Raw genomic sequence first — 144179 nt, 5'->3', positions numbered from 1 at the left:
CTGCCACCACAGTGCCTGTGTGCAGGTGCTAACTGCCATGTTGACCTGATCAGTGTCCACACTGGCCAGGCCTAACCCTTCCCTTTCTGTACATATTGGACACCCTATGGAAGGCCCAAGAAACCCCCAAGGGCAGGGTGCAGTGTATGTGAAAGGTAGAGCATGTATTAGTGTGGGGGACATGCTCTGATAGTGAATTACAGCCATTTTCGTTTTTCACTATTGAAAGGCTATCTTGCCCATAGGCTAGAATGGGGAATGCTGCATATATTGTTTACCTGCATATCTTCCCATAGGAGCAAGATAGAAAATCAAAATCTGGTATCCCTGAACTCAGAATTTAATAACCCATCTTTTAGGAGGGATGGTTTTTAAAATCCTGTGTTTGAAAACAGCACTTTTAGAAAGTGGCTGTTTTCTTGTCTGACCTTTCTGTGTGCCTTTGCCCGTTTGTGAATTGACTGTTTGGGTTGTGAGTGGCAGGGGCTGGGGTGGATCTAGGAGGCTTGCTGGGTCAGCCCAAGGCTGAATAGCTCTATCTGCATCTTGAGTGGTGGGAGGGAATAGCAACTGGGCCTGAATAGGGCTGTGCCTGCCTTCCACAATGCTGACTCCACCCTCTGATGGGTGGCTGACGACCCTGCCCCTCTCTCTCAAAGTAAAGGAGGAGTCAGGTAAACAAAGTGCTCCAGGACTGACCAGAACTGGTTTGGACAAGGCAAAGGCCTCTCTGCCTTCAGAGAACAAAGGAAATATTGTTATAAAAAGGGATACCCAGACCCCAGAAGATTAGATCATCCTGGAATCAAGAAGGAACCTCTGTAAGGAGAAAGCTGGAAGACTGAAGAGGAACGACTGACCTGCTGTGAGGCTGACCTGCAGTTGATTTGCTGCCAAGAAGAGGGGAAGGACTTTGCTGTTGCTGTGTTCCCTGGCTTGAAGAGATCTCCAAGGGCCTAGGAAGAGCTGACCTCCTGTTAAGAAGTCCCAGGAACAAAAGGACTTCACCCCCAGCTTCCCCCCTGAACTCTGCTGTGTGAGTTCTGACTTGCCAGGAGGGCTTGATCCATTTGTGAGGCCTCTGGATGTTGTTTCTTGCTGTTTGGGGAGCTGGAAAAGAAGAAAAGAAGAAGATCTACAATTTGCACGCATCCCTCACTTACGGAGCGCATCGTCGAAAGTGCGAGAGAATTCCCGTCGCCGCAGAGATCGTCGCAGCGCCTGTTGCCGCTGCAAGAACCGACGCATCATTCGCATCGCCCCACTGCGGGAAGATTCCTGTCGCTGCAAGTATCGTTGCAGAGCCTGTCGTTGCTGAGAGAAACCGTTGCACCGCTTGCTTGCGCACCGCATCCCGTCGCTGCGAACATCATCGCAGAGTCCAGCACCATTGCATCGAGGGGCCGCGGCAGAAGAGGATCAACGCTGCGCGCACATCGCCGTGCACAGACGATCGTCATCGCCCCAAAGATCGTCGCATCGTGCCTGTGCGAGACGCATCCTACCAGAGAAACTGCGCGCCAGAATGCACACAAGGGATCGCATCACTCCGCATACAGAAGGGATTCGTCGTAACACATCCGCTGCGTGCAGCGGGGCTGTCGCATCGCCTCCCCAGGGTCTCAGGAGCGACGCATCGCTTGTTTTTTGACGCTTCAGTTCCCGCTTGGAACTTTTGTCGCATCTACAGGCACGTTGGGCTAAAAGTTACACAACTGTGGATTATTTTGACGCAACCCTAGAACTCTTTTGAAATTATATTCTTGAACTGTGTATGTTGGATTTTTGTCATTTTGGTCTTGTGTAGTTTAGATAAAGATACTTTATTTTTCTAAACTGGTGTGGAGTCCATTTGTGGTGCTTTGACTGTGTTACTGTGAGTGTTGATACAAGCACTTTACACATTGCCTTTGATAAGCCTGTCTGCTCGTGCCAAGCTACCAAGGGGGTGAGCAGGTGTTATCTAAAGAGTGTATCCCCCTTACCCTTACTAGAAGCAAGGGTCCGTATTTGGACATTGGTACCTGCCTCTGCCAACTAGAGACCCCCAGATCTAACACACCCTTATTTAAGCCTTGTATCCGACAAGTTAAGGTGCATGTTATTTAAAAGTGTTTTTCCCTATGGCAGACCTAGTTGTTCTATGTAGAAAGTGCTGATTAAAATGCTAATACTTCTATCCCGGGATAGGAACCATCTAGAAAAATAATATTCGATAAAATCCATTGTAATGTTGAAGCTAGACTTTTAACAAATATTAAGAAAAAGTAACTTTTAAAAATTACTCATTCTTTGCCTGAACTAATAGGCATTAGCCTCTGCCAGTTCTCAGCCTGTTCTGGAGCCTTGAATAGGTGTGAATGAAGTGTCAAACACCTATCAGGAGCAAAAAATAGGCTTTCCTGAAAGAGCAGAAATGAATCCTCTGACCTTAACAGAATATCGAGATTGGGAGCAGTGGACTTTTGACAGTACAGTGTCAAATCCTGCCTGAAAAGTAACACTTGTAGCACGCTTGAAAGGCAGAGGGCAGGATGCAAAGACAACTCTTGTGGATCCTCTTATCTGGTTGCTGAAGGACCCTGCTTTTGTCCAAACAAAACCTCTGGCTCTGGGTTTATTGTGGGGACAGTGCCTGCTTCAAATTCGATTCAGTGAGACGTAGAAGACTAAGTCAGAAGGAGAAATCTTTGACCAGAACAAACTTGATTAGTATATCCTACCCACACTCCATCGTGGTCAGGCTCAAATCACGCTAGGTCTCAGTCTTCCATGACCATTGAGTAGCATTTATCCCTGTGTGCTTGTAGTGCTATTTTTCCTTACAAATATAAGAACTCACATCTTCAGTTCACCGTATTGGATTTTTTCAATTTTAATGTCAATATATTTTTATATTTTGGTCGGTTTTCCTAAAAAGGATGTTTTATGGATTTGCATTTTGATTTTATTACTGTTTTGGTACTGCATAAATACTTCACACATTGCCCTAAAATAAGTATTTTGCTCTGTGTCATTGCAACCCGGGGGGATGAGTTCAGGTTATTTTAATGATTTGGAAGGTTCACCCAGAGAAGGGTTGTGATTATTTCTTGAAGGGGGCAGACTTCCAACCAAAATTATAATCCAGTTTCTTACAATGATGGTTTACTGCCAGTCTGCTGGTGACTATTTACAAAGTAAGTAAGATTGTTTTTGTTTACCTTCCCACTGACTCCTGCAGGTTTCCTCCCAAGCGAGGCATCAAATTATCTAGCACATTCTCCTACCCACAAACCCATATAGCAGGCCATACTGAAATTGGAGCGCCAACCTGCAGAATCACGGTGAGTGCATCTGACACATTCCCACCTTTTCTAATCTGTATTAGAAAAGGTGGGAATGTCTCAGATGGACATTAGACCAAGAGTACCTCCACCATGTCGTTCAACCCTCATGCTCCTCACCCAACGTGTCCCTTTTTGGCCACACTCCAAAAACACTCTTTTAACCATGTACTACAAAATGCACACAGCAACACATTTACAAATTGGAGTCTTTCACAACCTCATAAGGGGCATGAAACCCAGAAAATGTTTTAGACCTCACGAGTTTTGGAAAGTGCTTTATAAATGTCAATATGCCAATATAATAAAACACAACAGGGGCATTCCAGACCATTTGTTGATCTTAGTAAGTCTCACCTTTGGCTTTCCCAATATATTTAAGCCATGTTGTACTCTAGTGAGACTGCTATTCAGTATGGGTAAAACGTATTGGGGTAAAAGGGCTTAAAGTGAAGTGTTCTAAAGTTGAGTAGAGTGTAGTGTGATGGAGTGGCGTGAAGTAGAGTTGTGCAGAGTTCAGTTGCATGGTATGGTGTGTTATGGAGTGGTGTGTAGTTCTTTGCAGTGTGATGTATGGAGTGTGGTGTTATATAGTGAAAGGGCATAGACTTGAGTTGAGTAGTTTGTTAGATTGGAGTAGAAGGTTGTGGCGGGATATAGAGTATTGTGGAGATGTGTAGAGCAGAGTTGAGTGGAGTAAAGGGTGTTGTGTAGATTGGAGCAGAGTGTTGTAGAGTAGAGTGGCCTAGAGCAGGCTTGATTGCTCGAGGGGAGTGGCATAGCGTGGAGTAGCGTGGCATAGAGTGGAGTGGGGTTGCATAGAGTGGCATTGTTTAGAGTGGAGTGGCATAGAGGTTAGTGGTGTGGCATAGAGTGGAGTGCAGTTGCATGGAGTGGCAGTGCATAAAGTAGAGTGGCGTTGCGTACAGTAGAGTAGAGTGCAGTTGCATGGAGTGGTGTAACAGAGTGCAGTGGCATTAAACTCCTTTTTATGGAATCTGTCAGATGGGATGGAGGAGGTTGGAGGTTAGATCAAGCCAGAAGGCATTATTATTCACTGCATTCCACAGAGGCATATGGAGAAACTTTGGTTGCTTTCCGAGGCCAACACTGACAACTGCACCTTTCTGCCTCCTGGATGTTACCACCTCCTTCCCAAATTCAAGGGTCAAGTGACTTCTACTGTGGTGGTCTGTGTGAAGATCAGGGACTGTCCAAACAGGTAACAGGAAACGGTGAGGAGTACATTCTTTGATTGGAGACAGTAGGAGGATCAGAGATGACTATGTATGTAGGAGCATAAAAACATGGGGCCTGCATTGTTAGATCTGGGGGTCTCTAGTTGGCTGAGGTAAGTACTAATGACCAAATAGGGACCATTGTTTCTAGTCAGGGCAAGGGGATACTCTCTTTAGATAACCCCTGCTCACCCCCCTTGGTAGCTTGGCACGAGCAGACAGGCTTATCAAAGGCAATGTGTAAAGTATTGGTACCAACACAACAAATGGACCCCACACCATTTTAGAAAAATAAAGAATCGTTATCTAAACTACACAACACCAAAACGACAAAAATCCGACATACACAGTTCAGGAATATGATTTTAAAAGAGTTCTAGGGTTTGCGTTAAAATAATCCACAGTTGCATCACGTTTAGCCCAAAGTACCTGTAGATGCCAAAACAGTTCCAAGTGGAAGTTGCAGCGTTGAAAAACAAGAGATGTGTCACTCCTGAGACCCTGGGGAGGCGATACGACATCCCCATTGCATGCAGTGGGCGTGTTACGATGAATCCGGTCTGTATGGGGAAGGATACGATACCTTGTATGGATTTCGGTGCGCAGGTTCGGTAGGAAGCGTCTCGCACAGGCACGATGCGACGATCTGCGGGACGGCGACGATCTCCGTTGCAGCGACGATGCGCGGTGCAGCGTTGATCCTCTCCTCTCGCGGCCCCTCGATGAGTTGGCTTTACGACAATGTATGCAGCGACGTGATGCAGTCCGCAAGCAAGCGGTGCGACGATCTCACCCAGTGACGACAGGCTCTGCGACGATACTCACAGCGTCAGGAATCTTCCCGCACTGGGGCGATGTGCTCCACAAGCAAACGATGCGTCGGTTCTCCGGCAACATGCACTGCGACGATCTTCGCGGCGACAGGAATTCTCTTGCACTATCATCGATGCGCTCCGCAAGCGAGCGATGCGTGAAAATTGCAGATTTTCTTCTTTTCTTCTTGTCCAGCTCCCCAAACAGCAGGCAACAACTTCCAGAGGCCCCACAATTGGATCAATCACTCTAGAAAGGGAAAAACTCACTTAGCAGAGTTCAGGGGGGAGCTGGGGGTGAAGTCCTTTTGTTCCTGTGACTTCTTAACAGGAGGCCAGCTCTCCTCAGGCCCTTGGAGATCTCTTCAAGCAAGGGGACACCGCAACAGCAAAGTCCTTTCCCTCTCCTTGGCAGCAAAGCAACTGGAGGTCAGCCCACAAACACACAACAGGACAGTCCTTCCTCTTCAGTCTTCTAGCTTTCTCCTTGGCAAAGGTTCCTTCTTGATTCCAGGATGATCACATTTTTTTTAAGTCTGGGTAGCCCTTTTTATAGCAATATTCTCTTTGTTTTCTGATGGCAGAGAGGCCCTGCTTAGTCAGCACCAGTTCAGGTCAGTCCTGGAGCACTTTGTTTACTTGACTTCTTCTTTCCTTTGAGAGAGAGGAGCAGGGTCGTCAGCCGCCCAGCAGGAGGTGGAGCCAGCATTGTGGAAGGCAGGCACAGCCCTATGCAGGCCCAGGTGGTATCCCCTCCCACCACTCAAGATGCAGATGGAGCTATTCAGCCCAGGGATGACCCACTCAGCCTCTGGGAAGCAACCCAGCCCCTGTCACTCACAAACCAGACAGTCAATTCACAAACAGGCCAAGGCACACAGAAAGGTCAGACAAGAAAAAAGCCATTTTCTAAAAGTGCTGTTTTCAAATACAGGATTTAAAAAACATTCCTCCTAAAAGACGGGTTATTAAATTCTGAGTTCAGAGATAGCAGACTTATTTACTACCTTGCTCCTATGGGAAGATATGTAGGTAAACATTATACACAGCATTCCCCATTATAGTCTATGGGCAAGATAGCCTTTCAATAGTGAAAAACGAAAATGTCTGTAATTCAGTACCAGAGCATGTCACACACATTAGTACATGTTCTACCTTTCACATACACTGCACCCTTCCCAGGGGGGTACCTAGGGCCTTCTATAGGGGTGGTCAATGTGTGAAAAAAGGGAAGGGTTGGGCCTGGCAAGTGTGGACACTGGTCAGGTCAGCATGGCAGTAAGCAACTGCACACAGGCACTGCGGTGGCAGGCCTGAGACACCATTTTAGGGCTCCTCATGTGGGTGGTACAATCAGTGCTGCAGGCCCACTGGTAGCATTTGAATCACCAGCCGTAGCACATTCAGTACACTTTACTAGGGACTTCCTGGTAACACATATGCCAATCATGGATACCCAATCACAATAACAATGTATACAGAGAGCCTATGCACTTTAGCACTGATCAGCAGTGGTAAACTGCCCAGAGTCCTATAGCCAACAACCACAGGTCAGGAAAAATAAAGGAGGAAGAAGCAAAAAGAATGGGGATAACCCTGAAAAAAGGCCCATTTTCAACAGGCACCATAGACCAAGGGCAGTGCCGAGCACCAGAAACCACTGGCTCAAATTAAGCACTGCCAAGGGGAGTGAATCTGACCAGGGAAGGTAGGACTAAGTTGGAAACTAGCCCCATTTCCCCATCTTCCCCCTGCACCAGAATGGCCACTAACTAAATGTGCAGGTCCACAAATTCAGTAGCTCAAGTTTCCTCCAAAGCTCTCAAAATCCTGCCCCGTTTCACATGATCCAAACCATCATCACAGCATTCATTGAAAAACAACAGATCCATGGAGTGCACAAAGTAGGCTGGCTGACAGACAAGCGACTCCCTCTAGCATTCTTTCTTGGGAGTCTCCTGAGGTGGATCAACATGGCAACTTCTCTAATCGATCCTGGACAACCCCATCATCTTGCTTCTCTGACCTCTCGTTCTTTCAGCCTGGAGGACCTCGCAAGCTGATATTCAGGATCAGTGAGTAAGATTCCCTGGAAGGACCTCCACTACAACATGAGTTAACAACAGGGGGGTGGGCAGCAGATAAAAGGCATGCTATGCCATCCTGGCAGCTGCTTCTGCAGCACTCTCCCTTTGCAAACAAGGAAGCTTAACAAAATGCTGCAGTGTGGCCGATTTCTGAAAGGGTGGCTTAGTTGAAGATTTTCTCTGGGATCAGGTTGAAATAGTGAAGTTGTCTCATGAATCGTCTGTTACAACTGGAAAGTTAGCACTGGAACAGAGCACTGATGAGCATCAATGCTATAAAGAATAAGTGATGGGAACAAATCTCAAGTATGTGAACAGGAGGAAAATGGTGGAAACAGCAGTTAAAAGTACTGCAGAACGACACATGTACCTATTTATTTGTTTTATTTACAATATTTAAAGAGAACAAGCCCATTCACAGGGCAGTGGGGAGCTTTGCACATAACAATTCAAGTACAATAGAACATCATGCAACATTAACTAACTTTCAACAGAATTCGAGGTGAGTCAGAACAGCTGCGGATCGAGTAGGTGGAAGTTAATTATTATAGAAATAAGTCTTAAAAGGAGCGTTTTAAGATTTTTTTTCGGGAGGTAAGATGTTTTGATAGGGTTCGTCTGGATTTTAATATCTGGCTCCAAAGCCTGCTGTTTACGCAGGAAATATGCCTAGCAAAAGTCCTCCAAAGTTTCCTATTTGAGAGTACGATACTATTAAGATGGAACTCGACGGTAGCAAGAAAGGTTAAGAGTGCTTAGGTTGATCAACAGTAGATGATTCCTATTTGACTGTGCTCGGCACTAGAAGGTGCAGAACAATCCCCTGTCCAACTACAGCAAGGCAGATAATGAGGTGAGGTGGCTTTGGCGATCTACTTGTACATCTTGGCAATCAGGTGTTTAAAGAAAAAAAGAGGTGAAAATATTGAACATTTTGAGATATCATTAGTGAAATGATGTAATGTCAGAAGAGGGAGCTCCAGACAGACACATGGATGCCCAAAGGCAGAGGGTGGCCCAAGAGTTAAGGGAGCATCAATACACTCAGAAGGATTGAATGGCTAAATACGAAGAAGCAGATTTACAAGCCCCTTACGACATTTACGCCGCCGCTGCGTCTCTTTTGTGACACAGCGGTGGCGTAAACCATGCACCACGTTGCAACTTATTTACAACGTAACACATCTAGGCTGATGCGTCACGTTGTAAAGCACTGCGCTATATGAAACCTGCATCAGGTTTCATGTGGGCGTTCCATCACAGTGTGAGCGTTCCGTCGGAGGAAAGCCTCAGAAAAGTGACTCAGTGAAATTTACCAGATTTCAGTTTTCCGACGCCGCGTCATCAAAACCTTGCGCCTGCTTGAAGCAGGTGTAGGGCCTGATGCAGCATGTTAGAGAAAGGCCGGGTTGGAACAGGGCTAGAGTTTCGTTGCGCCCGTGACACGACTCTCATACTGCTCCAACCTTACGCCGGCAGATACATCACGCATCTGCCTATCCGTGTGCCACAGCACTCCGCATTGTAAATGCGGCGCATCCATGGTGGCGCACGGGTAGTTTTGCATGACGCATCTTACTTGGCGCATCCCTGCTGATTTCCAGGGATGCGCCAGAAGTTTTAAATCTACCCCAAAGTAACTCAGAAGAGTTCAGTGCATGGGACGCCCAGCACAGACTCAGCTAACCATATAAAATCATCTGCACTAAATGAGGCAGGAGTCAAGGAAAACAGTATGGACGACAAGTGGCTGTGGTGGAACTATGGTGAAGTCGTTTGAGATGTGAATGAGCAATGTCCCAGTGAAGTAAACTCTGTGAAAGACATATTGCAGCTGTTTATAGCTATTATCGTTGAAAGGAGGTGACAATAAGATTGTTGATGGCTAGTCATCCAAGGATTTCGGAGGCATGAGAAAGAGTAAAAAAGTATGACAGCAAGTACATGTGCTAAACAGTTAGTGGGGGATACAAGCCATTGTGGAGCAGGGTGGGTAGTTTCTAGCAATAAGAAAACATATGCAGGGCGGATATAGTTGCAGGGAGGGTGATGTAATAGTTTAGGCTTAAAATTGTTAATTGGACTTAGGAAGCCTAGCCTAAGAAAAGGATGGGTGAGTTGGACTGGGCGGTGTGATGGTGGTTAGAGGTCAGGGCAAGGCAGCAGTATAGAACGCTGGGGGGATGGTATGCAGTGAGGAATAGGAAAGGATGTTCATGGATCACTTTTTTAAAGAGAATGAGGTCGCAAAGTGTTTGGGGGAAGCAGAGATTGTGCACGGGACTGCACGAGGAGCACATAGAGGTTCCTAATAGCACAAATTGGTAGAGAGAGCGGAAATCAGCGTTTGGAAGGTGGGTTTGGATCCTAATGCACTGCATTGAAGCTGCAGTGCAGGTATTCTGGGGCATATTTACGAGTTCTGGCGCATCTCTGCATATCAGCAGAGATGCGCCAGAACAAATGCGTCACGCAAAACTACCCTTGCGTCACGGCAGATGCACGTAATTTACAATGTGGCGCACCGTGGCTCAAGGGTAGGCAGATGCGTGACACATCTCGTGACGTAAGGGCGGTACATCGCTGGAGTTGCGTCGCAAGCGTGACGCAACTCCAGCAATGCTCAGGGCCGCCCAATACTTAACATGCTGCGTCAGTCCTTACGCCTGCTTCAAGCAGGCGTAAGGAATTGACCTGGCATCATCACGGAAGTGCCTGCGTGAAATCTTGTAGATTTTACGCAGGCACTTTTGCGAGGCGCACAAGAGCCGGAACGCCCACCCTGCGTGGGAACGCCCCCATTGTGCTGCTGGGCTTTATAACGTGACGCATCTCTCTAGATGTGTCACGTTGTAAAGGCCTCACAGGGATGCGCCACGTTTACACCGCTGTTACGTCACGCAAGGTGGCGTAAACGTGGCGCAAGGGGCTTGTAAATCTGCCCCTCAGTGTTCAAGTTTCAAAATCTAGGTACAAAGTCTAGAGAGTATGAAATTAGCACATACTTCAGTATGCAAAATACCCAGACTGAAGCCACTCATGGTTTACCTTAGGCGGTAAAGTGATGAGAACTTCCAATGAAAGCACATCAATTAAAATCACAGCACCACCACATTTATGCTGGTCTTCGATGTATTTTGTTTTCTGGTGTCTCTATTCAATAACATCCAAATGGTAGATGATGCAAAAATGATACATGTATTCATTAAAGGATTTGTTCAGGGGCATAATGCAGGCCTTTGTGGAGCAGGGGGGTCCCAACACCTCAGGGGACTCCCATTTAACCCAAAGCCTGTGAATATCTGAGATATGGGAGACTCAGGGGATGAGGGCGCTCATGGTGGGGCTCATGACATTCTTTAGGCAGCAATAGGTACTACTTTGTCTGTCAATACCACTGAATGACGGTCCCTCGCATGAACCAAAAAATTGTGTCAAGCTTTAAAAACAGAAGACAGTTTCCTACAATTGGAAGAGTGACAACGTTCTAATATAGTCCTACACCCAAGAGGTGAAGGGGTTACTTGTGTTACCCTCTCCCCTCAATTCCAGACAAATGGCATTCTTGGTGAGATTCAAAGGCATGCCAAGATGTAATTGAAACACCCTTTCCAAAGACCACAATTGCAGTTGAAGACAGAAAAAAGGAGACAGTGGAATGAAATGTTCATTGTATTGGGTTATTGCAACCAGTACTGATGAAACTGAGCAAACAGTTGAAGATGCGGATGAATCCCAAGGGACATCTGACAACAGGTGAACACAAGTTTTCGGTCGGGCCATCAAGGAAGAGAGACTGAACCTCATCTTCACTGCTTGGATGGAAGGAAGGTACAGTGTATCACTGTCTGTCCTAAATGAGAGCCAATAAAAGTCCTGTATTGAAATAGCTTCAGTTGAGAAGATTGAGGAGAAATACAAGCTCGATTAAACAGATCTGAATTACATTTGGTACCCTGAGGGCCTCCTCCATCGCCAGTTGTTTCAAAGTTGGGAATAGATGCCAAAGTTATTAGTAAAGAACAGCCGCAATTGGAGCCACCACCACCTGAGGGGCTGATCCAAGTCTAAAAACCCAGCACTCATAATGTTGATCGTGGATATAGAATTTCAGAAACGTCTGATGACAATCTACTCCACATGTAGACAAACATCTGCCAGACATCCATCTCATCTATAGTCACAAAATACTTTTCCCTTGCTACAAGTGGAATGATTGATTGGAGAATTTCCATCTTGAAGAGAGTATCAAGATCCAATGTGAGATTCTCAGATTTTTGATCAGTTGTAAACCTGCTGTTGCCTTGGAAACTAGACAGGTGATTAATTAACCCCATGACTGTTTGTTTTGGTATTGATGATTGCACTTCTTAAGTCATGGTAAGTTCATTCTGCGGACAATGAGACCATAAGCTAGGGCTTATCTCAGAACCTGGTTCACATTCAGTCACATTTGGCCATCACTGGCATAGCCATGAATGCTAAAATGTTTTGGGCAAAGAAATGTTGCTCGTCACATCAAAGCATCTGCTTCACTCTCTTTCTTACTGTGTCTTGATGCAAGACCAAATACAGAAGACGTTGCTGGAACAATGAAGATTACTTCACTTCCTTAAACAAGCATTGTAACATCATCAAGTTTAGCTCCAAGCAGCCTTGTACCCTGAAAGGTTAAACAAAGAGCTGCAGCCTTTTGAGATGCATCTGTCTGCCAGTCATAGAAGAGGATATTACAAAGGGCAGAGACAGATGCACCTTCTGCCTGAACAACAGCACAGACTACATCAAATGAAAAGTCAGAGAGAATCTCTACCTGCCATTCTGTTATTTCCAAGGTGGAGAACATTTAGACCCATATTTATGAAGCCTTTGCATTGGCCTTACATCAAGTAAGATGATGCAAAGGCTTCCGTAATATTAACTGTTAGAAATGGGGGTCTCAAGTTGACAGTGGCTTGCATCCTTTCCAAGTAGGGGCATTCCTTCTAGTGAGGATAAGGGAGTTGCACACCCAGATAACACCTGCTCACCCCCTTGGTAGCTTGGCACGAGCAGTCAGGCTTCTCTCAGAGGCAATGTGTAAAGTATTTGCACATAACACACAGTAACACAGCAATCTGTCAGTTCCTGTGTCTTTAGGGAGGCGATGCGTCAGTTCTGTTGCATGCAGAAGAAGTGTTGCATCAAATCCGTATTGTAGGTAGAAGCGCTGTGTTGAAATCCAAGATGGTTCTGGTTTGCAGGTGATGCGTCTGGAAACTTGTTGCACAGGTATAATGTGTGGTAATCCAGATGTGCTGGAGATCGATGCGGTGGTGGCAAACAAGTGCTGCATCAGCTTCTTTCTTGTCAATCGCATAGTAAAGCATGTGTCGGAGTCAGTGCGATGCTCTCGGACTTCGGAGACACAGTGTGCTGAACTCGGTCTGCAGCTGTTTCTATGGCTGTGGACAGGCATTGATCGATTTCTTCAGCCGCACGGTAGTGGTGCCTGAAACTGTTTCCCACATGGGGGTACTGCGTCAAAAAACTAGTTGCTGGAGGGCGGTGCCTCGATTTTGATGGTTTAAAGCTGATCCTTGCAGCAGGACCAATCTCTGAAGACCCAGAACTCGAATTGGCACCACTTGCCAGGTCAGAACTCCCAGTAGTGGAGTTCAGGGTTGCTGCAGGGGAAGTCTTTGCTGACCCCGAGACTTCCTAACAGGAGACAAGCACACACAAACCCTTGGAGAAACTTCACAAGCAGGATCCAAAGCAAAGACTAGACCTTTTCCCCTCCAAAGCAGAAGCAGCACCTGCAGGCCAACCCATCAAAGCAACACACAGCAAAGGGGCATTACTCCTCACAACTCTACAGCTCTTCTCCTTGACAAAGGTTCCTCTTGATACAGACATTTTCAGAAAGTCTGGGGTTTTAGGTCGAATACCTATACCCCTTTTGGCCTTTGAAATAAGCATTCTTGAAAGGACATGCTTTGTAGCGCACAAGCTCTTGTCCTTCGTGTTCTTGGCTCCAGGCACACTCCTTGGGGTGGAGACAGCATTGTGAGAGGCCAGGCACAGCCCTATTCAGTTGCAGGTTGCAGCTCCTCCTACCCTCTATCTCAGGAAGGCCCATCAGTCCGGTGATGGGCCATCAGTATATGCAGGACACACCTCAACTCCCTCTGTGTGACTGTCTAGAGTGAATGCACAAACAAGCTTCTGTCAGTCTGGACGAGACATTGATTCCATAGGCAGACAGAGGAACAGAATGGTTAAACAAGAAAATGGCATTTTCAAACACACAATTTAAAAACCACCTTCCCAAAAATATGTGTTTTTAAATCCTGAGATCAGAGTGCCAAACTTCAAATCTCTAGCTGTTACCAAATGAAAGTTACACTTGTAACATGTTACAAAGCAGCTCCAGTGATCGCCTAAGGGAGAGCTAGACCTTACAATACTTAAAAACGAAATTGGCAGTATTTCACTATCAGGACATGAAAAACACACTTGTCCCATCTTTCACATACTCTGCACCATGCCCAGGGGGGTACTTTGCGCCTTCTTTAAGGGTGTCTTACATGTAGTAAAAGGGAAGGGTAGGACCTGGCAAGTGGGTGCACTTGCCAGGTCGACATAGCAGTAAAACTGCACTCACAGACACTTCAGTGGCAGGCCTGAGACAAGTTTACAGGGCTACTCATGTGGATGGGGCAAACAGTGCTGCAGGCCCACTATATGCATTTGATCTATAGGTCCTGGGCACACGCAGTGCACTTGACTAGGGATTTACCAGTAAATCAAATATGCCAATCATGGATAGCCAGTCATATTTACCATTTACACAGAGAGCATATGAACTTTAGCACTGATTAGCATTTACAATGTGCCCAGAGTTCTATAGCCAACAAAAAACGAGTCAGAACAATAGGAGGTAAAAGGGAGGAAGTCAGAAGATTTACCTGCAAAAAGGCCAGGTCCAACATTTACTAAGCCATGCAAGGCTAATTTACATGACCATGTGTGGCTTTGTAAATAAATGTAACATAAGGCATCTGTTTGTGCTGCTGTACATTACATTTAATTCCTGTAGGCGTTCCATTGGTAGAGCATGGTCATAACCATGCATTCAACCATGGACCTTGGCACATTCCTAGATTTACAAAGATTTATAAACGTTGGAATGCGTCAAAATGTTAAGCATTCCCAAGTCCAGCATAACGAGGAGTTGTATCTTTACTACACCTAGTTATTTCCTCTTTCAAGGGTCTTCAAAAACTACTCAATAACTTCCAGTCTTTTTGTGCAGAACGGGGCCTGGTAATCAATACCGATAAAACAAAATACCTTGTGATGAATCCCCCCAAAAAATCTGTGCGTCCCCCAAAGTTGAACGCTGTACCTTTGGGGAGGGTGGATGTATTTGATTACCTAGGCATCCATTTGTCGCACAATATGCAGTGGGCTCCTCATTTAGATAAAAAGCTGCTAGCCCACAAGAGGGTAACAGGGGCTCTTCTGAAGGAGCAGCGCTCCTGTGCAATTAGACCTATAGCCCCTGTTATTGAAATCTATGCAGCAAGGGGAGTTAGCTCTGCTCGTAATGGGGCAGAGCTATGGGGCTCATGTAACACTAGTGAATTGTCAAGATCTGAGAGGAAGTTCTGTAGGGCCATCATGTCACTTCCCCAGGGTACTCCTATGATCCCACTAATGCTTGATTTAGGCTGCCGCCCTGTTGGAGATTTGGCAAAGTTCCGGCCCTTACTCTTATGGGCCCGGCTGTGGTGAGTCCCGGAGCCAAATATGCTAAAGGGCTCTCTGAAGTAATGTCATTACCGGGGTGGCAGAGGATAAAATGGCTGAGAGATATGAAAGCCCTCCTGTGTAACTTGGGTCTAAGTGAAGCCTGGGCAAATAGGTCTTCCCCCCCAAAGGCAACACTCAAGAGTTTGTATTGGAACTAGATCTTGACTCAACGGAGCACTAACTGTACATTGGGTAGACTCACGGGGGACTTTTTGAAATTTAAGGATTTGCCGATCCGGGAACTTTACTTAGACATTATTGAGAGACCATTTGACAGGACCCTTTATTTTAAATTTAGGACTGGGACTCTTCCACTGCATGCTTTTACATCTCGGTGGAAACCCCCAGCACAGACCACAGAATTTTGCCCTATTTCTATATCCAGACAAGAGTCAGTGGCACATTTTCTGTTTGAATGCCAGGAGTATGCTCAACCAAGAAGAAGATGGCTTGAGCAATTGTGCCGTTTGTTAGGAACCAGGCATCACATTGAGGCACTACGTATTTTAATGTCGGAGTCTCGCCCACTGTATGTCTGTGCCCTTTCCAAATTTTTATCATGGGCCTGGTGCATTAGAAGCAAAAGGCTTAAATGAAATGTTTAATTTTCTTTTTAAATAACTATTTATGATGTGCTTCTTTTATCTGAAAATGAAGATTCTAAGGTTAAATGTAATCAAATTTCTATATTTTCTTCTTTTCTTTTCTAAAAATGAAATTGTGTGTTTTTAATGTGAAGCTTTTATGATAAGTTTTTATCGAAATAAAGCCTTTTGACTTGACTTGACTTTCAAGTGTAGAAAGAGGAAAATGCCTCCAATTAATGTTTTCGTGCAGGAAAGGGGCACTTTCTGCATAAAAACAATCTTGCCTGTAACGCAGGCACCTTTGAACTATAGTGCAAGAGTGCCTGCATCGGCGCCAGGGAGCACAAAGCAAACCAGCCCAAGGAGAAAGTAGAAATGCTCCTTATCTTTGTAAATATCTAGCATTTCTCCTCTCTCCCTTTCACGCAGCACAGCAAGTTTGCTTTCTGCCCTGCATGAAAGTTTAATAACTGTGCCTCTAAGACTCTTAGACAGCCTTGAATAGAGATTTGAAAACAGACAGTAGAGGCGGCGGTATGCATACCTATTCTGGCTCAGATTGCTAGATGAGAAGAACCTTTTTGCTACCAAATCCTCAAAGACAGTGCCCTCAGCAAAAGATGTCAATCCAAATAGTCTGGCTACGAGACAATCATCTGGAAACCAATGCATTGAATGATTTATTATCGATAGAGTAGAGATCAGAGAGAAACTTGAGTAAGAGCCAGGGTCTTCTCCACTCACTTATAATAACATTGTGCACATGTTGACGAAGAGATAATTGCGACTGAGGAGAATGGAGGAATTGGTGTAGCTCTGCTAGTAGTGGTGCCCGGAACATCAGTGATGGCTAACCCCATATTTTCATCTATCCTGGCCTGGAATCGAAGGTTGCATTCTCTCTATCAATGTATTTCCTTCTCTGGGAGAGGCTTCCTCACTCCCCGCCTTCGATACTTATGATTAAGCAGCAGAGCCTCTTTCATGATATTGCTTACATTGGGTACAATGCGCTTGCTGGACAGAATGATCAGCTAGAATCCAAAACAGTGGCAAAAATTCAGGTCCTCCTCCCTTTGCTCAGCAGAAGTTCTACTCTGCTTGTATGGAGAAGAAGAAGACTGCAACAGATAATTAGGATTACTGAAAAGGACTACCCTTTGCCATGATTTCAGGAATCACATCACAAAATAATAAAGGTAAATCATGGCACTTACTTTAAGTGCACCATTCTCAAATGAACTTCTGGCCTGTGAAACCAGTAGAAATCTAAATTGAAGGTATGCACATTCACTGTAGGCACCACACTCACTGTACCACTGTGCAGGTTCTGTGCTGAGATACTCCCATGTCCTTCTACAAACAACCAGAAAAGACATATGCAATATTAACCCAGAGGGAGATCCGTAGCCTAGGTCTCCAATGAGAAGAGCACCAGCTAAATTCCAACTGTTTCTAATGTTGTAGCACACATTAGTCCACCACTAATTGCTCAGAGCATAGCATCCGCATTGTGTAACCAAAAGATAATCTGACAGATATATCGTATTAGAAATATCATCTTATAAAAAATCACCCCCATTGGAATTAATATTGGGAAATCTGCACCCAATGGGATAATATTTTTGTAGATGATTTTTGGGACAATGTTTTTCTTTCAGAAGATATTTTTGTTATTACTAGTCTAGCAGTTAGCTCTACTTATGTCATGAGCTAGGCTTTATTAATATGATCTGGGCACGTGTGTTTATGAAAACAAAGAAGTATGCTGTGTTGTTTTTCATGTGGTCTGTTAGGTTGGTCCAATAGGGGTGGTGAGGGCAGCTTCTACAAGTACATAAAAACCATGGAAATGTGCACTGTATGCTCTTTTTGTGTTCTGTTTGGTTCTGGGAACCACATGGTTCCAAATACCGCACATCCTGTGTGGTAAAATATTGTTTTGCATTCATAATGTTATTGCTTAGGGTCACATGTCAAAGTTAACATTGCTATTGACACAGTTTGCCACTTAACATCTCTTTATGTGGGAAGGCAAGTCTAAAAAGAAAATAAGACTTTACTTTTCATGGTAAATGGGTTTATTTGCATGTAAAGCACCTATTAACGTTTGTGAAAAGTGGGCACATTGGACTAACTCAATGCTAAAGCTTTGCTAAACTATGAGACTTTAAAAAAAATTGCAGAAGGGATACTTTGTAACTAATGTGACAGAAGTTCCATCACTGCTTTACAAATGCATTATAGCCTACAGCAATTGTAGTAGGGAGATGGGACATCCATTACATTTTAATGGAGTATCCATAGGCGCTGCAAGTCAAGTTGCCGGGCGGGGAATGAGGGGGGGTAGGGGCGGTTGTAACAGCCCGCAGCCCTAAAATAGCCTCGATGGAGTTCAGAAGGTGAATTAGCAACAAAGATGCATTTGAATTTTGTTTTTATCTTGTCACATTTGCTGTGCTTCAAAGACAGATGTCAAATGTCAGGCTGAGCCTTCTGAAAAATTGCTGCTTATTCATTTAAAATTGAGATTTGTTTTCACTACCTTAATTGCAAAGTGAGAGTATGTTCTTAAGCGAGCATGTGCCAATATTGCTGGGGGACAGGCAGTTGAAAGGAAAGGCAGTAGGATGTATTTTTTTTAAACACAGCAAAATTTGCATACCTGTAAATAGTTTGAAATATATCAGCAGTTATGAAGCACATTGTCTTTTATTCTGAAGCGTGCGGGAAACAAAGAAAGATTTTGATTGTATTTTGTATTTGTATTTTGTATAGGATATTTCTAAAGCGCTAACTGTCGCTCCGGAAGGAGCATTCTGGCGCTGAGCGAGTATACAAACCAAATATCAACATCTAAATGGCAGCCATTACAAAGCCATCTGACAGACTAAAAATCCATGCTTTTAAATGCTTCCTGAAGGCAGTTTCCTGTACGAGGAGTCGGAGGTTGAGGGGCATAGTATTCCAGGCTTTGGATCAAAGCAAATCAAGACGCATACTTGGTGATGCGCAAATGATAAATATTCACTTAAACTCGATTGCTACTCATTATCATTTGTGCGCTATATCGTTTTATCAGCAAAAACGTAAGTGTGTGCAAGTATAGTGGTTACTTCAATGGAAAGGATGCTGTTTGGAATTAGCAGTGCACTACCACAAGATGCTTTTAGTAATATATTTCCAACAGGGCGCTCCAAAATACAGCACCATCTACATATTACTCCCATAACACTCTTTTGCTGAATACATTTGCTACACTTCCTTGGGCGAAGCTTGACATTGTTCACAATCCCTATGTTTCCAGTGATGTAACATTGATGGCAACATCACCGCTCTGAGAATTGGTCCAGTGCCACTGGGAGTCTTGCATCCCCCAAACTCAAAAGAAGGTCGTAAGTACTGTGTAAGTCATTAGGCTTGTTTTAAAAAAAAGTTTTTTAACAAAAGCAGCAGTGTAGAAAGACCTTTGGCTGCCTGTGGTGATCCCTGTGTTTGCCGGCCACATGTAAGGGGGGTGCTAACGTTTCCTGCATTTGCTGCCCCGCGACAGCCGCAGGAAAGAGCGTGGGGTGCTGGCGATTCCTTTGCTTGCCACCCCGCGGCGTCTACAGGGAAGAGCAGGAGTAGGGAGACCGCTTCCCCCAAAACTTATACCGCCCCCCCCCCCCTTGCTACACCACTGAACCAACGTGCTTCTTCGTTGATTGCCAATTTTGTTATGTAGCTGTAGGAATGGCAAGTGGGTAAATATGCAAATACGTCACAAGGTAAAAGGATAAATAGGTAAATCACTGGGTGCATTAATGGATGATGGGGTGAGTGAATGACTTCTTGAATGAGAGCATGAATGATTGAATAGGTAAACTCGCTCATAGAAGGATTGATCAATCTGTGAGTGCATGGAGGGATGGATGAAAGTCATAAGTGAGTGCCTGATTGGATGATTTTGTGAAATGATGGTTGAGGGTAGGATATTGGGGATGGGTTCAATTCTGTATGTAGCCGGGGACTCCTTTAACCTTTTGCCACTGCTCTTTCCCCCCTCCACACACCGTACTGTGTTTGCTCAGTCACATGTCACTCACCCGTTCATCCCTCTGTGCACTCAGTCACTCACCCATCCATGCATTCAGTCATCAATAACCTACCCATTAACACATTCTCAAATTCACCTGCTTACCCATCGAGAGGACCACACACAAACTCACCAACGTATGAAGAAAAACTTCCTGATATAAAAAGACAGAGTTATTGTGTTTATCAATGTTTGTTGTAAAGTTGGAACGGAATGTTTCTCTACGTTTCAATACATAACGTGAGAGTCTGACCATCAGCCCTTGGAAAGTACACAAAAAACGTGTTAAAAAATGGGACGTTTTCCAGCTCCTTGTTACATTGATAGTAAGGGGGAAATGATTTTAAGAAGAGAAAAGCAGACAAATAAATAGGAAAAAAATAGTTTTCATTCTCTGCAACCTACTAAGACACAGTTAGTCTGGAAACAAGTGACCACGTATCCAAACACGTTTTTTAAGCCCTTGTGTACTTACTTGCATGTCACGAGCATCCTGGGTGATGGCAGAACAGTTCTCCACAATAATGGACATCTGGTTTCCGAAATGAAGGGTCTGTTTACCACTGCTTATTTTTCTCATATTACAGAGTGTTGTTTACTATAATGTCTGCAGGATGACTTCACTTTCACCTAAGACTCAATGTTCTCTTGAAAATATAGAACAATGCCAATAAATAACTATGTAAACAACAGAGCCACAGCCTAATGAGCCATACTACGAGTTATGACACATGGTGTCGTGAAATCTCTATCCATTCCCTAAAAACATGTATTGTTGTCAGACAGGTGGGTGCTTCTACATGGCATGAGCTGTGAGCTGACAGAAACTCTTCAACCCTCTTATTTCACAGACTGCACGAGTGTCTGAAGGCTCAGACCACATTCCTGGGTTCACCAAGTGTGTGTATGGAGGGCAGGGTACCATCTGGCTGCATTTCAAGTGTTTGGGAGTCTTCTAATGAGCCCAGAGCCAATGATACAAAGGGGCACAAGAAAGGAAGAGAGACCTGTGGGGCACATCATTTGTTTTGAAGTGTAGCAGCAAGTGCTGAGCCTTGGGGATGAGTATATGGCATGTGTGTGGAGGGCATGGATGGGAGGGAGCACCTCGGCTAAATGTGGTGGGTGGTGTAAAGAGGGGCTGGGGCAGAGTGCCCTGTGGGAGGCAGATCCATCTTGTGGAAGGTGCCGGCAAGCACGGATTGGAGGCATGGCATGGTGGACGTATGCCAGGAGTGTACGGCTTTGAGTATGCCATCTCTGCCATAGACCTTAGAGGGCCTGTGGAATAATCGTGGCGATCACAGAGCTGGGCCGAGGGTATAAAGAGTGTGGAGTGTGCCAGGGCAGGTGCAAGGATGGGTGGAGAACCGCGTGGACACATTCCCCATCTTTGAGGGGAGGTATTGAGTAAAAGGTTACATGGGGAAGCAAACCAAATTGGGGGCATGGAGGGGAGGCAGTATGCCAGCTCTTGGAAGGGATGACAGATGCTCTGTCTTTTTGCAAGCAGGTTAGATTTGGCCAGGTTAGAGGCATGGAGTACAGGTAGCCATCTGGGAGCAGTGATGCAGGCTTGTGCCAGATCGGCAGCGATAATGTCCAGTTCATAACGTCTAGATGGATGTGGCATTCAAATGCCCCAGGTCTCTCCTGCCCTCCTCTTTCACCTTCCCTGTGTTTTCACTCCATGAGTTCTTTTAATTTGTTTAATATAATAATTCATTAAAACGAAAATTTCAGTGAAGGTTTTTCATTGAGGGGAGCCTAGACTAACCATCAGAGATGATACTGCGTTTCCTAATTAACATCCCCTTCGGAATCAGCCAAGAGTAAGGTGCAAATAATCTCAAAGTAGGAGAATCACCTTCTTCTGTCACATTAGAAGCTCAGGGGCAGACATGGAACAGTGCTAGATACAACTCCTAGACGTTCTGAGTCATTAGAAATCAGCAGAATTACTGTAGGCTGTGTAATGTGTGAGATGGAGTATGCAGAAATAGCTATCACACACTGTCTACCGCTACACGCACTCCATGCAGGCCAAGGATAAATTAAGTACACAGTCACAGAACTTTACATGAGTAGGTCAGTAGGCTCCATTCCACTGACACAGACAAAGAGGCCTGTTCACATGACTGAGTCTACTAAACACAAAACGGGTATTAGTCCACCACTGTGTCTGTGTCACTTAACTCCAGGAAAGGGCACGCCCTCTACCTTCACAATGGTAGCTCTTGGTGTGCCCCTCCCACTCTAAAAAGACCGCATTACTGTGAGACTGGCCTATGCCATGGAGCACACTCATGATTCATGTTCGCCCATGACCAGAAATTAGAACCAGTATCCAGATATCCATGTAGCTGGGGCACTCAGGGTAGGGGTGCATGTTTGTCACTGTACAGGGGACTTCTCCGTCCCAACGCACAAAGTACTGGAATTAAGACTACATGGTCTGATTTTTTGATACAAGTAGATATTGAACACCATTTTTAGGAATAAGGTCACGACAAATTTTCATCATCTGGTTTTCATGCTTGAGCAGCAGAATATTTGGATCAGACCACACCTGTTATTCATTGATCCTTCTAGGTGATCTGCTATCCCCAAAGAAGCTGTCTTCAGAGCTAAGTGGTTAAGCTAAGAGGTGGATATCTGCTCAATCCAGAGTTTGGGCTCTATCAATTATAACAATAAAGAACGCCTGCAAATATATGCCCAATGGTGACGTGAATCAGAGAGGATGATTCAATTGATAAACTAATCTAAACATCAATATTGTAATGGCAGTGCATTTGTACTAATGCCTCAACCTTGTATATTAGCCCTCTGCTGGCCTTTAGTAATATATATATATATATATATATATATATATATATATATATATATATATATATATATATATATATATATATATATATATATATATATATATATATATATATATATATATATATCAACACTCCAAGTTTGTCCCAAACTTGAAAACGCACACCAACTCCCACTAATCACGGTTAAAACAGAGGCAGCATGCGGCAAGTTGCAGCGGCATTAGAGTCTTTCTGTCTGCTCAGTTCTTAACAGCCTAACGCGTATCAGTGCTTCCTCATGTCCGAGAATTCCATCTTGGCTCAACCGAGGCCTCAACAAAGGAATCACCCCCCCACACAACCAAGCCAAAGAAGAGGACAAGGCGGGGCAAGAGGAGGCATGCAATCGATGGCCTCACCGAGGGTGACCCGAAGTGCCTCAAGTCGCAGGAGAAAACAGTAACAACAGAAGAAAATAATGTCATCGACCTGTCGAAATGAGAAATGACATGAGGATGAGTTAAGGGTCCTTAGAAAAGGACTACGTTTTTGTCCTGCAAGCGAATTCAATCTGTTGGAACAAGAATTGACCTGTTTAGATACATCAGGAAACTTAAATTCAAGAAAATCTTTCTTATTCATCCGAAAAAGGTGGCAGTCGGAACGCATACTGACAATGGGATAGAAGAATCTATAGAAGAGCACCCTAATACCTTGGCGAACCTATTACTGACTCCAACTCAAGAAATCTTAGAAAGTGATTTGGCAAATATACAGGGTGATGATGTATCTATATCACAAACACGAGACCCAAGCAATATGAAAAAGAAATCTAAAAAACTGCCCGTTGCACCTCATGATGCAATAGACGTCTTTAATGAAGCGGTACTTGCAGACTTGGAAAGAATGCCGAGGGACAAAATGGACATGAAATCGTCCAATATTACGAGGAGAGAGTGGGAAGCAATAAGGTCCCTGAAAGATGACAAAACTATTGAAATATAGCCCTCAGACAAGGGGGGAAATATTGTGATTTTTAATAAGGAACATTACGAACAAGAAGCACTAGGACAACTAAAAGATAAAGAGTGCTACATCACCATACAAAGAACAGAGTATGTAAAAAGCATAACAGAATTTCAAGGGAAGCTGATCAAATGGAAAGAGGATGGCATGCTCAACGGTGAAGAGTTCCTGTTTTTACAATGTGAATCACCTATTTTACCCACTTTTTATCATCTCCCCAAGATCCACAAACATGCCAAAGACAACCAGGGCACCCAATCGTGTCTTCGATTGGAAGTCTTTTGGAGAATACATCCCGCTTCATAGACTCTTACCTTGCCCCTATTGTAAAAGACTTACCGTCATACGTAAGAGACACACAAGACTTTCTCCGTATTATGGATAATATTACCTGGAATGATAATATGCTTTTAATCACATTGGATGTGGTGAATTTATACACCTGTATAGCCCATGAGAACGGCTTAATGGCGATCAAGTGTTTTTTAGATAGTAAGCCAGAAAGATACAGGTCACACAGCAATATGTTACTCAGCATGATACGTTTTTGTTTATATCACAACTTTTTCCTCTTTACAAATCAAATATATAAACAGACCAGAGGTACATCCGTGGGCTCGTGCTTCTCCACCAGTTACGCAAACTTGTTCGTGGGCTGGTGGGAGAAGCACGTAGCTTGGACTGAGAGCAATGAGGTATGGACTGATACAATTTTAATGTGGACTAGGTATATAGACAACCTTTTTATTATTTGGCATGGGGATCGTACCTCGGCTGAGGATTACATCGCCAAGCTTAATAGTAATACTATGAACCTGAAATTCACCAGCACAATAAGTGTGACTAGTATTTGCTATTTGGATTTGGAGGTTTACATAAATTACAACACCCTCCAAACAAGACTCTACAGGAAACCAACGGCGGGCAACGCCGTCTTGCACGCGGCGAGTCCCCACCCTAAGAGTCTGATAAAAAATGTCCCCTATGGCAAATTGTTACGCCTAAAAAGAAACTGTTCAGTGGAAACCGATTTTCAACAAGCCAAAGATGAGGCTAATGATAGGTTCCTAAATAGGGGATACTCTAAAAGCATACTACAACAGGCTTCAAATAAGGCGTCTATAGTCAACAGGAGGGATCTCCTGGTGCCAAAAATAGTGCCAAGAGTGGAGGATGAGGTGAGAATGATCACCAAATTCAACATTAAATCAGGTGACCTGGTCCACTCTTTTAAGAAAAACTGGCACATTCTGACCACTGACAGCATTTTGAAAAAGCATCCTTCTAAACAGCCTTAAATAACATATCAACGCTGTCAATCACTTTCAGATCACCTTGTGCGCAGCCATTATTCCTCAGAGCCACAGCCCATTAACCATACCAACCTAAAAGGGTTTTTCCCCTGTTTGCGCTGTAAAGGGAGTAGAAAAATCTTAGAATATCCGGGCAGAACAGGTGAGGAAAGACCCAACAGAAAAATTTAAAAAACTGTTAAACTGCAATTCTAATTTTACCATCTACTGTCTAGAGTGCCCGTGTAAAAGAAGATACATAGGGAGCACTATCAACCCCGCGAAGCTTAGGATACTCGAACATATGCGCGCAATCGCTAACAAAGATAAATCATACCCGGTGGCTCGGCATTTCTCTGAATGCCACCAAAGTGATAGAGACCTTTTAAGCTTCTATTGTATTGACCAAGTGAACCGTCTAGAACGTGGGGGGGGACAGGTTGAAGGCACTCAGGATCTTGGAATCAAGGTATATAATTGACCTCAAGACCAGACACCATGGGGCCTTAATAATGATGAGGAATTGTGGGTCCACCTCTAAATATACACATGGGATCATGTGTATCACTAACTATAATGTCCAAACAACAACTGAAAAATAGAATAAACTCCCTGTCAACTCACTTATGTCCCTTATCCGAAAGCACTATTGATTGAACAACAAAATAAGATATTCTTGCCCATACAGGCCTACAGAACAACAGAGATAAATAGGCGAAAACATGGAGATCTTAGATATTTACAAGAGGTTTCATTGGGGGATACACCCCTAGAAGAAAACAGACTGAGAAAACACAGCGTTATATCAGAACCACATGTTTGCCATTTTATATCTTGTAAGGTATCAAAATGTAATGTATGTACATGAATTAAGAAATGTTTGTTGTCGCAATGTTTTAAAATGAGCACTATGCACTTTATTTCTTGCGCCATTTTTCACACTGTAAATAGAGGAAAGATATACACTCAAAGATGGCCACCACATTGGCAAATTGTAACATCATCGATGTCAATGATTTCAGCTATGGCTGATAGGTTTAAAATGGCGCCTTTTTACACAAACAAACTGACACTGACGAAGCTGGAATAGCGAAACGCCTCTGTCAGGGGTGAAGGGGGTTTGCATTAAAATTACTTAAATCGGATCCCAGCGTGCTTGCCTTTTCTTTGACTCTATAGTTGAATGTGATGCAATATATATATATATATATATATATATATATATATATATATATATATATATATATATATATATATATATAACATTCACCGCGCAACAAGGCACAAGTGCACTCCTCTTAGCGAAATTATGTCCAATTTCAATAGTCTGCTACAAAGAAGTTTTTCTTTATTCAGTATGAGCCAAACATAAACGAGCACCCAACGCGTTTCGGCGTTACCGCCTTGCTCACGGTTAAGCTCATAACTTTTGTCACGGACATTTAAACAAGACTTGTGCATGTGATCAGTCAAAGACATAAAAAGTGGACTACTGTGAAAACAAACACTCCGTCGGCCATCATGTAATATATCATGGTACAATACCGAGTGAAAATAGATGCCCAATATGCTATAGCTTTCATGATTCCTCCATCACTTTGCCTTCTTATATATACACAAATAATTATTATATATACACAAATATGCACAGGATTTCTTTTAAACAATATCGAATTAATTCGGGGTACGTAACATCGCTAATTGTGAGTATATCCTAATTGTCGAATTAAGCATTTTTGCATTTTTTACACAGGTTATTTTATCATGTATTTATAATATTTTTACCCTGTCCTTCCCTATAGCACGCGTGATTGCACTTTATGCACAGTCAGACATAGATCTAGTCCAGCACTGTTATTTGCACTTTACATTTAGCCCGCCTTGATAACATTTGAATACCCTTACTTTAGACTTTGAAACCTAGTATTTAATGGATTTATCCTGTCATTGGTTTACTATCTCGCATTAAGAGACACTTTATACATTTTAATTCATGAATGTTTTGTTAAACGTAAACATTTTATTAATATATGTATAATTGTGTTTAACTTATTTTTGCGTATTTGCACGGATAATTGCTATGAAACACACAAGATGTTTTCTATGACTATTGGCACATGATTGTCCGAAAGGCGGAGCCTAAGCCACTCACTAAGCATTATAAAAATAAAAAAGTTGCACTAGTTCGTTGCATGTGAACAAGGGCTCTTGAAGCCCGAAACGCGTATTGCCCTCCTGTTTTACCAGCTGCAATAAAATCAGAACCTGTGAATTTGGTGGTCCGTCTCCCACTGTGCCTGCCTCGCCGGTCCTGGGTGGATCAAGAAGTGGCGTTTGTGGAAGTTCTAAAATATTTGATTACGACAGCTGGCTTGCTTTCGTTAACCGGACCCCCTTCCTTAAAGTGGCATCCGTTTTTACGCCTCCTACCTTTTGGATTCCTTCGTCGGAAATTTTTAACGGATGCCCCCTCCTGCAGCCAAAGAAGAAAAGACTCCAAATACGTGAGACGATGCAAAGCTTCCCGCGGTGAGGTCGGACGATTTTACCAACGCTTGCTATCATCGCTAACGTGGTGAGTCTTGCAATAGTAGGCAGTGCGGAGGTGGGAAGGTTCCCTCTACGCGGGATTATCACAGTGATGTCACTGACCATGTCATGAGTGATGTAATATGTGATGTCATCAGCAGTGCATTGCAGGCGCGTAAGTTATAGTGAGTCCAACTAACTATAACGTGGGAATTTCAATGGTTTATGTCAGTAAAATTTCCAGCTAACTATAACTGGTGTGAAACCTATGGTTTTTTCAGTGAATTTAATAGGTTAATTAAATGCTAATTCCTAACTAAAACGGATGTGAAACCTATGGTTTTTTCAGTGACTTTCATAGGTTTTTTAAATGCTCATTCCTAACTATAACTGGTGTGAAACTTATGGTTTTTTCAGTGAATTTCATAGGTTTTTTAAATGCTAATTCCTAACTATATATAAGGCCCCAAACCTATGTTTTTTCTTTGAGTTTAAAAATTTTGTTAATAGCAAATATCTATAGCTATGAAATGTAATATTTTTTAAAATGAATGAATCCTATATTTTATTTGTATTTGAAACAATTTAAAAAAAATTTTTTTTTACCCTGGAGCGCTCCCGGGGCACGCCCCAGTGAGTGCCCCCCAGAGAGCATAGTCTTTTGAAGCGCCCCGGTGCGCGAACCGGGAAGCATCCCGTTAGCGCCAATGTCGCGAACGAAAACATGATCGTGACGTATCGCGTAGCCGCGTCCGGAAGCACTCGAGCGAATACGATCGCGCAACGTAAACATCCGACGCGTTTACGCGACGCGACCCGGGGCGCGCCCGGGGGCGCGTCGAATAAGCGCATCGGTCATGTGACCTGAAAATAACACTTTTTATTGGTGCAGAACAGTTTTGGTTTCATAATGATGAAATCCCTGGTCTTGTGACCTGAAAATAACACTTCTCATTGGTTCAGGTCTTTTTTTTTCAAAATGATGAAAGACCCCATCTTTTTTCCTTATTCTGACTTTGTCCTTTGACTTAGGGAGACCTGTTTTGAAATCTTTGAGGTATATTTTGTACTTTGAAATGGCTACAGTAGCAGCAGCAGCTGGAGCATCTGCACCACCACCACCACCACAACTATCAGGAGGACCACCACAAGATTACATTGGTGGTCAACAAGAGGAGGAAGAGGAGGAGTAGGAGGAGGAGGGGAGGAGAAGATGGCTTGAAGAATACAATACCCCATACCAGCCAAGCCCACACATTGTATGGGAGTTTTTTTCGATCCCAGAGGGGAAGAAAAAAATCAATGCGGCCAAGGTGACTTGCCTAATCTGTGGCATAGAACTTTCTAGGGGGAACCCGAATAAAAAATATTCATTCGGAAACAACACCATGATTAGACACATGCAGCGCAGGCATCCGATGAACTATTATGCTGCAGAAATGAGGGAACTGGCCAGTAACCCTCCCCAATCTACAAACACCACCTCCAAAAGAAAGCAACCCACTCCGTCGGGACCAGAAGCAAGGGAGACGATCCCTTGCATTCAGCCACGGTTTGCGGATTTCTGAATAACATGTATTCATTGTGGGAAGACCATCTCCTATGGTGAACTGAGCATAAAGCTCATCGTCCTTGCTGGGGACAATCACAAATGCCCCAAAAAAACCCAATTTTTTTTTTTTTTTTGCTCCAGTTGAGCCATTTTCAATTCCCTGTTTTTTCGTTTCTCCCCATGAAAAATACAAAAAAAACATAAAACTGTTCAGAAAACCCAATAAAAGTAAAAAAAATTCAAAAAAACAATAAAAAAATATAAAACAACAAAAAGAAGAAAAAAAACAGTTCTTTTTAAAACTACCTCCAATTTATAAAAAAAGGCTACATTTTTTAAAAACTCTGTCATTCTTCTTTCCCCATGGGCCGCTCCCCGGTCCGCTCCCCGGTGCGCGTACCAGGCGCTCCCCCCGCGCAAATTAAAAAAAATATATGGCGCACCCTCTTCTCAACCTTTCGTTGAGTCTGGGAGTGGTGCCGCCAGTGTGGAAGCAGGCAATGGTCATCCCGTTGCTTAAAAAGCCGGGACTTGACCCGAAAGCTCCAGCCAATTATAGGCCAATTTCGCTGCTGCCGGCCCTTGCAAAAATCCTGGAGAAGCACGTTCAGTCGGTGCTCTCCAATTTTCTGGAGTCCCATGAGATCTTACATGACTCCCAGTCGGGCTTCCGTTCAAATCGTAGCACCGAGACCGCGCTCCTTGAGGTTTCTGAAACCATTAAAGGGGTGTTGGATACCGGGGGCAAAGTCATGCTGGTGTTGTTGGATTTGTCGGCGGCTTTTGACACCGTCCCCCATGAGGGCCTGCTCGCAAGACTCTTTGAGATTGGTCTGCGGGGGACGGTGCTCAGATGGTTTTCATCTTTTTTAGCCGGCCGCCGGCAAACGATCTGGACATCATCTGACACCGCCGCAATGCCGCCTTTGGGAGTCGGGGTCCCTCAGGGCTCTATACTGAGCCCGACCCTTTTTAACATCTTTATGACCCCTTTGGCGGCGGTGGCGGAGTCATTTGGTGCCCGGATCGTGTCGTATGCCGACTACAACCCAGCTCCTCTTCTCTTGCGAGAGAGGGGCTGACTTTGACGGGGAGAGTATCCAGAATTGCCTTGGGGCTATGTTCTCATGGTTCCAACTGAACAGCCTCAAGTGCAATTCCGACAAATCTGAGGTACTCTTCTTCGGGTGCGATACGGAGCCTAGCTGGCAGGCCTGGTGGCCCATCGACATGTTCCCTCCGTCCGGCTCTTCTCCCATGGCTAAAAACTTGGGGGTTAAGATGGACAAGGGGCTCACGATGAAAGCCCAGATTCTGGGGGTGACCGGCACCTGCTTCGGCCTTTTAAAAATGTTGCGGAGGTTTCTGCCTCTCTTGTCCGAGGAGCACAGGAGGCTGACTGTGCAGGCTCTGATAGGCTCCAGGTTGGATTATGCCAACATTCTGTACCTGGGCCTGCCAGAGTACCTGCTGCAGAGGCTTCAAGTTGCACAGAACGCGGCGCCCAGGGCCATCTTTGGCCTAAGTAGACGCACCAGCGTCTCTGGGTTGTTGGTGACGCTACACTGGCTACCCATCCGCAAACGGATCGCCTTTAAGGCTCTGACTTTGGCCTATAAGGCGCTCCATGCTGTGGGAGCAAAACATCTCCAAAAGAGACTGACCTTTTACCACCCGGCTCGCTCGCTGAGGTCGGAATCTCTACTTTTGGCGGCTGTTCCGCGTGTGAAGAGGGCTCGCCTCGGGGGCCGCTCTTTCAGTCTGTTGGCCCCACAGATGTGGAATTCATTACCGCTCCCATTGCGGGGGGCGACTACTCTCCTTGATTTTAGAAGAGGTCTCAAAACCTGGCTGTTTTCCCAATAGGTTTGCTAGTAGTTCCTCTTTTTTGTTCTGTTTGCCTTTTAACCTCTTTTAACTGTGTTGTGTTATTCTGAAATCTGTTCTCCTTACCTAAAGCGCCGGGACACTCTTTTTGAGTAACCGTTGCGCTATACAAAAGAATAAATAACATAACATAACATAACATAACATATTTTGCTCCGCGGGGCCCTTTTATAGCCCCCACATCAAACCTAGGGGGTCAGGGGGGTCTACCCTGCCCCCTTATGGTCATTTTCCCCTTTTTTTTCCACCTCTTGTGTCTCTATCCTACCGAGACACAAGATGGCGGCCGGTCCGGACTGTTTCGAATGTTTACAGACACCCGAGAGCCAATCAGCTTTCAGTGCGCACCTCGCGTGTCGCGCCCGCTGCGCTCCCTGGTGCGCGTACCGGGGCGCGGCCATAGATAAATATATTTTTTTGAACCTAAATTACTCAAAATCCACTGGAGCACATATCTTGAGACATAGCAAAGGCACATCGGGCTACCAGTCCCTACAATTTAGCCAAGTTTGGTGCAAATCCATTGAGCCGTTCGGGTTAAAAGTGAGTTTGACCGCCCTATGGAAATTAACTTGGATAAAACACGTTTGGGACCCCCCTTTTATCTCGGCCCCCGCTTGACGAATCCCCCCCACACTTTCAAGGAAGGAGCGGAGCGGAGCAGGCCACCTACTTTGAGAAATTCGCGAAGATTCGTCCACCGGCGCCAAAGTTATTCCCAATAGAATGTTGCGGATTTCTTATGGAAAGTAGATCCTAACTAGAACTACCTACTGGCGACTGCCAGTAGGTAATATATATATATATATATATATATATATATATATATATATATATATATACAAAAAAGAAGGAGAGAACTCTGGGTAGTTCTCAGTTTAGGTGGAAGGCAGCTACTGTTAAAGCACTCTCAATACCAGCAACACTCTAGATCTGCTCACCTCAAATGTCTGTTTTTCTATCAACGTCTTTAAGCATAGGATTAGCACAGTGCCATCCACGCCGAGATAGAAAAAGACAAAGTCTTTTGCCATTTGTACAGCAACGTCTTTAAGCCTAGGACTAGCACAGTGCTGATATATATATATCAATGCAGTCTTCCATACTTTGCAAAACAATTATACAGCTTGTGTAACAGATGTTACTAGTTGGGGGAGGGGGTGAAACCCTACTCGAAGACATACGACAATCCTTGTCAGGTAGAAGTCACAAGCAGACCCCAAATAAACCTGTACTCAACCCTCTGGTAGCTTGGCATAGAGAAGTCAGGCTTAACTTGGACACAATGTGTAGTGTATTTATGCAGCATTTCAAACAGTAATAAAGTGAAAACACAACACAAGAAAAATCCCATATCAATTTAGAAATATAGAGTACATTTTATTTAATAAGGCAAGACAGAAATGAGAAAAATCCAATCAGTAGAACTGGAGATATGCATTTTTAAAGATTTTAGTGAAAATAGCGCCAAAAAGCGCCAACTGTGGTTTGTTTGGTCTGGCCGGATGGTAACAAAGTCACAAATTTAGACCTAGTGCAATGGAGGGAGGGCCGTTACAGGGACCCAGTTTGTCATGCTGAACAAGAGCACCTTAAATGCTGGTTGCAAAGAGTTGGAAGATCCCGCATCATGCGATTGCTGGCGGCAGCTCAGCCCAACACCATGCGACTCTGGGCAATAACTCGCTTAATCTTTCCGATGGCCCCTAGCACATTTAGACCCTTAGGGGTGATTATTTGGTGCTTTACAAATACCGGGTTATAGGATGCATGGCACAGTCAAGGCGATGTTCAGCTCGGAGATGTGTTGGGAGCTGTGAGGCCATGATGTGAGGTCCTGCGTCATCATTGAGGAGGCCATCAACCGAATGTACTTACACTATATATATATACACACACACACACACACATAAATATATATATAGATATATATATATATATATATATATATATATATATATATATATAGATATAGAGAGAGAGAGAGAGAGAGAGAGTATACATATATATGTCTATATACATATAAATAAAAATAAATATATAAAAATAAACCAAATAAAGTATATATATATAAGTAAATAAATATTTTACATTTATATTTGTTTTAAAATAATTTTAAAAAATAAATATAATACCACCCTACTCCCTTAAAATACCCCAGCACCCCAAAATCCAAACCCACCCTTACTCCTTAAAATACCCCAACACCCTTTTAACACTAACCCATCTTAACCCTATAAATATACCCTGTACCCCAAAACCCAAACCTACCCCTGAACCCTAAAAATACCCCTGTACCCCAAAACCCAAACTTACCCCTGAACCCTAAAAATACCCCTGTACCCCAAAACCCAAACTTACCCCTGAACCCTAAAAATACCCCTGTGCCCCAAAACCCAAACATACCCCTGAACCCTAAAAATACCCCTGTACCCCAAAACCCAAACCTACCCCTGAACCCTAAAAATACCCCTGTACCCCAAAACCCAAACATACCCCTGAACCCTAAAAATACCCCTGTACCCCAAAACCGGCGGCCTTCGACACCGTCCCCCACGAGGGTCTCCTCGCCAGACTATATGAGATCGGTCTGAGGGGGACGGTGTTCAGCTGGTTTCGTTCATTCTTGGCCGGCCGCCGACAAACGGTCTGGGCCTCCTCTAGCTCTGCCGAGATGCCGTCACTGGGTGTCGGAGTCCCTCAGGGCTCAGTGTTGAGCCCGACTCTTTTGAACATCTTTATGACCCCTTTGGCGGCACTAGCGGAGTCTTTCGGGGCCCAGATCGTTTCCTATGCCGATGACACCCAGCTCCTCTTTACTTGCGGGAAAGGAGCGGATTTTCATGGAGAGAGTATCCAGGGTTGCCTTGGGGCTGTTTTTAATTGGTTCCAGCTCAACAGCCTCAAGTGCAACTCGGATAAATCGGAGGTACTTTTCTTCGGCTGCAGATCGGACCCAGACTGGCAGGAATGGTGGCCTGCGAATATGTTTCCTCCTGCAGGCTCCTCCCAGTTAGCCAAGAACCTGGGGATTAAGATCGACAATGGCCTGACGCTGCGATCCCAGATTCTTGGTCTTACCGGCACCTGCTTCGGGCTTCTCCGGATGCTCCGCAAGTTTCTTCCTATATTACCGGAGGAACATAGGAAGATAATGGTTCAGGCTATAATCGGTTCGAGAATGGACTACTCGAATATCCTCTACCTCGGCCTGCCGGAGTATCTGCTGCAACGACTGCAGGTGGTCCAGAACTCGGCAGCACGGGCCATTTCTGGATTACCCGGCCATGCTAGAACCTCGGGCCTCCTGCAGTCTCTTCATTGGATCCCTATCCGGAAGCAGATAGTCTTCAAGGCCCTGACCTTGGCCCATAAAGCTTTACATGCTTCAGGAGCAAAGTACCTTCAAAAAAGGCTAGCTTTTTACCATCCTGCAAGGTCCCTGAGATCGGGGTCTTTGTTTCTTGCCGTGGTCCCTCGTATAACCACTTCCATGCTAATGACAAGGTCAGCTCGTCATGGAGTGGCCATTCATTTCAATGGAAATTACACAGAAATCCTTGAAGTGCCGTAGCAGCCAAGTGGTTAAAAAGGGCACGTATAGGAGGTCGATCTTTCAGACTGTTAGCTCCGCAACTTTGGAATACTCTGCCAGTGTCACTGCGTAGTACCTCCAATCTACTGGTGTTCAGGAAGGGCCTCAAAACCTGGCTTTTTACTTTGTAGATATCAGCTTTCACCGCTAGTTAGGGATCTCCCCACTTTTCTGTTTTTTTCTTCCGTTATGTTGTGATACAGGTGTGCAACAAAGCGCCGGGACACTCTTTGAGTAGCCGTGCGCTATACAAGACAAAAAATAACATAACATAACAAATAACATAACCCAAACCTACCCCTGAACCCTAAAAATACCCTTGTACCCCAAAACCCAAACCTACCCCTGAACCCTAAAAATACCCCTGTACCCCAAAACTCAAACCTACCCCTGAACCCTAAAAATACCCCTGTACCCCAAAACCCAAACATACCCCTGAAACCCTAAAAATACCCCTGTACCCCAAAACCCAAACATACCCCTGAACCCTAAAAATACCCCTATACCCCAATACCCATACCTATCCCTTAATCCTTAAATACCCCTGCACTCCATAACCCAAACCCACCCTTAAAATACCCCTGAAACCCAAAAACATATACTCCAACACCCCAAACTAAAACCATATACTTACCATACACTTAAATATAAAAAACATATGCTTTTACCAATCATGCTTTTACAACGAATTTCGTTGTAAAAGCATGTGTGGTAAAAGCATATAATATATAATGGCATGCGTTGTAAAATTTTGCGGAGTAACGGTACCTGCGTTATCATGGTATGAGGAGTATAGTATGCGGAGTAAAAAATGCGAAGTGATGGTGTTTTACCCATCGACCAGCTGGTTTTCAATGCAAAGTCTTGAATCAAGGATGCGTTGTGCACCGGCTGGTTCTGAAGAATGAGTGCACCTCGCGATGTTCAGTCCTGCATTGTCATTGAGACTGCACTCGATGAGGGCATTGTGATGCAAGGGCCTGTGTTGAGGATGTGTCGCACAGCGTTAGTTCCAAAGAGGCTGCGAGCACAATGAGAAGTTCTGGTGCCTGGAAAATCCATGCAGGAGAAAAGATGTGTTGGTTCTGCTCAAAGTTGTGCCGTGCAGCAGATAAAGTGCATTGGCTCTTCTGGGTCGCAGGGTACCTTCAGACCCACTTCCAAGGATCCAGGACTGGGGTGGCATCACTTTGCAGAGTAGGACCCATAAGTGAACAGTCCAGGTGCTGGTTACAAGAGACTAGCTCCTGGAGTCACTATTGTGTCCCTGGATACAGGTTGCAGGTCCAGTCCTTATCACCCAAGTAAGAGGGCATCAGGTCAGCAAGTCAGCACAACAGAGCAACAGCAGCAGTCCTTTCAGCAGCAAAGCAGTCCTTCTTCCTGGCAGAGTCTTCCAGATATCCAGAAGTGGACTGAAGAGTTGGTGTCTGAGGTCCAACATGTATACATGGTGCCTTCTTTGAAGTGGGAGAAACTTCTAGAGGATTCCTTTTGAGGTGCGCAGGTTTCCTGGCTCCCTACCCTAGCTCCAGACTAACTATAGGGGATATACAATCCTTTGTGTGAAGGCAGGACACAGCCCATTCAGGTGTAAATGGGGCTGTGCCCATCTCCGCCCTCCCATCCTTCCAGTGATGGCCCATCCAGACACACCTAAGCTGTCTATTGTGTGTGGCTCTTGATGGAGCAAGGATTTGCACGTAAAGCGGCTTACTTGGACTCAGCCCTCTCAAAATAACTATTAATGTAATAATAAACATGGTTTGTATACTAATAATTGCACCACACAACGTTATTAGCATCTAGAGGAAGCTTGACTATGTGCTTTTACTAACTGTAATCCGCTTGCATTAAAATGGCTGCTGCTACGTGGGATTGTCGTACTGCGCATGCGTCTGTCATACTCATGTGACATGACGTACTATCTTGCTTGGAGGGAAACGTTTGCTTCTGCGCACTAGAACTAAGATGGCTGCTTGTGTTACAGCATGCATGAAGCTTGCACCGCTGCTTTTGCTAAGCTGTTTGTCTTGCCGAAACACTAACAGAATAGTTAAAATAAATTGATGGGAATAGAGTAGAGATAAGTGGTATACAGTGCATTCATTTATTCTGTGTTCTAAAACTGTTTCTTTCCTATTTTTCATGTATCGTATTTTTGGGCCTGGGATGTGCTGTTACTCCATTTTGAGAACCCACACTGCGCATGTCAAAACTCCAAGAAAGAGCTTAAGTCATTTGTCATTGAAGTGGAGACAACCTTTCATCACACTAGAAGATGCGCCTTAGAACCTAACCTGATGACCCTAAGCGGAAGACAAATTGTTAACATTGGATTTCTATAAGAACATTCATTGTCGGGTGGAATAAAAATGCATGGGAAAAATAAGTTGATGGGCGGGAACGCTAATTTCAACATTCAGAAGAAAAGTTTGATTTTGGTGTGGTGTGATGACCTCTCCCCTCCTTTTGTCCAATCAAACTTGGGGATCCTTACACTTGCAACATTGGGGGGTGGTACAAAGCCCTGAAAAATAGTATAACTAGAGTAGGCTTAGCTAGCTAATTTGTCCGACTTGTCCGAGTAGCTGACCGGTCATTGACCCAACGCACTCAATAGGCAATTGAGAGCAGAGGTGCTGGTGGAGCATTCTGTCATACTGGGAAAGAAGAATCGAAGACCCAATCGGGGTTTGGCTGTTGGCTGAAGAGAAGGTGTAACGCAGGCGTAGCACGTTAGCTGGGGGTGCCGGTCTTAGCCTGAAGTGGTCCTGTCCTGATCCAATTTGGTCCGGTGTACAACTGTTACCATGGATTTTTTACAACGGATTCCATTACCACGGATTTTTTACAACGCAGGTCATGTTACAACGGATCCTTTTACAACGCTATTCACTACAACGCAGGTACTATTACAACGCAATACCATTACATTGTAAGTATAATTATAGGTAAGTTTATCTTTTTGGGAGTTTTGGGGTACAGGGGTATTTTTAGGTTTTAGGGCTGGGTTTGGGTTTTGGGGTACAGGGGTATTTTTAGGTTTTAGGGCTGGGTTTGCGTTTTGGGGTACAGGGGTACTTTTAGGTTTTAGGGCTGGGTATGGGTTTTGGGGTACAGGGGTATTTTTAGGTTTTAGGGCTGGGTTTGGGTTTTGGGGTACAGGGGTATTTTTAGGTTTTAGGGCTGGGTTTGGGTTTTGAGGTACAGGGGTATTTTTAGGTTTTAGGGCTGGGTTTGGGTTTTGGGGTACAGGGGTATTTTTAGGTTTTAGGGCTGGGTTTGGGTTTTGGGGTACAGGGGTATTTTTAGGTTTTAGGGCTGGGTTTGGGTTTTGGGGTACAGGGGTATTTTTAGGTTTAAGGGCTGGGTTTGGGTTTTGGGGTACAGGGGAAATATTAGGTTTTAGGGCTGGGTTTGGGTTTTGGGGTACAGGGGTATTTTTAGGTTTTAGGGCTGGGTTTGGGTTTTGGGGTACAGGGTTATTTTTAATATATATTTACAATTTAAAAAATTAAAATTAATTGTATTAATATATGTTTTATTTTTTTAATAATAAATAATTTAAATTAATAATACATTAATAATTATTTACATTAAATATTAATTTTATTTACTTACCTGTAATTATACTTACGATGTAATGGTATTGCGTTGTAATAGTACCTGCGTTGTAGTGAATAGCGTTGTAAAGGGATCCGTTGTAACATGACCTGCGTTGTAATAGATCCGTGGTCATGGTATGCGTTGTAAAAGGACCCGTTGTAACGTCATATATCCATTTGGTCCATACTTGTCCTGATTCTGGTCCACACCTGTTATTTCCTGCTGGCAACTGAACTTTGGGGTTCTGTCCTTTATCCCAGCCCGTTGCCAGGGTTGGTCTTCATTCCCTTCAAGGTAATTATAATTAATGTGGGTTCCTCATTGTACTGTTTAACCTTTTCTACCCTTCCTATGTTTCAATGCTTAATGAAAGTTTCTCATTTCATCTTGTCTTAATCATATTCTTGTTGATTGATCAAGTTTCAATTAATGTAGTATGGACTAGCCCTGGGCGTAGTGGGCGTAGTGGAGCTTCGCGGAGCTACGTGAAGTGGGCGAGAAACTACGCCCACCTCCGCACTCCGCGTAGCCCCACTACGCACCACAGGCCTCCCTCCCGCCCTCCCTAAATACGTTAAATTAAAAGTGTAAAATAATTAAAAGGCACTTACCTTGCCCGCCGCTGCCCGCCGCGTCCCCGGGGCTTGCTATCTTCATTGCTGCCATCTTGTTTACTAATGCGCATGAGCGGGCGGCCGCGCATGCGTATTTCCTCGGGTGGCGGCCAGCTACGCTCCGTCTGCGGAGCGTGCGTAGTGCCGCCTGGCTACGCCCGCTACGCAAAATGCGGAGTAGACAGCACTACGCACACTCCGTGCACGTAGCGTAGCAGGCCGCCCACCCCTAGTATGGACACTGACATTTAATAATTTATATTGATAAAGAGTTTAAACCTTTCCCGAGTTTGTGGTTATTATATGAGTGCAAATGATATATTTCTAGCTATTATTCTAACTTCTTGATCCTTTAGGATTTCAGTTACCGGTGACTAGGATTGGTAAGTCAAATAGAATAGGTCCTGAATGGTTAAACAACATTTGATAGGAGTGTTGGTTTACCTGTTCATTTGCGTATATAGTTTATGGGCCCAGGTGAGTATGGTAGAACGAGCAGGGGAGCCTGCGCTCTATCAGTTTCTTTTGGTAGCAGAACGATGGTTAGGGTTTAGTTAAGATAGGTAGTTAGTTGTAGTTAGCTGATTTATTGAAAATATATTTTGCATATTTGAAATTGTATTATTGATTGTATTGATTTTATATATTAACCAAAATTGTTCGTACCTGTTATATGTTTGTTTTGGAATCCCCGGGGGCAGAATAACAGGTGGTAAATGGAAGCCACTCCGTAGTTGAGGTCACTTGTCTAAGGAAGTAAGTGCATGGTTAGGTACAACTGGAAGCACTGTTTAGGGACTTTCTGAATAAATGTGTAAATAATTGATAGCAAGAGTTCGCTGGCAAAATTTTAGTGCAATATCACCTAGAAAGGGTCACACTGGAGAAGTAGCAGGTTCTTCTGAGCTTGACTGACAGCAAAGGGGTTCACTGGTGAAACTTTGGCCTTATATCACGTAGAAAGGGTAAGCCAGAGGGAGTAGCGGGTTCTCTAATGCTTGCATGAAGGGTAGACGGAAGGGATCTACTCGTAGTGTATAAAGAGTAAGCAGAAGGGATATAGTCGTAGTGAGTGCAAACTATCTTTTCTTTGAATTAGTCACTTTTTTATTTGTCCTCATTCACCTCTCCTCACCCCCTTTCTATTGCGGTTCTGCCCTAGGGCAATTTCATCTCATATGGTAGAAATAGTGCTATTTGAAGGAGGTGCGCCACCTTCACCGTTCCTCCTTGAGCAAGTTTCCGCCGAGATTTTGGAGAGGCTTAATCATAGGACTTACTTGCACCTTTACCTTAGCCCCCTTACCATCACCCATAACATTGTAAGAACGGAGTCCAAAATCTGTATCTCTTCTTGTGCCGACCAGCCATATCTAGCTTTGCTATAGCTCTCATAGCTCTTAACCATTTCAAATCTGACGGAGGGTCAGCAGATACCCACATCCTGCAAATTTCCCTCCGGGCCACCAATATAGTGTAAAACCCCAGTTTTGCTTTTTCATCCAAGCCCTTACCTTACCTTACCGTGTAAATCAGATCTTCCCATCATAACAAGTTCGGGGCTTATCTCAAAGTGTTGGCCCGATGCGGTTGACAAGCATTTACTCACTGCGGCCCAGAAGACCTCTATCGCCGGGCATGTGACAAACATGTGCAGGTCGTCTTCGTTAGGGCTACTGCATTTGGAACACCTCACTGTTCCACCAGCTTTGAATTTCGCCAGTGTTTTTGGAGACCAATACGCCCTGTGGAGAGTGAACAAGTGGTTTCTCCTTAAATTCGCCGGTTTTACCACCCTGTAAAGAATCAACATAGTTGCTTGCCATTGGTCCTCTGTAGCAATCCTCGGCAAGCACTCTCCCCACAGGGTCTCCGGCAGTGTAAAAGGTCCATCCTCCATTTCCACTATTGACCAGTACCACATCACCACTTCTTTTTTAATCGAGGTCTCCAAAGCCAGCTTCTCTTCAAACACATTATCTTGCCCGATTAAATTTTCTTTCCCGGCAGCCCAGCTTTGTATCTGGAGATATTTAAACTTAGAAAAATTGTGTCCCCACTTTTGTTCACAATATCTCCACGGTGCTAAGCTGCCTTCTATAAATAAATCACCCCATCTCTGAGGTCCCTCTAATTTTAATGACCTAGCTAATGCATCCTCGGCAGAATTTTGTATAATTTAAGAAATCGCATGAATGAATTAGACCCCAGACCGAGATGAACACAATATGAGACATTAGAAGAATGGGAAATTGAAACATGTGAGTGAGACAGACCCAGAAGCGACAGAGGTTTGAGTAAGTTCTACCCTAAATTTCCATGTGAGACTAGAGATAAGCAACTGAAACAATGGAGACAATCCATGATAGTGGAAGGGTTGTATCCTGTATTTACTCAAGAAAACCCGCCAGGAAACAAAGGTACAGAGAAAACCAGGAATTTAATGATTAGCGATAACCCAGAAGACGATTATTTGGAGGATTTGTTAATGAAAAATCCGCCACCATATAATGAGGAACCAAGCACAATTAATCCTAGTGCACTATTATTGAAACCACCTTTGATTCCACAAGTACTACATGAGACCTCATTAGAAAAGGTACTTCAGGACAGAGAAAGAGAAGCATGAAATAAACAGCGAAGTGAGTTAATTCAGAAAATTTCCCAATTAAATACGAGTCCTGAAGCCTTAACAATTCCAGTAACTATTGGTCCTGTTGTTCCTTTGTATTGAGACAAGCAGTTTAGTCCTAAACCTCCAGTTTTAACTACACACCTATGGTGCAGTCAAGAAAAGAGACATTAATTGTGGCTGATCAAGCAAGTGAATATGAGTCGGTAATTTCCCTTATGGATTTATCTATAAGAGAACCTGAAAGGAGCTCAGCTAGAAAAAGTACTCCCGGAAGCTCTAGAGAAGCGCGAATGGAAACACCATCCGGAACAGTAAATGCAACGGCAGTTACCCCAGAAGAAATAGAGAGGTGGTCCGAGAGATAGATAAGCCAAAAACACAACCAAAGGCATTGGATATTTTCAAATTAAGGGTTGAATTAGAAGAAATGATGGCAGAAAATGTGGGTTTAAAAAGATTGAACACACTCAGCGAAGATGAATTGCTATTTATATGTCGAAGTATTGCACGGAACACAAGAGTATTTCATGAGAAATTAATGAATATGGCACTTGAAATGGCACGTGATATTGGAAAATCAAAAGTACTACAGAAAGCTTACCGAGCTGACTTCACTGATAAAGATTTGAAAAATATGAATGTGTCAGGAAGGAAAGTGAAGATTAAGGAGTTATTATCAATATTGCAAAAATGGGGAGATTTAGAAAGATGGGAAGCCAGGTGGGCAAAGAAAAAGGAGGAGGCTCAAGTGAAAAGTACTGCATCAGAGTATATATTGAAAGAAACAGAGAAAGTGGAAAGGTTGTGCCCGATGGGAGAAGTACCAGGAGGAGGTTATGTACATGCACCATGGTCCCGACAGGATATTTTGTCATTTACTAATGATTTCCCGGAATTATGAGAGAAACCTGTAGAATGGTACAGACAAGTTGAAAGATTCGTAAAAGTTTCAAAAGTATTTTTAAAAGATCTAGATGGGCTATTCAATATTGTTGTTCCTGTCGATTTATGGACAGAATGTAAACTCTCAGTAGACTGGCCAAGTGATAAGTATCCTAGAGACCCAAAGACAGGAGCCCCATCAGATGAAGTAATGAAGAAATATAATCAGGTAATACTGTACTTGAAAGGGAAAGTACCTCCAACGGAGACTGACTGGACTAGAATAGACAGAACTACACAGAATAAAGCTGAATCTGCGCATGCATATTATGAACACCTCTTTCAAATCTTAAAACAATATAGTGGTCTAGAGAACATTGATACCAAAGATATGACGCATTTCATCTATCGGCTTGTGTCTGGGTTAAGACCAGAAATTTGGCAATGGATTAAAGATCATAAGAACTTTTGGCAAGCCAAACCTATTAATGAAATACTGAAATATATAAATTGTTAAGATGAATTGGGCAACAAGCCTAAAAATTTAGAAGAAAGAGTCATGTGGGCACAAGTAAAATTAGCAGAGCAACAGGAACTTCAATTGAATCAATTGAAAAATAATCGAACCCAAGGAGATGGAAATAGAGGAAAACCAAAGGGAAATTATAACAGAGATAAGGCTAAAAAGAAATTCCCATGTCACGGGTGCGGAAAGTTGGGGCATTGGAAAAACGAGTGTAAAGCTATATTGAATAATAATAATATGCAAACTAATCATTTGAGCCCACAGACGCAGAATAAAGTGTCACAGAAACAGCTGCAGCAGGTAATACAGAACCAAATACCCCTTGCACCTATGCCAGATCCTGGGAGCAAAGCAAAGTATAGTGTGGATACCACAAATTGAGAGGGAAGTGGTAGGAGAGATTCAGTAACTTCACAATTTCTTTTGAGTGACACATTTTTTGAAGAGGACACCTATTGATGGTGCCTGAGAGGGGAGGATGAGGAGTGCGTACTTGACGCATCCTTGCCAATAGATCAGTTAGGTCCATATATTGAAGGAAAAGTTGAGGGAAATTATGTTACCTGTTTGTTGGACACTGGCGCTACCCGTTCTACTGTGAGAACAGCAGACGTTCCAAACCTACCCTCTCGGGAGAAGCGATCCAAGTAGTGGGCGTTTCTAATAAACAAATTAGTACCCCAGTTACAGAACCAATAGAAGTCAGAATAGGCAATTTTAAAGAAATGCACAAATTTGTTGTGTGCGATTCCAGTCCAGTAAACTTGTTAGGTAGGGATCTGCTATGAAAAATGACTTGCACTATCTAATACACTTCAAGTGGTGTCGAAATTCAGACCCCTGATGAAGATGGAATTTGTAAATTAATGTTGGCAAAACCGGAAATGAAAATAAAACATTGACCATAGAAGACTTACCTAAAGAATTACAAGATACTGTGAATCATGATGTGTGGGATTTTACAGGAAAAGATGTAGGATTAATAGCAAATGTCGATCCAATAAAAGTGACAGTAAAAGAAGGTGCCATTTACCCAAATAGTCGACAGTATAAAATGAGCCCAGAAATAAAAGCAGGAGTGGCAGCAGAAATAAAACGTTTGGTTGAAACAGGCATTTTGCAAGATATAATGAGCAGCCCATGTAATTCACCCATTATTGGCATAAAGAAGCCGAGCGGAAAGTATAGGGTCGTACAATTCCTCTGCAAAATTAATAAAATTGTTGTCCCATGTTGTCCTGTTGTGCCAAACCCTGCTGTGATTTTGTTTCAGATACCGTGGGCAGCGGGTTGGTTCACTGTAATCGATTTGTGCCACGCATTTTTTTCTATACCTTTGCATCCAGATAGCAGATATCTTTTCTCATTCGAATTCGACAGCCATGTCTACGTCTGGAACCGTGTTCCTCAGGGGTACACAGAAAGTCCATCGATTTTTTATCAAATTTTGAAAAATTGCCTTGAATCTTTAGTGTTGCCTGGAAAATCTGTCCTGGTGCAGTACATAGACGACCTATTAGTGGCGTCTAAAACCAGATATGACTGTGTAGTGGATACCATAGCTTTGTTAAATGATTTGGGTGGAGGAGGACATAAAGTGTCACCTGAAAAGTTACAATTTTGCACCACATCAGTGAAATATCTGGGGCACCAGATAGAAAAAGGTGTCAGAAGGGTTACCTCAGAAAGAATCATAATAATCAAAAACATGAAAATACCTCAAACACAGAAAGAGATCAGAATGTTTCTGGGAGTGGTAGGTTACTGCAGACAGTGGATTGTGGGATTTGCAGTCTTAGCAAAACCATTGATACAAATGACAAAGAAAAGAGCTAAAGACCCAGTAGAATGGGATGATGAAAGCATGTCATCTTTCTTAAAATTGTGCGATTGTCTGTGTACCACTCCAGCACTGGGAATGCCTGACTATTCAAGAGACTTTGCACGGTTTTGTGACACAGGAGACAATTGTGCACTTTCAGTTCTGACTCAGACCCATGGTTTAATGAGACGTCCTGTAGCATATTTTTCTTCCACACTGAATCCAGTAGCGTCTGCATTGCCAGGATGTCTGAAATCAGTAGCAGCAACTGGCATGAGTATCAAACAAAGTGAGTCCATTATTATGGGACATCCAGTAACTCTATGTCCCACATGCAGTTGTGATTTTGTTGACCAGAACTAAAACTCAATACCTAACTCATAGTTGGCTGACTAAGTATGAGAGAATTCTTGTAGGTGCAGCAAATGTGACCATTGCTAGGTGCGACATTTTTAATCCAGCAACGCTGTTGCCTGAATCACATTTTGAAGAAGTAAAAAATGAAGTCGAACATAATTGTATCGACCTGACAGAATATTGTACCAAACCTCGACCAGACATAAGAGAAGAACCATTAATAGATTCAGAGTTATTTGTAGATGGCTCATGCATGCGACATGAGGAAGGAGGCTTGAGTGCTGCATATGCGGTATGTACATTATGTACATCACCTGGAGTCAAGTCTGCACAAGTAGCTGAATTAACTGCACTGGCAAAAGTTTGCAAAATTGGGAAACATTTTAAAATAACCATTTACACTGACAGCCAATACGGCTACAGGGTTGTGCATGACTTTGGCCAACTCTGGATGCAAAGAGAGTTTCTGAATTCATCAGGCACTCCTATTAAAAATGGAAATTATGTGAAAGATTTACTAAAAGCACTCCAATTACCAGAAACAGTGGCTGTGGTTAAGTGTGCTGCTCACCAATCTGGAAATGACAAAGTGACAGCAGGTAACCGATATGCTGACCAATTGGCCCAACACTGTGCCAAACATAAGATGGCAATCAATAAGAAAATCGATGCATGTGGAAACAGCTGCCAACTTATGTTGCCACAAGGTGTGAAAACTTGGGAAGAAGTGAGAGATTTGCAGAATGAGGCAGAAACTGAGGAAAAGGAAGGATGGAGAAATATAGGATGTCAGAGAAGGGCTGAAGATGGTGTTATTGTTTATCTTGATGGCAGACCTGTGTTACCAGACTGTATGCTTGCTCCTATGGCTAGGATGTACCATGGAGACTCCCACCTAGGGCGAGATGCTATGATTCGATTGTTCAGACAATCTTGGTTTAATGGGAAATTCAGGAACATAGCAGAGGGTCTTTGCCAAAGATGTTTGATTTGTCAGAAAATTAATCCTGGTAAAAGAACTGTAGTTTGCCCTGGGAAAATTGGGAAAGCAGAAGGCCCATTCATAAGACTACAAATTGATTTTATCCAGTTACCACCCTGTTGAGGAATGAAATATGTCCTTGTAATTGTCTGCCTATTTTCAAAATCTGTAGAAGCATACCCTACAAAACGAAACAATAGCATCACTGTAGCTAGACTTCTACTTAGAGAGTTGATACCACGTTTCGGTTTTCCAGTAACGATTGAATCAGACCGAGGCTCTCATTTTAATGATGAAATAATTGGTCTAATCTGTGAAGCATTCAAAATTGAGCAAAAGCTGCACTATGCATATCGTCCAGAAGTTTCTGATGACGAGTTGATTAATGATCTAACAGATGAAGAAGTGAGACCAACTTGAAAAATTCACAAGCTAAAATTCTGTGAAAAGTTTCAAAGAGGGGCTAAGTCTCCTTAGTCAGAAAAATGGCTGATCATACTGTTAATGGAAGACAGAAAAGTAATTGTTTAAAAACATGCTGTAGAATATTCACATGTAGTATAGTGATAGTACTCATAGTATGATTAGGACTGACAGTAGCTATTCCTTATATAATGAGTAGAGACATACAGAATAACACTAGTATACATGAGAAAGAAGACACTCCTGAAAAGTGAAATGCACGCGGAATAAAAGATAGTCTTAAACAGCAACAGGTAGATTTAGAAGCATCAGATGGGGAAGGATTACATTATAATAGAATTAAGAATATAACTCACTTAAATGTGTTTGCTAACCTATTAGTACATTATGTAGAAGCAATTAAGATAAATGACTGTTATGTGTGTATGAAGTTGCTGAAAGGTGTCACTTACCACCATTTACAACGGACATATGGCATTTCATGTAGTATATTAGCTAGTTTGTTTTATAAAAAAAGGACCCTTGCAGTATTACTATTCTAACTCAGACGTGATATTTTCTGAACTTCCTATAAGTAGTAACCTGATTCCTGTACATACTAAGAGTGATGTAACACATTATATGGGTGCATATTTTCTAACTATGGGTACAATAGATATAGCTGAAGCACACAAGAATAATCTAACTTGCTTATTACGTGAAAAAGAGAAAATATTCTTAAATATGGTTGAGAAAAGGAGAGAGAATTTCCAAAGAAAGGCAAAAGACAAGAACCATAAAATCCCTAAATGGGCTGAAAATATAGGGTTCAACCCGAATGGCAAGACACACTGCTATGGTGCTGGATTTTGAAAAGAAGGGGAAACTCTGTCTCCATAGAGAAAGAACGAGTTATTATAACAATATATTCATTGGTTCCAGTGAGTGTGAACACAATTATAAGGTAATTGGGGGTTGGGGTTTCAAAGATGGAACAGAACCAGTATTTCCTGGAATTTATTTTATATGCGGAATAGAGCATATTACAAACTGCTAGATCACTGCTATGGGAGCTGTTATTTTGGAATAGTATTCCCAAAGATTTATCATGTAAACAAAATTACTGGAAGCAATGAAGAAACTAATGGACTACTACGTAGTAAAAGAGCTAGTTTTGCAGAAATAGTAGGTAATATAATTAGTGCTTTGATACCTACAGTGGGAGTGATTCTGAATATGCAAAGAATTTGCAAACTGTCAACAGTGGTGGATCTCTTATCGACTGACACTGCTGGAGGATTGTTGATGATTAATATCGAATTGGTTGCGATCAGATCAATGGTTTTACAAAATCGACTTACTCTTGATACATTATCAGCAAAAGACGGCGGAGTCTGCAGAATGTTGAAAGCGCAACATTGTTGCACTTACATTCCTGACAAAAGTCTTGAAATTAAAGGGTATGTAAGAAATATTACACATCTGGAAAAAGAACTCAAACCACTAGAGGTTGATAGTGCATGGAAGAGACTTACAGATGGTCTCTCCTCTATAGGTAGTTGGTTTTCTAATGTAGGAAAGAGTTTTGTAGGTAGAATACTGATGCCAATGGTGGGAGTAGCCTACTGATTTTAGGGATAATAATTTGTTGTAAATATCGTAAGCATAAGACATATACAATAAATAAGAAAGGGAAAAAGAGAAATATTGATGAAATTGAGTTAGAAGAGTTGAATGGAAACTTGTACAAGAAAGTAAAAAATTTTCATACAAACAATGAAAACAAACTGAATACAAAGTTTGAAGAGATTGAGTTGGGAAAACTGTGAAAGTTGGCATCTGTTTCATTAATTGGTGATGATATGAAATATCATCAAAGAGGGGATTGATGGAGCAAGGATTCACACGTAAAGCGACTTGCTTGGACTCAGCCCTCTCGAAATAACCATTAATGTAATAATAAACATGTAATAATTGCACCACACAACGTTATTAGCATATAGGGGAAGCTTGGCTATGTGCTTTTACTAACTGTAATCCGCTTGCACTAAAATGGCTGCTGCTACGTGGGATTTTCCTACTGCGCATGCGTCTGTCATACTCACGTGACATGACGTACTATCTTGCTTGGAGGGAAACTTTTGCTTCTGCGCACTAGAACTAAGATGGCTGCTTGTGTTACAGCATGCATGAAGCTTGCACCAATTCTTTTGCTAAGCTGTTTGTCTTGCCTAAACACTAAACGCAATAGTTAAAATAAATTGATGGGAATAGAGTAGAGATAAGTGTTATTCAGTGCATTCATTTATTCTGTGTTCTAAAACTGTTTCTATCCTATTTTTCATGTATCATATTTTTGGGCCTGGGATGTGCTGTGACTCCATTTTGAGAACCCACACTGCGCATGTCAAAACTCCAAGAAAGAGCTTAAGTCATTTGTCATTGAACTGGAGCCAAACTTTCATCACACTAGAAGATGCGCCTGAGAACCTAAGCTGATGACCCTAAGCAGAAGACAAACTGTTAACATTGTATTTCTATAAGAACATTCATTGTCGGGTGGAATAAAAAGTAAGCATGGGCGGAAAATCCGTTCCGCTCGTGGATTTTGCGTATTTTGGTAAATTCGCAATCCGTGAGATTCGCGAATTTCCCGCAAAATCCGCGAGCGGAACGGATTGGGTCAAAGGTTCAAGCTGACTTTTGTAACTCTTTTAGAATGGCGCCGGCAAGCTGCTAGAGCCATTCTACAAGAGTTACAAAAGTCAGCTTCAACAGGAAGCTCTAATAGATAAAGTAAAGCAGGTGCTCAAGTTGAAGCTCAAATTCAGTTACACAATCATTAATCACCCCAAACTTGGGGTGATTAATGATTGTGTAACTTCATTTTACCTTCAACTCGAGCACCTGCTTTACATTATCTATTAGTGCTTCCTGTTGAAGCTCTTTGTAGCTATTTTAGAATGGTGCTGGCAGATTGCCGGCGCCATTCTAAGTGGGGCTGAGGGCAGAAGGGCACAAAAGTGGGACAGAGGGCAGAAGGGGACAAAAAATGAGTGGGGCAGAGGGCAGAAGGGCACATAAACGAGTGGTACAGAGGGCAGAAGGGCATAAAAAACGAGAGGGTGGCAGTGATTAACCAGGCAACAAAAAAAACCCGCAAACACGCAAAGCGCCCCGTGAACACCCGCGAACACGCAAAGCGCCCCGCGAACACGCAAAAATAAAAAATCCACAAATTCGCGAATTTTGCGGATCGCGAATTCGCAAATCCGCAAATTCGCGGATCGCGAATTCGCAAAATTCGCCCATGCTTAATAAAAATGCATGAGAAAAATAAATTGATGGGCGGAAACGCTAATTTCAATATTCAGAAGAAAAGTTTCATTTTGGTATGTTGTGATGACCTCTCCCTGTCTTTTCTCCAATCAAAATTGGGGATCCTTACACTTGCAACATTGGGGCGGTGGCACACAGCCCTGAAAAATAGTATATCTAGAGTAGGCTTAGCTAGTTAATTTGTCCGACTTGTCCGAGTAACTGACCTGGCACTGACCCAACGCACTCAATAGGCTATTGAGAGCAGAGGGGCTGGCGGAACACTCTGTCAGAAGAATTGATAACCCAATCGGCTTTACTGGGAAGGAAGAATCGAAGACCCAATCGGGGTTTGGCTGTTGCCTGCAGAGAAGGTGTAACGCAGGCGTAGCACGTTAACTGTGGGTGCCGGTCTTAGCCTGAGGTGGTCCTGTTCTGATCCAATTTGGTCCGTACTTATCCTGATTCTGGTCTGCACCTGTTATTTCCTGCTGGCACCTGCGCTTTGGGGTTCTGTCCTTGTCCCAGCCCGTGGCCAGGGTTGGTCTTCACACCATTCTAGGTAACTATAATTAATGTGGGTTCGTCATTGTACTGTTTACCCTTTTCTACCCTTCCTATGTTTCAATGCTTAATGAAAGTTTCTCATTTCATCTTACCTTAATCATATTCTTGTTGATTGATCAAGTTTCAATTAATGTAGTATGGACACTGACATTTAATAATTTACATAGATAAACGGCCTGATTCATGAAGCTAAATTGCGCTCACAATAGCTGCGAAAATGCTATCGCGGGCGCAAATCCCATAATCGGAATTCACCATGAAAAATGTGAATTCGCAAACACAGAATTGCGAAATCGCTAAAAGATTCGCAGAATCCCGGCAGTAGACCATTTGCGAATCGGAAATAGCGAGAAATCTCGGATTCTGCGAACATAATAGCGAAATCGCAAATTCCTCTTAATCGGGATTCATGACAAATCGCAATTAGCGAAAAAACCCAAAATCGCATTTTGCGAGGCGCTATTTAAGGACAACCCAAAGCAGGTGGTAACCATCAAACCCATAGTAAAAAAAAATTTGAAAAACCGTTGGCCTATCAGCAACTGGTGCTGGCCTGCCCAAACACACTTAAGGAGAAGCAGCATCAGCATAAGGAGCGTCACAATGCCAGGAATGTACATGGTGGTCAGGCGGCAAAGGCTACAGCAAGCAGCACGGAGGAGACGCAGAATCCAGGCCAGGATCTTCCGCCAGCGGGTCACCCTGCTGGGCCAAACCAGAGAGCAAATTTACGCAAAGTACCGCCTGAATGGGGCAATGATCATCAAGCTAATTCAGGACCTTGACCCCCTGATGCAGCACCCAACAAGGCGGACCAATGCCGTGCCAACACATGTCCAGGTATTGTGTAGCCTGCACCTCCTGGCCTCCGGGAGCTTCCAGGGGATAGTTGCGGCTGCTGGGGGGATATCCCAGCCCACCATGTCCCGCTGCCTAGGGAGTTTCCTTGACGCAATGCTGACCCAGCTACACCACCACATCAAATTTCCAACAAGCCAACAGGAATTGGATGAGACCAAGCTTCAATTCTACAATGTTGCGCATTTCCCACACGTGATAGGATGCATTGACTGTACCCACATCCACATCTGCCCACCAGCTGCAACGGAGTACATGTGCCGCAATCGCAAGTCCTACCGCTCCCTCAACATCCAGATGGTCTGCAATGCAAAGACATATATCACGGACATGGTGGCACAGTACCCGGGGAGTACACATGACTCATTCATATTCCGGCACAGCGGCCTCCACACACGACTGGCTAGGGGAGACTTTGGGGAAGGACACCTACTTGGTAAGTACACTTTGCCCACAATGTCACAGTGCGATGAAGTAGCTGCGCTGCACAGGCAATCACCCTCTGCTCCTCTCATTCAGGTGACAGTGGCTACGCCCTGCGTGAATACCTCCTCACCCCATACCTCAACCCTGCTACACCACAGCAACGGCGTTACAACGTATCACACATACACACAAGGAATTGCATTGAGAGAACTTTTGGGCTACTGAAGAGCAGATTCCGCATACTTCACAAGACAGGTGGGGCCATGTACTACAGTCCTGAAGTGTGCTGCTGCATTAAGGCTGTGTGTGCTATACTACACAACATTGCTACCAAGCTCCGGATACCTGTCGACATCTCTGGCAGTGAATCGGAAGGGGACGACCGGCCACCTGCACATGCGCGCCATGCACGCGGGGAGAACCCAGCTGAAGGCCACAGACGCCGCAACCACATCACAATGAACAGTTTCTAGTGCACCCTCTCCCCTCACCCAACAAATCACAATAGCATGCAAAATGTAATAATGACACAACGCCAATGTGTGATGCTAAATTAAATATTATTGTTTGAATCACAATAATGGTTCCAGTTGCCATCCTTCCATTGCAAACAGTATTTCAGCATACTGCTCTGTCCAATACACAGGTCAGGCTTATGTTCAGCCTGTGCCTGTACAAGTACAATTCAGTCAGGTGCGCCTCCGGCACGAAGCACCCGAGCGCCTCTCCGGCTCCTCCTCAGCCACCGCACGTGTCCCTGCAGTGGGCCTGGTGCTGCGTCTCAACGCCCCTACGTGTGAGGCAGAGTGGCTGCTCACACTTGATGTGCCCTCACTGGCATCGTCACCCCCGACAGTGGCAGGTAGAGCAGGGTGAAGTGCCATCACGGCAGTTGTGAGGTGCTCAAGTACCCTGGCCACATCCTCGCAGCATTAAATGAGCTGCTGCTGCTGCGCCAGGGACCGGCGCGATAGCTGCGAGGTGGCATTGCCAATAACATAGTTTGACCGGGTGTAAGCCATCAGCCAGGTCAGTAGCTGACGGTGGCGGCGGCGGGCCGTGTTGCGCTGTGAAATCATAGCAGCTGTGTTGGCCTCCATGGCTGCAGTCATGCGGGCCATCCCCTCCCCCACACCTGCCATGGCTGCCGTCATGCGGTCCATCCGGTCCCCCACACCTGCCACATTGCGGCCAATGTTATAAAGCTGCAACTGTATGGCCCCTTGCCGGCGTGCCTGCAGCTGGTGAATCCGGAGCATTCGACGTTCGACACTCATGCTCGGCAGCCGCTGTCCATTCCCCCTCCTGGTGCTGGGAGCATTGGTCTGCAAGTGAGCCCTGCCACGCCTGCTCTGCTGGCCTGCCACAGTGGGTGGCCGCTGTGTAGCTGCAGTCGCAGGACCTGATGTGGTTGCGCCAGCTGCTGGTGGAGTCAAGCTAGGCATTGCTGGTGCGGCAGAGGCTGGAGGCACAGTGGTAGTGGGCCGGGCTGCAGGTGTTGGTGCTGCGGCAGAGGCTGGCGGCACAGTGGTAGTGTGCCGGGCTGCAGGGGTTGGTGCTGCGGCAGAGGCTGGAGGCACAGTGGTAGTGTGCCGGGCTGCAGGGGTTGGTGCTGCGGCAGTGGCTGGAGGCACAGTGGTAGTGGGCCGGGCTGCAGGGGTTGGTGCTGCGGCAGACGCTGGAGGCTGTGTTTGTAACGGCACCTCCTCGTCATCCTGTGCTTCCTCATCTATGTGCAGCCTCTCGCTGTCGCTGCTGTGAGGGGAAGTAGACGTTCATTACTTACATGTATCTGTCACACGTGCAGTTGCTACATGCATGCTGGGTGACATTCCCTGACTGCCTATGGCATTGCGTACTTTTGAAACTGCCTGGCTGCATTGGGGTACTTGTACATTGTGGCCACACTACATGTCCCACAATGCTTTAGGGCATTACCTGATGTGCACCAATGGCATGACTTTGGAACATTATGGGAGGCTATAGGGTCATGGCCATTCTTAGGGGACAGGGTCGCAGTCGCATGCCACTTACCTTGGCTCTCTTGGGTGGGGCGGGATGAGTCCAATCGGGTGACTCCAATGCACGCCTCAGCCTCCAGGGTGTCTTCAACGCGATCCTCCATGGGGGTGTTTGGAGGGACTGTAGGTCCTCCCCCTCCAGTGGCCAGGGACTCTCCCAGCCTCTCGGCGACCTTCTCCTTGGCACGACCTCGGAGGTCGTACCACCTTTTCTTCAGTACATTTAGTGACCAGTCGGCCACACCCACAGAGTTCACTGCGGCCGCTATCCCGACCCAGATCCTGCGCTTCTCCTGCTCGGGCACCCTCCTCGACTCTCTCCCGAACAGTTTGGATTGGTTCTCCACCACCCCTTCAATTAGGTGCTCCAACTCCTGCTCGGAGAACTTTAGTTTTCTCTTGCGCCCAGTGGTGTTGCTGGGCCCAAGTGCTGCCTCCTCAGCCATTGGTGCAGTGGAGTTGGAAGTGGTAGTCCAAGGTGTCCTTGCAGGAGCTCTCTCTGTTGCTGACTCGAGGTCTGCCTCACTGTGGTGAATGGGGGTGGGAACTGGCTGCTTCCTGGTTGTGATGTCATCACTGTGCTCGAAATGCGACTTCCCGTTTTCCCGCTCTCGCGATTTTGCGATCTCGCTTTTTGCGATCTCGCAATTAGCGATATCGCAAATCCGACACGGATGTTGCCGAAAATTGCGATTTTTCTGCGATTTTCGATAATCGCAAACGGTTTTTGCGGCCGCGTGCGATTCGCTTTTTTTTCTCGCTAAACATCATGAATACCGTTCTGCGATTTCTCAATTGCGATTCGCAGTTAATCGCTATTTGAGAATCGCAGATTCCGGTTTTCATGAATCAGGCTGAAAGAGTTTAAGCCTTTCCCGAGTTTGTGGTTATTATATGAGTGCAAATTATATATTTCTACCTATTATTCTAACTCCTTGATCCTTTAGGATTTCCGGTACCGGTGACTAGGATTGGTAAGTCAAATGGTATAGGTCCTGAATAGTTAAACAACATTTGATATGAGTGTAGGTTTACCTGTTCATTTACGTATATAGTTTATGGGCCCAGGTGAGTATGGTAAAACGGGCAGGTGAGCCTGAACTCTATTACTCTCTAGGAGGAATACACAACGTCCAACTGCCAACTACATCTAGCCATGTGACCCAAAGACAAATCAGATGCCAAATCAGACATTACCATAAAAGAGGATTTTTCATCACAATTCGAAAGACACCAAACAAACAGTTTACCTGTTTTCATTTCAAAGGTATTTGGAACGTATCCTTATTAAATGTAATAAGAGAGCTCCAATGTTATTCTATGGGCGAGACGGGCCTTGCAATAGTGAAAAGCAAATTGAGGAGTTCTTTCAAATGTAAAACTTAAAAGTACATGTCCTACTTTTTAAATCCATTGCACCCTGCCCTGTGGGCTGCTTAGGGCCTACACCTAAAGGTGACATATATGTACTAAAAAAGAAAAATAGTCCCCAAAAAAGGTTTATTTGGCCAGTTAAAATAGCAGTTTAAAACTACACACAAACACACAGACTGCAATGGCAGACCTGAGACAGGCTTGCAAGGCTACTTCAGCGGATGGCACAAAACGTGCTGCAGACTCACTAGACGTATTTACTTTACAGACCCTGGGAACATGTAGTTCCACTTTACCAGGGACTCATAAGTAAATTGAATATGCCATTTGAGTCCTGAGGCCAATAAAATTGAGATCAGAAAAATTTGGAAGAATACGGCAAAAACTTTGGGAGAAGACCACCTTAAGGCTGACAGGTCTAACAGTGATTGTTTGCAAGTTCAAAATTGCCCTAATTTGCAGACATGGACACATTTTTTAGCTTTATAATTAACTAATGGGGCCAATTCGATGTTGGTGCTGGGCCTATCACATGTCTATTCCAGACTTGTGAAAAAATGGACCAACTTATTACGAGATGCCTACAAATGTGATGTTGTTTAGGGAACTATCCCCCCTGTACTCTACAGGCATATGATCAAATGTAGAGTGGCACCTTCACACGTGCTCCCCACGCCTGAGAAGAGCCATGTGAAACATTTGCATGTGACTTCTGGCTAGGTAAACAAGATGATTTTTAGCAAAACTGCAGCATATGTTTCACCGAGCATTTTGTCAAGAGGAAAAGCTAAATGGAAAGACAGCACTTAGCTGAAGTCCAGAGCATCACTACCGTATTTGTAATTGCTGCCCCTGGCATTTCTTTTCTGACTCTGATGGGTCCCGACTGGCAATGAGAACAACTACCGTTTAGATTGCCGGGAGTTTGTCAGTTTGTACCGCAAGCTCACATGAACGGTCATCCCTTAAACATTAATTACTTCCTGTTTTGTTTGAAATAACTACAAATATGTCTCTTCACTAAGGGCCAGATGTATGAAGCCGTTTGCGAATCTCAAACTGTGTTTTGGTATTTATGAGCAAAATCGCAAAATAAGGAATCGCGAAAAACAGCATACTAAAAATACAACATATAGGGGCTGTGCATGCATGCTAAAGTGTTGCACCATAGCTCGCTTGGCGCTACACAAAGCAAACCGTAGCCTTGATTTAACATACATTATGAAAGCTCTGAATAATGTGGCCCAGCACTCTTGAAATCTATCACATTATATTTATGTATTCAATTATAATAAACGAGGAACACAAGCTGGCACATTTCCATAAGAGAACCTTTACAAAAAAGAATGCCCGAACAATGCAAAATTCTCTTGATAAATGGTCCCTTATTGATGGAAGTATTTCCAAGCATGTTTCCCTGTTGCCAAGGCTTTTCAAACTATGTGAACTTCATCAGGGCTACAACACAATGTAACTAATAGCCTCATACAATGAAGATAAAAACATTTCCAATTTATAACTTAAAAAAAACTTTAAAATCCAGTAGGGAATGTATACACACATCCCAACACTTTCATTATAATATATTGACACCTCATTCAGCACTCCAATCTTTGCACAACATCACCATTTCAACTAATCAGTCAATAAGACATGATTGTCAATTAATAGTCATCATTACCCATTGTACGTAAAAGTTTATATGGTCAGTCAACCATTAATTTATCATCACAGTCTTTCACTGGGTAATCTCTTGATAAACAAAAGGTCAGACTAGGAATATATCTTCATTATGACATTGTAAGGTCTGCCTGCCTCACGAGAGTAAACCCACGGAACGTGCCGAGAGCTCAGAAGATTTTAAAAGCCAGGCAATAATAAGAAGTGTTTGCAGATATCAGATATGCAAACATATGCAACCAACTGAAGGCATGCAGAGCCCGCAGCACCTGCGTCAAAAAGTTGAACAAACCAAATATACGAAAGGCTCATACAATTGAATAGTGAGAAGGCCATATTTGCAGGTGTCTAATGCAAAGAGCAAATAGCGCCCACATCACATACATAAAACAACTAGGCGGTTAGAAAGATACTATTAGCATATCAATAGGGCCTTAAAGTTATCTTAAAGTTAAGCAATCAAAAAAGTAAAGAGCGGAATTCACGTGTACAGTGACTACACGTGCAGCCAACTAAAGGGTTATTAGTACCTGCATCGTAAACGTAAGCATGCTAAGTGATAAAGATGGCCATCATCAAATGTATACAAGGCCCACAGCATCAGTACATCTGAAGCATGCATTGGCATAGGCAATAGGTCTTTCCTTTGGGACCTTATCAGTATTTAGCCATGCAGCACATTATCCTGAATGCTGTGCCACCAAGGATTTAAGAGCTATACAATTACAACACACTGGGTAATGTGGTGTGATTCAGGAATACATGCTTGCCTCTGGAAACATTTATGGGCACAATCCAAGACTTTTTTTACGCACGGACAGAAAAAGACAAGTGCCTCAATGAACTCAACAGTACGGTAATAGTCTGTGTGTTACTCCATCACTAGAGTATTGAACAGCCTATGGTAAAAAGCAGTAACGTACTTTCCAGTGGCAGAGACGTCACATCCCTCCTCTCCCAGGCTTCTATTCACCGGGCACCCTTCTCCAGAGTTTCCATTCAAAACACTGCTCGCACCATTATCTGGCTAGCAGCACGCCCCGGCTCCGCCCTCTGTTCCACCCCCTTGGGGTATAGGAGCACTGGAAATAGCAACAACAACAAAATGATCCCATTTGTTAGGTTCATGGAGGAATAATAAATAAACAGGAGCATTGTCGCCATCACTTAATCTCCGCACACCTAAAAACAAAACATTAACCGACCTTGTGTAATTTGGCTGGCTCTTTTGAAAAGCACTTTAATACCTTTGGGTCAGTCGAGTTTGCGTTCTATAAAATTGCCCCCAAACATGAATCTGACATTGTGTAATGTTACTAGTGCTTATGTATAGCACTCCATCACCATTGGCTGCTCGAGTTCATAATATATAATAAAACACGCCTCACAGTCCCTGGAGAGCTGCTGTGAATGTGCTTTAAAATTAGAGCTCTGAGAGGAAGAGAACGACAAGTAAAGCGCTCCAACACCTTCGGGTCGCTCAAGTTAACATTATATAAACAAGCATCAGAGAAAATGCAACAGGAGTTACTCAAGCCTTGCCCTCAACTGTGTTGCAAGGTTGGGCTGCTAAAGCTCTGGTGCCAGAGGCTTGCTAAAGCAACATGCAGCAAAGTGGGAGGGGTTTGGGGCAAATCCTCGCCCTTGAAGTCAGAGATTATTAAAGAGATTTCGAAAACAATGTCTGAAGCATTTGACATTTCATCTCGGTATTTGAACAGTATGGGGAGATCAAGTGATGTGCGGCAGAGCACCGTAGATGGGCAAATAGTGACAGGAGCAGGAATAAAAGAATACAATATTTCCTCAAATGAATACAAAGACAGAAGTGTAATGATAACAGTAGTTGGGCAGCGCACTGTGGGAGGAAACCATACACAAAAAAGAGGGACAAAGAGGAAGGATTAGCAACTAGCAGATAAGCATTTTTGAACGACAATCGAAGGGATGAATAAAAAGGCAATGGGTGGGCTGCAAGCCCACAGAGTGAATGCAGCATGTCTCATAGAGACAGCGCATGTGTTTCCTAGGCTTGACCTAAACAACCACTAAATGACAAGTGGCACCAACAGCGTAAATTTAAACAAAGTAATTGTAAAACAGCTGTAATTGCATGTAAACAATATCCACACCGCCCACATTTTGAAAGTAGGTAGGCAAAGGGAAGTGGGGGGCTGCACCTACATCTATATAATATCAAAACATATGCAGGCAGCTGAAAGGCTAATAATGCACAAATCATGAAGCAAAAATCACTTGGGTGTGTTAGAAAGCCATACACAGTTGCCCGCAGAAGCTTTACTAAATATACCTAATTGTCTAAACGATATTACCAGGTGTAATCTTCTATCCTAGAAGATCACATGCTTTAACACGTATAAGAAAGTAGAAGTATGATGTACAAAGCAGTGATAAACAGTTGGTATGGTAAGAGTGCCTAATATGACCAACTAAGGAAGCACATCATTAGTTCATGAGTAGATTGTTAATGGGGACACTGTATGGTTTGTTTCAATGTCTCTGACAATATACCATATTAATCGAGGCATTAGAGCCTAGATTTCTCATTGGATTGCATTGCCATTTAGTTACACAGGGTGATGCAATGCAGAGCAATGCTTAAGCCAGATTTACCCAGCCACTCAAGACCACCTTGAGTGACCCTGTGTAGCTCAGTAAGTCTGGAATAACTCAAGGCATGTATTTTGGTGCACTCCCAGATTTACCAAGACAGGTAAACCTGAGAATGTGTCAAAATGCTAAGCCTTCCTGAAAAAGGCACAATGAGGAGAAATATCTTTATTTCACCTTGTTTTTTTCTTTATTTTTAAGTGTGCTGTATTCTAGTGCCCCTTCCTGCAGGAGAATAATCCTGTTTTCAACACAGGCACCCTTTCGACGTGGCGCAAGGATGCCTGTGTTGGTGCTAGGCAGCACACAGTGCCCCAGTGCAGCTAGAGAGCAGGATTGCACTATATGTTGATGGGTATGGTGCATTCCTGCTCTCTCCATTCGGTGCACTGCAGCAAGCCGTCTTGCTTGGTTGCGCTGAGTCAAATAATGATAAATCTGGACCGTATATGTTTTGCTTTTATTGGTTTTGTTGTGATAAACACAACACACCTTACCAATACACACACACTGATGTCCTTATAAGCAAACAGCAAATCACTCCCAAAAAAAACAAATAGAGCAAACAGCGTTAATTCTGCATACATTCAATAAAGGATCTACATTAAAAATCTAAATCTTTATAATCATAACATATACAATCATCTTAGAACCAGTGTCATCTTAAGGCTTTTGGGGACCCTGGCCAAGAAACAATTTGGCAGACTCTGTTAAGAACACATTTCAGTTTGTTTACCCAAGTTAAGCTAATTCAAGCACCATGATGCACAGCAATATTGGAATTTATGTCAAAAGGTGAGACATAGAAGTAGACAAAAGTGAGAAAGAGAGAAAGTGCTCTCTCCCAGCGGCCCTGGGCAATTATCCACTTGGCTCATGCCTTAAAATATCTCTTCTTAGAGCTGATTCACAAAGCTATCAACCAAGAGTAGTAGTAAATAAGACTTACAACTGGGTAATTCGGAGCAAGTGGGGAGTAAATCATAACTAATTACAGAAACATCTTCGCGAACTGGGCGTCTTGAGTTAATGGTATTAGTTTGCCTCATTAATATCATCTCTTACAACCAAAATATGCCTAGTATATATTGTACATGTGTAGCATTGAGAGGGATGTCTGCTGTCGGGCACCTCAACGAGGTTAGTGCACAAAAACAGACGCCCGTCACTCCATGAAAAAAGCTCAGACACAGCCGTCCTTCTTTAATATGGCACTTTTCCCTAGGAAAGCTCTTGGTCATGAGGTACGTATTTTACCTGCACTTTGTACTTGTGGCTGGGCATCTCAAAAATATAAAAAATCAGGTAAAGGCAATCATCATTATGCGTAGAGGATTAAAGAGATGGCACTTCAGCGTGCTTTGTCATAATTGGTTCTGCTTGGATTGGGCCTGCTAGTTCAAGAGGAATGCACAAATAAGACACGTTGACCAGGCCAAATATGTCACCTATGCCATCACACCTATCGGAGTACATGGTTCAACAAGCTGTCAATATCCCTACGTTGCAAAACATCCACAGGGTTTGACACATGCCCACCAATAACTCAAGACATCCCCATATAACTGAAATTGATGCCACAAAGGAAGTTCATTCTCAACAAAGGTTCAATGTAAAGTGATCAACTTACTTTAGGAGCAGGATCAGGGTATGTTGAACCATCATTTCTTCACCATGTAAACATTTTAAAATAATCCATTGTACCGATTAGAAAGGTACATAGCTGGACTACGGTACATGCACAGATTAAAATGACAGGTCATCACAGGTTTATGATTATGTAATGTCTCCCAGTTATGTCAGTTTAAGAAGCAATGTTGATGACGTAGAGTCGCTTACTTGCTATATTCTATCTCTAGACAGGCAGACACAAGCAAGAAGAGGGAAAAAGACTGCCTCTTCACTGTGGTGACATCAAATTCTCATGTTTTGGCCCACTGAAAATGCATGAAAACCAGAATGTTGAAGGAATATAAACATAGTAAACATCCACTTGTTTTCGGCCAGCGTGGAGAATATGGATGAGCTAATGACCATCAAGGTAGGAGTAGTTCTTCATAGGCCAAGTTGTCTCAAAGTGGTGAAACCACGAGCCTAGTGATACTGTCGCGGGGAGACCAAAATGTCAGATCTTAATGCACGCACACACCTGCTTGGATGTCATGCTTCATCATTGGGAACTCCTTGTCTGGCCCGCGCTGCAATGCCTGACCGGCCTGGGGGTTCTTTGTCGGACATCTTTTGATCCAAATACGCCGTTTGATTGAATGCATGAGAGGGGGCTGTGCAACTGTGCAAACGTGTATCAAGTGAAAAGGTGTGTGTGTTTAAAATAGACTTTGGTGTCCTAAAAGCAATGTTTTATGGGGTAAGGGTACAAGGACTAAGTAATAACAGTGGTGCTATATCATACGGTCACAATGTACCCAGATAGCTATCAGCAAAGTGAGGTCGACATGTTGCTTGCCCAAAGGGTCAGTCTGCATTTCATCAGGACCAAAAATAGTGATTTTACGCCCCCAGAGGGGCCTGAGACCTCCTTTCTAATAAGGAATGGTCACTCAATATGTATGATGCTGCACCTGAAACAGGTGGAAAAGCATACCCAAAAGGATAAATAATTGGAAACCTATATCCACGATGCAAAGTCAACTATTCATTGTTAAATGCACTCAGAAGTAATGTTGTGCATCTTCAAGACTAGTAGGTGAGACAAGTTTCTTAAAACAGACCTCTAAGCGAGCACTCTTATTAAAACTCAGCAACAGGGGCGGATCTCAGATGTTGCTCAGCTTATTTGTCAAACTAAGCTGTCAGGCAGTTCTACCTCCTGAGTAAAGCAAAAGGCAGATCCTGCCTTCCTTCCCGAACTTCAAATAGTCTTTTTTTTTTTTTACTAGAAGGGAGTTTCAACAATATGACTTCTGTGCTAAGAATGTTGTCCCACTAATGCTCTTTTTCTCGTTTTGGTCATGGGCAAGTGAGGTCTCTTTTATAATTGGTCATTCTGTTCTGTGGAGTGGTGTGGCTCACTGGTTAGAGGCGGCAGACCCGTAAGCAGAGAACAGCCCGGGACCAGGGTTCAATTCCTGACGCAGCAGGGTTGTGGACCAGGGTCAAAATGGACTCGATAATTCTCGCCTCGGTGCCTACTCTAACCAGCGAACACACTTGGCAACTCTGGGCATTAAGCTTGCCTCATCTCTACAACGGCCTGCCGGGGATGCCTGGTTTCACCTTAGAGATACCCAAAAAGGGACCATCTCACAGGGAAAACCAGGAGAAGTTCCCCAGCGGTCTTCAGTGCCAGGATACTCCATGGAGTCGCAGTGCGCTTTACAAGTACACCCACATTTACGTGTGTTTGGAATTTAGCTTGGAGGAAGAATGGCTCATTGCCTTGGATAGTCCTGTGGATAATGGAGAGCGCCATGAAGGTACAGTATCTGGGAATAGATAGCCACTTTTTGACCTCTTATCCTGCTCATAAATATATGAGTTATTCTTTGCCTCTTGGTTTAGAAGCAAAAAATATAGGCTCCTAGATTCTTATCCCAATCTTAATTTCTTTTTATTCCCCTTATATTTCAATTCTGGTCACAACCCCTGCCCTTTGGGTTTGTTTAGTTCTCTGGCTAGTTGGTGCTCATCTAGTTAAGTTCGGTGCCCACTCTGCACTTGGTGCAATGATGTTGACACCTTCATCATATATTATAGGACATCTTTAAGGCTGACACTAGTCAGTTGCTCCTACATTTAAGACTTTCTTTTGCAATCATTTTGAATGTTCTTCTGTGAATGTTCTTGCAAGGCATTTAAAATGCATAATGTAAGCGTCTTTAGTTTGAGGTAAGATGTAGATATCAAGGAAAAAGATGGAAACTCATATTATAATTCTAAGGTTAAAACTCACCCTTAAAGTCTGCAGGTTGCTTCTTGCCATATGTAGCTAATTCATGCCAATATTTTTCTTCACTCTCGTAAGGCTTTCTAGTTCACCTTGAATTTCTTCTGCTATGATCCTTCACAGCAAGTAAGAAGCCATATCTTTATTGTGTTGCAACTTATATATCTTCCATGATATTGTCACTTATGACACGGTTGTGTTGGTTCCATGGTTATGTTGGTTAATTAACATTAAATAAATAATGAATAATATTTTAATAAAATTATGATTTACAGCATAAATGTGGGTAAATCTACATTGTGTACAATTTACACCTTCTATTTTTGCCTGATTTATAATCCATTTTGGGTGTGGGTCCGAGATGTGATTCAGTTTAACTTTTTTTTTTTTTGCCTTACACGGATTTTCTATTGTGTAGGCTATAAAAGAACATGTTTTGGGGCACACTGGCATTAGCTCTCATTCAAAATCTGTTTTTTTTTAAATACCGAAGGGAATGGAATTCCCATTTACTGTCAATCACTAAACCTCTACTGAAAAACAGTAAAGTAAAGGTTGCTTAAAGTGGCAATGTGTTGTTATGCCAAAGGCAATATCGCTCATATGATTGACAAGAAAATGGTATGAGCCAGTTCACTCAAAATGCCAATTAAAGATTGCAATGTAACACTCAAGGGCCATTTAAAAGCAAACCAAGAATGTTTAGAGCTTAACAGCACAAAGAATGCATTTGTATATTAACAGAATGAGACTTTGAAGTGCACGTAAGCTAATGTATACCATTTAAGTGGTACAGTTTTCGCTCAGGGTGCAATGGATATCGTTCCTATCGCCGAGACAGACATATTCTATTAAGGGTAGCACGAATCTAAGGTTTGCTGGTCAAAGTGCAGTCAGTATCTCTGCCAAACAAAGCGGAAGAGGTTTCATCTTTTTCAAAACTTTGGAAGCTTCTCAAAGTCCACGAAGACTGCAATATATATATATATTTTTAATGCAGTAACCCTATCCTGCAATGATAGGTTTCATGAGAACACCTTCAGCGAAAATCCGTATTAAGTGTAAGAATATTTGCACAAGAATCGTTTTTGCATGAAAAAGGCTTCTACAAAATGATTTTTACTGAGAATTTTCATTCATTTGATGTACGGTGAAGGAGTTAATCAACTTTGCAATACATCAGAGCTAAAAATTAAAATATTGCACATCGATAGTCTAGGATCCCTAAAGTCCCCGACTATAGTTAATGGGCAGGGTACTTCTAAATGATGTATACATAAAAGAAAAAATGTACTTACACTGTACAAAACAACAATGTGATCTTATTGATTTTTAGGGCCCTGGGCAAGACATATTTTTGGGTCCCCCTGTTCAAAACAATTTTAAATGGTATTACCCATTTGTGCTAATTCAAGCTAGCATATTGTCCAAAAATATTAAAGTATGGTAAACTTTCAAGACATGAATAACACAAACAATAGCTAATATATACCTTGAGCGAGGCCTCAAACCCTTAACATTGGAAGAAAGACATTTAGATAGTGAAATAGAGGTGATGTGGAGGGAGATAGCTGCTTCCTTATGGAGGACTTTAAATGTGGGGCCCTGGGCAATTGCCTAATTTGCCTCAAAACGTCTCTGCAAAGCAATATGGCCCGGTGATAAATTTGGATCTGAACTTTTTGCATTCCTTCCCCTGTCTTTGCTGACTTCTTTTTTTTTCTTGCTAAAGTGCATATGCTCTCTGCTCAAAACATGGTGATATTGGCTTAACTCCAATTAGACCTCAGACACCACCACTTCAGTACACTTCTGGATCTGTGGCTACTCTACCAGGAAGAAGGACTCCTGTACTGGTACAAGGACTGCCACTCTGCTGGACAGCTGCTCTGAAGGAACTACTGCCCCGCTGTGTTGACCTGCTGCCCTGTGGTGTTGCCCTGCTGCCCTTTTGCCTGGGTAAGAACTGGACCTAAAATATATCTTGACCCCAGAGTTACACAAATGGCTAGTCTGCTGGCCTCCTGAATTGGAACCACAAAAAAGTTCTCTGTATATACAGACATTTCTGTCCCCTTATCGCCGTTTTTTTGTTGTTTTTGTTGTTTTCACTTGTCACTTGCGCCGTTCACCTTGTTGTTCACAAGCACAAATATGCACAAGTCTGTACAAGTTACACATACATTCGATGTAATAGAGTGCCGTCATTGTTTTGTCACTACTTTGTTTAAATACAGACTACTCTTTGCATTTGCTACTACAACCATTAATGCCTCTTAATTGCAATTAATGTACATGCCTTCCAAAACTGTCTGTAAATACTACCTGTTGAGACATTGTTTTATGCTATAGATAATTTTAGAAAGTGGCCATTTTCTTGCCTTAGCCATTTGGTATCTGCAGCCTGTCTCTGGTCACAAGACTAGGTGTAGTTGGCAGTTGGGCTTTGTGTATTCCTCCTAGACAGCCACACACAATGGGAACTTAGGTGGGACTGGATGAGCAATCACTGGAGGATGGGAGGGGGAACTAGGCTCAGCCTCACTTACACCTGAATAGGCTGCATCCAGTCTCCATACAAAGGGCTGTGTACCCCCTGTAGTTAGTCTGGAGCCATGGCAGGGGAGGCAGGGCATCTGTGCACTTTAAATGCATGCCTCTAGAAGCTTCTTCCAACTTCAAAGGCATAACTGTGTATAAAAAAGGACCTTAGACACCCCACTTCAGTATACTTCTGGACCTGTGGATAGTCTGCGCTGCTAAAACAACTAACACTCTGCTGAACTGTTGCTCTGAAGGAACTGCTGCCCTGCTGTGCTGACCTGCTGCCCTCATGCCTGGGGAAGAAGTACTGGACCTGCAACTCATCTTGAACTCAGGACCCCAGAGTGACTCAAACGGCTAGGCTGCTGGGCTCATGATCTGAGCCACCGGGACATAAAAGGCTCCCAAACAGCTCCTGTAACTGTCTTCAGCGAGTTCCTGGACCCTTGGTGTGGCTCAGCAGGCTCTTAAATCAGGCTTTTGGTCTCTTCACGCCCGCAAACTGGCCTGCTTACACCGGAACCAAGCGCTCACACCGAAGATCAGCACGAGCCGCCACCAGCCCATTGCTACACACAACAGCATCAACAGCCCATGGGGGACCATAAACACAAAGCTCCAGCCTGGTCATCTATGATGTCCATCCTGCTCTTCGCGCCATGCCGACTACCGTCTGCGATACACTCCTTCCTCCTAATCACCCCTTCCAACAGGACTCTTGGCACCAAACTTGTGAAGGTAAGTGGGACTAATCTGGGACTTTATCCGACCTGCTTTCCATTGCAGTTGGCCTGAACATTTGAATTAGTTCCAGTCCAGTGCGACCAGGTAGCCGCAGTTTATGCTTTTAGGCACTATATTGCAGTTTTTTTTTAGAAATTCATAACTCAGGGTCTACTGATTGGATTTTTGCCATTTTGCTCTTGTGTTATTAAATTTTTACAACCTAGTGTGGGATCTTCTTTGTGTTGTATTTTCACTGTTTGAAGTGTTGCACATTAAGTGTGGCTCAGTGGTTAGAGCAGCAGACCCTGATGTATTTGTATTTGTATTTGTATTTGTATGTCGATTTGTAGAGCGCGATTGCTGCCCGGGGGCGTCCAAGCGCTAAGAAACCAACAGCACAAGAGGAGGTAGCCAGGGCGTTATTGGGCAGCATTGAAGAGGAATGTTTTTAGCTGTTTCCTGAATGAGGTAAGATTGGGATTTTTCCTTAGGTGGAGGGGTAGGGTGTTCCATAGCTTGGAAGCGTTATAGGTGAAAGTCCTACCGCCAGTTCTGGATTTTTTTATTTTGGGAATTGTGGCCGTGAAGGTCTGGTTGGATCGCAGATTCCTAGTGGGAAGGTAGTGTGACACTAGGTTGCGAGTGATGAGAGGGCCCGTTTTCCAGAACGCCTGGTGTGCAATGCATAAGGCTTTGAATTGTATTCTTTGGGGAATGGGTAGCCAATGCAGTTTTTTCATTCCATTTTTGACTGATTGACGTCGAGGAATCTGAAGCAAAGTGCGCGCGGCACAGTTCTGCACCGTCTGTAGTCTCCGTATCGTGTACTCTGGGGCGGCGAGGTAAAGGGCGTTGTTATAATCCAGACGTGATTGGATAAGGCCCTGAATGGCTACTTGTTTTGCCTCCATCGGTAGAAGATGGAGTACCTTCCTTAGCACTCTGAGGAGGCCGAAGCAGAGGTCTAGCCTGGGACCAGGGTTCAACTCCCCGCCTTGGCGGGTCTTGGGCTCAAAATTCCACGGACCTGATAATTCTCGCCTCAGTGCCTATTCCAATCATGGAGTCCCACTCTGCAACTCTGGGCAATAGCTTGCTTAATCTCCACAACGGCCCCCACAACGCTAAGGATGCCTGGCCTCCACCTTGGGGGTGCCCAGGAGTGGACGCCTCACAGGGAAAGACAGGATGGGTTCCACAGCGGCATTCATACAAGCGCCTTTAGACCCTTGTGGGTGAGTAGTGTGCTATACAAGTATCAATTTACATTTTTTAACCTTACTCATTGCCTCTAAGTTAAGCCTGACTGCTCAGTACCAAGCTACTAGGGATTTGAGCACAACTTAACTTGGGAAGTGCTTGTGCCTTACCATAACTAGGATTATGATTGCTGCTTGGCCAGGGCTCACACCCCTGTCATCCAGTAACCCAATTTCTAACACACTATGTCATGAATAATGTTCTGTGTCTGAATGCGGAATGTACCTACCAGGGAGAACTGCGGTGGTGAAACAAAGGTGCCACTGGTAGTAATGCAAGTAAGGACAATGGGCTGACATCCCCTGTTTTGGTGTCCCATATATTTCGGGTCCAGTGGGCTCCTCACATTCCTGGGCCTCACTGCAAGTTAGAATATAAGCTGCAATTTGCAGATGTCACAAACAGGCTCTGTTCTTTTGAGCACCCCTATTTGTAGCTCGTTTTCAAAGTGGCCTTGTGATGCAGTTAACACGGGGCACAGCTCCATTCTTGGCCTCGAGGCACACGCCAGGTTTAAGTTTCGGCCAATGGTCTATCTATTGTGATGTGGGCAAACGGATGCTGCAAACAAATGCCTTGCTTCTGGTTCCCTTGGAGTCACCAAATAACCCAAAACTGTAATTGAGCTTTTTTGAGAAGAACGATTCCTTGTTTGATATTTGTGTTTTATGTGTCTCTTTTTCGTAACTCACTATTTCATGGTTTCACTTTTTTCTTTGGTGTGTTCATTGTGATGTGCTGCTTGAAAAGCATCTGTTTTCTTTTATGTACAAGTCTGATCTCAATAGAATAATTTTAGTCGTCTTTTTTACTGCCCTTATTGGGTTGGGATCAAAACATCTCAATACTATGCTCCTACCTTATTAATTTGGTTGCTATGCAATAGTATCTTAATAAACAACTGTGTCTTAGCCAGCCTCCTTCAAATGTAATTTATTGCATTGAATGGTTCACTGATGTTTACTTTCATTTGTTTATTCGTAAGGTCATGTTTGCTTGCTTGAAATATGCCCAGCCTGTCGGTCTCTGTTACTCGTAGCCTGGTTACAAGCTGGATACATGTGTACTTTACACTAGGGCATACATCACGTTAGAACCGTTTTTTCTATATAAAGTGTGACCCTCTATTGACGAGAATACTGCTTCGGCTACTTTTACTCCCCCTTACCTCTGTGAGTGAATTGAATTGTATGAGAAGTGCACAGTTGCAGTCTGTGTGAAAGTATTACATGTTACATGGCCCCTCTCCCCTATCTGAGCCCCCTGCAACAGTCTGCTGAAATCATCTCAAGATTATACTTAGGTAGGCTGTACAGACTGCACTTTCTGCCCAAATAATTTACTCCCTTGTGGGAAATAGTGCTGGACAACCCTTACAAATGAGGTAAAGTCCTTCAAGAAATGTGCAGAAACTTGAACTTAGTATCTGCATATACTATATGAGAAAGGATGAAAGAAGCCACATCAGGGGCTGTATTATACATGCAGTGTATTTCTCATCATTGCTCTGAGCACACCTTTTAAAAGGTGCACCAGCACAATAAAGGAAAATGTGCTGTATTGCGATGAATGCGCTACCCCCAGGGCAGCACATGCATGTGAAAACCAGACCTTCTGCTTTGAAGTTGCTCTGTTTTCACAGGTAAGGTGGGAACCTGTATGCATTTTGAAGGGGGAATAGAGATCCCCTTGCAGGCAGGTGCATTCAGTGACTGTAAACACGTGCAAGAGGATGTCTGGGGGGTCCATGGGACCCCCTTTCCCACCTTCAGAGGGCTGCCATCAAGCCAGATCTGTGACTGGGCGGGAGTGTCATTTCTGAAAAGTTTCAGTGCTCCGTCCATCATCTCTTTGTCTTTGCTTTGTTCACCCTAAGTTGGCAGAGTATGCCCAGATGTCAGTCCCTTGCTCACTTTGCCACTGGATTCAAGTTAGCCTGGCTGATGAGGGGTGTTACCCCGAAACTGGTCCCAGGATGCTTGTTTCTGGTCCAGGGAAGACCTGGCTTGGCAGTTCAGGATGGACTTGCCCATGAGGCACAGGGTCGAGACTGATTTGCATATGGCTGGGTCTGAACTGGGGTGGTGAAGTGAGCTAAATAACAATGATGGCTTCAGCCCAGATCTGTGACTGGGGGTGAGTTTCTGAAAACTTTCAGCACTCCGTCCATCATTTTTGAGTTTATCAGGGGACGCACTGACTGTGTGCCACCCGGGAGCTTAGAAAATTAATCGAATAACTTATAAGCCCTGAAGAAGTTCCCCTAGAGGGAATGAAGTGCGTTGGTCTAGCGTTGCTTACCATAGAAATTCTGTACGAAATTACAAATAAAGGATTGTTTTGATACTACCTACAGTCTATTGGACTTCATTGCCTGATGCACCCCCATTTGTAGTCATATGATACAGATTAGATGTATAAGGTCTCATATTTTATTACAATGCCTTCATTTTATCGGACCAGAATATTTCCATAGTGGCATGGCCGCTAACGCTGGGATGTTTCCCATAGGTGAAGACAGGAATCTGTGTTTTATGTGTGCTAAGAATGGAATAGGCATGTACGGAGCAGCAGACAGGTTGATGTAATTCTTTAATAACAACCATGCATGCTTACGGGTGCTGAACTTACTTTTGTCTGCTAGCAAGGAGATCATTTTTGTGGTTCTGTTTGTGTCCCTTCTGAAGGTATCATATGTCTCACCTGATGCACATAATTCTGTGTACACTTCCATCAAGTGTTTGATGGAAGTATACAGGTACTTATGGGGCTCCCATGCCCGATTATGTTGAAGTGTTGACCACAAGGTTTGATTTAGGTGATCTACGGAACTGTTTATTTTGTACCAATTGTTTTATTGCTGTTGTGGTAAACTGAACACTTGCCTAAATGTGTTACTTTGTATCTTGTCCAGTATTTCCGTAACCCAGCCTTTCATCGCTGTGCCTGCATAACTGATTGTTGGCATTAGTTTAGAGGCCATTACAGTGAAGAGCAGCTGGAATGATGGGCCGTTCAGCTTCCTTGCCAGGTTGATGAAGGTGTGAATTAGAGTAGTCCCCTTTTGTTTAATATATTGTTTTTGTTGAATGAAGCTTCCTCTTGAGCATAGGCACAGGCCCAGGTATTTGTAATACCACGCTTCAAATAACATGATCTCAACTTTCACACAGGATGTCAGATCAAGAGTGTGAGTTTCTCATGGAAGAAGTACTTTACATTAGTGGGTCCAACAGCTGCCACACTCCTCAATCACAGAAAATGGTCTGTTAACCCCTTCCGGGCTCGCGTTGGCCAACGGCCGTCGGGAGCACTACCTCGCTAGTGCTGCTCATGTCCGTTGGCCGACTCAGCCCCGCCCACTCATTAGAACTCCCGCACAACGGCGGAATTTGTGCAGTGGTTAAGGAGTTAAGTGCTAGGATTATATAAGCAGTACACTGCAACCACTGTTTAATGTGGACAAGCCAGGCTATGTCCGATAGAGGGCACGCTTGATGCACCCCTCCAGGTCTCAGAATGAGGGTCTGGACCTCAGAGTCATACAAGAGGCCTATGCTAGGCCTGTGTGCATGCAGTATTAGCATGTGAGCTGCTCCACAAAGTCAGAATACCAGATATTACATGGAATGTGGTCACTCGAGACAAGAATATATGCCTGTTTACCATTTAGGAGACATTGCTATCCAAACATGGAAAAATGGAGAAAAACATGTGATCAGAAAACACACGGTTTGGCTGTGCATGATTGATCTTCACATTGACTTTGAGTTCTTGTTAGCTTACCTAATGCCAGCAAGCTAAGCATTTCCAATGACTTTTGACTTTGTTTTAGAGGAGAAGAAAGGTATTTCAATGTGACTTCTTCAGAGAAAATACAATTATGCATCTGTTTAGCGAGGATCCACCAAATCCCTACGCACTTGAATGATTCAGTTTACGATCAATTATGCTGAGGCATTTTCACAGATAATTGCAACCAGCCCAAGATAAAGCAATTTATCATATGCCGCTGTCTTAAATAAACACCACCGTTAGCAGAAAAACAAATGATGGTGTTGCTTGCTCGTTTTTTTTTTCCACCCATTTTATCCGTGGGGCAAGAAAAGGATCCATCCTTTGCTCAAGGTTTGCTTTTGAATGAATATCCCCTCCCATTGTGTATTCAATTAAAAAAAAAACATTAGTAAACGGTGGATGCCAAATTGCAGTAGGCTTTTCCTCCTTCCTTCCAAATATGGGATAAAAAGCAAATATCAACAAGCCTCAGATTGTCGATGAAAATGTTTCTGTGATCCTGCCTGCAATATTCCTAGAATTTGACATTTTACCCCTGAGCTATGTAGCGATTTATCAGGCCATCATGTTGTGCCATAGTCTACGGGGCTCATTTCGAGTTTGAGGGATTGGCTCTATGGCACAAATGTAATAGATATCCCCAGTCCGCTTTATTGAAAGTGCATTAACGTTTATGACAGGTGCCCACCCTAAACAGGGCCTAATTTATGGATCAGAATAGGAGTGAGGTTTTCGTTTTTTTATGCTGGAATAAATGCGCCTGCATAGAAATAATATGTAAATGTCAATAAAGTATGTGACCTACTTTTAAGTTTTGATGTTGACTGTTCAACTTGCTTTTACTTTAAGAGCCTCTAAATATGTATTCAAGATTATTTTTCCCCTAAGTTTTTCTGTGTGCTTGGGGAAACATCATCACAGTTTCCTAGGCAACATTATTATTTAATCCAAGAAAGACAAGCATAACATCCTTCTCAATTGGAGAATTGTAGCTATTTCAATAACATACATGTTGCAACATGGTGCACCAAACAGCACTTCTGCCTTTTTTAAGCGCTGTATATAATTGGTGATACTCTTACAGAATGGCTTTCAATTTCGACTCACAAGAATAGAAGATCAAGTTGGGCTTGGGGATTATAACTCGTAGCAAATGTGAAGGTAAGCATTAGTTTTCTGAACATGCCACATAACATGTTTGGATGTGGGTTTGGCAGTTAGCTCATCAATGTTATGAGAGCAACAAACCCAGTGCCATTGAGATGGGTAAAAACAACTACTATCAACAATAGCCCAGGCTAAAGTCAGTTTTGATGAATGTATGGAAATCAGACAGATAGTGCCATTCCTTCAGGTTTTATTGATGTCCACCTCTGAAAACATAACATAACATCTACTTGGGACTGAAGTGGGTTGGCCACGCCTCACCGACATGTGCTCTTCTAAAATTGTATTTCATTATTCTACTAATGCAGCACCAGACGCGTATAGTGGGGCTTTTCTGAACGCCTATTAGTGTCTTCAAGACCTGAGAATACTACTTTATTAATAATTATTCCCAAAAACAGCCTGTTGCTTCTTGGCAAGATGTGGAATACTAGTACAGGATATTTCTGCATAAATAATGGTCAATGCCATTAGGCTTGGAAACCTGCTCGGAGTCATAAAAACCTTGTTGCAGCAGCTAATACGCATTAGGATAAGCAGATATTCATAAGTTAAATCTCGGGAATGGGGGATCTGGATTTTATCAAACTTTTAATTTTGGTACTTATGAAATATGGACAATTGTGTTCCTGAGAGAGAGCAAACGGTGTTAAGATATTTACCCTTGCAACTGGAGGGCTAAACACCGCTTCACATTCTAAATAATCTAGTCGATTCAATCTGGCAAGAGAAGCTTTCGAGGGTGACACAGGCAATATCAATGAAGGAGGACCTTGCTGGCCTTCAATAGGCTAGTTAATACCTTCCTAAAAGCTTTCTAATCAAAAAACTTCTGTAGGACATCCTGTATAGTTCAAATGAAATGGACTAGGCTGACCTGGTTAGTAGAGGTCTTAGATGGAAGGCACCAAGAAACGCCAAAGCTTCAAGGCTGTACTCCGCAATATTGGACGTTCAATTTCAATGTGCACCAATGGAATTGAATGCATATAGTGTGAAAGCTTCTTATGACTTGGTTTATGATCACCTGCAAATTGCATACTAATTCTGCCTTTAAAATCCATGGTTATCTCACTGAAAATGGAGAAACGTACTGGAATAGACAACGCTTGTGGACTTGGCTGTCTAAAGAAATACCAGCCTAGTTGCCACAGTAAAACTAATAAAAACATCTACCTGAATTTGCACCCCACAATATCTGTTTCCCAAAACTAAGAGCTAGTTCTCTGACCAGGCCTACAGGGATATTTCACCCATCCCCTTTTGGGACAGCTGTCTACCTGCTGCGGTCACGGTCCTTTGCAGAGACTGAAGCTTATTAGCATTAAGGAAGTCCAGGATCGGAGAGCTTTGTTGACCAGCTCGCAGGATGCAAATTAACTGGCTTGTTGGAGTGGAGAGTGTGGAAGACATGCATTGGTTGAGTGGAGCTTCCTTTAGATGATGCCATGAAGCTGAGAACCTGTGAGGCCAGGCCAGAAGTAAACATCTTACAAGCCTGCTGACAAAAGCATCTTGTTTGGAGGGCATTTGTTAGTTTAAAGCTTCATGCTTGTGTGCTCTAGAACTGTAGATTGAAAGCAGATTGAAACACAAGCATCTTTCCAATTAAATTAGGGCTTCATCAGATAGCAACAGGACCTCATCCTATGGACAGTTTTTCCATTGCTGTAAAAGATGATCACAGAGATCTGGCGAGTCGCAGAACTCTGGTCAGATTGAGCCACGGCCTTCACCCTGCTTGATTGATTTTTAGGTCTTAAAAAATGATATCTGAATCAAAAGCATTATCCTATAGGGCACCATTGTCATTTGCAGATGTGGGCCACGTTTTTTAGCTATCTGATTCTGTAATGGGGCTACTTCTATTTTGGGACCTGGGCATATTTTCTGCGGATCCCAGAACAATTCACTGCAACACTAGTCAGCAAAATGGAATCCAAATCGACTGAACAGCTAGAGGAATTTGACAATTTCATTGTGGCATCTGGAGAAACAGATGCAAATCAGATGCTTTTAATTCAAAATAACTTATCAGGCAAGAACATCTGCAGAGTGTTTTAAAATGGTTAGCCACTTTAGCCAACACCGACCAGAAAGTATACAATAGACTCAATGCAAAAATCCTGCAAAGAAGAACATTGATTGCTAGCATCACACATTCAGTGGGACAGTGTAAAAAACGGGGAGACAATGAGTAAGTTCATCACATGCCTTCCTCACAGCTGATTTTAATACATTTTTGGATGCAGCTTCAGTTCACTGGGGATCACCAAAGGATGTTGTTATGATCTACTGTGTGTAAGGTTTCTCTCACTATTTGACCCTGAGTAGCCTTTGGTTTATCAACACTGATTTGTAGTTATTTGTTGACATGATTGTGTTGGTTTCCCGCACTATTTGGATTGTGTGGGTGAAAGGTTTTTTCCTGTTTGGGCTACGTTAGGAGAAGACACCTTCTTATGAAGCTTCTCTGTGTGCACCTTTATATGAGTTTGTCACCTGTGTGGGTGAAAGGTTTTTTTCCTGTTGGTCTGTGTTAAGAGATAAGGAAGACACCTTTTTACGAAGCTTCTCTGCATGTATCTTGATATCAGTTTGTCACCTGTGTGGGTGAAAGGTTTTCCCTGTTTGGACTGTGTTAAGAGGAGACACCTTCTTACAAAGCTTCTCTGGTTTTACTTTTGAAATGCTTGACTTGAATATTTTAGTATTGTCTAAGCCTGATGCTTTTCATGAAACTCTTTCATTTTGATTCTTGGTGTGTGAATTCGTTGGCTTAATGAATTGTCATGCATTTCATTCGTTTGATATGTCCCTGATTCATTTGCTCAATGTCTTTTCATGCATCTTTTACAATCTAATGTATTTCCTATTTTGATTGCCTTATGTACTTTAAATTGCCTTTGTGTTTTGGTTTCCGTAGGAAGGGGGATGTGTTACGATCTACTGTTGCCTTTCCCCTTGTCTATGTATCTCTTCCCTACTGCTCAGCCAGAATGAGTGTTGGAGTGTTTGGAGATGTCTGGATTGTTGGATGATTGATGATGTTGTGGAATGCATGGGTACCAGGTGTGGTTGAGAGTGTCAGTTGTAGTGTGCAGGCTGAGAAGCAGGGTGGCTGCTCCTGGTGGGGCATCACCTGGACTTTACATCTTCCTGTAACTTAAATGAAGCGGTTATCTTATCAATAAATCTACAACATACTTATATACCACCTGGCTAAAGAATATCTTTTATTTACAACAGATGTCAATCCTCATCACTCCAGTGGTGGATTCAAAGGTAAAGCTATATGAAAGAAGTTGAAGAGATCACACAGGCAGGCATGAGCTTACGTAAACAAAAAGGAATCAGGGAAAGGAGAGAAGCCAGAACAAGAATTCTGGCTACAAAGTCAATCCACAATAAAGTAATTCCAGGGAAGCACAAAATGCTCAAAATCGAGAATTTGTTACAAGAGCCGAGGTATGAGAAATTGGGTTGCTAGTTGAAGGGGGTGTGCGCCCTTTTCAAGGAACAGCTACAATCCTTGTCAGGGTGAACCACAAAAAGTCACTAAATGAATCTGTGCTTAACCCTTTGGTACCCTTGGCACAAAAGCAGCCAGGCTTTACTTGGATGCAATGTGTAAATAAGGTATGTAGTAATTAATCAGAAATACAGTGAAAACACAACACAAGAAAAATACATTACCAATTCAGAAAAATTTAGTAAAATGTAATAAGTTATTGAACACCAAAACAACAAAAAGTCCAATAAGTAAAACTGTAGATATCCAAATACAAATATTTAAGGTAAGGATAGCGCCTAAAAGCACAAAATCTCCACTCACTGTTATCTGGTCATGCAAGACCAAGTGAATGTCACAAGTTAAGGCTGAATGCAATGGAGCATGGGTTGGATACAGGGATCAGGTTAGTCCTGTTGAAAAAGTTAACTTCTAGCAGAGGAGGCTGTGAGGAGCAGTAAGGGCATCGCTAGTGGTCATCGCTGTTGCACGAAGAACATGCTGCCAGATGTTGCAGACAGTCATCTCTCTAGCACCATAAGCTGTCAATGGGACTCTATTACAGTGGAATCGATAATCCGGCCATACAGATCATGTGTGATCCACGTGGTCAAGTCAAAGTGCCCTCACGCACCTGGTGGGGTGTCATGCTTCATCACTGGGCGCTCCTAGTCAGGCCAGCGCTGCAATGCCTGACGGGCCTGAGCGCTCTTTAGCAGGGATCTTTTTGATCAAGATATGACGTTTGATAAGTGATGGGAGTAAGGATAGGATAGTGAGTAAATTGATATAAAAAGGTCTAAGGGAGCCAGGAAAGTTTTAATGGGGTGCTGGTTCCTTTGACACATTAACAATACCCAGGAGGAAACTTGTTTTAGGAAATTTCATGAAGATTCATCAAATGGCGTTGAAGATATAGCCAAGTCAAAAACAGCTTTTCTCATGGAAACTGCTTCCTAACTAGAACAACCCACAGGCAACTGCCAGCAGATTGCTTGATATATATGTGTATTATATATATATATATATATATATATATATATATATATATATATATATATATATATATACATTCACCATCAAAATCAAGATAAAATGCAGCACTCTCCTGGGGGTTTATTTTAAATATGCTTTATTAACAAGCCATCTCCTCCTTCACCTACGCGTTTCAACCGCACAGGGATTGGTCACAGTGTATAGCGTTAGGCCATCTGCGCTTTCACCTTTTATACCAATTAACCACTTTGCCATTTATGATGCAGTGTGGGAATGGTAGTTTGTATGAAAAACCAAAAACATACAATATATACAGTCAAATATTTACAGCTTGAGCATATCGTTCTATGCTTTTTATCATGTCGTTAGATGACCCAACGTGTATGCATATTTAAACATTGCTCATTAATTACCAACTCTGTTCTCTATTAACAGGCCTAATACATGTTGTATAATGTGTGGGTAGCGTATCTAAGAGACGCATCCACTCATTTATGCCTGACTATTTTTTTGCATGGCGTCCTAATGACTGAGTATCTGTACTTGCACATGTTGATTGCACAGCTTAGTGCCCTAAGAGCAATCTAGTTTGTGCGTGATGCCAAGTTAATAGCTAATTTTAAAGCTATGCCTTTTTGTTACTTCTTGTGGCTCAGTGCTCCTCTTGTGTTGGTATTTATTTATGGCAGTAACTATAGTGTGCTAGGTCATTAATATGTTTCTTCAGATTTCTCACATATTATGTATTTTAACCAGTCACTTAATCGGATGGTTCCTTTCTCAGATGCTCACTCACCTGGTTCACCCTTAACCAAACAGTTTATTTAATTAGAGTTGGTTAAGTTAGATACAGAAAAAATAATTTATAAAACTGGCCTTAACTTTTATCTCAAAATGATTTGCCTGGCTCATTGTCATCTAGCACTTGTCCAGTGAAATCTTTGAAATTGCCATTCTATCTCTGCTCAACTTTGATAATATATTTTAAAGACAAAAATGAAAAAACGTGTTTTAATTTTGCTCTTCAACCAGCTCTTGATTTTCTACCATTTACATTGGATACGCCTCACTGCAGACTGGACAGATCCTTATCCTCCTTTGACACCATTACCACAATCAAAGTGGAAGAAGGAATGCAATGTATTCAATCAGGCTCCCCAGAGAACTCTTGCACTCATCATATCTCTTTTAATGTTGCCATCTTTAGTGCATACATAACAAATCTCTTCGCTTTGTCTCTCCATACTTCTGATTTCCCAACTATATGGAAATATGTAAGTGTGCTCACCCTACTTAAAAAGCCATTCAATATCAGTTCTGTCTAATTTTCACCAAATTTCTTAGCTTCCTATAACCAGCCAAAGTCTTGAAAGGCTGACCAACTGTCAGCTATCTATCCACTGGGAGGGGGAGGGACCCCCCTCCCAATCAGGATTCAGGGTTGTCCATAACATTAAAACCACCTTATTTGCTGCCACTGATAATATAAGTTTAACTTTGGATGAGGGCAGACCCTAAATCTCGCAATGTTTTAGTCCCTCCCTTATTTCATTGAACAGTGATGTAAGTGCAGGCTCTGCTTTCAATCAGTGGTGAATCTTTTATTCTTCCACTCTCAAACCTTTTCAAAGATCCTTGGATCTTCCTGACCAGTGGGAGCTTGTGAGATTTGAAAGCGGTGGGGCATAAAAGTTCATGGAGCGCTTTACATAAGCATCAGTTACATTACACAAGGACACAAGCATCATTTGCCTGGTCAGTTGTTGGGAGAATACGTGCCACAACTCACAGGACATCACACAGAATACAACAATAACACACAAGACATAACACAGAACACCTCAGTAATACAGGGGACATTGCACATAGCACAACAGTAACATACAGTACATCGCACAGAACACAACAGCACCTCTGCCGGTCAGTTGTTGGGAGAATGAATGTCACAAAGCACAGAACATCACACAATACCGTCCACAGTTGACTGCTTGAACGATTCTCTTCGGTCATTCTTTGAGGACTAAGGGGCAGATGTATCAACATCCATGTTTGCGATTATCAAATAGCGATTTTTTGAGAATCGCTATTTGAGAATGGCAAAATGGGATGTATGTAGAAAATCGCAATTTTTTCGCGATTTTTTAATTTTGATTAGCGAATTGCGAATCGCAATTAAGGAATATTTTCCCATTCATTTCTATTGGCCAGGAGGCCCATAGGAAGGAATGGGAAGTTATTCTCAATTTGCGATTCACAATTTGCTAATCGCAAATTGAGAATAATTTCAAGGGTGCAAGGGTGTCTTAAGGACACCCTGCTGCACCCCTGAAATTCACATGTGTGCGCATATGGTGCAAATACATGCCCTAAGCGCATGTATGAGCGCCACATGGCACCTTTACAAATGCCAAAAAGTGCATTTGAAAAAGAAATCGCAAATTACCACCAACTACAAGTTGGTGGTAATTTGCGATTTCTTAGTGTTATATCGCAAAACTTGATCGCTTCTTACATAGCATTTAAGGAACCGCTTTTTGCGATTCCTTAAATGCTTGCGCAAAAATAAGGAATCGCAAATTTTGCGATTCCTTAATTTTGCGATGCGATTTTCTTTATACATCGCATTTGCCGATTTTTTTGTCACAAACGCTGCTTTTTTGCAATTTGCAGCGTTTGCGTAAAAAAAAAACATATGATACATCTGCCCCTAAATGCCTAGAGGTTTTGAAGTGCAATCCCCTGGGGACTCTGCAGAAAGGATTCTGACTGACTTCCGCAAGAAACTACAAATGGTCAATACCATCTACTTCTCGCTGCTGCCCCGGGGGCGGCCCTTACGGGGGCAGTCCGTTTTACCCATATTACTTTCTGCCAGTAGAACAGTCGAGAAATCGGTTTATCAGGTGTGGTGTAGATAAAGTTTACCTTATTTTGCAATAGGACAAATCTTAGGGAGACTTGAGCTCACATATCAGTCTGTTTGGCCCTTTACTGCATTGTGTTTGCAGTGCTACAGAGCATGGCGAACCAATAAATGACACACTTAAATACATGTGGTTTGCGCTGACCGGTCCACACAATACATGTATTACTGGCGTACCAGTAAGAGGCCAGCAGTGGACAATGCAGGCATATTTACATATTAGGAAGCCTCAGGACACAAGCTACGCAGCATAAAATAATACTCACGAATTAGATTCCTGTGAGAAGGGCCTGGCTTAGCCTGACAGACATAGCTGCAGAAAGTGTAACCCACCTTCCCAATGTAAACGCTTTTATCGGTGCTCGGAATATAAGGGTCACGACAGGAATAACACATTTTTATCAGATGAGGCTGAACAGTTTGGAAATTCTTTAGATTTTATATTGTATTTATGACCAGCGCTTCCCCCAAAGGTTATAGCATCCTCCCTGGGTGAGTGAGAGGCTCAGGCATGTGCTGGCATGACTCATTGCACGAGTTGCATCGTGCTCCAAGCTCCCTCCCAGATTTTGGGCTCTCCGCCACTCCGCTTGCACCGCAGCCAGAGCTTTCTTCAGAATCTGAACTTAGCACCAATATCACTGGAGCTGGGCCCTTATGCTGGCGGAAGCCCCAACCACCAGCACGAAAGCAACAATAACATCACATAGATCTGTATTAAAAGCACAGCATAGTGTTCTTCCCTCCAGGCTCCAAGTTGAACATTTGCTCCTCGGCACACACAGCCTCCTCCCAACCCTGCGCTGTGTTGTCACATGCACACGCTGCCAGAGGCCTCTGCATCTCTCAGCCAATCCAGACGCTGCTCCTGTTGTTACAGCAGCCTCTGGATTGGCTGGAGCAGGGGTCCTCATCGCTCCCTACTGAGGCCGGGTCCTATAACTTCGAGCAGGGGCGGCTCTAGGCTCATGGCGGCCCTGGGTAGGGAGCGTAGGTAGGGGGCCCCGGAAGAGGGGGTCTGGGTGGGGCGGAGCACAGAGGTCAGTGAAGAGGGGGGGTCAGGGTGTTTGGAAGTGGAACAGAGCCGGAGGCCGCCAAATCCCTGCCAGGGCCCGCCATGCAAATATGTATCCATCCTCAGAGGATTATTATATTAAGGATATATATTGGCGTGGTGGCCCCTGGGGTTTGGTGGCCCTGTGCAGGTGCAGCTTCGAGTCACCCCTGGGTCCACTATCAGCTGGTGGAGAGACTCTGGGTGGACTCTAGTGCGCAAGTCCGGTTGGCCGGAGACAGGGCACGAGTCAGGGTCCACGTGGGTGGATGGCGTACCCCCACTTCTTTCACAGAGTGGATGCCGTCCACCCTGCCAAGAAGTTGGGCTCCACTAAAAAAGATGCAGAATTCGTCCCGGTGTAATTTCCAAACACCGGGACACATTCAGCAGTGCCTGCACGTTGTTGTCTGCTTTCGATCACAACAACGTGCAGGCGGGGACGGGGCTCTCTTATTTCTGACTGCTGCTGGTCCTTAACAAAGGCCGAGTTTCAGGGGCCTTTTGTTGGAGTTTCCTGGCTGGCAGCAGTCAGGAGCCTCACACCTAATGCAAATGCAGCTGAGGGGAAACAAAGTCTTGCACCTTGTTAGCACTGCACACATACTTAAGAAAGGCAGCTTTTCACTTTGTTCAGTCCCTGTTTAGGAGATATGCATGCACTGTTAGAACGTCAGATGTGTTGATCTTTCCCAGTATTTGCACAAAATAAATAGCATTTATATACGCTTACTACCCTTGAGGAGGCATTGTAATAATTTAAATATCACTATTTCTTTTAAAGCACTATGGCTATACAAAGCTTAAGGCTGACAAAAGGTAACATTGTTTTATGAGTAGAGTACAAAAGTGTGAATCTTCTGCCTAAATCAGGAGGGTTTGCAAGTATACTCGAAATGTGCTCAAATGTACTCATGATACACCTGCTAAACATATATGTGAGGGCTTAAGATCGGATATCACTTCTTGTGATGCCAGTTCCTGTGATGTCACGTGCTGTGATGTCCCACGCTGCGAAGCCACTTGCATACTGATTAACTAGGTTAGTCCCCCTACTTCTTTTTTTTGGACATGTGCCCTGGCTAGAGAGCTGAAGCCGTCCAATATGACATGCGCAATTGAGTTTCATATGCGCTGCTGCTACTGTTGGCTAACTCTGAAGGGGTCAGTCAGTCTGTGAAGCCACACCCCTTCCTCAGGCCCTGCCTCAGCATTACAATAACCGCCCGGCCGCGAAAAAGATCAATCCTTCAAAATAAAAGATTTCCAACAAATTTTATTGGGGTCCAGGGTCCTAAAAAAAGTGGGTCAATGCCTCAACGCCCTAACAGAGGCACCGCCCCTGTTCCTGACTTAAAGTGGAATCCTAAATTAAATAAATGTTTCTCAGATAAGCAGGAGAAATGCACACTCCTTTTAATCTGAATCCACTTTTCGAGTCGTTTGATCTGAACCAGCACATTTTCTTAAAAAATATTTCAGGCATTACAGAAACATTGCCTACACTTCTAATAAAAGCCATTAAAATAAAAAGACCGTCATTATATAACAAAGTGACAGAGGCGGTGGAAAGCATTAAAGTTATGAGTCATACAGACTAGGGATAATGGGGAAATTAAAATAACTGGAAATGTTGCATTCCGATAATCCTCTGGACTGTTATAACCGAGAAATAGATTCCATAATTTCTCTGCAACATATGAAAGGGTCATGTAGAAATATGAGCAGATGTTAATGCGACACAAGATATGCACACTAGTGAGTAATACATCAAGTTTAGTTGACCCAAGGCGCTGGCCAATCATCTCGGGACAGGTTTCCCTGTGCCAAATACTATCAAAGCACATTGGTTTTTACTTGAATCCATTAGCAGTGGTTGCCAAATCCCATATATACTCCACACATGACTTTTTCAATGAACCTAATAGTATTAGGGTACGGAGAGGGGCTGTATTTCAATATTCCAAGAGCGTCTTGCTGTAGAGTTGAAGATCTGTAAGCCCATAGACACAACCCAGCTGAAACTTTTTAATGAAGTGTCAATGTGCCGCCATGCTTCAAAATTACAAACTAGTTTAACTTTCCTTTTAAACACTAAATAATGCTACTATAAAGGCCGATGTTTGATGACTACCACTGGGATGGGAAGATGGGCATTTGGGTGCAAACTCTGCATTTATTATATGATACTGTGGTATTTGGGCAACAAAAACATTTTTTAAAAAATAATAAACTTTCGTTGAGAGAAATCCAATGTATTTAGCGGAATGGAAAGCTGGCATTTGGGAACAAAATGTATGTATTTTCAGAAAATGACTGGCTGATATTTGGGGATAAATTATTGCCATTCCAGAATATTTGTAATACTGTTATTTCAGTGATAATTCATGCTGTATTGGGGACACTTATTGTTAGTGTGCCATAGAGAATTTGCCGCTATGGTTTACATTTCAAGCCCCATGTGGAAACATCTGTATTGATCTAGCCTGTTAAGACGTCATCATCACTGCTGTGGCCATGTAAGGTTTTGTATCACACCCTTGCTACTATCTTGCATTATGCTATCGGCATGTTTTCTTACAATTCCTTAAAAGGTTCACAGCTGCTCTGTTTGTGCCAGCCGAACCCTGCACCTAGACACTACGTTCCTCCCAAACTTTATTAAAAACAAAAACAAGTTGAACCTGTGGAAATAAACAAAAATCATAAGACACCAACATCTCTCATCCTCGGGAGGCAGTCCACAGGACAGTTGTGGAAAGGTGCTGCTGGGAGCACCCAGGCATCTCTGCTCGTATCCATGGTTAGACCAACAACCACTGGGCATAAACACTGTCTATCTTGACCCTTGGACATCATGTCAGTTGGGTCAATGTCCACTCACGCACAGGTGGTTGGTCCTGTGTGCTTTTGCAGTGACGTAGTTGCTTTACAAATAGTTCAAACGTGGTGCATCAGGAGCGTCGGTGGAGTCTGCGGTGGCACTTAGCCATGAGGGTGGCCTGACTCCGTAAAGGCAAGACTTGTCAGGGCTGGGATGGTGTCGAAGATGCTTGGGACATATTCCTCTGTATCACCGGTGCCTTCAAGCCCCTTGTTGGTGGAGCAGCTTTGAGACCATCTCTTGTGCGGGATTACCCCGAGGGTCGGTCTGATGGATTGCCACATGACCGCATGGACTGTTCAGGGCTGTGTGTGGGTCTCCTGGGTCCGCTGTAGGATCGCCAACAGAAACCACGGCTAAGTCCTTCACGCAACTGCAAGAATGGATAACTCATGGTCAATTTGCTTACCAACAGGACCCAGGTGCGTGTAGTCTCTAGACACTTGGTCACTCATGATGCCAGGAAAAACCTCTTGGGGGTCTTGATGGTTTTCAGGTTGAAGGCTTCTTTTTGGTAGTGAGATGCTCTTTTGGTGATTATGGTGATGCATATGGCACTGATGGTGTTTTTGACATTAGACGACTTGGACAACATGTGGCAATGACTTATATTGAGCAAGGGTGACAGGAGGGATTTCTCAGCCATGTGACTCATTTCATAGTTGGTGCAGTTCTTCTCCTTTGGCATGTGCCGTTGCTGTCAGGGATGCTATGTGATTCAAGCAGCCATTGACAGGTGGCTGGATGGGCACACTGTGAAGCATGGACAGATACACGGTTCGCACATGCAGATGGCTTACGTTAAGTACTCCCATTGAGTTGTCTCTAGTGACATCACTGCACCCCGGGGGCTGGCTTGTGTTGAGAGGTGCACTCTCAGGTAGTGGTACGAGTCTTCGGTCTTGTCCCATTGTTCACATTTTCTGTGCACCTGTGGTCATCCGATTCTTCAGTTTGGCATGATTGTCACGCTCCTTTTTTCTCTCCTCTCCTTTTCATTTTTTTTCTTCATGATATGGCATCTTGCCATGCTCTCTTCTTCTTGCTTACTGTGAGAAGTGATGTCTGGTCACATGTCTTCTATGCACATGCTGTGAGGTGGCGTCAGGCCACGTGACACCAGTGCTATTTTCATAGAACTCTCACTGGTTTTGTCTTGTATGTAGAATTGGGATTCTTCTCCTCTTCATGCTGCAGTGGAGACAGCTTGCCACTCTGGGTGTGCAACTCTCCTCTTGCCTGTAATGGGTGACTGGTGACTCCATCTTAAAGCATTGTGGGTGAATGATGTGGCATTGTGCCAATCTCTTCTCCTTTCCAATTCTCTTTTGGTTTTGTGGCATTGTGCCACTCTCTTCTGACCAGGTCTTTCAGTGTGATGTGGCACCCTGCCATGTGTCACATGTTCACTTCACATGGACCTTTTGCTGGTCACGTCCTGTCTCACTGTCCTTCTGCCTTCACTAGAGGGCATAGTGCTTGTGCCTCAAGTTTGTGCTGCCACGGTGCTTGGTCCAGCCTAGGTTTGTGCGTGTTTGGCAGGGTTGGTCAATCCGTGTGGCATTCTCATTGATGGGCCAACAGTGGTTTTTTGGTGCTAGGGCGGTCGGCTGGTACAGCCTCTTTAATTCAGTCTAATCTCTCTTTCTGAGGCACTGGGGATAAGACTTCTGGTGGCTTGCTCTCCCCTCTTGCAGGTTAGTCTCTCTGAATGCTTCTCTATAGTTTTGGTTGCAATACTCTTCGGTATGGGGAATGGCACGCGTCCTGCAGGCTTGCTGTGGTACAGGTGTTCACTGGTTTTGCGGACATGCTGACTTGGCTTTTTGTTTTGTGCTTGGCTGCCTTTGGCTTTTCTGCATTTGCTGGAATTTTTGAGGACCCTTGTGACTTTACAGCCTTGGGTGTAGCTGGGTTCTTGGCTGCTCTCTGGGCTGGGCAGCTTGGGCTTTATGGGGTACTTTGTGGTGCTCTGTTGGCCAGTCTCTTTATTCACCAGCCGGGGCCGATGGGCACTGCAACTGAAGGAAGTAACCCGATTAAGGCCACCTGGGTCACTAATGACCACCTCTCAGCCTTCCCTACTAAATGAAGAGTCGGTCAGACAGTAGAGAATACAAACTAATAGCTGTTTCTTCATATACACTTAGAGCGGTACCCCATCTGCCCAGTAACGGAGAATGCTGCAGATGAAACTGCAATCAACAAGCATAAAGATACATTATGTACTTTCATAACCGGGCAAAAACACACCAATAGTGGAATTTACCAGGCAGGTGCAGTTAAACAATGTAATACAGAAAAAAAATTGTTTTAGCACTCCTATCTTACACAAAGTCCAATGTTGTTCCATCCGGAGCCCGCCACCAGACAAGGGAGAGAAGGCCTCTATCTAGTGAGAAAGCTATGTCCTAACATGAACGGTATACTTATTACTAAAACAGGACAGAAAGGAAGAAAAGAAACTTACAGGGGATCATTTCTTGGAATTGAACTGGATCAGTTTTGAGCAGTCTAAAATGGCGCCCAAATAGAAAATGGCGCAGCGAATGCTAACTGCCATGGAACACTGCACAAGCATAAACAATTTCTATTCTAAGAGAGTGAGCCCCAGCCAGGTGGCGCTGCAGCCAATCATTATTGGCCGTGGCTGTACTGGAGGCTCAGGTGCTGGGCTAAGTGTTGGGTTTTGTCTTTAGGGAGGGGTGGGGGCTGTGAGTTTCTCAAACTGCCCTCCTTTATCTCCCGGTCATCCTCATCTGTGAAGGGAGCTCTGGACTGGCCCCCGCTGTGGTGAGTCCACAGCAGCAGTCTTGAGGGTTGTAGTACAGTGCATCACTTTCCTTTTTTTAATGGCAGTGGAGGCCAATTTCCCCTAGAAGCACTGTACTCCCCTCACCGGCTACAAACTTCTCTGTGCTTCGGGAAGTTGCTCTCAGGAATGCCTGTAAGTGGGCCTGGTGGAGGTGGGAGCACAGAGTCACTCTGTCCAGTTGCAACACAGAAACCTGATAGTTACTCCTGCCAGCCCTTCAGAGTAGCCAGGTGTCAGGGCAGCGGATACGTCTGCAGGGTGTCTACTTTCACTATCACTTTGCCTTGAGCGTGGTCAGCCATTGCATGCAACTGTCCCGGCACCTAGTGGAGTAACCATTGCAGCAGTCGTAGGAGTGGTGGAGGCACACTGTGCATCACTGGTTCATACTCCGCTTGCCTGGCCCAAATGTGGCCTCATTCCCTGGCAGGTGGGCCCTCGACACTAAGCTGGATTTGCAGCATGGCCCTCCAGGTGTAACAGGTGGCCGCTGATGTATCACTCGCTTTTGTGCACTGCGCGGTATTCAGCAGGTGGGCAACACAGGGCGATACCGATGATGGTGAGTGTGAGCTGCCCTGTCATGGGGTTTACGTCAGACCCTCGGTGGCAGGGCTAGTGCGAACAATAGCTTTGTCATCAAGATCAGCAGTTCCGGTGGCTGCTGGTGGTTACAGGGAGCTCCACGGGGCCTTTTATTTCTGAGTGGTTTCTCCTTTCCCCTTCTGCTGGGACGCATGTTGATAGGCGTAGCCGGCTGCAGGCGCTTCACACAGAATGGGGCATAGCAATGTCGTGGGCCCTGACAAGCCATGCAAGGCACGCATTTCATTGGTATCTTGACCGAGACACTGGTTCCTGCTTCACTGCACTGCTGGCTTAGCACAGTCCTTCTGCAGGTGAATGGTGGCAGGTGTAATAAGGTGCGGAGGGTCACTGTTTACTCTCTCTCAAGCAGGGAGTCGGTTCACTCTCTTCTTACATGTAGGCAGCTGCAGAAGTGCCTTTCACCTACACGGCTGGTGAGGCACGAGGTGGCATAGCATGTGGGTACAGACCCCTTATCACCATTGTAAAGTCGTGAGTCCTGGGTCCACATACTCGAGAAATAATGAGGCACACACAGTGTGTATGGTTCCTGAACTGGCCTCGAGCACATGCACTCGGGGCCTTTTATTGACAGGGTCACTTGACTGGGGACACCTGTGTTGGATGGGTGTGTGGTGGTTGTAAATGCCAGCCCTCAAGGCAGTGGCTGGTAACTAGTTCATGCTGTAACACTAGAACATGCCCAGCAAGACACTACACTGCTCTACTGCCAGTTAAGAGCTGATTCAATATTGAGGTCGCTTTGATCCTCAACTTAGTGTTACCACCGGCTTATTGCTGGTGTAAACTGAACGCCCAGAAATAGACATATAAAAAAAGAAATATAGTACAGAAAATGGGTTGATGTTATGACCATGTTAGCAGTGATCAGTCGACTGGGGACATAAACGTATACCATGTAACACTGAAACAATTTGTGCTTCAGTGTTGTATTATCAAAAAGACTTATTGACCTGATTACAAGTGCTCTGGTAAACTGTGATTTCTGCACAAACTCCGGGATCACTATTCAGGTAGTCGAAAGTTTATGGCCCCCAGTAATTACCGGGTGCGCTAACATTCACACCCTCCGTTAACTTTCAACACCTAAAAACAGCCAGAACATAACAGAGCAAAAAGGCCCTTACATTTACCAAGACGTGGATTTTGCTACTATAAGCGCCAGAAGTTGCATATCCATTAACCGGAATATACTAGGAATAGGTGCTATTTATAGCTCTCAATAAATTCCTAACTGCAGGGTGTCAAATTTTATTGTGTGCATTATATCCCACCCATACCACGAGGGCACTTGTAATCAGGCCCTTGGTGTTTCCTGCAACCAAAAATGTATCTGATCCAAATCACATGGGTATCGAGTAAAAAACAAGCAGGCTGTTTTGCCAAAGTAAATCTCTAATTCTTATCAAACATATGTGCGTTTTATTCCCAGGGCTTTTATTTTTATAGGACTTTGTAACATTTAGAAACCTCAATATAATCTATACTATACCATACGTTATATCATTTAGAAGTACATATTAGGTCATCTTAATAGTTATTCTAAAGTTCCATACGGAGATATAGTCCAAAATTGCACGCAAAATAATAATCCTAATGCAACTAAAGTACACAGAAGTACACCCTTTGGAGACAAATATGCTGATGAAGTTTTGTCAAAAATTTCAGTCTTTTCAAGAAGTTTAGCCATTGTTATTTCAAAGGTCTTTTAGACATGAAAAGATATTCAGCATCAAAGAGAATTATTATGCATCTGTTTTAGTAGCAAAAGCCTTTTAGCTGTTCCTCTTATCAGATATACTAAGGAGATCAAAAACACAATATATTATTAATGTAAGAAAATGTGCAGAAGGTAATTTTTCTCGTATAGCAAGTTGATTTTCTTTGTGTAAAGAAAAGACTAAAAATGTCACTTTGTAAGTACAACTATGAGCAATATGAGCACTACTAGCTGTTCTTAACCTGGTGTCAACTGACCCCTAGGAGCCTGTGACATCCACTCAGGAAATCGACGACTGTGTACAAGCTTAAATAGCATTATCTGCTTGATGAAGTGACTATAGATTAAAATAAAACAAAATGTAAAATGTACTAATTTAAAAATGAGAGAAAAACGAAAATGAGGCTATAGGCTAAGTTGGTATTCTTAGCTTGATAATTTTCAGCAAACATACTAGCAGGGACGATTGGTGGCCTCAAATGTTGCACTGGAAAGCACTGACAAAAAGATCATGCTTTAGGAACTAAAAAGACAAAGTGATATACTAGAGTTTATCATATTGCTTACTCTTTTAGCATTAAAACTAAGTTTGAGATGTAAATAGAAAGGTGGCAGTACCAGTTTTTGAGTGCTGCATTTCACAATGGGTTTGCTCTGATCAGGATAGATGGTTCACGCTAATTGTTTTTACACTTCCAATTTTCACCACCTATGTATACGTTGTGGTACTTCAGTGCAAGAACATTTTTGTAGGTTTCGGTCAGATGTCTGCCTTTTTTACAATTCCATTGTGTAGCCTGTGTATTGTGTGTGACTTATCTCAAGGCTGGGTAGGTTTTGCTTTGAGGAATTTGGGAACTGATTAATGCTGAGTACCTGTTTTGAGTCACCCTTCCTGTTCTCTTAACTTATTTCCTTACAGGTGAATGTGTATGGTGAGTCACATTCTGCTCTCATGTCACGCCTTCATTTTTCCCTGGTCCTAGGATGCTTGTTTCCGGTCCAGGGAGGACCTGGCTTGGCAGTTCGAGCTGGACTGTTCCCATGAGGCACAGGGTCAAGACTGATTTGCAAATGGCCAGGTCTAAACTGGGGTGGCATGGTGAGCAAAGAATGATGGATTTAACCCAGATCTCTTGACTGGGGGTGAATGTTTTGATTTGTTCCTCATTCAGCCCATCGATTGTGTGTCTTTTGCTTTCTCGCCCTAAGTGCGCCAGGTATGCCCAGACTTGGGTCCTGGGTTCACTGTGCCACTGGAATCAAGCTATCCTGGTTTAAGAGGATGAAACCCCATAACCGGTTCAAGCATGCTGATTTCCAGTCCAGGGAGGACCTGGCTTGGCAGTTCGGGCTGGACTGTTCCCATGAGACACAGGGTCAAGACTGATTTGCATATGGCCAGGTCTAAACTGGTGTGGCATGGTGAGCAAAAGAATGATAGATTTAACCCAGATCTCTTGACTGGGGGTGAATGTTTTGATTTGTTATGCATTCAGGACATCAAATGTGTGTCTTTTGCTTCATTTTTTCCCGGTCACACCAATTTTTTTCTGGTGATATCCATTTTGGGGTCCCACACTTCGGAAAATGCCACATTACCCAACCAACGATTGTGAATGTGGAAATATTATTAAAGTATGCGAAGTGGAGGTATGTGATGCATAGCACTGGGTACAGATTTGTGAATCGAACCAAATCTGTCCAGAAGTAAAACTGACAAGGCGGGTTGCAGAGGAAATTGGGACAGTGGGGCTGTTGGTGGTATCAGCCATTTTTCATATAAGGGATGATTTGTTTGTATGAGGGAGCATAGCTGTGCATTGCGGGGTGGATTTGGAACATATGTATTGAGTCTGGGATGACAGTCTTTTTACAGGTTTAGGAAGCTAACCACTTGTTGGCGACCACAAAGTTAAATGTTTAAAATACTAACAAAGCTGTGGTAAATACAGAAACCAAGGAGCAATGGAAAGTAATATATGCTAGGTATGACAAGCGTTGAGGGAATAAAGTCTGAACTGAACTTTTAGAAATTGGCAAGGAAATGGTAAATCCAGCTTGTAAGTGTACATACTTGTTTATATCCGCTAGTGTTTGGGTGCAAAGAGAATCAAGAAAAGGTTGTGCAATGCAAAAAATAATGAGACATTAAACAAGGATAACTCTGTGGTCAAAGCAATCTCTGAGAGTACGAGTATGGAGTAGGATATGGGTATACTAGATATGCCTTTTAGCTATGTTTTCTGTGGCTTTGCATATATCTGTGGATATACATGCACTGGCTGATCAGCATGTTGCGATGGCTGAATAGCATGGCTTCTTTTCTCTTAAGTTAATCTGACCGCAACCCATGGTATCATTGGACCTCTCCTGTTATTCTAATTACCACTCTGCAATTAAACAAACTGCAGAGCCTACCTCTCTGTACCTCCACGATACCTGTATAGCCCAAGATATATGTATCTCCCACATACATGCACTGCAGAGCATGGTTGTTCGATTCTCCCCACTGTTATAATTCAGAGAAGCCTACCTTCCTGGCCCACTTTAAGTTACATTGGTTGCAATACCTTTAACACTTGCTGCAGAGAAAGGGTCTGTATTATCTCTTCCCCTGTTGCCCTTGCAGGGGGCGTGGCCTCTATGAGTCTCACTTCTCTTACATTGTCTCACTAAAAGGCCAGCTTCCCTTTTGACTGGTGCTTTCCCTTCTATAGAACCTTGCAATGCTAGATTAGGTCAGTCCTCCTAAATATCTACATGGGTTCCAGAAAGGTCCTCACAAATCAGTGACAACACCAGGGTTCTTCAGACCTCATGGCGTAGTACACGGATCCCACGGTTAGGAAGCGAGGGATACTCGCTAGTGCTGTGCCATTGTCCTATCAATAACCTATGCTTATCCATCAGGCTCTCACTGCTGGATGCAAACCTAGATTACAATAATATGTGAGCCCACATTTTAGAAGAAATTAAGGGCTAAAACATAGAAAGGGCCACTGTGGATTTTTCTATTACTATTTGTAAACTGCTAACACCAATAAGGCATCCTAGTATTAGTGTAACAAAAAACATTATGAATACTGGACTGTGACGTATAGGGAATACAAGTTTCTAGTGTTCCCCTAAAATACAAAAACATTCTTGCTTGTGAATACCAATGAGCAAATACTTTCAGAGTATACCAGACAGTTGGCTAGAGCCTTTTGGCCCCTGGGGCATTCAACTGAGGTAAGGGTTATAAAAGCGACTTGATTTGAGTGATTAAAATTGTTCTGTTAGTGGAACTATCTGTGAAAGCAGAGTCACCTTCCCATCATGACGGCCACCTCCATGCAGAAGAGGCATTTATTTGGGAAACAGTCACCCTTCAGATTCAATCTCCCGCTCTGAAACATGGTTTTCTGTATATATATAAAACTAATACAATTGGTTCTGGGAGGAAAGATGAATAGACAGTAATGCCTCCGGGAAAAACCGGTCTATATACTTTGGACACTTAGGTCTGGAGTCATCAAATTGTCCTTCAACGCAACAAGACAACTTGCTGCGCTGGATGACAGTGAGAGAGCAGGAATGTACCATATCTACCAAGATATGATATATTCCTGCACTCGCCCTGTCCTGGAGCACTGAGAGCTTCCAATGCTCCAACGCAGGCACCCATGTGCTATGGTGCAAAGGTGCCTGCGTTACAGTCAGGGTTGTTTTTGTGCAGGAAGGGACACCTTCCCGCATAAAAATAATTCTTTGAGGCATTTTCCACTTTCTACATGTGCCACAGAATGCAACACATGGAAAACTAGGAAATAAAGAGGAGAAATAAAGACATTTTCCTTGTTATGCATCTCTTTGGAAGGTGTACCACTTCGAAGAATTATCATGTTTACAAATCTTTGTAAATCTGAGAAGATGTCAAATCCAGGGGTGGATGCATGGGAATGCCCATGTTCCACCCATCGAGACAGCAAATTGCTCTACCCTGCGTTACTGTACATTTACCAAGCTACGCAGAGCCACAGAAGGTGGCTTGCGTGGCTTAGTGGATCCCACTAAAGTACTTGAGTTGCCTCGCATCACCTTGCATGACGCATGGGCAACGCAAGCCCTTTGTAAATCTGGGCCCCAGGTCTTTGGTTGCTTAACAGTATCAGTCTGTCTAAGCCTAGTCATGTGCATATTTTTCCCTCTGCCTTAATGTACCTTTGTGTAACTCACTGTAAAACCTGGTACAGCTCTACAACGTTGGTAATAGCGAGACCTGGCACAGGTCAGATAGACAGAGAGCTGTGCTTGCCACTAAAGTTCACGTTTCAAAGTGTCCCCTTTTACTGTGAACAGAAGTTCCTTCACAATACTCGTGTCTAGAGTAGAACATAAACAATTGGATTCACTCTATTCACTACTGTCAGCATTTTATGGAGCCTACCTGTATACTGTACACCAGGGACCGGCGGGGCAAGGTTTAAAATAACTCAACATTTCTAATGATTTTATTGTGGAGTTTTTGGTGACAGTTTAAAGATTCATAGTTTTGGAAGGTAACGTTACATTGCTATAAAACATAAAGAGTTTATTTAGCATTTTTTTTAAAAAGTATTCCACCTGGAAAGCTACGAGGAGAGACATTACAGTTCGTGTGTGATCTGTTACTATAGTTCTATAGTGCCTAAACAATGGGATCCACAAAGAAATAAAGAACACATATGTCCACACCAAGATGGATTAAATAAACAAAAATATATTAAGTACAAATAAAACATTTAGAAAAATTAATAACGGGCACCAGGGAAGTGGATTAAAATGATTATGTGAGAGCCAATACAAAAAGATCCAAATGCTACAGTTTTAAGTATCATGTAACGAAAATGGCCAGTATAAATTACCAATGTTCCTACAACATTTACTAATGACTGGTGACTGTCACAGAAACTAGTGGGTCTGAGGTAAAGTCAAGGTCCTTAGTGGGTGCATGCAATTTCTCAGTGTTGATGCTGAATGCTTCCCTATATGTGGTTCAAGTCAGTTCCAATGCTGTGCCCTTCGGGATAGTTCCACTTTATTAAAATCGCACCCCTCAGCTGTAACGGGTCTACAGATCTTCCCAGTACCTAATTATTTAGCTTCAAATTCCCAGCTAGGCAGCAGGTTTCCCCTTTCCACAGCACCGTCGAAGGATCTAAATACCTCTGGCCTCAAGTAACATGATCTACAACAGAACTAAATCGAGGTTTTGTTCCCTGGCCCTGGATCAATTCATTGAAGTAAATAGTCAATTAATAGAGTGAGACAATTCTCACAACTGCCTCTCCCACACTGGTACAAGTGGATTTTCTCTTAAGCGTTTTTTCTCTTCTGACTTTTTATAAGGAATTTTAGTTTGGAAGTGAGATCTTAAAAGGCTTGAGCTACTGTATGTTTGGAAGTTAAGTCTAAACCAATCATTAACTGCTATAAACTTCACCACAACCATTTCCTCGGCAGACGTGAGCCCTGCCTTCTTCAGCTACAATCTGCCAGAGGACCTTTGGAAAAAGCAAAGACGGTGGAAAGCCTCCCTTAGCAAGCCAGAACTCTGCCAGTAATGTAGACCCATCTCTAGATCGCCCTTCTAACCATTGATTGCAAAAGTTTATATGTCTAGTTGAGAAGAGTGTGATAACGATTATGATTGGAAACGGTTAATGATAATGTATTAAAACATGTTTATTATTAATACAAAAGACTTATAAATGAGGAATTCCACTATTAATCAATAAAAAAATGTATGTATGATTTAATACCTGTGAGGAAATCAGGGCCCAAATTAGGGATGATAATGTTCATGTCGTTGGCCCCCAAGGAAGACACGGACACAGGAGCTTTATCTCAGGGCTCTTTATTCCTCCGTGTCGCGCCCTAACTAACTTGTTTCCTCCCGCCCTCCTAGCTCCTCCCTTTCCACGTCCGCCTGCCCCGTCCCAACACCAGGGTCAGGCGAGACGACATGACACGTCCACCCTTTGTATAATAATGCTTACTGTCCCTCAGAGTTCTTCAATTAGTCGAACAGGTCGCCTGGTTGTTCTTCGTGGACGACTTGTCCGCACCTGTTCAGATGGACTGTTGTCCCTTGTGTCTTCAAGTGTCAATATTCTGCGATGCGCGCCATCACTGTTTCTTCCTTGACTCGATGAATCCGTGTCAGAGTCCGGGTCCTGAGTTCAAGTGTAGACAGAGGGGTTACATCTTTTGAAGTGGGACACATTCCTTGTTATCCGTTTACCTTCAGACTCGGCCGTGATCATTGTCCCCTTTCGGCTGGAAACTCGCAAGGGGTGTGCTAGGTAGCGACTATCTGCTTTTGTTCTTCTGTCGCGCTTTACCAGCACCCAGTCTCCTTCATGAATGTACATTGGTCGTGCATTTCTGCGTTGGTCAGCGTAGTCCTTGATTTTTGATTTCTTCTCATGGTCAAGCTTTACCAAAGTATCATGATCGGTGGTCACGGCTCGGGATTGTTTGACAGCATCCAAGGTGGGGAGCCGAGTGCGGGGAACTCGCCCAAGCATCAGGGTGGCAGGACATTGGTTCTTGGTACTGTGTGGCATGGTCCGGTAGGTTCGCAGCACTTCATTGAGCGCTTGCTGAGTGTCGCGGTGTGCTAGTTCTGCTTGCTGAACGGTTTTCTTGAGTTTCCCCATAAAGCGTTCAACCATCCTGTTGCTTAAGGCCATAAGGGGGTGATCTTCCGATGTTTGAAGTTTAGATGTTTTGCAAACTCAGCTAATTCATGGCCGTTGAAACGTGGTCCATTGTCTGTTTTTACTACCATGGGGATTCCCCCGGCTGCAAATGTTTCATCGATGACAGGGATGACAACCGTCGCTTTGGTGGAAGATACTTGATGTGCAATGGGAAAGAAAGAGTACTCATCCATGATGACGATAATGTATTTGCCTGATTTTAACGGACCAAAGAAGTCAATGACTACTTGTTGCCACACGCCATCTGGTAGCTCAGGCATCTGCAGTGGTGCTGGCGGTTCATCTCGACCCACCAACTGGCATGAGGCGCAGTCTTTGAGTGTGGTTTCCACCATCTGATCGAGTGATGGGAACCAGACGCGTTCCCGGAGCACTTTCTTCGTGGCCACCACTCCTCTGTGTTCTTCATGGGCTAGGTTGATAACACCTTGTCGCAACCTCTGAGGAATGACTATCCTCCCACCTCTCAGTAGTAAGCCGTCCGTGCTGATTGATAATTCTTCTTGGACGTGTTTGAATGCTTGAGTTCTTGGGTTTCGATATCTGTATCTTGGTGAACATTGTCCAGGTGTCTCCACGAGTTAGTACGTATTCAGAACATGATGGCTTGGGTGGTGACGTCTTGAGCAGATGCTTCACGAATAGAGTCTAGCGGCACTGCTGCAGGACATGCATTGTCAATGACGAAATGGATGTATTCCTCTGCCACGGAGCGTCGCACTTGTGTTTGAGCTTGCGGGTGCCGTGACATGTAATCCGCCGGGTTTTCTGCCTTCCCGGGTTTGTGGTCAATGGTGTAGACATAGTCCTGCAGAAGTATTCCCCATCCTTCTATCCGTGGGGGCATCTTCGCCCGCGGGTTGCCAAAGATGGTAATCAGCGCTTGGTGGTCCGTGATGAGTGTAAAGTGCTTCCCATATACAAATAAGTGAAAGTGTTCACAGGCCCTCACAACCGCGAGGCTCTCCTTTTAAGCCTGAGAGTAAGCCTTTTCCGTGTCAGTGAGAATGCGACTCGAATACGCAACGACATGTGGTCCGCTTCATCATCGTATTGTGCCAGGATGGCACCCAGACCTACAGGACTGGCATTCACAGTGATTTCAGTCTTTCTTTTGGTGTCGAAATATCCTAGGTTGATAGCAGGTCTCACCGTCTTCTTGATCTTGTTGAACGCGTGTTCACACGAAGGTGACCACAGGAATTGTTGTCCCTGGCAAGTAAGTTCCCTGAGCGGGTAGCTGATGGTGGCGTAATCTTTAATGTAACGGGCACAGTAGCTTGCCATCCCCAGGAATGAACGGAGGTCACTGACATCTTTTGGCTGTGGAGTATCCGCAAGGGCAGACACTTTCTCGGAGTCTGGCTTCATGCCTTCTTTGGAGAAAATATGTCCGTAGAATTTTAGCGTGGACTTGTGGAACTCACACTTGTCTGGGCTAAGTGTGAGGTTAGCATTGAGTAAGGCGTGGCACACTCGGTCCAATGCTTTGTCGTGTTCCGCCTGATTCTCCCCAAAGACCAGGATGTCGTCACTGTAATTGAAAGCGTTTGGAATGCCCTGAATTACACGCCGGATAGCTTCCTGAAAAATCTCGGCTGCGGAAGATATTCCGAAATTCAAACGCTTATATCAGAAAAGGCCTTGGTGAGTGGTGAAGGTGGTAATATATCGGGATTTCTCGTGCAGTTCCAGCTGGTGATATCCTTTATTGAGATTTATCTTCGAGAAGACTGATGCCCCATTGAGACGTGAGATTATATCACTGATATCCGGGTCCGAGATGTCACTCCCTCTCAATAGCTGTGTTCGGGGCTCGCATGTCCACACACAAGGTGTACCTAGTTGTCTTGCCCTCTCCTAGGCACAACTACCACTGGTGACACCCAAGGAGTGGGGCCTGTAGATCGCTCAATGATGTCTGTTCTCAGCAGGTCTTGAAATTCGTCATCCACCGCCAGTTGCAGGTGAAATGGCACCTTCCTGTGGTCTTGTGCTATCGGTGGTACTTGCTCGATGATGTGTAATTTGACTTTGAACTGGGTAAGCTTCCCGAGACCTCTGAAGAGTTTCGGGAATTTGTTGACAATGTCTGGGGAGTCATCCACCGTGTAGAGAAGTTCAACAAGCTTGAGACGTTCTGCTGTCGGCAAATTGAGAAGGCAATCCGCCTCTTCAGGGCCTTCAATCAAGTGGATGTGAGCTTGTATTTGTCGATTCTTATAGGTCAGACATGGTAGGGGTTTCCTGGACATCCAGGTGTAGACTCAGACAGCTGCAGGCTCCAGTTTTGGCTGGGGGTGCATGTTCTGGCATTCCATGGTGCAAATGTAGTTAACTGATGATCCTGTGTCCAGTACAAACTTGGTGGGATGGCTCCCTATTTGAATGTTCAACCATGGTTATTTCTTCAATCTGTCGGGTTCGGATACCATGCACACGTATTCATCGCTGTCCTGCGAGATGGGTGTGAGAGACAACGATTCCCGGGACGTCGACCTCCTGGACCTTTAAGAGTTGACTGACTGAGCGCTTGATCTCGATGAACTGAATGAGCAGCTTCTTCTTCCTCGTACCGCTCTTGCATGGTGGCGGGGTTCTGTGTTTGACTTGGATAGCTTCATTTCCGACCGTCGCCTCTGACAGGCGACTTCAAAGTGGTTTTCTCTTCCACAACGATGACACTGCTGACCTATGGTGGGACATTGGCCTGAATGCGGGTAGTCTTGGCCGCATCTGTAGCATCTTGATGCCGGTCTGCTTGTCTGACTGTTTCGAGTTCCGTTGCGTGAAGAAGTCACGCGGTGGAACTTTGCCATTCTTCCAGGTTTACGATGGTCGGGGCGACCCCTCGAATCTGTGTGGGACTGTATTCGAAGAGCTTGTTCCTTTTTGTTGGATTTGCTGGCTTCCATTTTTTTTGCATGTTCTTCTGCTTGATCATTAATGCGGTTGAGTTCTTCTATCTCCTCGAGCGTGTGGTGTTTCTTTAGCAATCGGCGGCATAGTGATTCCAACTGACATCCTTCAATAATGCGCAGACAAAGTGCATCCTCGGTATTGAAAGTGTCAAACTCGCAGTATCGAGCTAGGCGCCTGATGCGGGCAATGAAGTCACACATTGGCTCGTCGTTTTCTTGCGAGGCAAGGTTGAAAGTATATCATTCATAGCCGAGGTTTCGTTTATGGAGGAACTTCCGGTCTAAAGCTCCCTTCACATCTTCATATGAGGCGGCGTTGGTAGCAGGCAGTTCTTTGATGATCTGCGCAATGTCTTTCCCTATCAAGTTTCGCAGAGCTATCAGCTTCTGTTTGGAGTCTTGCACCTGAGACCCCGTCATAAAGTCCACGAAGTCTTCAGCCCAGCTCTTCCATTTCTCTCTGTCAATCGGTGACCTCTACATGACTTGGGTGCTCTTTCTCTCATCAGAGCACTCGTTGGACAGGTCTTCGACTGCTCGCTCAGCAGATGGCATGGCAATGAGGTGGCAGAAGTGGTGGATCACAGCGATCCCACCCTCGTCGCCAGTTTCATGTCGTTGGCCCCCAAGGAAGACACGGACACAGGAGCTTTATCTCAGGGCTCTTTATTCCTCTGTGTCGCACCCTAACTAACTTGTTTCCTCCCGCCCTCCTGGCTCCTCCCTTTCCACGTCCCCCTGCCCCGTCCCAACACCAGGGTCAGGCGAGACGACATGACAATAATCTTAGCCTCAATCAATCAGAATAACATCCTGAATAATTTTTAGGTTTATTCTAATTGCATAAATAGATAACATGTCCGGTATCAAATTCTGACAGTATAATATTCTCAATGGAAATAATCCCATGCCTTTGCTACTCCAAAATTCTTAATCAGTCTTTATTTCTTCTTTTTTTTTGGCGAATTATAAAACTAGAAAGATACAGTATCTTGCAATAATAATAAATAGGTTTATAAACCAAAAAAGGCATAATCGAAACAAATAAAGCATAATACAAAAGTAACATAGATATACGTAATGACACATAAAACAGACATCAGAAAATAATAAAGTACTAAACATTCCTTCTTGACAAAACTATAAGCCAGTTACAAAGAAAAAAATACTTAACAAATGGAATCAGTTTAATCTATAGAATATAATTTCATTCCATAGCATCACTTCTATTTATATGCCATTTCTTAATAAAATATAACATGTTTTCTGTATTTCAATAGATAAAAGATATGTAATAGCAAAATACTGTAAGATATACTGATTTCCTAGACCGCAAACACAAAAGCCATTATATTCCTTAATGGTTTGTGGCACCTGCCTGTGAGACTATATCAGATCAATTCCCGAAAATAATTTGTGTGTACCAGTCCTAGAAAGTTCTAAGAAGACATTATCGGCCACATGCATCATTGTAAGGTTTTGCGATTCCTTATTTGCGATTTTTAGGGAATCGCAAATAAGGAATCGCAAAATGGGATGCATGATTTTAATCGCATAATATTTGCGATTCGGTAAAAATCGCAATTTTTACCAAATCGCAAATATTATGCGAATTCTAAATTGCGATTTCGCAATTCCCATTGATTCCTATGGGCCAAAAGGCCCATAGGAATCAATGGGAAGGCATTGACATGTTGCGAATTTCAATTAGCGATTCGCAAAATGTTAATGCATTCCCTGGGTGCAGCGGGGGTACAAAGGACCCCCCCCTGCACCCCTGAAATGTATTTTAAAGTGCATGTTTCACACACACATGTCCTAAGGACATGTGTGTCTGTAACATGACAGTGTTTAAAATGCTATTTTGAGCATTTTAATACTTTTTCGCAAATTACCACGAGGTTCACCCTCGTGGTAATTTGCACCCCCTAATTGCGAATTCGCAATTTAAAAACACAATCATGCATTGCTTTTAAGGAATCAAAGCAATCGCATTTTTGGAAATCGCTAAATATAGCGAATTTCACAAAAATGCATGATGCATCCCAAAAACATATTTAGGAATCGCAAACGGCCGAATTTACCGATTCGCACCGTTTGCACTTCCTAAATAGGTTGATGCATGTGGCCGTATATCTTTAGACACCCTACATCCACGTCACCTATCTCAAACTCCCTATTTGCCATATCAAGTGAAACATGTATCCATTGTGCAACTGTCTCCATTCCTCTACAAACAGGGTCAAAATGACTAAGATCAGTCATTTTCTTGAGCAAAAGAATTCAACTCTTTTACTGGATGGAGGGCCCTACCGGTATAATAGTAAATAGACATATTCATCCACTACTTCCTACATTTACTTGTTATATCAACAGGGCCATGATCTCATTTCCATTCTCCCAAACTATTTGGTTCCAATTATGAATTTCGAAGAATTCTGCGAGCAGATTCTGGAAGGCCGAAATTACCGATAAATGTTGAATCTACTCACTAAATACCTTCAATTATGAATCAGACTCTCAAAATGGGGGGTATATGTGCAGACCTTAAATCACCTGGTGGAATCCCAAGCATTATGTTTGGTTCCCAGGAGTTTAACACACACATATTGACCACCTGTTCTGAGAAGGTGGTAAACACCTGCAGGACCTCAGTGCAAGGATAATTAAAGTGTGTGGGGACAGAGGAGAATGTCATCAACCTAGAGGGATCATCATATCCGCTTCCATGCCTTGGCTGGGAAGCGTGCAAGGGCTGGGAAACAGATCTTGGCTGTAATGCAGCCCTTTCCCCGTGTGATTTTACCAACTGGATTTTCTGGCTAAAATAAGCAGACCTAGTGTTCCAGCACCCAGAAAATCCAGGAACACCAAATCCCTTGTAATTGTGAAGTCCAGAATTCACTTAAGATTTATGTTCCACACAAGTCGCAATCAGGGTCTATGACATTTAGTATTAACAATGTTTCCTTCTTGTTTATCGAATCAACAATAGCTCTCAAGTGCTTTCCTCTGCCTTTGCAGACCAACTGGCATAAAATCACAGCAGTAAACCCACTCTATTGAAAGGAAATTCATCCATGCGACAAGGGTGCGATTGACGTTTACCTTCAAATTGGCTGAATAGGTATTGTGCAAGTTTACCCTTAGGCAGCGCCTAAATCCATTAAGCGTCATTTATCCCGTAACGGATGCCTCGACCAATTTGGAAGTGCAAACATTTTGCCATGGAAGAACTATGGGGAGTTATTGTGTGTTTTATTAACTTTTAATCTTTTATTTACTGTAATAGTCAGTAAAACACCATTATCCAGCCACACACTTTGTCAAAACCCCTAAATAATAAGACCAATTTCTAGAATACCTAATTCAATATAAAATGAATTTTGAAATATTTCACAATTTTGGAAAAAGCAAAGATGATGGAAAGCCTCCCTTAGCAAGCCAGTACTAAGCCAGTAATGTAGACCCATCTCTAGATTGCCATTCTAACCCAATCAATCAATCAATAAATCAGTACAAAGTTTATTGTGTAGGTTACTTAAAACCAAAACAATATAAAACATTAATATTAGGATGAGAAAAAAGGAAGACAATGGGTCCGTGCAATAGCTGTCACTTGGTGCCCCATGATAACATTCTAGGCATACCAGCAGTATCATTAAATTTAGGATGTTTGACTATTTAAAATCTGTTATGAAAAAGACGGTTTAAATATTTTTATACAAAGGTAAAGAAATGTTTTTTTTTTTTTAAATCAACCGCAAGATAGAGTGAATACATGACAGATGTTAAACTCAAGTGCAAAGAGGTCAAACATTACTATGCCTAATGTCAAAGGTGCAGAAGCTGGGAATTGTCAATCCACAAACATCTCTATGCTTGGTGGAGTGTTTTTAAGAAGGTTCTGCACAACTTTGAGAAATTTGCATATTCTAGCCAGTTCAAGGGGAATCATGGTACTAAAAATCCAGTGCATTGCGTTGTTGTATGTTCTTATGCTGCGGGTTAAAAAAAAGTGGCTTTAATAGTGTTCGCCGAAGATCGAGCAGCATCGGACAACTGCAAAGTAGATGTAAAAAGGTTTCAGTTCTGTAGCTGCACTTGACTATCTTGGAAAGCATTGGCCAGTTGGGGTTGAAGTCTTTAATTTGTAATGCCAGCATCCTTGCAGTCAGAATTTGGGTCAGGCAAGCTTTCCCGATTGTGTAATTGAGAGAAGATTGAGCCTGAAGGCCTACCTGGCTGTTGTTGTTGTATGAACATGCCAGGGCCCTTAGTGGCAGGGTGGACTTAATGTTTTCCAAGTCCGCAGACTTCTAGAGGAATTTGATCTGTTTTTTCAATATGCTTTTTACTGCAGTGTGCAGTAATGGGGTGTTCAAGATGGTCAAGTCAATCTGAAGGGAGGCTGCCACCGTTTTTAGGTAGGTGGACCACGGATTGTTATTGAGTTTGAATATATTTTGCAGGAAAAATGTCATGGTGCCTGGCGTTGCCGTGATACATCTATAAAAGTACTTTAGAAAAGACCCAATAGTTGACCATGCGATACCCTCCAGGCCAAATTCAAGTCTCACCAAGGATCCCCTGATGTAATAAGGCAATTTGAACACTCTTTTATAGACTGTTAGGCATAGTTTTTAAATGGTTTTTATGAGTTGGCCTGGGAAGGCCTCACTGCCGTAAGTGTCTGCAGATGGTAATACGGCCCTGAGCACTTTTTTGATTGGAGCTGAGGTGGGGCTTTTGAGGGCTGTGTGTAATTGGCAGAGTCTATTTGTTATCAGTGCCGCCTTATCCTTTACGTGGCGCTCCTGTGCTGTAGATGCGCTGTTTGCGGAGGACCATGTGCCCAAGTAGTAATAGGATTTGGCTCCTGACATTTTTAAGGGGCCTAGAGACCAGTTGCTGCTTAATTGTTTTAGCGGTCTTCCGAAGGATAACATCTTTGTTTTGGAAGCGTTTACTATCATTTTGTTTGCTATATTGTATTAGTGCGGATAATTTAATTCCCTCTGTAGTGCTATTTTTGAATTATCCAACAGAATTATGTCATCAGCGTACTGCAATATTGTGATCTTAGTTTTGCCGATTTTTGGAGGGATTAGATTAGAGTTGTTGAGTGCCTGGGATATATCCGCCATGTATAGATTAAACAAGATTGGTGCAAGGACACACCCTTGCTTTAGCCCTTGGTTGGTGGGGATCTTCCTGGTCAACGCAGTGTCTGACAGCTTGGCCCTTACCCAGGTTGATGAATATAATGATATAATGGCGTTAATCAGACCACTTGGAATTCCGCACACCTGGAGTTTTCTCCATAGGATACCTCTGTCCACCAGGTCAAATGCTGATGAGTAATCCACAAAGCATGCGTAAAGAGCTGAGGATTTCTGTCTGGTTGCCTGGTGGGCAAGATAGGATAAGGTGACTATGTTGTCCAGTGTGGAGGAGTTAGGTCGAAAACCTGTTTGGCAGAAAGGAATTATTTCATTTGTTGTTGTCCAAGTCTCCAACTCGTTTGAAAGTGTTGCTGCGTAGAACTTGGCCTCAACGTCCAATAGGGCTATCAGCGAATATTTAATGGGGTTCTGTCTGTCCCCCTTTTTGAATGTTGGGTGTAGTATTGAACCTCTCCAACTCTCGGGCACTTGATGGAGCTTGGCGCAGGTGGTAAGTAATGGGGAAAGTATTGCGACCCATACAAAGACATTTAGTATTAACAATGTTTCCTTCTTGTTTATCGAAACAAAAATAGCTCTCTATTGCTTTCAACTGCCTTTGCAGACCAACTGTTATAATATCAGCAGGACGCCTTTGTACAGCACTGAGCCCACTCTATTGAAAGGAAATGCATCCAGGCGACAAGGGTGCGATGGATGTTTACCTCAAATTGGCTGAACAGGCATTGTGCAGTTTTAGGCAGCTACTAAATCTGTTAAGCATCATTGATCTTGTAGCGGCTGCTGGGACCAATTTGAAAGTGCAAACATTTTACCATAGACAAACTATGTGGAAGTATAGACTGTTTTTTTAATGTTTTAATATTTTCTTTACTGTAATAGTCAGTAAAACACAATTATCCAGACTCACACTTCGTCAAAAGCCCTAAATGCTAATACCAATCTCTACAATACGTAATTCAATATAAAAATTATTTAGCCATATTTCACAATCTGTTTCACAATATCCCCTTAAGTCATCATAGAAAGTCTACGTGTATAGCTTTCAAAGCCACTTTCCACTTTTGAAAACCCCCGTTTTCCTTAAATACATTCAGAAAAGTGCATTTTATGTCTCACTTTGCATGGCACTGCCAACACATACACGAAAATAACGTTAGAACTACATATCAGTCTTACTCCCCTTAAATTCCAAGCTAGTCCTGCAACCTCAATGAATCTTTTGTATCTGAGATTTACCGCACCCCATAGAATTCTGTGAGTGCCAGCATGCAAAAACAGCTGCTTGCCTCTAGCACCCCACTTGTCTTGCACAAAGAAAAAAGTAGTTCATCAAAAGTATTTCGAATTTGGAAAAACAATGCCCATTTTGGATCTTATATGACACTTTTTTAATGTTTGTGTGGCACCGTTAGCCTCATTGATCTAACCTTACTGGATTTAGTTAATGACTAATGCCGTTAAATGAGATTCTCAGCTCTCAGAGTTATATTTCACCAGTTACATGAAAGAGGTAGCAGAGTGGATGACCCACAGTTTTCGTAGGTATACTCTATCAAAGCGGAAGTTTGATTTTTGGAGGTTGTCACATAATATGGACCAAAGAGTGTTGGTCGGTAGTACTTGGAGATTGTCCATCCTTTGTGAAATTCATTAGAAATCCTGGATTTCATTTTGATGAAAAACTGGACGGCAAAACACAAATATCTTTCACCTCTACCTGCTTCAACCATCTGAGACTGCTGGGGAAAATATTACTCCCTGTGTTGCCAGAAGTAGACACATTTACAATAATTAGTTGTAGTTATCTAAACGCGCTTTACAAAAACTCCAACTAATCCAGAATATGGCTATGACATGTATGTTGAATCTGTCTTGGTATGTTTCTGTAAACCAACAGATAATCCAGATGGATTGGCAGCCCATCAATAACAGAATAATTTACAAGACTTTATGCATATGTAATAAAATAATGTATGGTACTAGGCCAGTATTTATCAATGATTTCGTCTACAGACATGTTCCTGTCAGAAATCTTAGACTTTCTTACAATCAGGAAATAGAGATCCGGTGGGCGGTCACTTTGTGATTTGGCCACTCATACATGGAATGGACTCTCTCAGAGCCTAACATATATATATATATATATATATATATATATATATATATATATATATATATATATATATATATATATATATATATGTATGTATATATATATATATATATATATATATATATATATATATATATATATATATATATATATATATATATATACACATATACACACCAGTGGCATAACATAGGACGCAGCTATATATGTTGGAAAAGTATCATGGTAAAGTTATCATTTAAACTAGTAATGCATCTTAATAAACATGATATGCCATTCTGTTCAGTCAACAGCAGACAGTTTTTCCTACTATATTTTGGAAAACATTTAAAATCATTGTTTGCAATTAGGACATAATCCTGTTTATTCACATGAAGGGCACATTTTAATGCCATATTGTCTATATAGTGTAACTAAAGTAGCCTAATTCTATGAAAGGTACTCCAGGTCACACCTTGGAGAGAGCTATCATGTATAAGCATTTCTCACACATGTACACTGATGCCACTTCTACTCAAATCTCACCTCACAAAGGTGTAAGTTTACTTTTGTGAATCAGGCCCTGTGTAGTAGATTTACGAGTGTGTTTATATGTATGTGTGGCTTCTGATCCCACTTGGAAAATAAATGATCATGTATCTATCAGCATTATTTATTCATTAAAATATTTCTTGCAGCTCACATTTAATTTTAAAGCAGCAGAGCACTATGGAAAAGCAAACAAATGAAATGTAATCAAACCACAAGACTGACCAATTGCTAATGTACAAAATAAGAATTTAAAAAGATTTTAGAGTAAAGATGGATGGCACTGGCCACTTAGTTCACAGATGACATAGCGAAAGAAATTTTTTACACTATTTCAAAAAGAAGTAGGAGGACAGAGCTATCCTAAATCCTGTAAGCGAACCTGGGAGCATCATACAAGAACACTGTTCCCTCTGAATTGATTGGTCAACCACCAGACAACTTACGTCAGAGATCAGTTCGATGAAAGTTGCAGTACTAATGGGATATATTTTTAGAGATATGTTCTTCCTACTGAAAAATATTGTGCTCTTGTCTTATTTGCCTGTAACAAGACCAATTTAACAATTATTGATAATTCGGTAGAATGAGAACATGCACAATCTCAAAGAGTAGGGGATGAATTTAAAGCAGCAGGGAACGCGTTACAAAAACTCAAAACTATGCTAGACGCCGAGCAAGTCCATTTGCCACATATGATATGCGTGTATATGCTCATGTAACATTGAATACAGTAGGCAGATTTTGTTCCATAGCATATTCTAAAGACAGTTTTCCAGCCAGAAAAATTGGAGTATGTATATTGTTTCAAGACATATAATGAGTGTTGTATATGAATCATTTCAATGGTGAAAGGGGAGTTTAACGAACAATAACATTCTATGAACACAATAAAAAAATATGTTGTACTGTACTGGCTAGCTGTCTAATAAAATGGATCAAAATCTATCTCCAATAGATTCATGTTCAAATTTGAAACGTGAAGAAAATTCATTTCTATTTATTATGATGCAGATACATCAAAACAGTGTGAAATCAGGTTGCATCATGTTTGTCCTGATACAAGTAAAGTTTGCCCTATTCCCTGTTAGAGCAGAAATGTAGCAAATCAATGTATAATTTGTATGTCTTGATTACAGACAGCTTAAGCGGTCTGTTGTCAAAAACCTATTGTGTACAAGGCAATACACCTAGGGTTCAATTCACAAAGGTAAGCAGACTTTGGTCCAAGTTTACTATATTTTGGGTATTTACAAGGGTAAAGTTATGAGCAGTTACTCTATGAGGGTAGAGTTTCGATACTTAACTAAAATGTTGTGGTCACCATTACAGGGCTCAGGAACTCAGTCACCCAGTCCTGGAAATTAAATAAAAGTTATAAGCGGCAGGGTAGGGGTACTATGACCACCCTGGACCTTGTGGGGCATCCCAGAGGGACCCCCCACTTGGGTCATTATGGCCCTGTGTATTCCAGTGGGAGTCCCACTGGAGCCAGCATGCCCCCCCCCGGCTCTCGCGGGACAGGGAAAAAAAAAAAAAGGAAAAATGTGGGGTGGGGCACGTGGGTTTTTGCTTGCCAGTTGGGTTTGACCGGCCAAAGGCCATGCATGGTGGGATTTGGCGCCACGTGGGGTTTTAGGCAAGAGCCTGGCCATAGACCAGAGCCTTTGACCAATGTCATGCCGTGCACAGTGGGCCACAGTCCAGGCCTAGTGGCCAACCCTCTACAACCAGTGGCAGCTTGCCGTGGGAGTGCTGCACGGCAAAGTGGTGGGGCAGGGTAGGTGGGTAGTGGAGTCCGACATACAACGGACAGGAGTAAGGTAAGTAATTAAATAAATTAAAAAATGTACCTTATGTGCGCTGCAACGCCAACTCGCCTTATGTGCTCTGCATAAGGTAAATTGTTTTATTTATTTAATTACTTACCTTACTCCTGTCCATCGTATGTTGGACTCCAATACCCCACCACCTTGCCCCTCCCCCACCTCGCCACCCCGCAGCACTCCCACCGCGAGCCGCCACTGTCTACGACACACCACTGGAGGCCCTACACAGGGGGAGTTGGCCACAGATGTATTGTAATAAGATATTACTTTATGTTAAAAACAAAACATTAAAATTCAATAATACAGGTTTAAGTGCAGTTGCACTTGAGGAAAGTAGTACAATTTTCACTTTCATTAAAAAAAGTAGAAACTAGTTGATAAAACCAAAGGGCTCTGTATAAGGGAGGAAGAATTTCCACATATTGGATTACAGGAGTACGGTGCCTCATGGATTTGTTTATGGTACAGCAAACAGTAACTGCTGAAAATATTAGTTGATTACCCCTGGGAACTTTTATCTCATTGGTTAGGAATGCGCCAGGAGTCTCACCCACCTACTGGCTAGGTCAACCCCGTAAATGTGACTCATCTAGGAACACTTCTCAGCACAATTTCTGGAATATCAGGCAAGGACTGAACTCTGCATATTGAGATCTGCAAGGTGCCCTGAAGGGCTGGGACTGCTCTCTCTTGTACCCAGGACAAAGAAGTGGACTTTAAGGGTCAGCTGGCTGGCCTCCTTCGTGGCTACAGGGACACAACAAGCTCCAAAGGGCCAGTTTCTGAAGTGACTAGTTAACCAGTACCAACTAGTTCTGAACTAGACCCTTCTGTGGCCTCTCCTGGAGGGTGGTCTGGCACCTAAGTGATGTTACTGAGGTTGTGGGAGCCTTAGTAGTGACCAAGAGGACCAGCTCCAGAAAACCTGAAATGTTAGAATGAGAACTTGGACTAAAACCTCCAGAGAGCCAGTAGGACCTGGCGCAAAGGTGTCCAAATTTGATGCAACTAACTCGGATACTGCTTCAGGCTTAGCCTGATCGTCGATTTGGTGCTCCATAAAAATACTAGCCAGAAGGTAAAATCGTTGACCGGGTGAACCCACTTGCTGTATCCAATCCGCGCTTCACCACTGTCAGCCTGACTTTGGGCCTAGGTCCCGGACTACTGCTTCCATAGACTATCAATTGCATTAAGTGCTTTTTTGGTACTCTTTTTACTTAAAACTTTAAAAAGTTTTATCTCCTACTTTCCTTATTGGTTTTTTGTCATTTTTATGTCATTTTTTTAATTAAAATGTATTTACTATTTCTAATTTGGTTGAGGATTTCTATTGTTTGATGTTTTGCCTTTATTGCTGTTTAGGGACTGCGTTACTACTTTACATATTGCCCTAAGTTAAGTACGTATGCTCTGAGTCATAGCTACCAGGAAGCTGAGCTCTTGTTAATTTAGTGACTTTTGAGTTCACCCTGACAAGTTAATGTTGTTATTCCTTTACGTGGGTGTAAGACGTGGTTATTAGTTGAGGGAGGCATGCACCCAACTCAAGTAGTAATCACAATCCTTGTCAGGGTGAAACCAGAGTTCATGCTCTTAATAGCAATGACACAGAACAAAGAGACTTAATGTAGAGCAATGTGTAAAGTAATAATGCAGTACTAAAATATTTATAAAGTTGAAATGCAAAACAATAGAAAACACAAAACAAATAAAAAAAAATAGAGCACATTTTAATAAACAAAATCACACCAAAGTGACAAAAATTCCATTAAGGGAACCAGATATATGAAGTTTTAATTTTGCAAGTCAAGATAGAGCCAATAAGCATAAGGTGCCAATAATAGTGCACAAAGGAGTACAAGTCAGATATACTAACTGGTTTCACCCTGGTCAAAGATTTTTAAATGATGACAATAGTTCTTTAAGTTCAAATTCATAACAGGAGTGCACTTCTAAGGCCTCCCAGGACCTCAGGGGAGGTACTTAGAGACTCATAGGTTGCAGGTAGAAGCCAACAGGAGAGTCCAGTCGAGATGCCACTGATCATTTGCAGGAAAAAGCCTCTTTGTAGCTTCTGGCACTCCTTTAGCTTCAAAAGAAGGTCAACTTTATGAACCTTGGAGTCCACTTCTTTATCTTGGGTACAAGAAAAAAAGCAGATTCAGTTTTCTGGGCTTTCTGTAGTCTCAGATTCCAGGTTCAGTCCTCTTCTAATCTTCCACGGGTCCAGAAGTGTTCTGAAGTGGGTTCCTAGAAATGTCACATTTTTGCCTGGCATGAGTTAGCGATGGGAATGATTCCTCAGGATGCCCTAACCAATGGGCTAACCCCACCAACTTTGGGCACTTTCAAGATGGCCAAAGTATTTGGCAGCCCTAAATGTGGGCTCTGAGGGCTGGGGTGTGTGGGGGGAGTATACTGTGGCCATCTTGGTGTCTTCCCTCAATAAACTCTAAAATCCTGTTTTAGACAGTCACTATAGATCCTGCAAACCCAGAGACATAAGTCTGGTAGGGCAAAGCAGAGCTTACAGCAACCAGACAGTAGATACACACAAATTGATTTGGCAAATCTGTTTTCCTCCTTTGAAGTGTGCCCCCAATCTCATATGGAAACCCCTAGCAGACCTGTCATACAGGTGTTGACACGCTGGTTGAATTGGACACTGTGATGTCGACAAGAGGCCCACAGTGATGGAGGCAAGTCTGACTGGAGGAACACAAGATGGGTACAATCCTACTTGTGACAGGGTATGTCTCTTTAAAGTCCTTGGACCAAGCCCACAGGTCATCCTGTGAAAGGCACAAAACCACCTCCCCACACTCAAGGTCTTTTATTCCTGTCCTGGAAGCACATTCACACCTCTTCATAGCAATTTACATTCTAATTACTGCCTAGCCAAATGGAGAGGGCAAAATACAGATCTAGCTTCCAGGATCAAAGGTGACTTTTTAAAAGTCATCTTTGCAAAATATTTATTACACATCTGACTTTACCAATGAATTGGGCTTGTAATATGTATTTCAAAATACCAGAAAGTGCATCTGTAGCCGTTTCCTAGGTGGTTATAACATTTATGAAACTTAATATTGTTTCCCAAATAATTCCTATGGAACAGCCAATCTTGCTATAATAAAAATAGCGTTGAGAGCATTTTCACTGGAAGGACATGTTTAACATTAATAGTTTACATGTCCTACTTTTAAACGTCATGCAACATGTCCTATGGGTAATAAAGCCGACTTAGGGGTGACTTCTAAATATTTAATAGGAAGGTTTAGACCTGTTAAAAAGGGGTTATTTTGACTGGTCCAGGTCTCAGTTTAAAACTTCACAGCTGGGCTACAAAGGTAGGTCTGGAGACAAACTTTAGAATACCACTGCAGTGGATGTCACAATGAGTGTTTAGGTCTACTGGAAGCATTTATTTTACAATTCTTGGTTACATCATCATCAAAATCAATCAACTTTATTCGCATTTAATAATGTATAACAGTAAAGTTTAAAAATATCACAGTGCAAGATATACAAATACCTAAAAATACAAGCAAGTTGATTCCAAAACCTATATGCAGATAAAAAGCCAGAGGCATACATTAAATAAAATGTTAAAATCCTTAAACAGAACATTATCAGGGGTTAAAAAAGCATAAGCAAGTTATTAAGAGAGGGCAGATAAAACAACATCTCTCGCGGACGACCTCTTCCTAGTCTGTAAAGCGAGGTATGAAAAACTTGCTGTCATAAACCAAACAAAAATGGTTTCCAGTGTATTAATTACTGCAAGTGCTGAAAAGTAAGAGTATAAACTCAATTTTCTTAACATTGGGATTATAAATGTTTTCCTCTCCACTTTATAAAATAAGCAGAAAAATAAAATGTGAGAAATAGATTGTGGGGATCGGTCATCACAGGGACATAGGGGCAGATGGTTTATAGAGTATACTTGCACTGGGTATCCTACCATTAGAGCCATTAGAGCGAAAAAATTCAGTCTCATCCTAGTCAGTAAATAGCGATGCATATTATTAGAGACAAAGGAGAGAGAGGGATCATATCCCGTGGCCACACTAGGCAGGGTCTAGTAGGTTAAAAGTAGTTTTACATTGATATCGTTGCCATCTATCAAGTGCAGACTTGGTGATACACTTCACTTAGCTTTGACTTAGAGAAAGACAAGCAGTTGGAAGGTGAATTGTACAAGAATGCTTGTTCCAAGAATGCTTGTTCTGGATTTATTTACAGACAGTCCAATTTCAGTCATGTGATCCAAATATATACCAATAGAGCGCTGTAAGGCCAATGGTGTTATAGTCATCAGGACCGCATCATCTGCGCAAAGCAGAGCAGGCAGGTGTAGGCCACCTACAGATGGTACGTCCCTACATTCAGCTGTCAGGACTTCATTTAGTTCATTGGTATTTAACGAGAAGAGAAAGTGAGCGAGAACGCATCCCTGTCGGACACCCTTTTCAATTCTGAATGATTTCGTACATTCCCCGTTTCCCGTAATTAATTACAGCCCCAGCCTCTCTATACAGCTCTCTAATAAAAAGAATTACGGAGTTGTCCATACATCCATCAACTCCATGAGAGCCCACAGTTTGGTGTGGCTCATGCAGCAGAAGGATGCGAACAAGTCCAAAAAGGCCATATAGAACTGACCCTTTTTAGAGTGCACATATTTGGCTGAAATCTAGGCTAAATTTAAGACTTGATTTCCAGTACCCCTCCCCTTTCTAAATCCATATTGGATCTCAGCTAAAACGTTATTTTCGAATGCCCAGTCCTCTAGCCTATTTAAAAGCAATCTCCCCATTAGTTTGGCGGTACTATCCAATAGGGAGATTGCGGGATACATTTGGTACCATATACTAGAGACATATAGGCAAATTAGATAAATCAATCAGTTGGCTACCAATTTAATTATGTTTAAAGAAGGAGCAAAATCACTTTACCACTGATTGGCAGGCGTAAATTGCACAGAGATCTACAGCCAGGAAATATCCAGAGGGACCGTGCAGAAAAGGAAATTTCCAACAGCGTGAAACTGCTGACCCCGAATATTATTCCAATTGCTTGCCCATGTTCAAAGGGGAAGACTTTGCTGCTTGATTTTAGCCACCACGATGAGCCCGGGATTCTGCTCAGATACATGCTTACACCTTTGTGAGTCGCATTGTTTGGGCCTTGAATGGAGTTCAATCACAGCTCATATTATGACTATGGCCCTGATTTAAAGTTTGACGGACGGGGTAGTCCTGTGCAAATGCAACGGAGTACCCTGCCCACCAAATACTTGGTCCCCCCACCTCATTTAGAGTTGAGCAAACCATAAGTATTCCATCATTGGAGACCTAATTGGCGCCATCAATTGAATACTTCCTTTTACAACTCAACAGAGTAGGGACCATCAAGAAAAAGACTTTACACCATCTTCCCTATTTAGGAAGAATGCTGTAATATTTTTTTTTCCTGACCGTCATTGCAAGGAAAGACCTGGTGCTGAGGAAAAGGGAAAAAAGAGGTCGTTAGATTTTAAGAGTTTACTTTTGAAAAATAAAAAACTTTTGAAAATCTTGATGGCCCTGTTGGATACAGTCTGACTGTTAAAATGTGATACTGTCATTAAAACATCACTAAAAACACATTTGCCATCCATTTTAAAATTGGTCCTAAACAATTTGAATAAATAGACTCTAATTTAGGAAATCCGGGCAACTAAAGAGAGTGAAAGAGCGAGAGAGAGAGGGAGAAATACAGGAGCATGAACATACACCTCCCTCCTCCAGTATGAATACAGCAACCACCTGAACGTTGTCAGACTCTGTGCTACAATAAGGGCAAACATAAACCTGATAATAAAGTCTGACTGTCAAAATTTGATGCTGCAACAGAATAGCTACTGAATTTTTAATTACTGTCCCGGAGAAATAGGCCAACTTTAATGTGGTCAGTGCTTTCCAGATGTTTTCTAGCACTGATCTGCTTATAAATTTGACAGAAAGATGCCTTAAGACAAAACTGCTTTAATAATCTCAAAGTAGAACATGCCACAAGAGGATAGAAGAAACTTGCCACATTTTGCTAGAACATCTTTATTGATGTAGGGCCTTGCCTTTATTGACATCGGAATCTTAAGAAATTATATAAAGTCTAGAGAACAGCACTGAATGGTCCAAAAAGAAGCAGCAGGTTGTAGGGACATTTTTCCTATAGCAACAAAAAACATTATAGCTCTACTCCTTTTATTTGTTTTATTTGTCCTATTTTTTAAGCTGAGATGATGTGCGTGCACCAATTTCATATATACATATTAGCCTACTTTTTCGCCTATACTGATGAATTTCGTGGTATAAATTACCAGTATTTATCATTACAGCCTCCAATATAGAAATCAAATATGATTATTTTGTGAATCCCTAAACATATTCAGCCTATTTTCCTACAGTTCTAAAAAAAGCTTTAGTGCACTGAAATGAATAAAAGGGCCCTTCACATTCATGACAATTTTACATCATCTGTTTAGAGGTATTAATATCGCTTAATATTTTCAATAGTAACCTGGGTAATGTGCCATCTAGTTTAACACTCAATAAATTGCACTTAGTAATTAAGCATACCCACCATGCGTGTGTCATTGTTTCCATCTCTTTCATTCATTCTGTCTGCAGGCTGGTTTTGACGATTGTCGTTATATCGGAGTTAATTTCATGGAAATTGAGTACCAGGCAAAAATAGTATGCATGCATTGTATGCAGTGCAATATAGTGTCGTTTCTGCCTGATGTTTCCCCTTACCTCCATGAAAATATTGTGTTGTAGCTCGTTGGCCATTTTTGCATACAATGGTATTTAATAGCAGAAACGCCTGTCTCATGTGACTTATAAACCATATTACAATTCAGGAGTACAGCTCGAGGTTGCACCAGTGCCACAGGGTATTACACAAACAAATGTGTTGTTTCCAATGAGTGTATTAAATATGTGAGTTAGAGTAGGTGCAAAAGAGAGTGCTGTAGTGAAACTCAGTGGAAATTCACAGGCTTTCTTGGTACCTCTGGCCTAAAGGTAACTTTAGCTGTCTTGCCAGCTTCTTGTTTCAACAAAGTAATAAAAGTTCATACATATAGAGGGCATTTAGTCAACTTTCTTTATCAATAGGGCCGTCAATTGAATTATGTTCTATCTCACCAAGGCACATGGAGTGAGGCACTGGATGATCCCTATTCAGCCATTAAATTAATCACTTTCAGTGACTGCATTTGGCTTGTGCAAAAGTGTACATATACCTAGATAAATAGATCCTTAATGTTAGACATTTGAAGGTGCATGTATTTATAAGTGACTATTTAAACCACCAATTTGGCAAAGGTATAGAATCAACCCCAAAAGCACTCTACAGAACAACAACGTGCAATGGCCGTAAATTATGGCATGTGTTGTGTGGGTTGCTAACTATACTAGGCGTATTTCAGTGATTTGGCAAGTTAGAGCCTGAACAATGAGTTACTTTTTTAGCTGTTTTTTGGGGGAATCCAATACCGTTATCTGTTTCTCCACTCATTTGGAATGTGCTTCTAAACCAGCACAGAGCATAGGGTTGTGGGCTTCAATGTAAGCAAGTGCAATTACTGCAAACATCCAGAGAAAGGGATTTTAGTCAACCAACTTGTCACTAAAATCATGGTCTCTCCCACCCCCGTACAGATAAGACTGCTTGAGCCATTGCATATGTTTAACTTGACTAATTGGATTTTAATTGTATACATTAATCTAAAACATAATAGTGCCCCAACGTCACACATGAAGGGCTTGGATTTATTAAGTGGCTGCTAGAACATATGTGAAGTAAAGTATTATCACTTACTTTGAAAAAAATCAAGTAATGTATTAACAATTGCCATATTGACTCATTATCATAAGCCCATTTGGAGTACAAGCACATTTTTAGGTTGAAGTGACACCTTCTCAGCTTTATGAAGACCATTTCAATCAAACAATTGTATCTGACTCCGGAGAAACTTCTTGTAACTGTTGCTTCACAAAAGAATTACTAGGCTCTGTCAAGAGGGGCCTCGAGTAATGACTTAAAGTACTACAGGTTTGTGGTGATCAGTTGGATCGGACATGAGAGGGGCATCTCATAATCACTTTAAGTACTGCAGCTTTGTGAAAGAATGATGGAGATTTTGCTAAGGACATCTAGAACCAACTTGAGGTTCTGCAGCTTTGTGATCAAATTGTAAGCCAGATCTATTTGCTTTGCCAATGCCATTTGTCTTCATCCCCCTTGAGAAAGGCCATGTAAACCCACAGATGCGGAACGTCGTTTGCGACGCAACTTTTAGCACGCAATGCTATTACAACGCGGTTTTTAAATCGCATTCTATTACAACGCATGACTCTGGGAGGCCCTCAAGGATAGCGAATACTTTTAATTTACTATCCAACACCTTCCCTAGTGTCAACGGGGACTGGTGTTGGAATAGTAAATTAAAATATTCAGTATCCAACACCCCTTTGTATTATGCGTTGTAAAAGAATGCGTTATAAAAACCGCGTTGTTACAGCATGCGTGCTAAAAGCATGCGTTGTAACAACGTACATCCCCACAAATGGGTAGATGCAGTAAAAAGTTACACTAAACGTTGTTGAGGACTGCAAGATCCTATTTAAATGCTTGAGTGAAGAATGTACCTGTAGATGCACTGATACAGTGATAACATGATTGTGGTTGCGCTATCAGTGCCTCCTAAGGGCACTTCTGACTACTTTTGGGGGCCCTTAAATGTCCCTGGGACAAATAATACCCCTTTTTAAAGACACTTTGTAAGTTGCGCAAGCTTGGAGCAAAGCCATTCCATTCTTTGCATGGGGTTTTGCCTCTTTTATAGATTCATCAATCATTCTAAAATGCAGATGCGCTACATTTGATAGTAACATGGTTATGGCAAAAGCAGCAGAACAATGGACAGTTGCCCCTCTGTAATGTGGTATGCCTCATCTCACTATGGTTGAGTGACTCAGTCTTAAGTATTTCATATATTTGTTTACTTAGATTAGCATCCAAGGGAGTGATGGAGGAAGGATTCGCACGAGAAGCGACTTGCTTGTAATCATGAACCTCGAATAATGCTAGCTATGTAATCAACATGTTTGTCTTACTAATCTGCCCCTTTTATATCATTATTGGGTGTCCGAGTGAAGCTTGTTTATGTGTTTTACTAATCCTAATATGCTTGCATTTAAAATGGCTGCTGCTACGCGGGAATTTCATCTGCGCATGCGTCTGTCATACCCACTTGACATGACGTGCTTGCAGCTTTGGAGGGAAACTGTCGCATCTGCGCCCTAGAGCTAATAAGGCTGTTCTGTGTTCCCACATGCGAGAGGCTTGCACTGCTGCTTTTGCTAAGCTGTTCGTTCTGCATAATCTTAATGCTATAGTTTATTATAAAGTAATGGGTATAGTGTAGAAATTCATGGTATGCAATGTATTCATTTTGTTCTGTGTTTTAAAACTGTTTCCTTTACTTTTCATGTATCGTAATCTTTGGGCCTGGGAGGTGCTTATTACTCCATCTTGAAAGCACTTTCCGGGCATGACCGTCTGCAGCAAGAAGATGAACTCTGTGTTATTGAACCCGAGCCAGATGGCAGTCACAGCCAAGATGCGCCTGGGAAGCTCACTTCTGGCCCCACTAGAAGGAGCCAAATTGCATACAATGTATTTGTCAATAGAACAACCATTGTTCGTTGAAAATGCAGATGTCATGAGAAAGAAATTGATGAGGGCGGGAACGGGAGAAATTTAATATTCAACACTGAAGTCTAAATTTTAGGTGGTGTGATGACCTGTCCTCCTCCTTTGTCCAATCGAAATTGGGGATCCTTACACTTGCAACATTTGGGGGTTGGTACACTGACCTGAAAAATAGTATAACTAGCGTAGGCTTAGCAAGAGAAATTGTCCGACTTGTGCGAATAGCTGACCTGTCACTGACCCAACGCACTCAATAGGTGACTAAGAGCAGAGGGCTGCAGAGCACTCTGTCGCGAGGTTCGCTGACCCAATCGGGGTTCTGAAAAGTAGAAGTGCTGGCGAAGCACTTTGTTGGTGACTACTGTAACCCAATCGGGGTTTTGGCTGATTCCTTGCAGAGAGGGAGTAGCGCAGGCGTTGCAACTGAACTGGGGGTGCTGGTCTTAACTTTTGGTGGTCCAGTCCTGATCCAAATTTCCTGTCCTGATTTCTGAACTCACACCTGCTGGCCTACTGGCACTGAAATCTTTGGGGTTCTTCGGTCCTTTCAACTGACCAGTGGTCAGGGTTGGTCTTCACTCCATCCTAGGTAAATATAAATCTGTGTGGTTAATTGTTAGCATAAATTACGTCCTTTTCTTTATCTTCTCTGATTTGCAAAAGCTTTGATTGCATATGTTCCTTTTCTTACCCTTCCCTTAGTAAATGATAAATCCATGTTTACGGTTTATTAGCGTGTTCCACTTTTCTTACCCACCTTTTAGTTGAATGCTATAAAAAAAATTGGATTGCATAATTGTTCCTTCTCTTTACCTTTCCCTTTAAGAAGCTAAGCTTGATTATCTAAATTTATAGTATGTTCCAATTTTTTACCTTCCCTGTAGTTATATGCTAAAATTGAGTTTCGATATTGCACATTGCGTTCTTTTTCAAACCCCTGATAATTGCGAAAAGCTGTTGGTTTAGCATGTTCCTTTTCTTTACCCTCCTTTAGTCAAGTTGCGAAAGTCTGTATCTGAAAATAGCATGTTCCTTGTTTTACCTTCCTTTATTTCAAAACTTACTAAATGGTTGGCATTATTTATCTTTTGCATAGTTATACATTGTTTCTAATCTTGGTTATTGACAGTCTAATTACTTTCAATTTATGGCTTATGACGTTTGACGATGATTAGATAAAGGGATTAAAACTACCCTGAGTCTGTGGTTATTATATGAGTGCAAATGTTATTGTATTTTGACTGCCTTCTTTAAAACTAACTCCCTGATCCATGTGGTCATAGGTACCAGTGACAAGGATTGGTAAGTCAATGGTATAGGAAAATAGAATAATAAAATAGACTGGTAGTAGAGTGTGGGTTATCTGATTAAGTAAATTTGGAAAATTGAATTATGGGCCCAGGGGAGTATTGGTAAAATATTAGTCGGGTGACCTGCGCGCTCTATCAGGAGCATCATCAATATTTCGTTGCACTACTCTTTTCCACCTCTCAAACTATCTTCCTTGGAGTGAAATTACAATTTCTAAAAATTGTTGCCATGAGTGAAAGTGTGGTAATTCTACTTGTGATTGCATTAGTATGGGGCTTCATACCTGGTGAGGTTCAGAAGAAGTGTAGCACACTACTCTGAAATGGTGTGCATAACTGGAAGGATCTGAGCAGCAAGAGATGTACTCTGAACCTGTACTGAGTCACAGCAGTTAGAAATGGGATGTAGGAGGATGAGTGAGCAACAGTACATGCAGTCGGCTTTACTTGGATTGTCTGGGTTACTCTGCAGGTCCCATATAGAATTATTTCACAATAACAAACCAACATCATGTGCTGCACACTGCGGCAAGGCAGAGATGCATCATAAAAAGTTCTACTGAGGCACGACAGTACCAAACACAATGGAAGCGCCGTATTTATTGTATGGTGCACCATGTCGTACGGTTCCAAGGTGCGTCAATAATATTGACACATTCATGGGATGGATGTCGCAGAGAAAAATGACTCATTTGCAGCCAAAGTACGCTAAGCTTCTTTGCGGGTCGTAATGCAACCCTTACATGGAGCAAATCATCTTTGCATCATATTGGCACGCATCAAAAATCCCATAAAAAGTGAAACATAGGAAAAAATAAAATCCTACACCTCAAAAGGGAGATATGGAGCAGGCAGCAGCAGGCAGGGCAATAACCCCAACACCAGCCAGGATGCGCAGACAGAACCCCAGAGGAAGGGTAATTTTAGTGAGGAGGAGAATCACATTTTAATAACAGGTGGAAAAGCATAAACATCAACTCTGTCACCTCAAAAGTGCCATTAGGAAAGAAAGAGTGCTGGCTTTGAGACCAGCAAGACCTACAGGATATGTGGGAACAAGAGACAATATGCTTAAAAATGTCATGCTGTGCAGCGAAGCAAGCTACGTTCCTGCACAGCACTGACTATGTGCAAGGGGAAGGGCAGGAATCTCTCACATATTCAGTAGTACATTACATAAATCTAAGTCATACTGCTCAGTTACATGTTGTACAGCCCAGTCCAGCTCCATCAAGTTTGTCCATTCTATGTGTGATGTGCAGCACAAGTCCAGGTTCACCTTTGTATACTGGGACTTGTAGTGGAATGTGTAATAAGAGTGACCAGGACTACAAGTACCACAATGCAAAGCAGGAAACCTGGACTGGACCAGCACATCATGCCTGGATACTTGAACCCTGCCCAACCTGAATGTGACAATGCAGGCCTCCTTGCTAGTTAGTGTGTCTATCTTGGGCCCAAACAGCCAAATCTAGACTGCAAAGCAATGGAATGGAATGTGCTTGCCAGAGGATTGACTCCTCACCTAAGAGGGAGTTCAAGTGTGGAGTATGTGAAACACCACCATGTTGGATCATATGAAGAGCCAGGTGCAAAGTCACTAGCATGAAACTACATTGCACGCAGCTGGACCGATGTGTGGGGTGAAAGCACGCGTGTCTGCCGCCATGGTAGGGACCACCCTAGCTCCTGTCATGTACAAATTTACACTGAGGGTGGGGTGAATGCAAGTGTTTCAAACCAGGGGACCATGATTATTTGTTGGAAGAATGGATGGTGTGTGACCCTGATGGGCCCCTGGTAGCCTAGTGCAAAGTAGATGTAGCTGAGGACATTGAATTGGCACTGTGTCTGAATGGGGAGAAATTGCATAGCAAAGAGCGGAGTTGTAATGTGTGTACTGCAAGATAGCCTGAGTGATGCTCACGCACTGATGTGTCTGATAGTGTGTCACTTTTGTTGCAGCTATGAAGGTATACCATAGAAGAGGGCATTGCCGTACTACATCCTATGTGTAATGTGGACCTGGGTGTAGAATTAACAGGTGTCAGGAGGGAGCCAGCAAAAGAAATGTCTGACTTTGCCACATATGTCAAAGCAGGAGGATGTGGAACGGGGAATAGTGAAGGAACAGGATGAGAAGTGTTTCCACGATGATGGGCAGATTTTAGGGAAAGTTGGAGGGAGACATGTATCGGTCTAGTTGTGTGGCCAACCAGAGAAGGTACATATCACAAACTATCATTACTTCTGCATGTGGTGTACAGCTTGAGCCATAGCTCTCAAATACAGGAAGCCATGTCAGTAAATTGCATATGGTAACTTATTTTGGTGGTGTTGGTGTCACATGAGAGTCCGTGTATGGTCTGGGTGCCATCAGTGTGTCACAGTAAGTTGAGTCCCAGAGTCTAAATGAGGATTGTCCGAGGATTTATGTACAGGTACAAGTGAGAAGGGCTGAGTTAGGCGATGTGTGATACTCTGCAGATAACCAGCTTCGTCAATGACAAAATGGGGTGAGCGTCAGTGGAAAATTTTTTCCAACTTTGGCTGAGCCTATCCCCTTCAGCGTTGGTACAGAGTGCCTACTGTTCTGAACTATGGAGACGACTGTGCATGTGTAATTAAATTACATGAGTATAAACAAATAAGTAAACCATGGTAAGTACATGCCCTTACACATTCCTCCAGTGTCGTTAGCTGTGCAGAGTGATGTGGAAGCATGTTAAATATGAGCCTTGGACCACATGAATGCCCACTGAGAATTCAAGTAAGCACGACAAGGCAGATAGGCATGGTGTACCTTGTGAAAGGAAGAGTGTACAATCAAATCAAATACATGACAAAACCTACATTACTTTCCCAAGATCTGTGAGATGAGTAGTGGCTAGAGAGAATGCAGGCACCCTGGTGACTTGGAGCAATGTGCACAGTAGTGGTGTCAATAAGTGGAACTCAAATCAGACTAGCCATCATGAAAAAGAAATCTAATTACCAAGGCAGATGTGGCCCTTGCCTCAACTTACCCTCACAAGAAGGGCAGGCCAGCAAGCTATGTAACAGTTTTGCAATGTGAGATATGACACGGAAATGCACTCTTGTCACACCGTAGTTGGCCTCATTTCGGACAAGCAACATGTGTCCTACACATCCATGTTTAACTGAAAGTGAATGAGAATAAATTCTGTATGTCAACTAAATTACTCATGTCAACATCTAGCATAGATCACCATGATCATATTTCAATATCATTGCGGAGAAAGAAACAACACTTGACCAGCACCCTGTCCTGGATGACCACCTTTTGGAGAGGACATTCTGCTCCCTATGGATGATAACGCCTTCCAGCAATTACTCAACTCCATTGGAATACCTTCTTTGGTCACAGCAAGGGATGACAGCATAGCTGTGTCTCCACAGTAACTGCCTTTCACATGCCATGCCCTATCTGCCACCCAAAGCCCATCTATGGACTTTGAAGATCCCCAAGTTGTCTTCCAACGGATAGCGATATGAGTTCAGCAGCAGCTGGTAGATGAGGTGCAGACGGGGATGGAGACCATCGTGGGCACCCTAGAGGTAGACTGTAAGTGCTTCAGTCCCAATAAGGACACCTCTGAGGCACCTACCTCTTGTTCCAAAGAATGGAACAGTATCTGGTTGACATTGCTGGTGTCATAAGTCAGGGGCAAGAACAACAGCCCTTCCAATATGATTCCAGTGAGGTTGCCAGCCAGCTGAGGTCCTTCCGCACCATCCTCCAATCTATGGAGCATAAACATTGCAACTATGGGTGCTTTCCAAAGTGACATAGTTGCCTTGTTGACAAGACATCAGGCCTTTGTCAGCTCTGTACTGCTTTCCTTGCTGGCACAGACAAATATTGCCAGGGACAGGGGAGATCCATTTTCTTCCCTGATGTGTGTGTGCCTCAGATGCCTCTCACAAAAACACCCCCACTCTCAGGGGAGGCACAACACCTATCAGAGGAGGAAGATGTGGTCTTCGCCAATTTCTGGTGGTGAACTGCCCAGTAACATTTGTCTGTGCCTCTTGTCTAGTTTCTCTAGGGACTTGTGTTCATCATCATGCCCCCTCCTTTGTCACATGATACTGTCCCCTTTTTGTATGACAACCTGTTTATCTGATCCGTATTTGGAACACCTCCTGACTGGAATTCTCCCCACCTCGACATTTCACATTAAATGTATCCTGTATGGACTCTGTCTGGACATCCTTTGGTCTAGAATAATGTTGGGATTATTGCCCCAAGAGCTGCAAATTTGTAAATGCCTATGGACACACCTGTACATAAATGCACTACTAAGAACCAGAATGTTGTATGTCTGTTGCAGATAGGACTAACTAGACCATAGTGAATGTGTATATTCAAAAGCCACTTCTTAGCATCTAAAGGAAAAAGCGCTGCAGTCACTATCACCTGCTCTGATTAGATATGCCCAACAATCATGTACATCCACTGCCGTGACATTATGCAGAGCACAGACCCAAGAACAAAGCTAAACATCCCCCCAAATGTGAGACTTATGGTTTTCTAACTCAGCAAGTAGTTGCACAAAGTCACAAGCATGAAGTGCCACACTTAGCAAGTACTCAATGCCAAGGATGAATGACGCTATCCAGGCAGGTGGGGACCACATTCATAGTTACTAACTAGCTAACAACAATGACCTACTAGTACAATGGTGCAAGGGTGAGTGTATAAGTGGCAGGCACCAAAGTGTGTCCCAGCACAGCTAGGAATGGGTAATCTGGAGTGACAGAACCATCCCTACTATATACACAGCATATCTTGTACACACAATAACTAATGCATAAGTAGGTGACTATTTGTGTTGGGCTTGACTATCTGTGTTGGACTGTGCATCAGTTCACACGAAGATAACCACACACACTGCCTAAAGTATGGTGAAGAGTCCTCAAGTGATTCAATTGTGAGGTAGACTGACTTGTCCATAGGCCTCTCACAAAGAAATAAATATCTACAAACACTGCAGGGAATTGCTACATCATGTACTCAACTCAGCCTAAGCAATGATGACAACTCTTAAGCATGAAATGATAACCAAGTTGTGAAAGTAGAAAATGTATTTATATTAAAAAAAAGTAATCCTACCAAACTAAAAAGACCTATCTACACTAACCTACACTATCTACACTACCTTAACCTATCCATCCTTGTTAGGCCTGGCACCCTTGGAGTGGTTTTCCCTGACTTTTTGCCTCTACCTCCTGTGTTTTTGATGCTGTGCTGGATTTCGTTTTTGCTGGCTTAGATGCGTTGGGCACTTTGCAACTGCTGAAAGTGCCCAAGTGCAAGTGCTCCCTGTGTAAATTGGTATTGTGATTGGTTCTCCCTGATTGGCATATTTGTTTCACCAGTAGGTCCCTAGTAAAGTGCACTGAGTGTGTCAGGGCTGGTAAAACAAATGCTATTAGTGGGCCTGCTTTGAAGAGAACAATGGTCCTTGTTAGAGAAAAAAATCAGAGCAAGCAATAAGTATAGAACGAAATCGATTTTATATATTCTATCCAGCCGGATAGTGCAATTTAATCAGAATTATTAGATACTGTCAAGGGACAGACTTAATACACAGTGGGATACAGTCCTGTATCCAAAAACCACAAAGATAAACAAAAAGTGACAAGGTTACAGTTTACATAAAAAACAACAACAAAAACAGTCAGGCGAAAACAGAGAAGGTTGCTTGTTCTCAATTATACATGATAGGACAAGCATGATAAATAACAACAACCGTAACACATATTAATAGAATGGTTAGTGTGCACAGTATTTTTAAAGGTAGATGGCGTTTCGATCCCATTCACAAAATCACTGGGATCATCATCAGGACAGTGATACTGTCGGCCTGAAAAATCAAGTACATACAACTTCAGGAGCCTAAGGAATTTTAAGGGTTACGGAGGCAGAAGACGGAGACCACATGGTTCCAAAATGATTCGGGCACTCTGTAGTTTTTCCTGGTGGGGAGCCCGGGAACGCGGTGGTCCCTGAGGGTATTAGAGCAAAGTTTCATCTCGTAGCTAGGGCGCAATGGTCCCTTGATGCAGGTCAGTGCCAGCGGTGCCGTGAGGCAGGGGGTCCAAGTGGATTGAAGGACGTGTAGCAGGAGCGCAATGCCTCGGTATAGAGACTAGTGGGTCTGCAGCACTGGTTGTGCCACACACATGGTAGGCCTGAGACATCTTTTCTGGGCCACTCATTGCGGTGCCTGTGTGCAGTTTATTAACTGCCATATTGACTTGGCAAGTACACCCACTTGCCAGGCCCTACCCTTCTCTTTTCTTACACGTAGGACACCCCTATAGTAGGCCTGAGGTACCCCCCTGGGCAGGGTGCATATATGTGAAAGGTAGGACATGAACTGGTGTGTGTAACATGTCCTGATAGCGAAATACTGCCAACTTCGTTTTTCACTATAGAAAGGCTATCTTGCCCCATAGGACCAAATGGGGAATGCTTGGTCAAATTTTACAAGCATATCTTCCCATAGGGTTAACATAGAGAATGGAGTTTGGTGTCCCTGAACCCAGGATTTAATAACATATCTTTTAGTAAAAGTGGTTTTCAAATTGTGTGTTTGGAAATACAACTTTTAGAAAGAGGCTATTTTCTTGTTCAGCCATCATGTGTGCCTCAGCCTGTTCGTGTATTGACTGCCTGGTTTCAGTGTGACAGAGACAGAGGATGTGCATTTCCTGTAGACAGCCTCAGGGGTGGGGGTTGAGGTGTGCCTGGCCCTTCCTGGATGACTCAGCCCGGAGCTGAATAGAACTTGGTTGCATAATGCATATAGAGTGGTGGGAGGGGATTTACCTTGCACCTGAATGGAGCATGTCTCCCTTGCACAATGTGGCCTCCATCTCCTGTGATCATGCTGCACCAGTGAAGGCAGAACTAGTTTAAACTGGGCTCAGAGCCCCCTGCACAAGAAGGGCAAATTCATTTTGGGGTATAATTATTAGACCTAAACGCCTGAACCTTAGATCATTCTTGCAATTTAAGAGGAACCTTTGCAAAGGAGAAGAGCTGGAGAGACTGAGGGAAGTACAGTCCTTGCTGTGGGGTTGGCCTGCAGTTGCTGTTTCTGCTGAGGAAAGGAGAAGGACTTTGCTATGTGCTGTCCCCTGCTTGAAGGAGATCTGCAAGAGCCTAAAGTGTGCTGGCCTCCTGTTCTGAAGTCTCTGGGACACAGAGACTTCACCCCCAGCTTCCCTGAACTCTGCTGTGGTGAATTCCGATATGCCAAGAGGGGCCTGTGCCATTTTTGGGCCTCTAGAGGTTGTTGCTGCTGTTTTGGAGCTGGAAAACAAAAGAAACTCAAAGAACTACAGAAATCGGTGAGTCGCTCTTCTTGCAGTGTTTTCGCGGCACATCTCCACTGGGCGAGAGGAATTTCCATGCATTGCTGCGCCGCTGCGGAAACCGCTGCAGCACCTGTCGCCGCTGCCAGATTCGGCACATCGAGGGACCGCGGCTGAAGAGGACCGACGCAGCGCCATTCGATGCCACTGCATCGATCACCAACGTATTCGAGATTTCCACGCATAGTACCTGTGCGATAAGTTCTTCCAATGCATCACCTGCATACTGGAACCGTCACGAATAATCAACGCATCACTTCCCATAGAGACTGGATTCGACACATCCCTTTGCCTGCGTGCAGCAGGAATGTTGCATCGCTCCCAAAGCTTTCTGGAGTATCGCATTTCTTTTTTTTCCGACTCTGCGGTTGTTTGGCTTTTGGAACTTTGACGCCTCTACTGGTACTTTGGTGAAAAATCATGCATCCATAGTTTTCTATGGTACAAGTTATTGAAACCTTTTCAAAGTCATATCTTTAACTGTGTATGTTGGGATACCTTCCTGCATATAAATAATCAAAGGTGTTTTGCTATTTCCTTGTGTTCTGCACAACGCTTCTCACATGGAAACTTAAAAAACGGGGAGAAATTAAACATTTCTCCTCGCTTCCCCAGGCGGAGTACAGGTTTACCTGGTCTTAATTTTGGAGATACCCCATATTTACGCTACCCTTGTAAATATCTAGCAGCATCAAAATCAATGGGTGTTGCGTGGAGAGCCGACAGCAACACCCATTGCCCTTCCGTTTAGTGCGAAGTAAAGCGCAATTTACAAGGCGGCGTTAAGTCGCTTAACACTGCCTTGTAAATAAGGTAATGCCTGTATCGTCAACACAACGTCTTTAAAAGTGACATTGTGGTGGCGTTAGGGACTTGTAAATATGCCCCCTAGAGTCACACAATACAAACATCAACTGCACCTATACATAAACTAACTACAGATGTAAACCTAAACAAATATAGATTTATTTTGGGGTTTATTTTAATATATATATCCTTCCGGTCCGCTCTCCCCGTGGCCCGCCCACCGCCCACAGGAGGGTACTTTACCTCCTCTTCCTGCTCTGCTCCTTGGGACGCTTTTGCTGCCGTAGCGCTGTTGCTGGCGCTACACTCGGATTTCTTGTTGCCTGCTGGACCTGTGGCAACTACTCGCCGCACCCGCTCCGCGGGTGCCGCTTCGCCCTGTTGGCTGGGGGCTGCTTTGGAGACCTTCGTGACAGCTTGAGGCTGGTTGTGGGAGCGAGGCGTAGCGGGGCTGCGAGCGTGTGCAGGGACTCCATTGTCCAGGAGTCCCTGCGTGACCTGCAAGACCTTCCGGTCCGCTCTCCCCGTGGCCCGCCCACCGCCTACAAACGGCCTATATATCCTACTCTGAGGCTTCCGCGACGCGGGACGCGCGCGGGTCCAAGCGCGGGGCGAAGACCGGGCAAAGAGCGGGCCGTTTGAGGCCGTTCGAGGTCTGAGCGGTCTGGTCTGGGCCCCCTATCTTGCACTTTCGCCTCGCACTTTGTGTTTGCCCATTTTCCTGCCTGGGCTGTTAGACTCAGTTAGTCCATATTAGTCCATATGTGTACCCGCGTCACACGCAATAGGGCGGCCAAGGGGGGGCTGGCACCTAACGGGCCCATGGACGATTTTATCACGCGGACAACCAAGGCTATAGACCATGAAATTGTCAAACTGCAAACCAGAGTGTCCCTTGACCTGGAAGCGGCCAGGAAGTTGTCACTCGATTTTGCCTCACGTAAGAAATCCTCTCTTGGTCATATAGCTACAGCTATTTCACCTAATCACATCGGTAAGCGGGAGGGTGTTATAGCGGTGGTTGATGTCCACGATATGCCTGCTTTGCCCACTGCCTCCCTCCCACTCCCACTCCCATCTTTAGGTCTACCTGCTTTGCCCGACGGCCCGCTTACTGTTGAGGACAGTCATCTTGCTTCCCTTACTTCTTCCCAACAATCACTTGATATATCCCTGGCCTCTACCTCATATGGCGGTCTCGATAACATCCCGGGGAATCCCAACAAGAGAAAACGTTCCCCCAGCCCAACTTCCCCTCGGAAGAAATTGCCAATGCAGGGTGCTAATTTGCCCATCAGTGAAAATACAATAGCCGCTACCAGTCCGGCCATGCCTCTCCTCTCCCCACTGGCTCCTGGGGGTGAAAACATTGTGGGGCAAGGCACTTTAGATTCTGGAGGCACCTCACAACCTGAAAGATCAGATACGGGCTGGACAAACCAGGACGGGAGGGAGCGGGAATTTATAGGAGTGGTCTGGGAGTCCCTAAAAAATCTTTTATCTCCCCTGGACTTAAGGCTTTCCCGTATAGAGAACAATCTCCTCGAAATGGAGAAAAGTATCATCGCCTTGGCCACTCTTGGCCTAAGAGGCCTTGAACGCCAGGGGGTGATTGATAGTAACCCGCGCACAGAGGTTCCTACCCCACCCCATATAGCTATCCCTGGTTTGCCCCCTAATCCCACTTTGCCCTGTCCTACCCACCCTATTCCCAAACCCCGCACTAGGAATCTCATTACTGCTAACCCGCCCCCTCAGGCCAGGGCTAATACCTCAAATGCTCCAGCTACACAAACTCACACTGGCTCTATATCAGCTGCATCGAGAGCCCGGAACCCAATTAGCTCTAGCACCGGCCCTGCCCAGGCACCTCGTACCAATACTACAACAGCGACACCGAGAGCCCAGAATCCAGCCAATAATAGCTCACGTCCCGCCAAGGCCCCCCGGAATAAACCCCCAACTCATTCTGCTAGGGGCCCCCACACCAGGAGCAACTTTCGAGGAGGTTATATTGACCTTCCTCCCGAAGCAAATGATTATATGGTGGTTTTGACGGGTGTCCCGGAGCTGGAGAATGGCCAATATGAAGACCAGCACTCGCTACGTAATAAAGTCATGCACTGGCTCAACACTTATAGGCCTATTCCAAATGGAAGGAGGAGTAGAGTCTTAACGACTCGAAGAGTTCCCTGGGTGGGTACCACGAGGAAATCGACCCCCGGTGACTGTATAGTCGTAACATTTGACGACGTGTATACAGCCAGGCACATCTGGTCTCCTGGGAACCAAGATTGGGGTTCCTCTATTGCCCCGAAGCCTTTATCATTCTTTTATCCTCCCCGTGCTGTATGTCAGCAGGGGGGCTTATGGCCCACAGTTCCCCAACAGCCTAGTTGGGGTTTCCTTTCCACTGCGCTTAACCCAAACAGTTGTTGGCCTGGAAATGTAACTGCGGATGGGTTTGGCAGCCTGGAGGATGTCGATTGACTCCTAACGCCCCCAACTAGAGTATTACCTAGTAATCACAATGGTTCCACATCGGGGAAGGGGAGACTATCCTTGACGGCTAGTGTGGGTGTGACTAGTATTTTCTCCCCTACCCAGTCCCCAACACAGGCCCCCCTCACACTGGATCTGGCGCACCCTTCCTCTGTTGTTTGTCCTTCCACTATACACGTAGCAGTAAACTTGATTGTCCCCGAAATCCCACCACCTGCAGCTTCTTTCCATTCTGCCAGGGTCACTGACATCCACGCCATCTCCCCAGTCTCTGAGCCACAGCCTGGCAAGACCTTGACAGGTGTTCCCCAGCTTAAAATATTAAGCTGGAATGTGGCAGGGCTTGCCCGGAACTTTAATAAACCTGATTGGATCTCCTTTATGGAGCCCTTCGGGATCTGCCTTTTACAGGAAACTTGGTGCTTGGAGCCCGTGCACAGGGTCGGCTTCACCACCTACTCTGTGCCGGCCTCCAGGTCTAAAGGCAGCAAAGGCCGTCCTTCTGGTGGCCTTATCATCTGGGTAAGTGTAGCACTGGGACTAGTAGTAAAACATACAAACTCACCATCCCCAGACCTCTTGAGGCTTACTATGCAGTGCCCGGGGGGTAATACTCTAGAGCTCTTCAACATGTACCTAAGGGGGGCCAGGGCAGGGAACTTGAGCCCTCTGTCCCTAACTGGAGTCGAAGAGGAGCTAACTGGCTGCAACATTGACTCCCTTACCATTTTGGGCGGGGATTTCAATTGTTGCTTTGAGCCTTTGGCCTGCGAGGACATCTTGGATACATGGGAGGACGATGCCAAGAGAGGCATTCCCTTGCTTGCTCTCAATCCCATCAGGAAATGGACCCAGAATGCCATTGATATCAACGCACTTTGCTTGGAACACTCTCTCAGAGCCACTAATGGTCGTTGCAAGTCAGACGCTGGAGGTGCACACACATACAACAGGATTGGACACACCTCCAGAATCGATTACGTGCTGTTAAACTTTAACCTGTGGGAATACGCCCTTGATATGGTTGTTAAAAAATCCACGGATAGTGACCACAACCCGTTGATCCTTTCGCTTGCTCTCCCGTGGGACCAAGGGACCACAGCAGTATCACCTCGGCCAACTTGGAAATCATCCCACGAAGTCGTTCCATCAAACTGCGGGAGGCGACTAAAGTGGGCCAAGGTTGCTTCGGATGTTACAAGAATGGCCCAAGTTCAATCCATAATGATGGAAGCCAAGTGTACAGCAAGCACGTTGGATTGTGACTCTCCTATCCTTGTGCCATTTGTGGAGACAATTGTATCACTTAGCAATCTTTTCCTGGTTCCTGAGGGGAGGGGGGGTCCAAGCGGAGAAATGAGACTAAGGGCAGAGATCAATGGTATTCTCACGCTTGCCGCCAAGCGAAAAGTGAACTAATTATGGCGGTCAGCGCTAAAGACCAGGCTCTGATTTCCCAAGCTAGGAAAAATTACAAGAAGACTCAAGTTGCAGCAAAGATCACTCACGAAACCAACTTCTGGAGTGATCTAATGGAGGCTGGTTTTAGAAAGGACTCAAGGGCTTTCTGGGCTTTGATTAGAGGTAGGGACAGGCCTGTTGACTCCCTGATTACATGTAATATTTCAGGGAAGGTTTGGTGGGCCCACTTTGCCAAATTATATTCCAACTCCCCGGGGGTACTGGGTTCTAATTGGAGTCCTAGTGACTTAGTACTAGCTAATAGCTCTCACCTTGGCCCCACTTTTTCACCTAGGGAGGTGGAGATTGCAATCAGGTGCATCGTTCCCAACAAGGCGGCAGGCCCAGATGGAGTCCCCGGAGACTTGCTTCGTAGCAATGTCGAGGTTTGGAGCCTATACATTGCTAAACTCCTGAATGAGGCAATGGTGGGTGGTGGTTTCCCGGATTCGTGGAGGGGTGCGGAAGTTGTCCCCATTTTCAAAAAGGGCTGCAGGGATGATCCGGCCAACTACCGACCCATAAGTCTGCTTGATTCCACCCAGAAGGCAGCAGGGAAGGTAGTTTTGGGTAGGATCCTGCAGTGGGCCGAGGAAATGAAGGTTCTGTCTGACTTTCAGGCCGGCTTCAGATCTGGAACCGGCACGATTGAGCAGACATTCCGATTCCTAATGCTTTTTTGGAAAGTGGTCAAACTGGGCAAGGGCAGTCTGTATCTCGCTTTCATCGACTTACGGACTGCCTTTGACCTTGTTCCACGTAACCAACTGTGGGCCACACTTGAGGGCATGGGCATGCCCGCGTACTTGTTAGCCTTAACCATCAAATTCCACGAAAGCAATTTTGCCCAAATCAGATGGGGTCAGCAAGGCCAAAAAACATCTCGGATTCCTGTTGACAGGGGCGTCCGCCAGGGGTGTGTGCTAGCTCCCACTCTGTTTTCCCTATATCTAAACGGAGTGGTAGAGCACCTTCTCCAACCATCAGCAGATGCTCCTTCTCTGGCGGGCAGAAAGATACCAACGCTCCTGTTCGCAGACGATACCCTGCTGATTTCGAAATCCCCGAAGGGCCTCCAAACCCTGCTAACGAGGTTTCAGGGCTTCTGCGACACAAGGGGCTTGGCTATTAACATCAACAAAACCAAGTTCCTTGTGTTGAACCCCCCCAGGAAGACAGTTTACCCGCCATCAATTGACGCAGTACCTTTAGAAAGGGTCAGGGAATTTGATTACCTAGGAATCAGACTTTGTGACACTATGTCTTGGAAGGCGCACCACCAAAAATCCACCTTGACATACAGGAGGGTCACGGGTGCCCTCTTAAAAGAGCATCGCGCCTCACCCCTCAAACCCATCGGGGTGATACTCGACATATACAAGGCAAAGGCTGTGAGTGCGGCTCTTTACGGGGCCGAATTGTGGGGTACCCAGAAACTTGATACTCTATTCCATCTGGAGAATAAGTTTCACAAAGATCTAATGCGGCTCCCTCACAGCTCTCCCACCCTACCCCTGCTACTCGACACAGGTACACGATCTATAGCTGACCAGGCCAAGCTACGTCCCCTCCTCCTGTGGGCCCGTATATGGAATGTCCCTGAGCTCTCAAGCTATGCCGATGCACTAAGTGAGCTTCTTTCAACCCCGGGCTGGCATAAGATCGGTTGGCTCCTTGGTGTAAAGCGCCTCCTTTGCGACCTAGGCCTCGGTGATGCTTGGGCTAGCAGATCCTCGCCACCCAAACAGCTGCTTAAGAAAATATTCTGGCTGTGGGTGGATAATGAGAGAGTCTCCCAACCGAATATGTGTAGATCAGCTAAGGAGTTCTTGGTTATCAAATCCCGTCCCTCTAGAGAACCCTACCTCGATGTGATTTTGAATCCAACAGATAGGGCGTTGTATTTTAAATTTAGGGCCGGGGTTTTGCCCTTAGGCTCAAGGACAGCTAAGTGGAAACCACCATGGCAAACTGTGGAAACTTGCCCTTTCTGTACAACCAGGGTAGAATCCATTCCCCACTTGTTATTTGAATGCCCAGCCTACGCTGCTCCCCGTCGCAGATGGTTGAAACCGCTCTGCACAAGGCTGGGCACTCGGTCACATTTGGAGGCCTTACAGCTGTTAAAATCCGACCCTCAACCACTCTTTGCTTGTGGTCTGGCAAAATTTCTGGGGTGGGCTTGGAGGATAAGAACCGCGAGGAGGAAGCTCCTCCAGTAAGGATGCCAACTTATATTATAGTGCCCCGGTTACTTCCTGTATGCGCCCTTTTGTCTATGCAGAAATGAATAATTGTATATTTGCACAAATGTCTTCAGAAATGATGCTTTTTACTAGGTTGTATATTTTTAAGATTCTTGTTGAAATTTTTTTTATAATCTCGATGTATAACTGTGTTTTACCCTTATAAAGATTTTACTGTAATGCTTTTATGAAATGAAATATTTCGAAATAAAGCTATATACGTATACATATTTTTTTTACAAAGCCTAAACATCAACACCCGACCCACTAAAACCTTATAAATAAAGAAAAAGATATACAAACATTCAACTGTAAAACGCAATCAACATCTAAAACATAACAAATCTAAACCTATCCCGTTCACTAACTATTACTCTAACTATTAAAATAATGAACTACACTTGAACCGGAAAACCTTATCCATTAAAATGTCTTTAGGTGTTGGGGCACCTGCTTAAGGGCTTGCTCCCTGTTCTCCATTCTCTTCCGTAAGCAGGCCTGCTCACTCCTAATTTCATCAAGTTTTTGTTCACCTTCCTCATTTCTTGGATTATGGTGAATTTGACGATGGAATCCCTACTTCTTCTCGGACTCCTGGCCTGTGTGGTTCATGGCTGCATGGCTTCAAGCATAGTCAGTGGTTTTGTGGCTTGGGGTGCCTATCGCTGGCCCGGTCCTGCGGTTTTCTGGCTTGTGGCAGATGTTGCCCTTGAAGGTGTCATGGGTCACGGCATGTTTCAAGACGTCGCTGCCTTGGCATAGCTTAATGATCTTGTGGTAGGCCTTTGAGGCATTCTTTATGTGCCTGTACCGGTCATGGAGCATTTCCAAGGTTCTCATCTCTACAGTAGTCATGTTATCTTCGGTGATAATGGACAAAATAGTTAGCACATTCAGTACATGTACATGATGTGTGTAAGAAATAGGCTGACATTGTAAGAGAATTATATATGCATGACCAGACCATCACCCGCAATAAAGAAGGATCTATGGACAATATAATGTCACTACATAACCATCCCCTACTTGACCTAGGAAAACGAAGTTAAGTGTTATCTGTGTAGGTGCACTAAATGGAAAGTAGTCACAATGAGAACTAATATATCATACAGGACAAATATTTCCTCTCATGATGATATCCATATTTGAAAATGGACACAAGGTCCTGTTTTACCTAAATTGGGATTTTGATTTGCATCCTGCAAACGTGTTGATCATTGCTCACAAACATAATTGTAAGTGGATAAGGTGATACAGTCCAGGGACGGTGGCTCTGCATCGCATACCCCATCTGGAGTAACACAAGGCTGCACCCATTGCTGGCGTCACTTACTCTATGTCACATAGTCAATAAATGGATAGGGAGTAGTCATGTATCTTCTGTAGACCATAGCAAACACAAGGAGATGATGGACGGAGTGCTGAAACGTTTCAGACACTCACCCCCCAGTCACAGATCTGGGTTGAATCCATTATTGTTCTCTAGCTCACTTCGCCAGCCCAGTTCAGACCTGGACATATGCAAATCAGTCTTGACCCTGTTCCTCATGGGAACAGTTCAGCCTAAACTGCCAAGCCAAGTCCTCCCTGGCCCGGAAACAAGCATTCTGAGAGAGGTTTCGAGGTAACATCCCTCATCAGCCAGTCTTGTTTGAATCCATTGGCAAAGTGTGCAAGGGACCCATGTCTGGGCTTACCCTGCCAACTGAGGGCAAACAAAGCAAACACAAGGAGATGATGAACTTTCCTGTAGACCATGACTGGGGAATATTACTAATATTTACCTTCATGCAATTGTGCAGAAATGTATCTTCTGCTTCACACTTGTGGGAACAATCATGGTGAATCATACTTAATCACACGAATAAAATAAATGACTAAAATTACATCATTTCCTAGGAAGCGCAGCGGGCACGCCGGCAGCGCGCCGAAGGCGCGCCAAAGGCAAGCCCGTCTGCGCCGGACCCGCGCCCAGTGCCAGTACCCCTGTCCGAGTGGAATCAAACTCAGTAAGCCGTTATACCTATAACCGCAATACCATGTGGGCGTTAGGGGGCAAAGATAGAACACCAGGCTGTGTTGCTATGGAAATGTGCAAATATTCGCTAACTACCCCACATCAATGCATAAGCTGTAAGCAGGTTCTCCCCAAGGTGCTATGGCAGATCAGTAAGACTATCGTTGATTTAGATAGAGGTGCTGAGAGGAAAGAGCACGCTAGAGTGAAATGTCTGCTGCTAAATGCCAGATCATTGGTGAAACACAGCATCGAACTGGCAGATCTGATACAGGATTCAAAAGTTATGGTAGCATTTATAACTGAATCCTGGACAGATGTAGCCTCAGGCCAAGATATTGTTAAAGCCACTCCCCCTGATTATGATTGTTTTGTTCAGAATAGAGGAGGGAAGAGAGGCGGAGAACTGGCTATCACTTATCATAAATCAGTAAGAGGGAGTTTCCAGCCAGCGGCAACCGACCTAGATGAAGCTCTAGCTTTTAACTTTATTCTATCGGACCACCAAACCCTCATAGGCTGTCTACTCTATAGGCCCCCGGGGCTAAGGCCCCATTTCTTCTGGCTCTGGGAAGCCTGCTAGAAGAAGCAGTATGCGCTAAGACATTTACACTGCTTGGGGATTTTAACTTTCATTTGGAGTGCACTTCAGACACAGACACACGAGAACTGTTAGAACTGTTGCACGGGGTGGAGTTAAGGCAAAAGGTCACAGGCCCGACACATAAGGCAGGACATACCCTAGATGGTATCTTTTCCAACCATCCCAACCTGGAAGTTACGGCTGTATATCCGGTCTTATGGTCTGACCACGCCGCAGTTTATTTCAACATTTCCCTAGTTCCTCCTCCCAGGCTAAGTAAGGTTAAGAACCCAGCCAGAAAGGTCAGGAAATGGAAAAGTATAGAATGTGAGGCCCTGGAGGGCCTACTTAGATCCTCAATGAGGCCCCCGCCAGGACAGGTAGAGGAAGCGGCAACAGCCTATACGAACTGGTTGGATTCGGCATGTATGCAATTAGCACTCCCAAAAACCTATCATTCCACGCGCTCTAACCCATCTGCCCCCTGGTTTTCAGAAAAAATCAGGGATTATAAAGTTATCTGTAAAAAACTGGAAAGAACCTGGCGGAAAAACTACAGGGAGGCTGATAAAAAGATACTCAACGCAGAGCTGAGAGTGTATAAAGAAACGATTAGAATGGCTAAACGCGCATTTTTTACCAAACGCATCAAGGAAGCAAGTAACTCCTCAAAAGAACTATTTCGTACAGTATCATACCTTGTAGTCCCTAAACCAGTGGAGGTACCCCCAAGTCGGGAATTATGTGAAGACCTGGCTAAATTCTTTCAGGGAAAGGTTGAGAAGATCTTCTATTCCCTGGATAACCAAGTTAAGATGAATCCCCCAGAGATTAACCCAGAGGTCTTAGAGACCGACAGGCAAATGGATAGGTTACTCAACTTCTCCCCTATTAGTGAGGAGGAGGTCAGGAACCGGTTGCAGAGGATAAAATCAGGTTCCCCTCGGGACCCTTGCCCAGTCACCATTGTAAAAGCAGCTCCATCTATCATTGCATCAGGACTTACCCCACTATTTAATAACATGCTGGATACTGGGGAGTTCCCCCTACGGTGGAAATAAGCATCCATTCTACCCCTTCTTAAAAACCTAATCTTGAAGTGGCCGACCTGAACAACTATCGGCCCATTGCCAGGCTACCCCTTCCAGCCAAAATTATAGAGGGTATAATGAATACTCAGCTGAGCGCTTTCCTTGGGACAGGACAACGTCTGGATCCATCTCAGCATGGATTCCGGACGGGGCATAGCACAGAATCGGCCCTGATCAAGTCAGCTGAAGATATAAGAGCAGTGATGGATGCAGGAGGCAGAGCTGCCTTGATCATGCTGGATTTGTCTGTGGCCTTTGATGCGATCCACCATAGGTTATTGGTGGACCGGTTGGGGGCCTGTGGGATTCAGGGAAAGGCACTTAAGATCCTGCAGGCCTTCCTTTCCAGCAGGACCCAGGTGGTGACTGTGGGGGACTTTGAATCTGACCCTTTTGTGCTCCCCTGCGGAGTCCCCCAGGGCTCTTCCCTGAGTCCGACTCTTTTTAACGTTTACGTCTCCACCCTGGCACCAGTTATCAGATCCTTTGGCTTCAACTTAACATCATATGCAGACGACACGCAGATAGTGGTGTCGCTGTTACCGGGTGGAGTGGAAGGCACGGCCGACAGGTTTAGAGACTGTATGCGTGAGGTCAGCAACTGGATGGCAGAAAACTGTCTTAAGCTGAATTCAGCAAAGACGGAAGTTTTGCTGTTTGGGCCAGAGATAACTTCTGGTCCCCAAGATGGTGGCCGGAGGAAATAGGGACTCCCCCATCACCAGTCGCAAAGGTTAAAAACTTGGGGGGGACTGATGGACGATACTCGGTCCTTCAGGCCTCAAGTAAACGCGCTATCCTCAGCAACACATTATGTCTTAAAAACAATACGAAAAGTCCTGCCTTTTCTCTCGGACGAGCATAGGAAGACAGTGGTAACGGGATCAGTGATGTCCCGGTTAGACTATTGTAACAGCCTGCTGCTGAACGCCCAACAGGGGCTGTTAAACAAACTCCAAATCCTGCAGAATGCAGCAGCCCGCCTGATCACGGGCACACCCAAATTTGCCTCGGTGGCACAGGACCTGGTGAAGCTACTCTGGTTACCAATACGCAAAAGAATAGCTTTCAAAACACTCTGTGTTATCTTCAAGGCTTTGAAAGGGCTGGGACCCCACTGCAGGACCCAGCTCTTCCAGTGGTATAAGCCAGTAAGATCTTTAAGGTCAGCCGATCAAGGGCTGGTTGTAGTCCCTAGAGTCATGAAGGCTCGTTGGGGGGGAAGGAGCTTCTCCCTGGGAGCAGCAAGGGCTGGAAAGCCCTGCCGTTGGTCCTCAGACAGACACCAGACCTCCTGTCCTCTAGGAGAGCCCTGAAGACATGGCTCTTCACACACTATTGCTCCGGTCATGCATACTAGTGGTTAGTCAGTGCCAGGACACCGTCTGGTAACAGTGCACTTTAAAAATGTGAAAAATAAATAAATAAATAAATTATATATACACACATCATTCCAAGGCTGCATTCCGATGCATACATACTAAATAGTATATAGCATCACAGTAGTGTGTGTATGCTTGCCGGACTACTCATCTTACCAATAACATTTTTTAATATGATGCCTGGACCCTTGCACCATGATTGTGAGGAGGGCCTCACGTAGCACTGAGGCTGGATTACAAAAGACATACCTTGTGGTAGGCTAAGACTTTAAAGATCTATGTGTCCCATAGAATAATGAACAGACACACATGTAGCCATGTCATTTGGTGTCTGATGTGGGCAAAGTACATTTATGAAGATTTATGTCCATCACAAAAACATATGCGTCAACTATCAAATAAAATTGTGTTAGATTATGATGGCCATCCTTTTGACACTGTCAGACATGTTTTCACATATCTGCTTTAGTTTTGTTATACTGCTACAGGGACAGTTGTGCTTTCTACAAATATATTAGATGTAACACAGAAGGTATGTTTGCCCCCCCTTATGGTCAGTCACATTGAAATGTTGTATCTGGAGAGCGCAAAAGTATACAGAATGTCTGAACCCATTATGCTGCATGTTGATGGAACATATGTTGCATAATCACACAGTGTGTGATTCTGATCCCATGATGTCTATCCTCTCCATGCTTTGTAACAGTGCCTGTGTATAAATAATGCACATCATCTACACCTGTGGCACACACATTTATGGACATATATAACTGAACCCCACCCAGACATTCTTAGTAACACGCATTTCAGTTTGCTATGAGATACGTTGAATCCAGATTTCTTTTGGGTTGTGCCATTTGTTATGTGAGATAATGTATTTGTGTGGAACACATGTAGAGTCTGTGCCAGATGATGGTCACGGTGTTCAAAGCAAAATGACTATAAATATGCCAACATTTTAAAAATGCAGTCTTTTTTAGAGGTTTAAATCCTGCGGGCCTGCTTACATATACCCTACCTTCTCAATGATTTTGCTCATTGATCTTTCTTAAAGAATCTGTGGGCAGGTTTTGTTCAGATTCACACACTGACAGTTAATTAATGGTAGTGGAGTGTTATCTCCCACCACACATCACAATGTAACATATGACCTAGATCACACACAGATATCAAAATGGTAGATATTTGTACTTATAACAGTTACATTGAGGTCCTGGAAGGAGTCCACTACTCCCCTTATAAATGGTAGATGTCCACCTATGAGACATAAATGGGGTAATTGCATTGTAAATATTGCTTTAACATGTTTACATTTTTAGGTTGCAAACTATGCTATCCTAGTATTTTAGATGTACATAACAGCTTAAAGACACAGCTAGTCAGCTTATTGGCTTGAGCTGGCTGGATGGTGAAGTACAGATATTCCCATCTTGACATGCCAAAAACATGCCTCAGGGATGTGATGTACTTAGTAATGCTGTACAGCATCATGTCAGACTCCAGTGTACCATTACACAGGCTGACCTAATTGATCCTAGGAGTAACTAAGTGTTGTTGTGATGGAAAAGAAAAGGTATACACATCATAAAAGCCATATTAGGGTTTAGTGGCACTGGTGCACAGAGTGCTGAATAGTTTTAGGTTGTTGTGCCTTCCAACTTTATGTAAGACTGCATGCTTTGTCAGCATCTATAATGTTATTGTTTTTGCTCTGAAAAAACACACACTTATGCACATGTAGATATTCATAAGGCATAGCAACCTGTGTACATCTACAGCACATTTCAGCACACATTGAGGATTACACATAAAAGATTTTGTGAAATAGATCTCCAGCTCAACCTTCAACAATGGGTGTTCTGGGAATGTTTAAGCTACCCTGGTCATTTCTGTATGTGACCTGAAGTAATGCTCATAAATCTTTGTATTTTCAGTCATAAGTACAACCTATGATCCATTGAATGGCCCCTTGAGGCAAGGGAGGGGAATTTAACCTGTGCATGCTTTACGGTTGATTAATGTAGGCACAATGAGGGACACAAAGTTCCCTTACTTTACACTGGTTAGAGGAGGCAGATCTGGAAGCAGAGGTCAGCCCGGGACCAGGGTTCAATTCCCGGCTCGGCGGGGTCTTGAGTCCTAAAATGTCCACGGACTAGACAATTCTCGCTCCGGTGCCTACTCGATTCATGGGTTCACACTCTGCGACTCTGGGCAATAGCTTGCTTAATCTCCACAACGGCCCCTCGCGGCGGGATGCCTGGCTTTCACCTTGTGGATACCCTGCCGGGGTTATCTCACAGGGGAATACCAGGACGGGTTCCCTAAGCATGCGCTTAGATACCGGGTCGGTGATTTGCGCTATATAAATACATGTACATTTACATTTACATCATCTCCATATAGACATTCATCCTAATATACATCTTGCAAGTTGCAATATGGAAACAAAATATACAAATGACGTAGAGTCCATGTTTATGTTTGGTAATACTGATAACGGTATATCATAAAATGCAGGACATGCATACATACCTACCGGTCCACCACACTCTAGTCCAAGGAGGTCAATGACATCGGTCTCCTGTGCAATGACATGAGCCCATCTGTGTTCTATCTGTACGGTGGTCTGCAGTATCTTTAATGTCTGCTGATGGTGTTAGCGCAGACACTTCCAGTGACTCTTTTTCTTCTTCGCAGGATAGCCCCGATTCACCCTGCCCCCAGCCACCAGAATCCTTGGCAAATAATCACTATGAACCATATCAGCCCTTCCAACTCTGGCTCCAAAAAATTCTTACTCCTCCCAGACATTTCCCTATCCCTCCCAAACGCACTAAACCCAATAACACACTCCCTACAAACTATTACTACTCTAGCAAACAAACCCCTAAAAGACTAACTTCTAACAGTACAAGGGCAAATAGTTATTCAAAACAATAGAACAGGACAAAATAGGTATGACAGAGTCACAATAGGGACAAAGCTTACACTGACCAGACCAAAACACCAGAAATGTGCACAGACACTCTCCAAACACCTTGAACACCAACCACAGAGAATAAGAGAAAGTGAAAGTAACTTTACACTTGCCAGTTTGCAGCCTGCCACACCCATTTCTTCACTTCCTGGGTGTAAATCCACCAGTTTTCTTTTAAAATGCGTAGTTTTCTATGACGCATCTGTACAGAAATTGCCATTGCATACTTAACACACGGTGCATTAGCACCTATGCATTGTTTTCAATGCACTGGTGTTGATGCGCGGCCTGCGACCAGTGCAACGAATGCAATGTGTCAAGCAAGTGGTTCAATGCGTGGGTTCTGACCCACACAACTGGACTATTGTCTGCGATGCACTTTAGGGAAGTCCAATTTTCAGGTTTAATATTTTCTGATGTGTTATTTGTCAGTGGTCATAGTGTGCATTGGTGTGAGCTTTTACCTTCTTAGTGGGGACATATTGAGAGACAAAATATTTGAATGTAAAACATGTATTTATTGTGATGCATAGAGAGATATACAAGTTTTCTTCCTTTTGATGTTTGTAGTATGCTTGGGTGAATGTAGGTAGCTGTGGTGTAGGCAGAATTATGTAAAATATATAGCGTCACTATGCCTATGTGCAACGCTATTGTATTCCCTATTATGCACAGTATCTACATTCAGAACATCTGTCGGGATTCCTCCAATAATGTTTGTTACAGATGCAACACACACTCAGGAAAGCACAGAGACAGGCTGGTATAGACATTCTTCAGTTTATGTGACAGCCAGTTTACAGATTTGCTGGATGGATGTGATAGTTATGGTGTCAGACCAATATAGCACCTAAGATTGTATGGCAGTGGTTTATTTGCACACTAAGCTCTGCAACTTCCACATATAATATGATGGTGCAGGCACATTTGCAGTCAGAGTTATATGTCTGAAACAATATGTGTGTTGCATACACTATGTAGTATGATTTTGCAAATCTGTTTGCCTATTGTGCGAGCATAACAAGTCCAGCTTAAGTAGATAACACAAGTGTCCTTAATCACGAGTGCCACAATATATTGCAAATAACTGCATTACCTTACTCTGCACCAGAGATCGGTTCCTTGACCTTTGCATGTGGGTAGCGATTCACATCAGAAGGTGATACATGCATTTACAAACAAATGACACCAGGCAGACCTGCAAATGCGTCCGTAAGTAGTACCTTGCCAGGACTGACATTACATGGAGTTAGACCTTAGCATTTCCCCGTTAATTAATTTTTTTGTGTACAGCTGCACACATGGATGGAGCACTATGGCTTACTGCATATATTGGTTAGCAGTAAGACGCACCTTCATTCTAAGATACATTCCTGCAAGTAATAGTTGAATCGTTGTAGCATGGTGCTAGTTTGCCTGTGGTGGGCCTAGGCAGCCAATACAGCAGCAGCACAGTGAAAAAGGTCAGATTTAAAAGCAATTGTTAGACACAGTACATTTCTTGCAGTTTGCTTTCAAACACAGCTATGCCATAGAGAGACTATCTGTGCGGCATTGTGTGAGCATTCCCATTATATGCCCCTTTGTTTGCAGTTACAGGACAATTAGGAGACAAAACTGTGATCCATATATGTAAGACAGAAACAAACATCATGATGGGCAACACACACTCAGTCATCACACACTATTTGCAACAACACTATCTTTGGGCTGTGCTAGGGGGTCTGCAGTAACCTTGGGCACTGAACTCCGCTCCCCTGGCAGAGTTTACACAATTTTGCTTACTCGGCTTTCCACGGAGAACGCGAACTTCCTGCAAAACTTCCGACTTTGCATCACAGCGGAGTTCAGCCCCGGACCCTCCCGCCTTTCACCCCCGCAATAAAGATTTTCTAAATACCATTTATGTAGGGCAGCCCGGGACGCACCGATAAGGTAAGTGCGGTTTTATTTTACTTTACTTGTAAATTGAATTTAGAAAATATTTATTGTGAGGGGGTGGTGCGGAGCGGAGCTAAACAGATTTTTTGGCCAACTCCGTAGAGCTCCACATAGAGCAACT

This window comes from Lissotriton vulgaris, chromosome 9 (genome assembly GCF_964263255.1).
Source record: "Lissotriton vulgaris chromosome 9, aLisVul1.2, whole genome shotgun sequence".
Taxonomy (NCBI): domain Eukaryota; kingdom Metazoa; phylum Chordata; class Amphibia; order Caudata; family Salamandridae; genus Lissotriton; species Lissotriton vulgaris.
The sequence above is the reverse complement of the archived record's forward strand: the minus strand, read 5'-3'. Positions refer to the sequence as shown.